The sequence below is a fragment of the Cyprinus carpio genome, chromosome A15 (genome assembly GCF_018340385.1).
Source record: "Cyprinus carpio isolate SPL01 chromosome A15, ASM1834038v1, whole genome shotgun sequence".
Taxonomy (NCBI): domain Eukaryota; kingdom Metazoa; phylum Chordata; class Actinopteri; order Cypriniformes; family Cyprinidae; genus Cyprinus; species Cyprinus carpio.
Window position 1 is genome coordinate 11,726,524 of NC_056586.1, and position 124,572 is coordinate 11,851,095.

The 124,572-nt window shown below is 35.5% G+C and overlaps 7 protein-coding genes and 2 pseudogenes across 8 annotated transcripts; 6 read left to right on the forward strand and 3 right to left on the reverse strand.

Annotated features, from left to right (window-relative positions):
• Window positions 1-3,953: 3,953 nt before the first annotated feature.
• Window positions 3,954-9,470, reverse strand: LOC109102287 (kelch-like protein 5). The gene is made up of 5 exons (XM_042771009.1): window positions 9,009-9,470; window positions 8,271-8,424; window positions 7,784-7,862; window positions 6,844-7,071; window positions 3,954-6,757 (listed from the first exon to the last, which is right to left on the reverse strand). Exons 1-5 carry the CDS (start codon window positions 9,009-9,011, stop codon window positions 5,233-5,235), a joined length of 1,989 nt encoding a protein of 662 aa, XP_042626943.1. The 5' UTR covers window positions 9,012-9,470; the 3' UTR covers window positions 3,954-5,232.
• Window positions 9,471-10,264: 794 nt separating this feature from the next.
• On the forward strand, window positions 10,265-17,097 carry LOC109061250 (serine--tRNA ligase, mitochondrial). Its single transcript, XM_042771010.1, has 16 exons — window positions 10,265-10,571; window positions 10,679-10,774; window positions 11,111-11,140; window positions 11,353-11,493; window positions 11,657-11,711; window positions 11,969-12,032; window positions 12,114-12,219; window positions 12,395-12,442; window positions 12,625-12,733; window positions 14,752-14,797; window positions 14,916-15,003; window positions 15,178-15,290; window positions 15,605-15,698; window positions 15,841-15,933; window positions 16,121-16,186; window positions 16,266-17,097. The coding sequence occupies exons 1-16, from the start codon at window positions 10,305-10,307 to the stop codon at window positions 16,389-16,391; spliced, it is 1,542 nt and encodes a 513-aa protein (XP_042626944.1). The 5' UTR covers window positions 10,265-10,304; the 3' UTR covers window positions 16,392-17,097.
• A 7,270-nt stretch (window positions 17,098-24,367) lies between these two features.
• Window positions 24,368-34,733, reverse strand: LOC109061238 (prolyl 4-hydroxylase subunit alpha-3-like). Its single transcript, XM_042771011.1, has 13 exons — window positions 34,428-34,733; window positions 33,683-33,837; window positions 33,294-33,517; window positions 31,485-31,628; window positions 30,183-30,234; window positions 29,838-30,001; window positions 29,092-29,268; window positions 28,185-28,249; window positions 27,815-27,974; window positions 27,547-27,609; window positions 27,364-27,432; window positions 26,071-26,167; window positions 24,368-25,660 (listed from the first exon to the last, which is right to left on the reverse strand). The coding sequence occupies exons 1-13, from the start codon at window positions 34,607-34,609 to the stop codon at window positions 25,590-25,592; spliced, it is 1,623 nt and encodes a 540-aa protein (XP_042626945.1). The 5' UTR covers window positions 34,610-34,733; the 3' UTR covers window positions 24,368-25,589.
• A 9,816-nt stretch (window positions 34,734-44,549) lies between these two features.
• LOC109067026 (odorant receptor 131-2-like) lies at window positions 44,550-45,617 on the reverse strand. Its single transcript, XM_019084040.2, has one exon. The coding sequence runs from the start codon at window positions 45,498-45,500 to the stop codon at window positions 44,550-44,552; it is 951 nt and encodes a 316-aa protein (XP_018939585.2). The 5' UTR covers window positions 45,501-45,617.
• A 9,760-nt stretch (window positions 45,618-55,377) lies between these two features.
• LOC109067030 (odorant receptor 131-2-like) lies at window positions 55,378-56,319 on the forward strand. Its single transcript, XM_019084042.1, has one exon. The coding sequence runs from the start codon at window positions 55,378-55,380 to the stop codon at window positions 56,317-56,319; it is 942 nt and encodes a 313-aa protein (XP_018939587.1).
• Window positions 56,320-60,215: 3,896 nt separating this feature from the next.
• Window positions 60,216-61,171, forward strand: LOC109067114 (annotated as a pseudogene).
• A 4,077-nt stretch (window positions 61,172-65,248) lies between these two features.
• Window positions 65,249-66,270, forward strand: LOC122147852 (odorant receptor 131-2-like). Its single transcript, XM_042771856.1, has one exon. The coding sequence runs from the start codon at window positions 65,259-65,261 to the stop codon at window positions 66,213-66,215; it is 957 nt and encodes a 318-aa protein (XP_042627790.1). The 5' UTR covers window positions 65,249-65,258; the 3' UTR covers window positions 66,216-66,270.
• Window positions 66,271-71,325: 5,055 nt separating this feature from the next.
• Window positions 71,326-73,926, forward strand: LOC109067129 (diablo homolog, mitochondrial-like). 2 transcript variants are annotated; one of them, XM_042771012.1, is made up of 6 exons: window positions 71,326-71,562; window positions 71,660-71,786; window positions 72,372-72,497; window positions 72,654-72,764; window positions 72,947-73,043; window positions 73,158-73,926. In XM_042771012.1, exons 1-6 carry the CDS (start codon window positions 71,435-71,437, stop codon window positions 73,361-73,363), a joined length of 795 nt encoding a protein of 264 aa, XP_042626946.1. In that variant the 5' UTR covers window positions 71,326-71,434; the 3' UTR covers window positions 73,364-73,926. The 2 variants fall into 2 exon arrangements, with proteins under 2 accessions (XP_042626946.1, XP_042626947.1); XM_042771013.1 differs by having other exon boundaries at window positions 72,375-72,497.
• Window positions 73,927-97,291: 23,365 nt separating this feature from the next.
• Window positions 97,292-110,000, forward strand: LOC109067130 (annotated as a pseudogene).
• Window positions 110,001-124,572: the final 14,572 nt, after the last annotated feature.

Here is a 124,572-nt window from a genome sequence, read left to right on the forward strand (position 1 = left end):
TCTCGCCTGGGCTAAAGACAAAAAGGACTGGACTGCTGCTGAATGGTCCAAAGTTATGTTCTCTGATGAAAGTAAATTTTGCATTTCCTTTGGAAATCAGGGTCCCAGAGTCTAGAAGAGAGAGAGGCACACAATCCACGTTGCTTGAGGTCCAGTGTAAAGTTTCCACAGTCAGTGATGGTTTGGGGTGCCATGTCTTCTGCTGGTGTTGGTCCACTGTGTTTTCTGAGGTCCAAGGTCTGTTCTAAATTGGCCAGCAAACTCGCCTGACCTTGGGGTATTGTGAAGAGGAAGATGCGATATGCCAGACCCAAGAATGCAGAAGAGCTGAAGGCCACTATCAGAGCAACCTGGGCTCTCATAACACCTGAGCAGTGCCACAGACTGATCGACTCAATGCCACACCGAATTGCTGCAGTAATTCCGGCAAAAGGAGCCCCAACTAAGTATTGAGTGCTGTACATGCTCATACTTTATGTTCATACTTTTCAGTTGGCCAAGATTTCTAAAAATCCTTTCTTTGTATTGGTCTTAACTAATATTCTAATTTGCTGAGATACTGAATTTGGGATTTTCCTTAGTTGTCAGTTATAATTATCAAAATTAAAAGAAATAAACATTTGAAATATATCAGTCTGTGTGTAATGAATGAATATAATATACAAGTTTCACTTTTTGAATGGAATAAGTGAAATAAATAAACTTTTTGATGATATTCTAATTATATGACCAGCACCTGTAAGTTTTGGGCAGTCGGAGGCAGAGAGGCAGCTTCCTGAGCCATATGAAAACTCGGGTACCATATGACACAGACTCATTACCAATCCTCCCATCACGCCCCAGAAGGCTCCTTAAGGAACAAAAGGTAAAGATGCAAGCTTTTAGTAAATTTGTGTTCTGATGTGGCATTAAACGAAGACTGAAACGAAAAAGACTGCTGCAATAGGTGGAGCTAAGTAACTGGTCACAGATTGAATATAATCAAACAGCTGACTGCTCTGGGCTGCCTGGACAACTGGGATCCAACAAATGCTAATGGCGACAATGCCGAGTATCCACACCCTGTCACAGAAGTTAATGTGTACAAACAATGAAAATAATAGAAGTGCAAATATTATGTGCATTTGGATATTAGTTGACCTCAAATGTATAATGACTTATGAAAAATTATATTTTTCCTCTTCTTTATAGTAGTTTCCATGTTTGGTGGAATACAGGAATAGGTTTGAGAAAGACAAAAAAAAAAAACGAAGTTATAAGCAAAAACAAACTTGATCTCATAAAAATAAATGGATTTGATTTATTCAAAAACATAATTTTTAGGAAAAAAATAAAGCACAAAGTTTCGCTCCACAACCCAACTGTCAATGGGTTGTAACCATATTTTGTTTTAGAATTAATAAAGCTATAAACTGAATGGTTCCAAACCTTCCTACAATCATGAGCTCTTTTTCTCTAGCTTGAGGCCGGATACGAGTCCAAATGTTCATGGTGAACAAGGTGCTACTGCTGTTGAAGATAGATGCTAGTGAGCTCATGAGAGCTGCATTTAACCTCTGAGACCTGTTTGGGGATTAATTAGAGAAGAAAGAAAATAGAAAGACAATACATTGTAAACTGAACAGCTTGTTAATTTAGTTAAACTCATATATTAATTTTGTATAAGGTTTAATAAAAATTTAAAAACACTGGAAAAAATGAATTCTGTTGATTATATTTTGGCATTACAGAAACCACTAGTTTGGGGCAATGTTGGAGCAGCCACCTGCTGTTCCGCACACCTCCTTACAGATACTTGGCTCCACACAACCTACTTCAACTAATATATAAATATATATATATATATATATATATATATATATAGTTTGATTAGATTCTTTTCATATTGGTATTCCTTGATCAAGATTGTAATTATAAAGACATGTGGTATTAAATATGTTAGCAAAAATTAAAATGCATACCAGGGTAAAGCACCCTGCTGATTATGCCTGGAAACACCATGAGAAACACAGGGAGCAGTTTCAGGTACCCACACAATATACATCGGGCCTTTACATGCGTCAGACTGCGAGCGGCCAAACAGCGCTGCACAATTACCTGCAATTTAAATTAAAATGTAATTTAATGTGAAAAATTAAGCAAAGCAGATGTCAGAGTTGCATATTTAGAATTCTTTATCCTTTAAATATTGTCCTCAAGGTTAATTACCTGATCAGTACACCAGTACCAGCTACCAATAATGGCAATGCCAAATAACACGCCCGGTCATGGCAGGATGTTTGAACTCCTCTGAGATGGCGAAGATAAACTATAGTTCTCCAGTAAAGCACTGTATCCTCCAACTTCACAGAAGGCAATTGATAAATGGGGGACAACACAAAAATCTGTTTATAATATGCTATTTCAGTTGTACTAAGATATTCTGTTTACAGTATGTAAAGTAAAAGTGACAGAAAGATACAAGCTAATTCTAGTCCCTATCACCTTTTGTGAAAAAAATTAATAAAATGTATATATAATTTTCTTTCACTCATATTATTCAAATAAACATTTGTCATCTAAAATATCAATATGAAAAATGAACATACCCCAGCAGTTAAATAAACATGGACGAACACCCAGCCTAACAACAAAACAATAAAAGAAAGTGACGTGACATACAGCCAAGTATGGTGACCTATACTCAGAATTCGTGCTCTGCATTTAACCCATCCAAAGTGCACACACACTCCGTGAACACACACACACTGTGAACACACACCCGGAGCAGTGGGCAGCCATTTATGCTGCAGCGCCCAGGGAGCAGTTGGGGGTTCGGTGCCTTGCTCAAGGGCACATCAGTCGTGGAATTGCCAGCCCAAGACTCAAACCCACAACCTTAGGGTTAAGAGTCAAACTCTCTAACCACTAGGCCACTACTATATATATATATATATATATATAGCTTACATTCCATTCGAAACCCCGACAGCTATTCGACTTGCAGCTGCTGTATTTTTTAAAGCATATGAGAAAGCATTGTCTTTTTCAGAAACCTTTGACTACTCAAAATGTCATCATGAAAAATTGCAATTACTTTTTTAAAGTAATTTCCAAGTAATAACATTATGTAATCATGTTTGTTATTCCTTATGTGCATTAAAACAGACTCTTGAAATTTTGACTTACATTTTCGATATTCCGTATGTTAGAGTACTGTACAAACATCATAATTAGAGTAACAGGCTAAACGGTGCGCTACAACATGATTTTTCTATTTGCCGATTCAGAGAATAACATTTTCTTTAATTTTCCTTAATTAAAGTTTGTATTTCTCATCAATATATAACACTTAAAAAATGTTTTTGTATTCATGTCACTTGATTAATAGTCACTGCTCTGTACATTAAAAGCTACAGTTCCGAGCTTATTTGGAAATCACTAAAAAGAGGGATAAACTCTTTCATGGATGATCAGGTTGTGAATGCATCAGTTGTGTGACTAAGGTCTGGTTAATAATCATGCACTTTGGTGAGTGACATTATTACTACTTAACTACTATTCAAATGCAACAACTCACTTATATTTGCAGGACAAGCAACAAAGTAACAGCTGTTCAATTTATTTAATGCAAACCAGAGCACAGATTTTCCATTCAAACAATGTTCAATATTTGACAATTCTAGGTCTTTAAAAACAAACAGACCTGTTTGACATCAGATGAAAATACAGAGTCTCTTTGTCTCTGAGATAAAGTTACTGCAAGACAAAATTACAATAACTTATCAAATCAATCTTACAAAAAGCAGTCATTTGGTTTCTATTGCAAGTCTATGCTTTAAAACATTTCAGATGAGATGACCAGCTAAACCCAAAAAAGATTGTTCAGTATTAGTTCAATAATGTGAGATTAAAAGACAGAAAATTCAGTCAAAGAGAAAGCGTGTTTCTTGATTTCATTTGTTATCTTACTAAAAAAAAAAAAAAAAAAATAGCGTGAGCTTGAGATTCTGGCATCAGATTAGCATGCATTCGGAACAGGTATAGGAAATGCATTTGTGAATTACATTTCATCTTAAGGTCATTTAAAATACAGTAGAGTTTGCAACACATTAAATCTGAATAAACCACATCACTTAAAATTACATAAGTGTTTATCAACTGGGTCTATGTTTTCATCGTAGTTAAGACTGCATTTGATGAAATGAAATGCAAAAACAATTTGCAAATAAAACACTGTTTCAGACCATTTGTTCAAGATTAATAAAATAGAATAGAAGCCAATAGAAGCCACTCTTTTATTAAATGTAATACATTTCTTGTGGTTGAGTGCACAGATAAAACACTAACAAACTTCATATGCTAGCAATCGCCTACAATGTAGAATTTCAGAATGGCTAGAGAAAGGTTGTTTTTTTTTTTTTTTTCATTCTCTAAGCAAATTATTCATTCATATGAATTTGAGGCAAAGTCATGTCTTTTGAATGCACATCTAACAATTTATTCTGCAAATGTATTTCCATCATAGTTTGTGTGCATGAGTTCTAAAAAAAAAAAAAATGTATCCACCTCAAGCAAAGTGTATACATTAAGCATATTATGCAAATTTTATTCATATAATGGTTTTCCATCCAGAATTTTTAATGCAAATTTTGGGATATGGCATAAAAATGCTGGTTGATGGAAACCCTGGAAGAACCTCATGATGTTGCTTAACAGCTGTTTAACATAAGTGTAATTTGACCATACTGTCATCAAAAAACAAACAACAACAAAAAAAAAAGATAAAGATTTGAAGCTTACACTGTTTAGATCCCATATTAAGCCAACTGCTGTTATGGTAGGAATCTAGATGTTTTAATGTGTGTAAAACTACATTCAGCCTCAAAGCAATAACTTTAAGCAAAAAGGTTCAAATAAACAACAATGACTTTTTACTCATTGAGTCAAACATATGTATAACCTCTTTTTTTTTTTGCTGTGATTCAAACATTTTATCATTCTCCAAGATGATACCATTTCTAAGATCAAATTGGGGCATCTATGAAGAATTATCATTATTAAGAACAAAACATTCTGAAATCATATCCAAATGTTACATATACTTTCCGTCAATACTAAGTAAACAAAAACTTGCGTTCAGCTTGCAGAACTGAAATAATGAAATTCAAAACATCTAGACATCAACCAAGAGTAAAGATGTAAAAGTAGGTGCATAAATGTTTCCAAAATGCCCAAGTGTCTCATTGAAAATCACACTTGCTGATTTGTCCTGTCGATCCGCATGACTCTGCACGACCGGGTGGGTCGTTTCTCCTTCCCACGTTTCTGTTGAGCAGCCCGAAGACGTGCTAAAATGTGTTTTTTGGGGAACTTAAGGGTGGTGCATCCAAACTGGCTAACTCCTCCTGTATCCCCAGGTAATTTCTCCCGTCTTTGTACCCAGCTTCGCCAGCCAGGCTTCCAGCAGTAGACGCTGTCATAAAACCTTGATCCATTCTCACCACCCAATACATATATCCTGCGTTTCCATCTAGCCACACCTCCGGCAGCAATCCTCCTTGGCAGACCTGGAAAAACCACCGGACTAGGCGCACGGTCACTACCGCCACCCCCTCGCTCAACTCCGACCGCCACCTCCCGCTCTAATCCTGATCCCCGTCCTTCTCGGAAGAACAACACACGTCCTGTGGCATCTAGTGGCTCTGCCTGGGTGTAGTTGCCATTGAGGAACTTGGCGGCATCACGCAAGTAACCACCAATGGCACAAACGCCACCACGTACTGCCACGCCTCCAGCCAGGCAGGTGGCGCCAGAGTCAAGGGCGACACGGCTCCAGGTATTTGTGACTGTGTGGTATATAAGCACACCAGCATGCACCACAGCTCTGCTCTGCTCCAGTGTGGTACCGCCAAGCAAATAGAGACGACAGCGGAGGGCAGAGCAAGCAAAAGAACGCAATGGCAATGGCAAACGAGGTCCCGATGCCCAGGTCAGCGTGTTAAGGTCAAATTTTTCAGATGTGTCCAGAAAGGCTGCTCGGTTACAGCCACCAAGAGCGTATAAAAAACCTCCGCAGCCAAGAAGACCCAACATTGCACGCGGTTCAGCCATCAATGGCTGTGTAATCCAGCGGTTTAACACGACATCGTACTCATGAAGTGCTGAGGAGACCTCACTACTCCGCAGGATGCCTCCCGCCACAAACAGTCGACCTCCGACAGCAGTGCAGCCAGGACAAAGCAGCGAGCCCAAGGCTGCCAGCTTCTCCCACTTCCCTGTACGAGGGTCGAAGCAATCCACCGTGAAGTCCCTTTTCTGTAAAGACTCATCCTCCCTTGGCTTAAGGTCTACACAGACTATTTTCTTCTCAAACATACCTTCTCTAGGCCTCAGCGGTCCTCCCATGCCCTCGGTACTGCCTCGAGGTCCAAGTTCTTGGTTCATTCGGTGGCTCTCTTCAGGGCCAAAAAGACCAGGACGTAAATGGCGTAACAAATTGGGCATGTGACTGTAACGATCAGCCGGCTGGTATTCTGCCCAGCGCCTTGCTGCATCGTAAACTTCAGTCTCAGACTCCACACCCAATCGATCCGACTCCAACAAGCTGCCAAGAGTTCCTGGGTCCAGCAGGAGGAAGTCTCGCTGCCGGGCCACTCGAGGAAAATGCTGGCCTACCAGCCTCAAAGAAGCCCGAAGCAGCAGCTGGTCATGATGTGAACGAGCCAGAGAGTACATGCCCAGGCAATTGTCCACAGACAGGTGCTCAAAAAGGAATCTAACAAACAGGAAAATAAAATCTGAGCATCAGCCAGACAAGATACAAGGTAGAACGATCACAATAGGATCACATTTAAATTTTACCTAGAGCAAAGGTCCTGCAAGGGCATCACTTGAAGACGATTGGCTGCTACAAACAGATCCTCTGCTGTGTCGAGACTAAGACCGGCTTCCCCTGTATAAACAAAGTGGATAACTGTCTCCATAACAGAAGGTGTCACCTCCTCCAGTCGGATCTCAGTAAGACGAGACTCTACAAGAGGGCTGGTAAACATGGCACGGAAATATGGACTGACAGCTGCTAAAAGAACTCTGAAAAAAGACAAACAGTACACATGTGTCAAAACGGAATAGTTTTATATGTACACTACCATTTAAAAGTTTGAGATTGGTTTGAGATTTGTTATGATTGTTATGCAAAAATAACTCCTTTATGCTCACAAAATTTATAAATATTTTTAAAAAATTCTTGTGATGCAAAGATGAATTTTCAGCAGCCATTACTCCAGCCTTTAGTGTCACATGATCCTTCAGAAATCATTTTACTATATTGATTTTCTTCTTATCAATGATGAAAACAGCTGTGCCATTTTTTTTGTTGTTGTTGTTGAAGCCATGACATTTTTTTTTCAGGATGTTTTGATGAATAGAACAGGGTTTCAAAAGAACATGGTTTATTTGAAATATAAAGTCTTTTGTAATATCAAATGTCTTTACTGTCACTTTTGATCAATTTATTGCATCCTTGCTGAACTAAAGTATTAATTTGTACAGAATATCTTACTAACCCCAAACTTTTGAATGGTACTGTACATCATTATATTGAAATACATATAATTAGAATCTTATCAACATACAAAATTTGTCATGCAATTTAATGTATAGTTACACCATTTTTGAAACGATTCACAAATAAATAAATAAATAAATAAATATATGTGTATGTATGTATGTATGTATATGTGTTTGTGTGTGTACAATATGACTATCAGACAACCTTCAAAGCTGAAAACATAAAACTCACCTGTGACACATAAACTTTTTTCCCTCCACCAAAAGAGTGACATCACACAGCTGCTGAGCATCAAGCAGCTGTTTCAACCCTGAATGAGATGATCAAAGTGACAAACAAGGCTGATAAAAAAGGTGGCTAAACGATTAATCAATGTACTAATTAATGTCACTTTGCCACATTTGATGAACATAATGGCATTTCATTGTTTTGCTGATTTTGTACTGAAGTACTGAAACGTTTTTGTTTAATCATTACAGCAGAACTGGATCTGTGAGGTCCAAAGGTCTACGATTACTAGTGAAAATGCATCTTTTTTTGCATTATTATTTATTTTATTTAATTCTAATCTGACTTTTTATTACAAATGTACCTTATTTGAATAGTATAGATATAAACAGTATGGACTGAAACAAGAAATGTCATTATAGAATCCATAATTATGAAATAACAGTATACATAATCCAAACAATGTTCAAAACCACAACCATCGTCTCACCCTGAGTTACATACTCCCCCAAGGGAGTGGAGTAGTCATCAGGAAAATCTTCTTCCTCGGAGTCGCTATCCGAGAGAGGTTCTCCACCACCTCTATCTGCATCCTTCCACGGCTTTGGTCGCCAGGTAACCGCGCCACCTTTGACAGTATTCATCTGTGACAGGAAGTTCATTTAAAAGTACACTGTTTGGATCTGATGCTCATATAGTGACAGTACAATACTGTGGTCACATTTATAGTTTCAAGAGCTGAACTAAACATATATATATTGTGGTGGAAAACCACTCAGTGGTGAAATTAAAATAAAGACTTTCACCAAAACCCTTCTCTAACCCCTTTCAAAAATGCCACATATTAATGAACAATAAAGGTTAAAAAGCTGGTTTCAATACATATAATTAAAATACTGAATTATACACATGCATGCATGTCAAAACGAATTGTATCTTTCATGCTTTATAAGGTATGCAAGTGAATCATTGTAACTCATTGTAAAAGATTCATCATATATAAGCAATGGCATTGATTGAATATACAGAAAATATCCTATAGATCACTATTTTTTAATAATTATTTATATTACACAATCTCCCGAATGCTATTTGATGATCAGAATATTAGTAATAGGATTACTAAAGTAACCTGATTCTTCACGCACCATGTGTAAATGCATATTAATACTACACTGCAAAACTACACTCCTGCTCATTAAAATCATGTACATTTTGTAAACATTACCATTAGAGGTGCAGATCTCTATCAGGGAGTGAGAGAGTTGACCCCAGCGGTTAGGTGACGGGTGTTCTCTCGAGCTCGAGTTTGTGTATCAAGGCTCTCGGTGGTACAGACGGCCTGACACTCTTCGGCCCGTGCACAACGCCTTGACCTTCCTGGCTAGTTTCAGCGCAAATTGGTCGGCTCATTACGGTGTGTTGTCCATCCTTAGCATGAGAGCACAAAAATATACCCGCGCGCCTGATATACCCACACTGACGCCCGCTGCTCCGTGTAGAGTATTAAGGGCTGCTAATCCGGATTGGCGCAAAGAAAACGTAGTCCCGAGAGAAATAAATGTCTGTTTGTTCAGTAATATCAACTATTGCTCACAGCTGCCAACATTGCTCCATGATTGGAGGCGAAGCAAGCTGAGGGAACAACACACTTATCTTCCGCTTTTCTCATTGGCCCCTTCACCGGATGTGACGGATATTTACTTCCGTTCCAATTGGAACCGAGGGCCTTTTGTTTTAACTCCCAAAACTAAAGAAATAATTATTCTTCTTATTCTAATTATCATTTAAAAATTATTAAACTGTTTAATGTAATTTTGTATTTTGTGACAAAACTGAAACTACTGATAATGTTTTATTTTTTTATTTTTATTATTATTATTATTATTTTTTTTATGTATGCAGCATTACGGCTTGATATTTACGATCTTTTTTTAAAGTCTATGTTTGCGAAGTTTGGTTTGATATTTACGATCTTTTTTAAAGTCTATGTTTGCGAAGTTGTTTTTATTTATAACAAATATGTATTTCTGGTTAATAATATCCTTACTCTTGGATTTTTTTTTAAAATATAAACACATCTAAGTACTTGAGAGTGAAACCTTGGTTTTGTGTCTTTTGTGTTTCTTTCTTGCAATAAAACCTTTTGCCATGATTTGTGTTTCTTTTTTTTTGGAATAAATATAGGAATTTTAATTTCATAAATTGATTTAATTTATTGTTTATTTTTCTTTTAATCACCTTGAATGGTTCAATAATACAAAAAAAGAGTCTTTTGCATTTCAGTATGATTTCCAAAATAAAAGTCCTTTTCCACTAAAATAATGTAACACTACTACAGCATAATATGCGTAAAAGTTTTTGAGTTTCAAAGTGTACTAAGCTGTCAGAATCGGATATTAAATGAACGAATGAATGAATACATTTTTTTTTTTCAAGTCTCACTGTCATCACATTTCCAATCGCGTTTGGACGAAACGAATCCTATCGGCTTCCGTCCAGTTTAACTGTCAACACGTTCAGCATGGCGTCTTCTGTAAGGGCAGCTACACGTCTTTGCTCTTTTTATCTGTTTACGTCTTCAAGACACAATGTCAGCAGTGGATTTAGTTGGTCCTGCCGACTTTGCTCCTCTCGACCGATCAGGAGCAGTCTGTATGAACATGTTCTGGAAGGTTACAGTCACAAACCTAAACTAGACATGCAGCGCGTGTGTGAGGAGACCGATGCGGTGAAGAGGGAGGTGGAGAATCGGAAAGGAGATCTACGGGCAGCTGATGTCGGACTTATAGTAAGACACAGCATTACATGTCGTTCATTAAAACAATACTGCTGCGTGATTCGCACTTCTATGTGGAAGCGTTAATGAAAGATCTTTGTGATGCAATGTGTGTCTAGATCTCAGTCTGGAAGAAACTACAGGAGGTGCAAAAAGAAATATCAGATTTGGAGACGAGAAAGAATGCGATCAGTGCCAAAGTCCGCGCTCTTGTGGTACGTGTACACATACATTTATGCAGTATATATTTTCATCTAAACTTGCATATCAATTTTAAGGGATCGCTTATGCAAAAATGAAATACAAAAAAATGGTGATTATTTACAGTTCTTAAAAATAATACTCTTTGCTTTATACATATACTCTGGCTGTTATCTTCTCCAAACTCCAAAAACATATTTAGCAATCCATATAATTAGTTCACTATGTTCTAAGTCTTTAACTTATAATCTTGATGTTGAAATAAAGATATTGTTTATGTTGTTTGTCAACTGGTTATGTGCATCATTTATTTCTGAGCTTTAGTCAGTTCACTTTTTTTTTTCTTTCAGGATGAACATGACAAATCTACTTTGGCTAGTGTAAGTGTCAGCTTCCTTTGATTTCTGTAAGATTTTGACTTCAGTTTAAAGACTTAAATATGATATTTTAATGAGTTAAAATTTACTTGAGAATTTAAAGCTCTGAATATAACTATATTTTAGTGACGTTTCTGCTTCTCAGAATGTACTGTGCATAATATGCATGACTTTTTCTGCAATACTCTTTTCTTTCTCTGTTTTGCACTTGACAGCTAGAGGAGTACACAAGTGCTAGAGAAGAGGGTAGAGCAATCAGAGAGAAACTTGGTCAGTTGTATGTGCAAGAGGGTGAGCTGGAGAAAGAACATTACTGCCGTGCCCTAAGATTGCCCAACAGATCACATCCAAGTGTGGTAAGAGACCGCTCACATTTTAACAATACTAAAAGATTGGGGAAAACCCTAGGAAATGCCTTTTTTTTTCAATTCAAAAGGTCATTTAATCTAGTAGTAAACAGGAAAGCAAAGGTGTGCTTTTACTTAACAGGAATGTTATTTTTCTCCTCTTTTCTAATAGCCCATAGGGGATGAGAGCCAGGCAAGAGTGGTTGAATTGGTTGGTGAGAAACGAGGTACATTTATTTGACATAAACCACATTATCCCTCTTCTTAAATTATTTGGTCAAAAATACAATTTAGGGTTTGGTTGGTAGCAGCAGTCATGACTTGTATTGACCTTGAGGTCTGACTTTCCTGAGTTCTTGCAGCAGTTGACAGAAATGTTTTACACAGTATTTTAGTTATTTTATGTAAATATTTGTTAAGTACCTTGGTGATGTGTACCACAGTATGTAATGTAATATACCATAGTGTCTTGTGTCCACTATAGAATTTGATTTCAAACCAAAAGGCCACCTGGAAATTGGAGAGAGTCTTGACATCATAAGACAAAGGTTAGATGTTTTCTTTCTCTTATATTTTAATTGTATTTAATAATTTGTATTTGTTTTTCATTAGTGTCTCTTTCCTCTTAGACGGCTTGCCCATGTGTCTGGGCACAGATCATACTATCTCAGAGGTGCAGGGGCAGGACTTCAGTTTGCCTTGCAAAATTACACTATGGATTTTCTTCAGAAACGGGTTAGTATGTTTTCATCTTTTGGAATAATTTGTACATATGAATGGAACTTACTAATGTAAACTGGGTCAATTTTTTCAAGTTGACTTAATTCAAACATCACTGTTTCGATTTCTTCTTGGAGGATGAGTACACTTAATACATCAATTGTTGTTTTAAATTCTTATAATTTTACAGGGCTTTATTCCCATGGTTGTTCCTGACATGTTAAAATCAGTAGTTTTTGTGAGTACTCCTTTATGTTGCATTATGTTGATTTTTATATACCAATATTTTTATTACATTATAGTTATGTATTAAGATTCTTAAAGGAAAGATGTCGTATAAAGTGTACAAAAATAACTAACTTTATAACAACCTATAAAGAATCTCCATGACATGGAGCTATTTTTGCATCTGTTGTTTAGGAGGGTTGTGGGATGCAACCTAATGCTCATAAATCACAGGTGTACTCTCTGGACCCTTCACGCTTTCCTGACCTTAATCTTGCTGGTACTGGGGAAGTAGGAGTGGCAGGTGAGAAATCATGATCTTCTGTGATATGATCGTTAATCATATGATAATTTTAATGTAATAAAATATGTAAGTTAAAATTTCAACTCTACTGTAAATTAAACAGTTATTTTAGATTAAATATCATTTTTTTTTTGTTACATGTAAGCTATTGCTATTAATCAAATTATTCTAAAATATAGACCAGCAGGCACCAATATTTGAGGTTTATAAATACTTCACGCAGGGTTCCAGGGGGCATTGAAAAGCATTAAACGTCATTAAATGGATTTTGTGAAAATTAAGGCCTTAAATAGCATTAAAAGTCATTAAACTTCATTTCTACATACATTTGAATTTTTTAGATGGTTTTGCAGAAAAATGTTACCAGTTTATTTTGAATAAAGGGCCTTCATAATTAATATCTTTGATAATAAATAATTAATAAATTTGCAGTCGCGAAATACATTTTGATAATAAATAGACCCATATATATATATATATATATATATATATATATATATATATATATATATATATATATATATATATATATAATTTTTTTTTTTTTTTTTACTAGTGGGTCCAGGACACTGTGGTTCATTTTTGTAAGTGAGGATAGCAAAATAAAGTAAACTGGGACATATTATACCCAAATATTCTTCATACAGTGGACTACCAGTAAAATTGATCAAAATTAATTAATTTGGTGCACTAGCAATTTTTGCCAGATGATGTTGATATTTGAAAGCACCAAAACAAACACGCCCATACCCCAACAGGACCTCGAGCCTATTTTGATAACTCCGCCCCACACGTACTTATATGACCATACTTGTTTATCATGTATACTGGGCTGAAATGATGAAAGCCATATCAATTTAAACTTCTGATATAGTGTTTTCTGAGCGCACACATCCAAAGCGCGCACACAGAAAGCGGCTGTCACATGGCATGTGAGCACTAAATGAAGTTCTCTTCCATGTCTTATTGCACTTAAACTGTCAAATACACACAAGGTTATGTTAAAAACACATTACATAAACACAGTTGGTTATGTCTGTGAAGGTAAACAGCTGGGAAAATCGTATGTTTATATTAGATTAAGTGACAGCAGTGTAATATACAGTCTACCCTGTTAACATCACCCAAACAATACATAAAAACAGAAAATCACTCACTGTTCTTGGCCGAATAACTTCTATAGCTTTAATAAGAAGACATTTCTTACTTGAATGCTGCTCTTAAATGCTCTAACGTGAAGATAAACATAGCAGAATCTCATGCTCACTCAGGGCGGGGTCTCTGCAAATACGGTGGTGTCAGTCAGCGGCTGTGGGCGGGGCCTATACAATGTGATGTCACAATGCTCAGAGAATCAAAACGGCATATCTAATGAGACTTATTTGGTTTATTAGGGATTAAAAATAAGGAGTTGGGGGATTTTTATCATTGTGGGGTGGTTGTGTTCACACACTGCCAACACATGTTTATGTCCTAACACCAGATAAATGTGGATTTTAAATAATAGGTGCCCTTTAAGTGAACGTAAACAGCTGAGAAAGAACCCGGATGTGTGTCAGTATTAGGTCTGTGCATTTGGTCTTAAAGAGACAGCAGCCAATAAATACCTGTTTCTGTCTGCTAATCAAACAACACCACAGCTTTATCAAAGATTAATCTGTATTTAACTTGTGCAGTGAGCACCACTGTGTTATTTTACACTTAATTACATTTCTGTACCTGAATACTACTGTTACTGATGTAATTTGTAACTGTGTTATGTTGTATCCAATCTTTGACTCAAGATCCGTAATATGATCTGAACCGTGAGTTTTGTGATCCTTTGCACCACAAATATATATATATATATATATGTGTGTGTGTGTGTGTGTGTGTGTGTGTGTGTGTGTGTATGGGTCGTATATGGCATTAAAAATCATTAAATTAGATTTGATGTTACCTGCAGAAACCCTATCACAATCAAATTATGATCTAGAATTATGAAGCAAGAACAAATTTTCCATTATTTAACTTTCCAGGCTATTTCATGGATCATGCTGTAAATTTCAAGGATTTACCTGTCAGGTAAAAATAAGTCCCTGATTGATCTCAATACCTGCCTGAATAGTACATTAAATTGTTCATTAACTAATGCATGTATAAAATATTATTCATAAGAGAAACTATTTGTTTTATGTTCTAGGACAGTCTGTAGCAGCACATGCTATCGAGCAGAAACAGATACTGGCAGAGAGGCCTGGGGGCTCTATAGAGTTCATCATTTTAACAAGGTAATCAGAAAACAGAAGTGGTAGCATGGAAAATAAAGAACGTGAAACTTGAGAAAAATACAAACTTTGTGTTGTGATTCACTGTCCATGTCAAGATTAAGACCAGTGATGTCAAGATCAATGCAAATATAGTGTTATCTTTTTAGGATGTTTACTATGTTTACATTCATGCAGGTTGAAATGTTCGGTGTGACTTCGAATGAAACGGGAGAGGAGAGTTCCCAATTGTTGGATGAATTTGTCATGTTACAGAAGGAGATTTTCTCTTCCCTGAAACTTCATTACAGGTCTACAGTCTAACCAATGTTCCATCAGTAACCATCATCAATATACCACATACTGTAGCATGTCACGTGCTGCTAATTGATAGTCATTTCTTTCATTTTTATGGTATTCTGCTCTAAATTCAATAAAATAGAAGTATAGCATTTTTTTATTTATTTAAGTGGCTTCACATTTTAAGCAAACAGTGGTTCTTGATGTCTGTTCACACCAAGGACAAAATTCTTTATTGTGAAATTTACATTTACTGCACTAGCTCTCACTGGACAGTGAATACAATGAAGATTTGAAGATATGCTAATAACAATGTCTCTCATAGAGTCTTGGATATGCCCACTCAAGAATTAGGGCCTCCTGCCTTTCGAAAATATGATATTGAGGCATGGATGCCAGGACGTGGCAGCTTTGGAGAGGTTGGAATGATACTTTAAAAGAAAACAAAAAAAGAGTCGCTGTAATTGTTATTTATGAGTAAAAACAAAAATAATAATCATTTAAAACATAAAAAGAGTCTGATTTTGAGTCCTTTTGGTAAATATCAACTTCCTTTATCAGATTTCCAGTGCCTCAAACTGCACAGACTACCAGAGCCGGCGCCTTAACATTCTCTATGAAGGAAATGATGGAAACCTTAAGTATGCGCATACGGTAAGAAACTATTTATAATACTATGTTAATAATATGGTAAGCAAGGTTTTGTCTGCAGTATTACCATTCTATTTATCGTGCTGTAAAAATATCATTGTAGGAGATAACTAAGAGAACAGAACCCTTCCTTCAGCACAAAAATGTCTGTAGCAGTCAATCACACTTTTTTTTTCTTCCCATATTTTAGGTTAATGCTACGGCTTGCGCTGTTCCACGTACTGTCATTGCGATTTTGGAGACACACCAAACCAAGGTAGAATTTAAAGTAAAATAACTTGTGTATTTTTTAAACAGACATTAATTTTGGTTTTTACCTCTTTGTCGTCCATTAGGAAGGAACAATTCTGGTTCCTGAAGTCTTGCGGCACTACCTCGGCTCGGAAGTGATAGAAAAACCTAAGTATACTCCTATTAAATATATAGGACCAAACCAACCCAAGCGTCATACCTCAAAATAACTCCTTAATAGTATATCAGACTTCAGTGAAGTACAGTTTTTGCTGTATTCTGAACAGTGAATGCAATGCATATAGGTCTTTGAAAAAAATCTTGATCAAGGGTGCATTAGGTAATCACAAGCAAGACTATGGGTGCTCCAATAGAGGGAACAAATTGTCAAAAAAAAAGTGGATCCCATTGCAAAAAAACAGAAAAATCTACATCCAGGCACTCACATAGCAAGCAAAGTAAAAAGCCTTTAATTTTAAGACAGGGCTACATATTAAAAAACACAAATGCGTATCAACCCAAGCAGGCCTTCATCCGGCATTCAGTCAACACCCTGATGAAGGCCTGCTTGGGCTGATACGCATAGTTTTTTGTTTTTTATTAAATTGTTGGTGTCTTATAATTAAAGGATTTTTACTTTGCTTGCTATGTGAGTGCCTGGATGTGGATTGAGGCATGGATGCCGGGACATGGCAGCTTTAAAACAAAAAGTAAAGAGTCGCTGTAATTGTTATTCATGACTCTAAAAATAAATAATAATCTAAAACATAAAAAGAGTCTACTTTTAAGTCCTATTGATAAATATGGGATCCACTTTTTATTTTTGACAGTATATAGGTCTTTGTCATAATTATCTCAAACCTCATTCATAAATTTATTTCCAAGCCAACATTTATGTGGCTTATACAAATTTTCAATAAAAAAAGTGAAAGTGAAGTGACGTGGCCAAGTATGGTGACCTGTACTCTGAATTTGTGCTCTGTATTCAACCCATCCAAGTGCACACACCGTGAACACACACCCGGAGCAGTGGGCAGCCATATTGCTTATTATGAAGGCAAATAATTCAGGTTAATTTATTTGCTCAATCTACTTCAAGTGTGCAGTGCAGCTTTCACACGTCAACAGTGTGGCATTTAGGATAGCTAGGGCAAATATCTGCATGGATAACTTGATAATTAGGGATGAGAATCATATGGTATTTTACAATTTCTTAATGTATTTAGCAGTTACAATTCCTCATAATTGTTTTTTTTTTTTTTTTTTTTTTTTTTTTTTAAGCAGTAATAGTTCTTCTGGTATTTTGACTTGGGCAAGACAGAAGAGGTTTCTTTAGAACATTCTTATTCAGATTACAAGCTCATAAACCGAGCAATAAGATGACATTTCATGCCCAATTGTTGTTTTAAGAACAACAGTCTACGATTATGACTGTGTACACAAAGTATGTAATTGTTATGTCCTCCTTTCTAGTCTATAGAGGGAAAGATAACTGACATTTATTAAGTATAGAGCATTAGTTGTGACAGAAAACAGGGTCTCAACTGAGGCCATGTCCACACATACACGGGTATTTTTATAAACTGAGTTTTTCCTTCCGTTTTTAAAAAAAAATCTCTGTCCAAATGAAAATGCAAAAGCATACTATGAAGCACTGTCAAGAGCATGCCAAACCAACAGGTGGCGATAAAATATCAACCGTAAAGCCATGTTGGCCCATCAGAAGCCTGCAAAAGTTTCCAGTAGAACAGAGTTACAAGCAGGGGCAAAAACAAGAGCTTTCAGTCAAGAGCTGGGGAGAAGTGTTCCTCAGTATAGTAGCTTCTGAAGGCTACTTTCATACCCCTCCACTCTGTCTCAAGCATGCTCACAACAAGTGGCAGCTGGGGGTAATTAACCTGAGAGCAAGGGAAAGACAGAGGAAAGCACAGCACACAACACAAGGTGCAAGGCTTACATTTATAATTAAAAATATCATAAATGCCTTGGGGTGTAACATCCCCACCATTAAGATTACAGAGTTCAATGAATTTTTTGTCCAACCATTCCACCACACGTCACTTAAAGGGGTCATATGATGCGATTTCAAGTTTTTCTTTCTCTTTGGAGTGTTACAAGCTCTTGGTGCATAAAGAAGATCTGGAAAGTTGCAAAGACTAAAGTCTCAAACTCATAGAGATATTCTTTATAAAAGATGAGACTCGCTGGCGCCATGTCATGGAGACGCTGTTTCATTGTGAAAGCGAATCTACTTTGTTTGGTCTTCCAAAAGAGGACACAACTAGAAATCAGTGGTTAAGTTGTATTTACAACACTGTTCCAGAACAGTTCAACCCAAATATTTAGATGTGTGCAGTGCATTTTACGAAGGACTGTTTTCTGATCCTGGGAGAGAAGACTACAATGCCAGCTGTTCTGACTCCTTGCAAAGTGGACATCGCAGGATATTCCGCCATGATTCCAGTTCGAAGCAAACGTATAAGCAAACGTTCCATTCAAAGTGCATTGAAGTGTGCGAGACATTAATTAAAATTTTATTTATTTACAGAGGTATATGATTCTCTATGTGTGAAGACATTGCGCAGCGCAAATACGTGAATGAATGATCCTTAGTGAGGTAAACTTCCACAGATTTCCCCTGCTCAGGGCTGCTCCCTGAGCAGTGAACACTGAACACGGAGCAATGAACACTGTGTAGGGACCATGTCAATCGGAACACAGTGCACACAGCTCATTTCTAACGAGCTGGTTATCTTAATCGTGTGTTAACAAAGAGAGACTTGCAAAATATGCAGAGCTGGAGGGCGCAAGGACTGGAATTGAGAACCACTGGTATTGTCATTATAATCCATAATTATGTCCCCACTGGATGCAACAAATGCCTCGTTTATAATGGATTTTAATGTTTTTGTCTCTGCGCTCAGGGACACACAGCGTCAACGTATAGTAAGGGGCGTAACATTTGCGTCACACGTTTCGTCCACACCGATCCGGCCTTTTGGGAGAGTGAAACCGATATTTTTTGAAACCAGGTTCCAGAGTAGATAAATTTGAAAACGCCGCCTTTGTGTTTTCATGTGGACAGCGAATCCGTATATTTTCTGAAACGATGATGTCATCAGCCCACACCTCGCCCCTAGACAGACACAACTACGTCACGTAACAGCAACAAAAACATGAACAAACAATGAATTATTGTCTTTTTAACAGCAACAAAAACATGAACAAACAATGAATTATTGTCTGGTAATTCAAAGTGCTTTACATATATAAAAAAAAGCAAAAAAAATAATCACAACAATAAATCAAGGAATTTAAAAACTTTCAAAATGATTTAAAAATTGATTCAAAATGAATTTAAAACAGTTAAAGATAGAAAATGATTTTACGTAAAATACAGTGCAATTAGTTCGGACATCGCACAGTGCTGATTCAATAAATGCACAGCTAAACAGATGAGTTTTGAGTCTAGATTTAAAAGTGGCTAATGTTTTAGCACATCTGATCTCTTCTGGAAGCTGATTCCAACTGCGGGTGGCATAATAACTAAAAGCGGCCTCCCCTTGTTTTGTGTAAACCCTTAGTATTTCTAACTGACTCGATCCTAATGATCTGAGTGGTCTGTTTATATTCAGTGAGCATATCTGCAATGTATTTCGGTCCTAGGTCATTGAGTGATTTATAAATGAGTAAACATACTTTAAAATCAATCCTAAATGTAACTGGAAGCCAGTGTAAGGATCTGAAGACTGGTGTGATATGCTCAGATTTTCTGGTTCTAGTCAGAATTCTGGCAGCAGCGTTCTGGATTAGCTGCAGCTGTCTAATGGCCTTCTTGTGAAGGAGACCATTACAATAGTCCACCCTACTGGTGATAAAGGCATGAACAAGTTTCTCCAAGTCTTTGGAACTCGACATCTAATTCTTTGCAATGTTTTTTAGATGGTAGTATGCTGATTGAGTTACTGCTTTTGACATGACTACTGAAATTAAGGTCTGTCTCCAGAATCACACCAAGATTCCTGAATTGATTTTTAGTTGTTTGACCCCTAGAGTCAAGGTATGCATTCACCTTGGAAACTTCATCTTTGTTTCCAAATGCAATTAACACTGATTAATAAATGTTTTGTTCCATGTTCGTTTGTATACTCACCTTGGTAAGTTTTTCTTTGTTTGTAAATGTATTTTTCTCTGTTTTTTTTGTGTTTTTTTTGGTGGATTTACAGAACCACATGCGTTTTGTCTTTTTTGTTTTTTTGTGTGGGCAAATATTTCTTGAGACAAAAAAAAAAAAAAAGTGTCTTGGATAGGGAAAGCTCTGGCTTCGTGTGGACGTAGCTTTAATGATAGGGAAAGCTCTGGCTTCGTGTGGACGTAGCCTTTTGGTGACGTGGTGGGTAAATGGATTTCTTCTTGTCATACTCCCCCAGTGCCTGCCACAGGGTGATGATCTTGACACACTCTTCTCCAGTCAAGTCCAGACGGTGGTCTCTAAGGATATCTGAAAAGTTTTGCATGTTTTGATTGCCCTCAATATTATCAGGTCCAACAGAATCCTAAAATGAAAGATAATTTAGGAACTTTTGATAGCAGCAATGAGTACAAATATTCACATAAAAGCACAGCCAACATAACTCACGTTTTGTTTGTGCATATCTGAATTTTTGTTTAAACTGGGCCCTCTAAAGGCCTAGTGCCATGAGGAATCAGATCTCACTCGATTTCTTCAGATAAAAGAGATAAAAATCTTCCTCAGCAGTCCAAAAACACCACTTATTCAAACAAAATTAAATTCAAATATATGAGTGTTGAATATACACCCAGATCTCTTGGGCAGGTTTTGGTTTTATTTCAGTCAGTTAATAGGACTGATTAAATCTTTACTGATTTTTTTAAAGTAAGAATAACTTTGATATTGTCATTATATTTCAAGAAGAGCAGCATTGCTTTACTTGATTATCCAGAAAGATATTATTAAATGTTTGACTATTTATTGTTATTTAAAGTGATATTTAATTATTAATTAAATATTAGTCAAATCTGTGAGTCTCAAATATGATCATCAGACATTTGAGTGTTTTTTTTTTTTTTTGAGAAACATCATTGTATTCATTGCATGATATGTTTTGATTATTTAAATATCATCTTACTGAGACATTATTTGAGATATAGAGTGACGACTTTTTATGTCAGTATCTCCTGTACAGTTATAAAGATAATTTATACTGATTTTGCTCAGTTTTAGTCTGAATAAAATTGAGCTGTTCATAAAAGCTTGATGGATCAAATATAATACTCAAAAAAACATATGCAAACCTATTTAAGATTTAATTAGAATTAGGTTTAGTAAACTTTTAGGGACAGCATCATTATTCACAGCCAATCAGAATCCAGCTTGTGCTTTTGTCTAGCTCTACCCCTTCCTTACATCCATTTAGGGTTAAAAAAAAAGCATCAACAATCCCCCCTTTTTTGCAAGCTTCTACATTAAGAAAGATAATAACTAAATTATTCTAAGCATGCATACTCAATCAAGTATTTGCTCAAGTACCACTTTAAAGGCAGATGGATTCTGATTCGCTGTCAGTATTTTTATGGTTCATCAGCTAGAAAATATTGTTCAGAAAAAGTGATTTCAACAGTCATTCCTTTATAGTTATAGTTAGCATTATATTTATTATACATGGGTAATGACACTGGGCCCTTACATCATGTGAAGTGTTCTCTTCAGATGTTGGAAGATCAGTTTCTGTGGATAATTGGTCCACTGGGACTACATGAAAAAGGTTAATATTTAGTTTATATTTGTATGTATGTCTTTCAATATGACAAATATACATTAGGGTTCGTGTGAGAACAAATACCTAAACCTCAATTAATACTTTGGTAAAACTCACAGCTATGCACTCCAGGAGAGAGTGCTGGCTTTGATTGAGTGTGTGGTGAGCTGGAAACAGGAGATGTCACTGGTGCTGGAGAGACCACAGACTGTGATGAAATTAAGCTGGTGACGGGAGATGTAACTGGTGATGGAGGGAACAGAGACAGTCATGATGTGGAGCTGGTGACAGGAGATGTCACTGGTGATGGAGGGACCACAGACAGTGATGACATGGTGCTGGTTGTTGGAGGGGTTGGAGATGATGCTGCAGACGCTGCTGCTTGTGAAGAGGCAGTAGGTGTCCCTTCTGTGTCAAATGTGGGGACAGTGATGTCCTGAAACTCCTCAAGTTCAGCATAAACTTCATCCACCTCTATACCAACCTCAGCGGTCTCTGACTCTTCAACGGCCAACTTGTAGTCCTGCAGAACTTTACCATGTTCCTGGTAAAGATATTCCACTCCAATAAGCTGAAATATTAAAACATTGACAATTAGATAATATACCAAGATATTATGTTATAACTCAGTGGTTAAATGGTGTGTGTACAGTTGAATGAAATTGTCACCAAATACAACAAATAGTTATCTATGAGTGTACTTTCTTGGCCCAACATAAGGGATGATTTTCTTGCCCAAAACCTCCTTTGCAAGAGTATTGACACAGAAGATAATTGTAGGAATGTGGCTGCTGCTTAACAGTTGTTGCTGCCACAGCCTGATCCTCATTCCACCTTGCAAGTCCATCCAAAAGATATGCCTGGAAGAAAGTCTGATCCTCATTTAACCTTGCAAGTCCAAAAAAAAGACCACACTAAAATTTCATATAAATATACAAATAGCTGTCTTTGCAATTCTCATAATGATTTCGATATATAATTAAATCAAATCTTAATTTTAAATACATTTTAATCATTCAGTTAAACCACTTATTAACCAGGGATGAATCTGTTAAGGTGCAGGTGAAATAAAGTAGAACCTCTGCCACAGCGGTAGGTTGGCAGACAGTGCCCTCCCTTTACTACAGTGCCCATAATTATTGCAAGGGTCTCCTTGGTCCCATAAGTGGCTCTCCTGCAATGTAAGGCTAGCTCGCTATGGCTGAAACAGCACAGCACATCAGCCTCGGATGATAGTTTCTGGTCAGCTTCTAGCTCTGCACGCTTCGCCTTCTTCAGGGTCATCAGGTCGACCTGGTCCCACATGAAAATACAGTGGCTGGGGCGACTCATAAATGTGGCATACAACTGGTGAGAGTCGGTGGTGCAACCAGTGGCTTTTTCAACATAGTCTAATGCTCAAAACAATTAGGCTAAATGTTCTCTAATCCAACATACATTTCTTAATTAGTGTAATGAAATAAACATTTGACTCCTTCTCAGCCAACAGCAAGAAGGCAGAGACTCATAAAATGTGGTGAGAACCTGCACCAGTACCACTGACAAATGAAGAGGAGATGGCCCCAATACCAATATTAAAATCCAACAGAGAAAATAATAATTGTTGCTTTTGTATTTGTAGGAAATAAAGATCCTTGCATTCAATACAGTAATCAGTTTCCTTTTCGGATGGCGCGATGATAGGAATATGAATCAATGCATCCAACCACACTGGAAATCCGAAAGGAAATTCTAATTATTAGGTTAAGAGGTCGCAGCAAGATGTCATCAAGTGCACGTCATTTAAAAGTGGTACTGGTCAAATAAATATGCATGTGGATATGGCAAAATAAAATAAAGTAAAATAAATTCCTCTCCTGATGATCCTAATTGTAACTCCTCATGATTTAATGCAGCCTCCTCATCAACAGGATCCCGTGTAAAAAGACATGCCATTTTTGTCATATTTACAGTGTCTGCATGATGAAAATGAAAGTGTTGCAGTGAGAAAAATAATCTTGTTTCCATTTGCATTAAGATCATTTTTCTCACCCCACTGGCAGATAATTTTACTCGGGAGCAGGCTTATTTCATGTAAACAGGATTAGATTGCATCTTTTTAAGTGGAACTGATATTTAAAATCTATCCCAGCCACTGCTACTCTATTACAAGAGTAGCCTTCTAATTCTTACATTTTTAATGCTACTCTATTAAACATCCAGTATATTATAATGTGATGCTTAATGATCTATAATACTTAGACAGATCCAGTATTACTCATGATTTGAGTGCTGAAGGATTTGGGAGTGGCTTCATTTGTGATAACTTGTAAGAAAAAAATTAATGCTGTCACATAAAAATAAATAAAATATGAATTGATAAAAGTGCACAATTTCATTTATATGGAATTGTAAAAAACATATTTATAGTATGTGTTCACTTGAGTTCACTTGGCTGTTTCCTCATAAAGCATCCAGAAATTTGTCCAGCTTTTCGTCGGGTGTCTTTTTTAATCATATGATGTCATTACATTGATGTCTTGCCGCCAGCCAATCGCTGCATTGGTATTCGTGGTTTTGAGTATCGATTTATCTCCCATGTGGGACACTTCAGGCTTACATCCATTTTGTATGGGCCATAAGAAGGCCACCAGTGCCATATCATTGCCTTAAGTGGCCCACATCCGCATGCTATCTGGGCTGTTTGTTATCTTTCAACTCATAAGGAAAGAGAACATTGTGAGAGCTACTTTTAGAAATTAATTAAACTGATTTTTCTTTTTTCTTAATCATAGTTTAAGGTCAACCAATACAGGAGCCTCTCAATATGAATTATCATAACTAAAGAAAGCAAGGCATGTACGTGGTTAACATAGTGAGGACAAAGCCATGGATAAAGCATGTGCACCTAATCAAGTAACCCTTATATTATTCCAACAGCAGAGGACAGCAGTGCTCTCTATTAAACTTAATGAATCTAAAATCAGGACTTGCAGTGGTTTTAAAGAAAAATTCCATTCAAGGTTTTACAATCACGGATATTCTGCACACAGACATTTGTCAGCACTGTACATAATGACAGCTATTAGAACATTTACATCATATTTAAAGTACTTAGCTCTTACTAATTTGTTATTACAAATTACCTACAAATGACAGATTTACATCATAGCAATGTTACACAGTATATAATGATATATTGTACATTTTAAAAAAAATCTTTTTTGAGGCAAATTAAATACTTTACAAAAAAAAAAAAACAACGTTACAAAGGTTACATTTATGGGAGTTAGTTTGCAACAAGTTACAGTTGTACTAGATGTACACTGGATACAAGTTATTTCTACATTATATTATATCCATTACATACATACATATATTGTTTGCTGTCAAAAAGATGACAGTACTCATATAAACATCAGTATTTTCCACTTTGATCAAACATTCTGGTGTTTATCTTGGGAAGCAGAAAGAAGACGTCACCTTGCCCTAAGGGCTGCATGCAAAACCACTCCTTAACCCACAAACAAACTTAAGGCTGTGGTCTCAAATCATCCATTAAGGCAGACACCTCTCCCCCCTTCATTTTCAGCCTTTCATTCCATCACTTGCCAATGTTGCTCCTTTAGGAGGGTTGACTCTTGTACTTTAAATGGTCTGTTGGTTTCTTCATTCCTCAGGATTAAGACTACAGCGACGTTGGAACTCCTGCCCAAACTCATGAACCCACTTATTGGCAACTAGAAAAGAAAAGACAGTGACTAATGTCTTAATATTGGTATGTTTTTCAGAGAAATCATAAGGCTTCAAAAGTCTTGGAATAAAGCAAATTAAAGGATCTGTGACATCTTTAATGGTTTGTTTTAGGCTTAACGGGAGTGAATGAGTAAATAATAGCAGAACTTTAATTGTCCTTTAATTGTGTCCTATAAAGCTATATATCCATTCCTAATTTGTTGAAGGTTCACAATTTCCCTTTGCTTTAATTTGTTTGAGCATTCCTGTAGCTCAATTAGTAGAGTGTGGCATTGTCAAGATAAAAATTTTGATTTCCAGGAAATTTATATCAAATCAACTTATCTAATGTATACTTTGAATGCAATGTAAATGGCTTTGGATAAAACAAGACCATCTTATATAACAATCATACCCCATTTATCGCCAACTATGACAGGGCAGCCAGCATGAAGAGTGTCAACATTTCCTTGACCATTTCTATGAAGATTCCACCAGAAGAGAGCACCATTCTGGAATGCAAACATAAAAAGTTGATACTGTAAACCCTATAACAGGGGTCGGCAAACTATGGCACGCGTGCCAACAGTGGCATGCAGAGGGATAATCGCTGGCACACGAGCAATAGGGAAAACTGCATACTGACGTACATTTTGCGGTAATAACTTCTCATAGTAATACAGCCTGTTAGGAGCTATAATTACTATTAAAGTGTGAGAATTAACTACTGTGAGGAGCAAGTGTAACAGAGGCCAGCAAGTGGGCGCTGTGCAAGTAAACCTCACTCCCCTGACCTCAAGAGACGCACTAACGACTGACACTAGTGGCTGCAGTCATTTAGCCTCCTTGTTAGTGTGTCTGCCTCCCATGCCTGAGACCCAGGTTTGAGATCCACTCGGAGCAAGGACGAGGTGTAGCGGCGAGGACCCAGGAGAGAGGGGTTAAACAAGGAACGCGGAGACGAAGGAGAAACTCAAACACTGGTCTTTAATGACACAAAACCAAGGGGTAACACAGGGCTGACGCACGCACAAAGAACCACTTAGACATTCAATACCAGACAGCAAAATGAGGGGCAGAACACACTATAAATACACCAGGAGCAAACAAAGATAATTAATGACACAGCTGAAACTAATGGAACTAATCAGGGAACATAATGGGAACAGGAAACATGACCAAAACAGGAACTAAGACAGGGGTAAAACAAGGAAACACAAGTCCACAACACTGACACCTGAAGTTCTATTAATGCACATTCCCTTTGATCAGGGGTGTCAAACTCAGTTCCTGGAGGGCTGCATCCCTGCAGAGTTTAGTTCCTACACACATACAATTTAGCTTTCAAATAAGCCTGAAGGTCTTGATTAGCTGGAGCAGGTGTGTTTAATTAGGGTTGCAACTAAAGTCTGCAGGGCTCTAGCCCTCCAGGAACTGAGTTTGACACCCCTGCCATAGTGGGTGGTGAAAACCTGAGTGCCTGGAGGTGAAAGTTCAAAATTCTAGCTAGCTATCTGTCAGGGTCCTCCAACAGTTCATTTATTGAAACAACACCGACTCCCAACCCTAAAGCTTTTGTTGTAACATGATATCCAATGAAATGTCTGACCTCAATAGAAAACAAACTGTTATCACTCAGCATTGCATGGCATAGCATTCTGAAAGCTGTGCAGAGTAAAGTCTGTTTGTGTTCTGTTTTGTTTTATACCTCCACTACAGGAACACTGAAGTTAGCATAAATAAAGGCTGTGAATCCTCCTGCTTCCACAGAGCTCAGCTAAAGAGGAAAAAAATCAAGTTAAGTTGCTGAATGCTTCTCAAACTGTATTGACAAGATATTGTCTTTTAATTAAGAAAGTAAGCAATTGTCAAGGACTATTTTTTTACTTACATATATCATGAATGTAGCCACTCGATTCCCAGTTTTTAGTCTGTACAATGGACTAGAGTCAGACTGCCATTAAAAAATAAAATAAAATTCCATTATACACAATGGGTCTGCATCATTATATATAAAGTCCATATAATATAAATGATCAATAAGAGATTTCTGCATTGAAAAACACTTTAGTATTTCAGAATTTTTGGAAATGTTTTCCTGTAAATGTGTATGAATGTTTTGGGAAAGATAAGAGTAAAATAAAATTCTTGTTACTCACTGTGGCATGGTCAAAATGAGGTTCATAGTGTCCTCCAATGCCATAATTTACAACTTGGAGATATTCAGCATAAGGAGGCTGCACATTCAACCCAGTGACCATACTGATGCGCCTGTCCACTTTGCCCACAACTCCATGGGCTGACTCTTTAAGCCATGCACTGAAAGATAATTGACAAAAATTGTAATGTGAGAGCCATGTTACACACTAAGGAAGTACAAAAAGAGAAAAAAATGTATATTATTGGAAATTAGATATATTATTATAAGTATTATTTACCACTGAGATATGTCGGCTTCGAATGTTTAGCAATACACTAGTATATGAGCTTATTTAACTTTCATGGGGTCTTAAAAAAATTTACTTGTACCTTTTGCTGATGCGATATTCTGCAGTGGCCTGATTTACTCCTGATGCCACAACTGACCTTCTGAGCTGAAGGACAAATAACATATATAAATATAAATATATATATTAATCACTGTGAAGAACAAAAGTACACATTTGAAGAGAGAGACAAATAGATAAGATCAGAACAAAATAATATCTTGCCATTTCTGTTATGTGAGAATTACAAAAGGAAAGAAATATCAAACTCCTGGCAGGGAGTTTTAATCCAAAGTTTTAATCCAAAAAAAAAAAAAAGGACAGAAACACATGATTTATTGCTCAGTCTGCTCCCACAAAAAGAAGAAGAAAAAAAAACACTAGGTGGAATAACTGACGAGCTTTGAGCACAGTTGATTCTGACTGCATGACTTATTCACTTTATTTTTTCTCCAGCTCGGTTTCAGTCTGGCTCATGTTGTATGATTAATTATGCCTGGAAGAGGAGGAAAAACTAACACACAAAATGTTGTGTCTCTCTTGAGAAACCGGCTTTATACAGCCACTTTGAAGAGTCTATCCATGTTGAGCTGGACAGTAACTGGCATACATAGTTTGTTTAAGCAGTAAGATAAAAAGTGGGTGAAAAATGTATTGTTCAGAAGAGGACAAATTAGAGAATGGTAGCAGGATAAACTCACCTAAGAACTGGCAACAAGTGAGAGCTCTAATCTTTGCCAACCATTTTCCCTCAATCCAAAAATTATCCAAGACTTAGTAACATCCCAGTTATGGTCAAAATTCACTCACTCTTTATTGTACTTTATATCAAAGCAAGCATACTGCACCATCAGTGATACCTTGTGTAATTTTCAATAAACTTCTTCCACATCTTGTCAAAATACTCATTGCATATCTAATTCTGTATGTTTCCACATAAAGGAACTCACCCCTGGAACAGCATATTCTTTGATTCTTTTAGCTTCAGCTCGGGTGACAAAGCTATGGAAGAGCACAACATAAGGTTGCAGGCTGATTAGCTCTCGTTTAATTGGTTGCAGAAGTAGACCAGGGTTGCCATTGGTGAAATAGTCACAGAACAACCTAGGGTTCTCAAAATGTTTTGGCTGCAAAAAGAAAGTGCATTTTTATGATTATTATTATTATTATTATACAGACAAGTATCAAGTATACACCACTGGTTGAGCCAACATGACTGAACAGCCAAAACAAATAGACTGAAATTCCATTTGGTGCCACTAGTCGTGCAGAAATTACACACTTAAAGCAGGTTGATATTTCATGTGACCTTTCTCACGATCTAAACCTGATGTAATTCACTTTTGTACATTCCTGGGCAATTTTCTTCAGGCTGTCACGGGAGGAATTCTACCAAGCTCCACAGAGGATTTGCCATAACTTTTGCCATACTTTCTCCTTTTATGATAGGAATCATATGAAGTTATTTAGGGGAAGTTTAGTGGAAGTTGCAATTGCAATGATTCTTGAAATTATTTCTGAGTGGCAATGTCTAAATACTTTTCTTTTGCTAACATATGTGCTAATATTTAATATTTGTTTAGCTTATAATACTTCCAACAATAGATAGTATTGAATAGCAAGACATAGCCTCTGATAAACAGTGGCCACCACATTGTTTGAATCACAAGCTGCGGAGCATAGTGTGGAATGATACCTGAGAACCTTTTGTTTGACACAGCTTCTCATAGACATTCCTGGTTCTCAGATAGGTGGAGTCAGGCCTTTTCAAATCCAAGCTTTGGTTAGTAACAGGCGGACTTTCTTCAAGGAGCTTCTCATACTTCTCCACATTGAAATGTACCCTACTGTTCATAGGATCTAGAAAACAAGATTGAAACTGCATTGTGATGGAATATGATAGAGAAATTTACATATAGATTATATTTAAATTCATCTCTATTTATTAATTAAAAATAAATGGATCTGTTTGGCCAACTATTTTTTTTTTCTCACTGTCTCACATATTGCTGTCAGCTGATAGAAGACTGCAGAGGCTTACCATGAAGCAATAGTTCCTGGGAGAGACTGAGGGCGTAAGATATGTTTCCAGTCTAAAAAACATTGAAAATACTTAACAAGCGTAAACTCTTCACTAGATTGCAAAATGCATCCATAAAAATTTGAAACTTTGGCCCTGTTTGTACCTAGTATAAAAATCCCTTGAGTGATCCAATCACAAGTGGTCAGCCAAGACACTGTTTACATCTGCTTGAAAATGCATCTCCTGTGAGCCCAGATTTTGAGAGGAGAGTTTCTGGTTTTGTGAATACATACACTGCTCAGTATCTACACTGCTCTCATTAGTTTTTAATCTTATGTTTTCCATTTTCATTTTCATTTTAGTCAAAGTAATTTCTTTAAAATAGTTTCAGTAATTTTGTTGTGTCTTTTTGTCATTATTATTATTATTATTATTGTTAGGGGCCAAGCACTGAAGGTGCATAGGCACCTATTGTATCCTTTGGCGTTATTCTTCTTCTTCCGTTTCTTCCGCTCTTGAGTCTATGGCAGCCCATAGAACCGCTTGCAGGAAAGTTGGGAAATTTGGCATACTGATAAAGGACAGTCCCAAGGACAGCTATTTTTAATTTTTCGTAAAACCTACTTTTTCAAACTCGTCCTAGACTGTTTGTCTGATTTTCACCAAAATTGGGTCAGATCATCTTCAGACCATGCTGGCAAAAAGTTATGGAATTTTATAGCAGTATTCCCTTTACATAGTAGCAGTTAAAATATTTGTTGTAAATCTCAACTTAAACATAAATGTAATCAAATTAAAAACTCCTTTTCATACAACTTGTGTATTCTTCTTGTGATGATGCGTCTTGAGGGAGGCTCATACGTGCCGTCATTCACTGCGATCCTATTTATATAAAAAGTGACCTTTGCAAATCATTTGAATTTTGTGCCAGTACGTCATAGATAGCACGTGTCGGAATATAATAATAATTATATTAAAAACTGTGTTAATGCGCGATAAAATAATTGTCGGAATTTGTTAACAAGATAATAATGTGTTAATTTGCCCAGCCCTAATTTTATTTAATTTCAGTTAACATTCATATAATTGTACGTTTTTTTTTTCTGTGATTTTAGTATTAGTTAAACTAAAATAATCCTGTCAACCAACCAACTAGGCAGTTTTTCATTGTCGATTGTAGCACATCAATATGGTACATTCTGAATACCTCCAAATGTGATTTGATAAACTGTTCAGAACCGTGTTTAAACTGGATTGGAGCACCCAAGATGGATCTTAATACCTGGTGTGATCATATTTATTTTATAAGAGGTATCATACCTTAAAATGAGAGAAAGCTAAATGGTCAAGGGCATCTTCAAGTGTGCCTTCATTTTCTGGACTCCATTCTCTTCCTCGAAAGAGACGAACTGCCTCCTCAAACCAATGCACAGAATGGTAGTAATCTTCCAAATCATAGGCCACCTTCAAACATAAAGCTTCCACAGATGTAGCATAACACAAATATGGCATGGAAATGGAAAAAAGCGAAAAAGATAATGACATCCCACATATCTGACTCTTGGACTCAGAATCCTTCTTAAAGGGGTCATATGATGCTATTTTAAAGATCATTATTTGGTGTAACAGAATATGTTGACATGCTTTAATGTTCAAAAAACACATTATTTTTCAAATATTGTACATTATTGTAATTCCTCTATGTCCCGCCTCTCTCAAACGTGTGTCGTTTTCTACAAAGCCCCTCCTTCCAACAAGCGCAGTCTGCTCTGATTGGCCAGCTGACCCAGTGCATTGTGATTGGCCGAACACCACAAGCACGTGTCGGAAATGTACCACCCCTTTCCATAATTGCGAGCTTCAGCTTTAGTAAATAATGTTCTTAGTTTTACCATCAGTTCAATCCTGCAAAAGGAACAGAGTCGCGTGACAGACACAGTGATGATGCTCGTACGTATTTGCAGTACACAAGCCGCGATTAAAAAAGCTGATTCCACTGTGATGTGATCCTTTCTCTCTCTTACAAACACACACACAAAACGCATACTCTACACGGCGCAAAACTCCGCATTTGAACAGTAAATAGCAAATACTTAAACTATTAAAAAAAATACTTACAGTAGCTGATTCAGAATAAGCACCAGATTGTCTAAGCAAAGTCAGAATTTACCCATTTTTTTTTAGAAATAGCCTTTGCACAGCCAGCCTTGTAGGCCACTCTCCTAGGTTCACAAAACTGTCATCCATTAAATGCATTGCACAAATTTCGAACATCTGGGTTGTGCTGTTCTGTTGTAAATACATCTTAACCAATGATTCATCATTGCATCTACTTTCAGAAGGCCAAATAAAGTGCTTTAGCTTTCGCACAGAAACACACAGCGTCTCCCTGACATGGCTGTATTAACACTACCGTGATTCCTGAAACCACGCCTTCCTTCTTTGCATGAACAATTGGGCAGCAATATTTCCACTTGGTGACATAGACATGTGGGGGCGTGTTTGAATGATTTTTATGGGTTTGAATGAATTTTATGGGAGACTTTGAGCTTTGTGACTCTGCAGATCTTATACATGCACAAATAGCTACATAACACACTAAAGAAAAGAAAAAATAGAAATCCCATCATATGACCCCTTTAAACAGTTCAGTCAAAAACCATTTAGTCACTGGTTATTCAGTGTGTTACTTTATGAATGTTAAAAGAAGTTTCCAACTGCTGGCAACACAGCATATTTTACTTGGTAGTTGTTCAAATGGTGGTGAAGAAAAAAGACTGTGCTTATTACAAGAAGGCAACAAAACAGGACTTTTCTTTATGCATGAAGGAATAAATGTTTAAATCATTTGGTATGTTATTCACCACAAAAGAGGCACCATTACTAAACAAAACTGAGTAGTATGGAATGTACATCAAGAAGTAATATTATGCTCAAGTGCCGGGAACACATTCTGAACACATTTTTCCAGAGGTTTTCCCAGTGATTCATAACACATTCCAAACTCTGAGAGCATGGGCAGAAGTGTTTCTTGACCCCTCTTAGTGTTACGCGTGTGACAAATAAGAAATGATTAGCTTTAATGCCATGCTATGCTTTGCAGACTGGAAATAATACAGTGTGTCCCACCTTTCCAACAAGGAAGCAGTCATCCCCAGATAGTGTATCAGACACAGGAGGTTTGTAAATGTCCATAGCATTTCCATCTGTGATTCGCTGGAAGTGACCTCGCACAAGCCCCTCCACACGTAGATGGTACACATCCTGAAGTCTCATCAGCCCCTGTGCTGCACCCTGAAGGTCCTCCAGCTTGGGTAAGCTGCCTTCCATCCTCCTGTAGCCCTCCCTAAGGGCTTAAAGAAAACAGTAAATGGGGGTTGTGAAGGGGTAGAATTAAATAAGACAAGCAAGCCAAAAGTTCAGTGAAAAAAAACAAACGAAGCTACAGTTACATTTATGAAGCTGTGGATCATGGATTTTCTTAAATGCATAAGTGTGTGTGAAGGTCAGCAAACTACCATTAATATTTTCTTCTGCTTCATTGCTATTGACAACATTCATCCATTCAGACTTGAGTCTTTTGACCAGTTTGAATGCAACAATTGGATTAGCTATGGTAGCTGATGGCTCATTGTATATCCCACTGTGCAATGATGTGACTCTTGAGAAGAACCTAAAAAAGATAAAATATTATTAATATTTGGCTGTATTTTTTATTTATTAAAAAGGTTTTACAATAACAACAAAATAACAACAAAATCTGTCTGCTGTAACCTTCAGTGTTGGTATATCTGTCAAGTTAACAAAACAACAAGATACAAAAATGCCCTTTACAATTTTGTCGTTTTAATTTTTATGTTAAAAAAAAAAGTAAAAAACTGAAAAGTATATGACATGTATAACAGAAATTATGCAGTGATGTATTTTTTTATTTGATTCAACAAGAAACTGAACTGAAAGCATATTATTCTGTGTTTAACTGTAACATTAAATTTAGCAATTTTAAATTTTTGACGTGTTTACTGTTACCATTTTTCTTTTTTGTTAGGGGTCGCTCGCTTTGTTGAGCAAAGGTAGGCATGGTTATTAAAATATACTGTCGTATATTTTACATAAACAGTCGAATAGTGCCGTATATTAAAATGAATATTTAATACACATATATTTCTTATAGCGTAACGATTAAACGTGACCATCATTTTGTTAATTAATTATTTCACACTTTAATACATTTATATAAATGATAAAATTACGTTCTCTTACCTTTTAATATCGTCAAGTCTTTGTATTTCGTGTTCTAAATAAATTCTTAAATAATCCACGAGTTGTCTTTCTGCGAAAACCGCTTGCTTCACGCTCATCATTGAAGTGAACATCTCACCGAACGATTTTTCAGATATATTAACTACGTATAAAAATATAAAGAGACTAAAGTATGAAGACATCTTATAAAGAAGATTTTTAAGAGGTTTTACATATTAATGAACTGAATGGAATGAGTTATTCCACAGCTTTTCTTTCCTCTTCATGCGCAAGTTCTCACGCAGGAAAGAACTTGCACACCCCATGATGAGCCATCAGTGCGCGCGCGCGAGGGGAGGGGATGGTGGTTTATGGTTTTAGTAATACCACAAGTATACAGAATAAAAATAGGATTAAAGGAAAACCGAAAGTTCGTTGATCTCATTGCTTCTATACAGTCCTGTTTTCTGTAGAAGCTTTAAAAAGAGTATTATTATAGACTTCCTGCTGGTTTCTTGCCACTGTATCCCATTACTTCAATGTAATGGAACAGCTGGAACATTTTATAAGAGAGTCATTGTGCAGTGAAGGATTAATACTGCTATATCAAACTGCCTGTGGTTTAAAGAACTACCTCAGAAATTTAGCTCCCACAATATATCTGCCCTAAAATATAAACTTAAAAGGAACACAAGAATTGAAACTGCAATTATACACTCTACTTAAACTTAAACTTGTTGACAGAATCATGTTCAAACAAAGTAAAGAAGAGAACTATAGATGATAACTATTTAATTTAATATAAAATTAGCAGTACTATGTGTTCTGCCTCTTTTAGTTAAAGAGTTTTTATTATATAGCCTATTTGTATACCCTATTATTAATAATTTGCAGTCTATGTTAACTTTTTTATAGACTATTAGAGAAACTATTTAACTACAATGTAAAATGTCTACCCTTTTTCAGTCATAAGATGGAGCCATTTAGCTGTGCTTTCTTGCATTCATATAAAAAGACTGTATGCTGATTTAAATAGGCCTGTGTTTAATATAGAAAGTAAATGCACTGGGTTGTCAAACTGTGGTAACTGAACTTTACAAAAATGTTACAAATCCAGTTTATGTTCAAATTCCATTTTTAATATACTACAAATTTACATGCCACACACATTATGCTCTATACATCTTTTGCTGCTCTAATAAAATATGCAGTAACACTTTATTTTAAGGTGTCCTTGTTACATGTTACATGTACTTACTTTTATAATAAAAATAATTATGCATAATTACATGCAAGTAACCCTAAGCCAAACCCTAACGCTAATAATATAGTAAGTGCATGTAGTTAATTAATATTACTCAGTACTTAAATGTGTAATTACACTATGACAAGGACATTGTCATGAATCGGTCCTTGGCCTTCAGTCCAATTGCCACCAGAGGTCACCCTTCCATTATATTGACTCTCACACTACACAGACTGTTTCACATTACCTTGGACTACATTTCCCATGTGGCATTTCACTAATCACACGCTCACCTGTAGCCAATTACACACACACTATAATATACCCACTCAGATCCTTCTCAAATCACTGAGTATTGTTTAGCATTTATCACTGTTTTAGCTTCTTTACGGAGCCTGCCCCAGTTATCTTAGTCTAGTCATAGTTCTGCCTAAATTTTTCTAGTCTAGTCATAATCTTGCCTTGCCTGTTTTCCTGTGTTCAGATTCTTGCCTGTGTATTTTGGATTACCCTTTCTTCTTGCCGTCCGGACTCTGTTTATCCCTGCCTGTACTATTGCTGTATACCTGGATTATCTCTGTTTACCTTGCCCTGTTGGATATTGTTCAGCGGGGCTTGATCACGTCTGTCCTTGGATTACTCTTCGTCTTGCCTACACTACATCTTATTTTGTTGTCAACTCATGCCTGTTTTTGACCACGTCTTTAATAAAAGCATGCAGATGGATGCACACGTCTCTTGTCTCTGTCACCCTGTAACAGAATACTCAGCCTTACAAGGATCCAGTAAAATTAAGTGTTACCAAATATGCTTGTTCTCCGATATTTACTTTAATTATGATGCTGCTATAATGTTCCTGGTTGTTTGTGATTGTTTAATTAATTATTTATTTTTGTTATATAAAATTCAGACACAAAATAAAGATTTTTTTTTATTCTTAAAATAATTTCTTAATAGAAATCTGCATCAGCAAATCTTGTGCACAAAATGCACAATATTTCAAAGCAGTGAAACATCTTTAATCCCGCAATCCATATTCAAGTGGACAGAAGCACTGCAGGACCAGCATAAACTAGTGATGGCGAGATGAAGCCTTATGAAGCATTGAAGCTTTTCATCCAAGTGGTTCACGAAAGGGTTCATTTCTCGAGGCTTCATTTGCTCACAATACCACCTGGTTGCCAAAGAGTGTAAAACAAGCAGATACATTACAGATGACCTGATGTGATCTATGATTACACTGTTTTGCGCCAGTTAAGGCTTAGAAATAACAATCTATTTCCACATAGACTAATCTATTTATTTGAATATAATGTGTATTTCATAATGATTGTATAACATAATATAACTCTGTAATAAATGTATTGGCTTGAAATGAATGGGGCTATCAAATGTGTGTAAATCAAGTCTTTGCTCATAGGCAAGAGGGCCAATATTATTAGTCTAAAACTTGAAAGTGGCTGAGTTTAACAGGGCAGAGGACTGTGAATTTAAAAGATTTGAACCCCTTCCTGAACCAGTCAGGCCAAGCAAGATTTCAGACGTTATAAATGAAGTCATTGCTCTAAAGCGATATGAGCCTTGATATGCGCTTTGCTGAAAGCTGCCAGGCCACTTAGCGCTCCAGACTCATAGCTATGAGGGTGAGTGGGCTAGCAAAGCTTAGTACTTCCAAATATGTGAGAGCCGGTGAGAAAATAATGCACATTGATGGATCTTATTATCACAGGACGAGCGCTGTGACAGAATAGCTCCTACCCCCACGTCTGAAGTGTCTACCTCCACAATAAATTGTTTTATGGCATAAGGGTTGACGGATGAGAACAGCTGCTTCAGACGCACAAAGGCATGCTGAGCTGAGTCGGACCAGACAAAGCGGAACTTGACAGAAGTGAGGGCTATTCACGGAGCGGCAACTGAAGTTTAACTGAAGTTACGAATAAACCATGAGTGGTATTAAACACTGTCTTCCACTCATCTCCATCCTTTATGCGCACTAAATGGTATGCATTGCGCAGACCCAATTTCGTGAAGACCCCTGCCCCCTGAAAGATTTCAAAGGCTGACGACATCAATGGCAAAGGATACCAGTTCTTAAAAGTGATGTCATTCAGCCCTCAATAATCAATAAAGGGACACAGGGAGCCGTATTTCTTCTTCACGAAAAAGAACCCCGCCTCAGCGGGAGAGAAGGACTGGACAAAAGTACACCTGTACTAAGTCATTCATGGCTAACGACTCAGACAAAAACCTCTCAAGTGCTTTGCACTCAGGCACAGGCAATATAATTTCTTGCGAGATGGGATCGTACCCAGGTGAAGATCGAAGCTACAATCGTAGGGCCAATGGGGAGCAAGAGAAGTGGCCGTGAATGACTGAACATCGCCGGCAAATCGTGATACTCCTCGGGTACATTGGACAGATCAATAGGCTCCTTAAGAAAAACAGGAACAGACGAGACAGCAGTGACAGCAGACACTAGGCATTTGACATAACACGGAAAACTCAATTTATCTGGGGATTATGCTGTACTAACCATGGATGACCCAAGACAAAAGGAGACAATGGGGAATGAAAAACAAAAAAATAGGGGAATGCCATCTTCTATGGTCCACCTCTCATCCATGAAGTTCCCTTTGGCACCAGAGTCAATAAGGGACGAACAGGTCAATGATTAGCCTTGACAGTGCACAAACGCTTCGAATGTGGTGCGGGTCTTGAGTGGTGGGGAGATAGATGTCCTGCTCGCCAGTACTTCCCTGACTACTGCCGAGCTCTTGCTTTTACTGGAGAGGTAGTAGCAAAATGACCAACACCACCGCAGTACAGGCAAAGCCCCTCCTGGATGCAGCGTTGATGCTCTGCGGAAGTAATTTGGACCCTTCCCACTTGCATGGTCTGGGTTTCAGTGCTGGCTTCAGATAAAGAGTGAGTGGTGGAAGGATATCTACATTGGTCGAGACTGTTCTCGTGTGCGTGGCGATGAAGATCAAAGCGCTTGTCTAATAGAATCGCCAGTTCCACCAGTTGATTGAGGTGAGAGGGAATATCTTGAGCGAAAACCTCATCCTTAAACTCGTCGTTCAACCCGTCAGAAAGCATGCAGTTAGGGCCGGCTTGTTCCACTCGCAGGTAGCGGCCAAAGTCTGAAATTCGATAGCAAAGTCAACTGCAGCTTACACTGGTGCAGAGCAGCTAGTTGATGAGAGGCCTCTCATCGAAAGACAGATATCTTATCATTTCCTCCTTGAATGAAGCGAATTGCTGACAGCACTAACTCAGAGAGAGTGACACGTAGAGAGACTATAAAGGCCACCCTGGAACATTCCTTGGCATAGGTGATCGGCAGAAGAGAGAATACAAGCTCGTATTGGGTTAAAAAGGCGCAAAATCCCGAGGGCTCACCTGAATAACAGGGGGGATTATTAATCCTGGGCTCCAAGGAGTTACGAGGCATGGACGCAGTGAGATCTGTGACATGTGCTACCAGAAACTCCACTGCAAGTCTGGCAGTGGAAAGCTCCTCCTCATGCTTGCCCAGCAAAACTCCCTGCATCTCAACCACAGAGCGAATTGGCGTCTCCTTTGCTGGGTCCATGTTGGCCAGTTTATTCTGTCAGAGTGCGGAGAGAGGACCCGAACGCAAAGGTGCAGTTAACAGGGTTTATTCAGTTACAGAAAACATCTTAGGCAGACGCTGTCCTAATAGACTGAAAGGGAAGATGCAGGACGCAGAACTGGAGTAACACAGGAGATACGGCTTGGAAACACAGGATAGTCACCAGTCACAGGTGAACTTGAACTCGCAGTAGGTTGGTAATGGCGAGCAAGCAGCCCCAGTCGAGACACAGCTCCACAGACAGCGTCCAGAATGACACACAAATGCCAGCAGCATGGTACTGGACAGGAAACAAGTGAGACACACTCGACAAGATAGACTAAACTTAACCTGACTTGAGAGATAGACTTCTTGAACAGTAAATCAGAAATGATACCATAAACATTAAACGTCCAACAATAAACTGGCAAAGAGACCAGAAACATGTCAATATTAAAAAGTATAGGAGATGAGAATGCTGATTGCGATTACGAATAGGTGGACTGAATGCAGGGATAAAGCAGAGAAAGAGAGAGAGCGAGGGAGCGAGAGAGAAAAGGAGGGAAACAAACCTAACTTATGACACAACTGACATAACATATTCCTAGTCACTGTAACATTGAGAAAGACTAGGATCAGGAAATTATTGGTTATAAGAAACAGCCAGTCATAAAGAAAGGTGTAGGTAAAAAATATATAATGCATCTTGGTGCAGTCTTTAAAAAAAATAAATAAATAATAAGAAGAATAATAAGAAGAATTTTAATACATTATACACATAAAGAAAGAATACCGACAATGTTGCTGCTATAATGACTTTTTTTCTGACGGCCATTGGCGCAAATCCTCAGCAAAGACCACGAGAACCAGATGAGTTCTCTGCACAGACCCCGTGGCTAGCCTTGATTCACTCACCATGTGATGTATTCCAATCTTCAGGAACTGGATGGATTTTTTGAGTGATGGCAGTACACAGTCTGACTTGTCATGCGGCCTGGAATTAAACCACGCTATGTTGGTTTTGTATATCCAGAGGAGAATCGCCCTCTCGACTGAACCTGGTTTCTCTTTCTGGGTTTCTGTCACAGATGGAGTTTGTAGGAACCCACTGTCACCTTTTGGCTTGCTTATTTGGGGACATTTAATAATGGGCAATATTGTCTATTTGATTGCACGGACACTATTGGAAGAGAAGAAAACTGAGCTGGATGATGACATCACTGAATCAATGATGAACTGACTTTCACAAAATTTTTAAAAAATTTAAAAAAAAAAAAGTTTTTTGTTGTGCTTTTTTTAAGAATTGAACTTTGAAGTTAGTTAATAAAATTGAAGTTAATAAAAAATACAACTGTTCATTGATTTTCATGTGAGCTCAGGTCCAATAAATAATGTTAGAAACAACTTTTAATTTTACTAACGTATTGGTTAATGAACTAAGATTAATAAATGATTTATAATTATTATTCATTGTTAATTTATGTTAACCAATGTTACTATAATGTCAATGAAGCCTTATTGTAAAGTGTTACAAAAAATTCAAAAAGGATCACAAAATTGTTCTGTTCTTAACTCACACAACATTTTATTGATTTAACTGTTTATTAAGATAAGCGAGTAAATATTTAATTATTGGCCAGAGAAAATATTCCAAGCCCAAGAAAACCACTATTTTAGCTGCAATATCTTTAGGCCCCAAATCTTATTTTCAATAGGTCATGCTTTAAAAAATACTGGAGACAGAATAATTATTCTAGTTGAGATTTTATAGACTCAACTATATTGTACTATACACATTGGCGTTAACTAGCAAGTTTAGAAAATGGATGAGCAGAAATGTAATCATAGAATATCACGGGGTGCAAAACTCAAGATCTGATTAGAAATGTTGTTCCAAAACAACGAGTCATTAGTTTATTGTTAAAAATAGTCTAGCATCATTACAGCATAACATTCCTCATTTCCTTGTGTTAAAGCTTAACATGGTCAAATGTACATTTATATTAATATTAGGGGACTTACACAATGTGTGTGTCTTTAGATTATTATTATTATTATTATTATTATTATTATTATTATTATTATTATTATTATTATTATTATTTTAATGTGTCATCACTAACATAGTCCTGCTTTGATATAATGGCCTGGAATGGTAATGGCTTGCTGGAATAATAAGGTTAAATGTGATTGCTGGTTATTAAATACAGTATTAGCAGGATATTATATCTAATAAAGTTAATGAATGTGTGTCATTTCAGATTATTTTAAAAATGTGTCTCTCAGCAGAGTTACCAAAACCGCAGGTTATTTGGAGGAGCATCTGGTACAGAAATGGTAACTAAGGACTGATGTAACATGAGACTACTCATTGTTGCTTGTTACCTTTCTTAGTTAACCCAAAGCAGGATGAAAACATGTTTATTTCATGACTCTGTGCTTTAATTAGGCCCAAGGGAGGCAATCTAACTGTCATAACGCTTCTAATAAGCACAAACTATTATTGTTTTGTATGTGTGGTCAATAAACATTTGCTCTCTGTATTGGGCCAATCATATCATATGTTAAATAAACAAATAAACTACATAATAAAATTTTAACAAATAATTCATAATAATAATAATAATTATTTATTTATTTATATTTATATGTTGATTTTCATTTATTTTTGTTTCTTGTATTTTATTTTTTATTGTTTACTTTTCCCCAATAGAGGGGCAATTACTGGTAATTACAATATCTCCCAAACTTGTCCTGGATTCACCGCATTTTGGATGTCCTTTTATTGATTTCCTGAAATCAGGGCTTTTTAAAAAGGTTTTGTTTCATGTAGAATACACGGCAGTATTTAGATGTAAATATGACACCATAAACCACGGGAAGCATATATAGATGGAATATAGCACAAATACTAGTATTTTTAAGGAAATTAGTTGTCAGTACCTACATACTAGCTCTATACTTACATTACACACTAAAATGATGTACTTTGCTGGTGATAGCACATTCATTTCAGAATGCAGCAAGGAACATTCACATCAGAAACATCTTCTTAATACCACAGACACCGTTGTTGTGTATTTCCATATACAGTAAACATTAGATACTAGCCTTATTATTTACCATAAACATCATTAAAACTTGTCTTTTACTTTTTGATGTCACAAACAAGGTGAATGGGCAATAGCTATGAGGACTGAAAAGCATGCATAGAAGTAAAATGCAGAAATGTCATGGCACATTTAGCATATTGTTTGCTATGTGCTATTAGCATCATCTCAAATGGAGTTACAAGGTTTTTGACCAGCGAATGACGGGAATTCGTTTTTGTTTTGTTTTTTTGTTTGTTTGTCCATCATTAGAATGGTCGCATCTGAGGCAGCAAAGTGACAATGACATGATGTGTAGCCAAGTATGGTGTCCCATACTCGGAATCTGTGCTCTGCCCAAGCATAATGTATTTGCACTCAAGTAGGAGTGAGTATTTGAAAAATATATTTAAAAGGTGCTTTTTTCAGCCATGTGCTGTGGTGCCGGGGGAGCAGTTGGGGGTTCGGTGCCTTGCTCAAGGGTCTCACCTCAGTCAGTGCAAGAGAGCACTGGTCATTCACTCACCCCTCCTACAATCCCTGCCGGTACAGAGAATCGAACCCACGACCTTTGGGTTACAAGTCTTATCATGTGCATCGCATTACACTTTCATCAGCTTACAGGTTATAAAGTTTATTGTAGCTATATGGGTTTTCAGTTTTTCTGGTTGTTGAATACTTTTGGTAAAAACTTCATGAAAGATTAAGCGCTATGTAGGATATTTAAAAAAATAAGCTATATTTAGATGGCGGGCATACTAAGACTCTATACTAAGAATAGCCTTAATAGAAAAACTGTTTCTTAAATGAAGAAAACGCTGTACTTATTCAAACATCAGTTCTTTATTTACCCTTGTATTGCAAACATTCAGAGATCTGTCTCCAAACAATTCCAAATTCATTCTGAATGGAGGCAGGGTGGAGTTTTAAGGTTTGGCAGACAGTTTGATGATCCAATGGTGTTACGAGGTTTAGTCACAAGCTCTTTTAAATGCTTTTCATTGGTTAAATATTTATAAAAACCCAAAAACAGACTTAAAGATAGCCAATAGCACTGATAAAAAAAAAGAAAAAAAGACGAAATATAGGGACAATAAATTTCAGGCCGACAACAACATGTAGCATGTATGTTTATTTATATATTTATTTAATTCAATAATTTTCCACAGCCCACTAGTGGTTAGGAAACACTGTACTACGATATGGAATGTGCTCATTTTAATGTAACATGTAAGACTAAGACATTTATGTGTATGAATAGGATATGTATTTACAGCAACATTATTTTCCTAAATGCAGAGTATTTATTTTAAATTTCCTTCAAACGGTTTAGTAAAAAATGTGATGGTTGCATGGAATATATTTTATATTACTTCAAAAAAAGCATGCAGTACACACATTGCAGTGTAGCAGATGACAATGAGCATCATGAACAGTCAGATTTGGTTTAACTTGATAACAGCCTCCATATCTACATAGAAAACCAGACTGTGCTCACATTTTCACAAATATACTTTTAGCTCATGTACGCTATACACTACAGTTCACAAGTTTAGGGTAAGTTCTTTAAGTTTTTAAGGAATTAATACTTTTATTCTGCAAGTATGCATGAAATTGACAGTAAAGGTGACAAAACTGATAGTAAAGACATTTATAAATTTACAAAAGATTTCTGTTTTTATGCTTTTGAACTGTATATTCATTAAAGAATCATAAAACATATATCATGGTTTACACAAAAGATATTAAGCAGCACAACTGTTTCCAACATTGATAAGAAATGTTTTTTGAGCACCAAATCAGCATATTAGAATGATTTCTGATGGATCATGCAACACTGAAGACTGAAGTAATGGCTGCTGAAAATTCAGAGATAATAATAATAATAATAATAATAATAATAATAATAATAATAATAATAATAATGACATTAAAATCTTATAGTAATGTAATTATTTTTTACACTCTCAAATTTACACTTAAAATGATCAAACATGGGTATATTACTATTATTATTATTATTATTTAGCTTTACTTTTTTTTAAATATATTTTCAATCCAAACATAGATAGATAGATAGATAGATAGATAGATAGATAGATAGATAGATAGATAGATAGATTTACATTACAGAATTTACATTGATTTTAAATGCTTGATCTGTCACTCTCCCAAAAGCAGAAACAAACAAACCTGTTGTTCTTGCACTGTTATTTAATTATTTTGACCTCTTTTTGTGGATCAATCCGTGCACCATAACAAGGCATGGCTTTCTTCATATAGTTTCTGAGGCTCTCATCTCTAAGTCCATAAATGAGTGGGCTTAGAAAGCGGGGAAGCAGGATGAAGCAGAAATAATAGATAAAAGATATATCTGCTTGAGACAAGTTCACACGCTGGAAAAGTAAGAGTTCTGCGACAGGCTGGGAGAAGGCCATCACGCTAAGGAGCAGTTGGAACCCATGAAGCAGCACTGTATGCAGAGCCTTCGTCACTGACACCCGGTCCTGCCGCATCCGCCGGGTCTCCAGCAGGATCCGAATGTACGTGAAAAGGATAACCACAGCGACCACTGCAAAGAAGATCCCGTTGAGGCTCACTTTGAACAGAGCCTGAATGTGAGAAGCAGTGAGAACAGTGGTTTTACAGAGCACAGGTGTTGAACGGATGTCTACATTGGGCTTGAGCTGCATCAAGACAAAGTCAACGGTGGGCAGGATGCAACTGATGATCCACATGCTTAGAATGATGATCCAAATCCTTTCAGATCTCCAGATGGCAGGACGGTGAAGAGGGTAGAAAATAGCCACGTAGCGCTCCAATGACATAGTGGAAAGAATGAGTGGGGTGTTTAGGAAGGTAGCTGTGGACACAAACAGCAGTGGAGCACAGAAGATGATTGCAAATTGCACACCACCCATTGCTAGCAAGAAAAGGGATACAGAGGAGAACAGCTGCAGGGTGTCGTTGATCAGCATGTAGGTGAAGAGGATATAACGAGAGCTGTCAAAGAACTGCTTGTGAGATGCAAAGGTGTATAGCGTCAGGAGGATGAAGAACAGGAAGGCAAAGAAGAACGGGATCACCACACACACCTTCACAATGACAGAGAGGTTAATGCTGGATGTCGTGTTGCCTGTGAGGTCTGTCAGATTCTGCATGGTTTCAAGCACTCTGCAGAGCTGCTGATGTTACAAAGGCTGAAAGGAAGTTAAGTTGCAAAATCAAATTTACTTAGTCTGGAATGTAGTAAATTAGAACAATATAGAATAGCAGTATGTAATGTTCACTGGATTATTAATAGGAGATTCTGCGTCTGATCTGATTTCCATTCACGAAATAAACTTTACACTTGTTCACTCACCACACTGCCTCTGTTGGAAGAGAAATTAAAAGATAATTAGAGATGGGCAGCCCACTTTTATACTACTGAAGATTTGCTTCATGATAAAGGAATGGGATTTATTTTCCCAAAGGATGGATTAATTTCACGCTATGAACGCAAAGCATCATTATAGCAATTAACAACCAAACAATCCAAACAAAACAAATCGAGCTGGCAGTAACTGGAAGAATAGTTTATGAATCGATAGGCAATGTGCTTTTGCAAAATTATTGATAACAATCATATGTTGATATAAGTTACATATCAATAAATTATTAAATATATTAAGTCACATTTAATAAAGTCATTTTGTAGTAAACTATTTTTCTTTTTTAACTCATCTGTTATATAAGTTGTCAAATATTCACCGCTGGATAAGCACATTCAGAATGTTTGCATGTTTCTTAGGGCTAGTCATTAACAGAGCTATCAATTATTGACTGCGAACTGTGGTGCTCTGCCTTATTTTACCATTTTGTTTGTTCTGCAGTGCAGCAGAAAAAGCTGTACTCAGAGAAGAAAGTACATTGGCAGCTTGATCTGCAGTGTCGCATGTCACTCATAAGGGAAATGAGACACGTAGCTCACAGCTGCTTGTTTTATGGAGTGCACTGACCTTAAATATGGAGGGAAGAGGGAAACATCGAGCAGCAAAGAGCAAACAACAAGCTTTATGAAAAAGAAGATCTGGAGCATTTAGGGGGGTTGAAAGTATGCATATTCCAGTCTGCATGATTTAGGTCAACAACAAGAATTGCTGCTTCTCTCCAACTATTTAATTGGCTGCAATGATATAAATATTAAACTTTGTTATATTAGCTTGGATATTATATCTTTGCTCATTTTAGTTTTAGAATTTATGTTGCTAACGTAAATCAACTGCCATGTTTATAAACTTCAACATAGAGCTACCTTTATTGTTATTTTAATTATTTTATCTATCTTTTTTTATTGGTTTATATGGCCTTCCATTCTAACACTGATAAAATCTCAGGATTAGACGTGCATCAAAGAAAATAGTTGACCAAATATTCAAAATCAAATCTTATGTGACTAATTACATGCTTTAGAGGTTGTTAAGAAGGCCGTCAGTGGTAAACCACAATTTTGCATATCAGTGTAATTTGTGTTTCCTAATTGTTTTGCCAATTATACAGCCTGCATATTCATATGCATAGATTATATGTATATTTGTGTGTGTGTGTGTGTGTGTACTGTATATGTATATGTATATGTATATGTATATGTATATGTATATGTATAGGCCTTCCAATGTAACACTGGTAAAATCTCTAAGGATCAGACATGCATCAACGAAAATAGTTTACAAAATCTTCCCGGAGTCAAATCCTATGTGGCTAATTACGTGCTTTAGAGGTTGTTAAGAAGGCCATCAGTGGTAAACCATAACATTGCATTTCAGTGTAATTTGTGTTTCCTAATTGTTTGGCAATGATGCAAGAGCTAGGTGGCCAAGCTGCCTGATCCCTTCGCACCGATCCAAGCTTCAAAGCAAATGTTTATTTAATGATTTTATGCTCTGATTAGACTCCTGAGTCATACCTTCACCACACAGAACTGGTCTGTTAGAATGATGTAAATATTTTTAATAAACATTGGCCCACAAAAAGTGCAGCACCCAAGACACCACAATAATTTTGTGAAACGTTCTTTAAAGAAAGAAAAGTTATGTGATTATAATTTATGGACTTTGTGATACTCAATATCTCTCGAACAAATATACATTAGTAGTAGTTATGTAACGATATTGCTGCATAACCACTTGTGAGAACAAGTCAGCTTCTAATGGAAGCTCCTCACTCCTTATATATAACTTTTTGAAAAATAACTAATTGTTACAAAAGGTACAAAATGTTTTTGGACATATCACACCCAGATGAAACTGGGAACAGGGGGTGTACTCAAACTGTCAATACAGGAGCAAAATTCTGGTCCCTTTACCCAAATACGGCCTGTACTTGTGTGTGTCTAGAAGATATATTAATTCATCAAAATGAAGTTTAAAATTGGAAAATCATGGGGTCTTTGCAGCAATTAGAAACCTATGGTACCTATTATGTTTACATCTAGCACTTATTATTATTATTATTATTATTATTTTATTTATTTATTTTGTTATTTGAAGTTAAAAAGAAGACAAATATAGACAACACAGGTTTAGAAATGGTGAGTGTACCATTATTGATGTTAGTATCACCATTAGTAAAACCAAAAATTGTATATTACATAAATCAAAAAATCAAAAAATAAATACATACATACATACATAATGTCTATGATTCATTAAAAAAGCTTTTTGTCTTAAAATTACCTATTATGATTGCATGAGTTTGCATCTTATTATGAAATGCAGATTCATGTTTAAATTTGAAATGAGCAAGAAAAAAAAACTTTATATAATCCAAGAAAGATAGTTTTAGAACAGAGACACTCTATTCACCTTTTTCTTGCCTTAAATATGGGCGTGGCCATTTGTAAATTCTATGCATCTGTCTTCCGATCTCATCTGCATCCAGCTATTTTTAGCTGTACAAAACAGTTTGTTTTGCTGCTTGATATTGAAAATGTGTGTGTGTTACCATATTATTTGAAGGTATTATGTTAATTATGAACACACTGGTTTGTATTGCAAACAGTTTTACCTTTTACTGCTTGTTGTTATTCTTCTCGTTATTTACTTATAGCGGCTAATGAACCGGAAGTCTCGCCCATAGGCCAGGGGCAGAGCCAGGTGGTCTCCACAGACCTAAGCTTGGCCACCCCTTTGGCCACTCCACTCAAAACTAAAATTTTGTCCCTTTTTTTGACAAGAAATGCATTTATGCTTTTTTGCTGTGGGAAAGTCGTGGCCTAATGGTTAGAGAGTTTGACTCCTAACCCTAAGGTTGCAGGTTTGTGTCTCGGGCCGGCAATACCACGACTGAGGTCAAGGCACCGAACCCCCAACTGCTCCCCGGGCGCTGCAGCATAAATGGCTGCCCACTGCTCTGGGTGTGTGTTCACGGGTGTGTGTGTGTTTACTGCTGTGTGTGTGCACTTTGGATGGGTTAAATGCAGAGCACGAATTCTGAGTATGGGTCACCATACTAGGCTGTATGTCACGTCACTTTATTAAGATGCAGAACCACCGTATGTTTTTATGGCCACATCAAACGGGAGACTTTTCAGACGCGCACTTCAACTTCGCCTCAGCACCAGGTGCAAGTCAAACGAGTGCAGAAATTAAGGAGCATGTGCCAAATGAGCTTCAGTAGAACAACAGTTCTGGTGAGATGATGTAGGCTATATGTCAGTAAAACAAACTTTCCTCTCCTGAGAGCTGTTTTACCATGCTCATGGCGCACACTCTTCAACTTTACACGAATATAAGGTGCATGCTCTATATCGCTTCATCATAAATAATACGTGCAATAAACTATGAGTATAGGAGAACATGGGGCACATAGTAACGGGTTACTATGTGGTTTGAATATTTCCACACATGCTAGCATAACATTCATCGCACACGTCAAAGGTTGTGGAATGAAACAGACAAATCATTGTAATTTAGTAATAGAATCACGTTGGTGTTTGAATCGTGTTCGCAAACTTTAACAATCTATTAAATTCAAGTGCTTTGTCATGTTGGTGGTGACACCTCTCTTGCAACATGTTTAACTATCACAGATATTATACTTATCTGTTTTGGCATCTGATGGCAAATATAGCCAAACTTTGGAGCGGTTAGATTAGCAAGCAAGGTCCTGGCAGATCGCTAGGTCAGGTGTAGTGCCAAAATTTGCACCCTGCCAGATTATGCACCCCCTTGTATTGGTAGGTTTAGGAGTAGGTGTGGGGGAGGGGTTAGAATTAGGGGTGGGGTTGGAATTAGGCAATCAGGTAGCGACTTCAACAAGGGGGGTGCATAATCAGGCAGGGGTGCAGAATTCGGCACAACACCGGTCCTCAAGAAGAAGAAAAAAACGCATTGGAATCGATAGGCGGAAACGAAATTTTAATTTGACAACAAGTATCCGATTGACCTTAAGAATCCGATTCTGAAATCAGAATCGATTTTCTATTCCCATCCCTAGGCTACATTCATATTTGACACTTCCTATGAAAATAAAATAATAATTAGCCTATTGCAGATATAACATTATATTCATTTGAGAACATAAATTCCATGGCCAGCACTGAGTCTCCCAGTGTTTCTCAGATTCTCAGCTCATTTTTAGTTCAGTTTCCAGGTATGTGACAAAATAATCCTCAATAACTCCTTAACGTGATAAATTTTAGGTACCATGTTTGAATTAAGGCTTTCTGTGTCACGGTGACCAGCTGGAGTGCTCTTGATTGCCCCCAGAGGGCACTCCACCCTAGACTATTGCCACTTTATTAAGGACTTCATTACCCATAATTCTTTGCCAAGTCTAATCTTCTATGATTACATTCAGCTGTATGTTTTCAGTTTCACCCTGGTTAAAGCCTGGTTTCCTTCTCATTCATTGTTTTGTCTTGCACGTGTTGGCAATGCTTTCCTGCTTATTTTTTTTTAGTGCTCCAGTGTCTTGGCACTAGGATTTTTTATTTGGACTGCCCACTCTGTTTGTGGATTATCCCTTAATAAATTACTGCATCTGGATCCTCAACCTTTGTGTTCCTGCGCAGTTAGTAACATTCTGTTATGTCGTAGCATATCTACAGATTTTTTTTTGTGTGTATATATAAAAGCAAAGTATATATTTATTTGTTTGTTTGTTTGTTTTTAATCAATAAATGACAAAAGTCTGATGCATAAAATGATACATAAACACATATCCAAAAATCAATCTACAGTATATTTATATACAGTCATGGCCAAAAGTTTTGCCAGTGACAAATTGTGTGTTTTGCAAAGTTTGCTGCTTAAGCTGTTGTGGTCATTCACATTGTTTCTAGATTATTGTGTAGAGTGATCAGATGCATTTGAAATAATTGCTAAAAGCTTCATTGGCCAAAAAATGAACTTTTCACTTAAAAACTAATTTCATTGTTTTTTTGTTCATGACACAAAATGACCAGCTTACATTAAGTGACTAATCATATCAGCAGCACATGTGAAAGTGTGATAGAGTACTAGTCAGATGAAATCACTATCATACTAAATGGATTGTAAGAGCAGACTGGTTGACGTTAAAGGAGGGGAAAAGCACTTCCAATCATTGTGTTCTTGTTACCAATAGTTTGTTAATTGTTAATAGTTTCTCTGATGAAGCTCCCTTCCAACTGTTTGGGACATCTGGAAAATCGATTGTTCAGAGAAGAAAAGGTGAACGCTACCATGAGTCTTGTGCTGTGCCAACAGTGAAGCATCCTGAGACCATCCATGTGTGGGGTTGCTTTTCAACCAGAGTGGGCTTTCTCATAATTTTGCCCCAAAACGCTGCCATAAATAAAGAATGGTATCAAAACGTCCTGCAAGAGCAACTTCCAACGATCCATGAGCAATTTGAGATTATGAATCCCATAGAGAACCTGTAGTCAGTCCTCAAAAGGTGAGTGGACAAGCAGAAGCCCACAAATTGTGATTAACTCCGAGAACTAATAAGGCAAGAATGGATTGCCATCAGTCAGGATTTGGCCCAGAAGCTAATATCCAGCAGTCCACAGCGAACTGCAGAGGTTATGAAGAACAAGGGTCAACACTGTAAATATTCACTCATTATAATTTTTTTTTTTGCCATTAAAGGCCTTTAAAACTTATAACATGCTTATCATTGTTTTACAGTATGCCTTAGAAACGTGGAAAAATAATATACAAATACTGAAGCCGCAAACTTTGCAAACACAAAATTTACGTCACTGACAAAACTTTTGGCCATGACTGTATGTCTAACGATTTGATGGACAATTAGTGCTAACCAGAACTGTTTTTACATTTTATTTTATTTTCTCCATTCCCCTCCCCAAAATATCAAACAATAAGACATCAGGCACATCAGGGTTGTCTGTGGGCGCAGACTGAGGGCCCTGAGGTCTACATGTGTATTACTGACAACAATTATGCATCAAGTTGCTTGCAATCCAAAGTTTCTAACTGTGTGTTTTGTATTGCTTGTGCACTGATTAGGCCCCAGAAGCCCTTGTGTCATTATGGTGAAAATATTTTGAGTAAACGCTGGCCAAATGACCTATGACATTACACTGTTAGCATTTTTTAAAAAAAATAATTAATAAGAGTTAATACTAAATTCCTTTTTTTTTTCCTGGAAGTGTCATGCTCAATCAATCAATCAAATAATAAAATAAAATAGCAACACTATGGTACATTTAATCAAGTACAATACGTGGACTTCAGGAAGAGACAGCAGCAGCCCTATACCCCTCTTATGCTCAGCGGGACCCCTGTGGAGAGGGTGAGCAGCTTCAAGTACCTCGGTGTAAACATCTCCGAGGACCTGACTTGGTCTACCCACATTCAAACACAAGTTAATAAAGCTAGGCAAAGACAGTACCATCTGCGACAGCTGAGAAAATTCACGGTGTTTTGCGCCAGTAATCCTGAAAACTTTCTATTCAGGGGCCATAGAAAGTGTATTGACTCACTAGATATCAGTGTGGTATGGGAACAGCTCCAGTCAAGACTGCAATGCCCTGCAGAGAGTTGTGTGCTTAGCTGAGCGCATCTGAGGGTCTGCTCTTCCCTCGCTGCAGGACATCTACCTCAAACGCTGCAAAGGAGAGCTGTTAAAATCATTAAGGACAACAAATCATCCTGGTTACTCTCCTTTTCATTTATAAACTGCCTCTGGTAAGCGCTTCCGTAGCCTGATGGCAAAAACTGAGAGGTAGCCTTTAGGAGGAGTTTCTTCCCCCAGGCCATCAGGCTCCTAAACTCAAAACCAGCCTCTCAAACATGACTCCACTTAATAATCACTTAATCAGTAAGATATTCATCATTCTCTACCTCATATTGACATATTGACAGTGTCAACCTGTTTGCACATTCGCCTCTTGTACATTACTGTGTATCTTAATATTTAAGACTACAGTATACTTTCAAGCACATTTTATTTTCTATTCTATATTTAATTTTACAGTATAATTTTTATGATATTTTGTTCTTATATTTTTATTGTTTACTTTTATTTCATTGTTTCATAGCTATATTTATGTATATTTTCCTCTGTGTTGTATTCTGTAATAATTGCACTGGTCCATGGAGCGGACCTGAATCACATTTAACTGCTGGTTATATATGCTCTATCTCTATATATGTGTGTATGTGACAAATAATTATTCAATGTGTCTTATTATATAATCGTTGAATCTGACAATCCAAGTTGATGACCTCTATATAATCGTGTATGTGACAAATAAAAATGTTGAATGTTGAATCTTGAATCTACTGGTTTGTGGTGACTAACAGTGCAAGCTAACTTTCACAGCCTCAAGATATAGAAATGCAGCATGTGATGCACACTGGAAAAGCATGGGGCCTTGTTATGTTTCATGAATGCACCCCATCATATTTGCATTAGTTTCCACTGAATTGTGAATTTCAACGACCAGGTAAGTACACTGAACAAAATTATAAATGCAACACTTTTCTATTTGCCCCCATTTTTCATGAGCTGGCCTATTCCTCTCAAATATTGTTCACAAATCTGTCTAATGTGTCACACCAGATACTGACTGGTTTTCTGACCACTCCAACTGCACATTTTAGAGTGGCCTTTTATTGTGGCCAGCCTAAGGCACACCTGTGCAATAATCATGCTGTCTAATTAGCATCTTGATATGCCACACCTGTGAGGTGGATGGATTATCTTGGCAAAGGAGAAGTGCTCACTAACAGATTTAGACAGATTTGTGAACAATATTTGAGAGAAATGGGCCTTTTGTGTACATAGAAAAAGTCTTAGATCTCTGAGTTCAGCTCATGAAAAATGGGGCAAAACAAAAGTGTTGTGTTTATCATTTTGTTCAGTGTATGTACAGTATGTATGAATGAAGGAAGGAAGGAAGCTGTTATCGAGGCCAAGCATGATGGAAGCAAAATGAGGAGCTAAGCTAGCATAGCATGGCCCTAACCCCGACTGTAAAATGTAGTAATTAAAGACATTTGTTAATGATTTCCGACAAAATGGCTATCAAACTTGTTGGCACTGATCTAAGTAGAATTTCATGAAAATCGGACCAATGATAGGAGAAGTGTAAAAAAAAAGTAGGTTTTTGAAGAAATTAAAAATGGCTAACAGCTAATTTAGCCAAATATGCCATGAATGGTATCACTGTTCTTATGACTAAAGGAATCTAGCAAGACCAGTCTGGTGAAAATAAGGAAAACTGATCAAAAGTGTGTATAAAGTATGTGTATATCGTGTTTTAAGACAAAACTCAAAATGGCAGATAAATTGCATAGGCCTACATGGGAAAACTGTTTGACTCGTATGCCACTGCAAATGTAAAGAGACAAGTCTTGTGATTAATGGTCAAACATTTCAATGTTATAAGCAAATCTTTCTATTTTCATATCAATTTACCTGTAGATGGCACTGTGCTGAAACCGCTCAAGTACACACAGGTCATGGTTGTCAAAACACACCAAGTTTGGCCTGAATATGCTAAAGCATTGCAAAGATAAAGCCTTACATCCATTTAGCCATGCTCTTCTGATTCGTTTGCATGTTAGTTGAAAATGGTTAGACTGATCAACTTGAATTCTATAACTTTTTGTCAGCATGGTCTGCAGATGATTCAGTTGGATGTTCATGAAAAAACTGTCTAGGATGAATTCTGAAATTTTGATTTTTCAGAAAATCCCAAAAACTAAAAATTCATTCGACTTGGAATGAGCCAAGGAATCAGAGGAACGGAAATTTTGCTCAGAAGCATTATTTCAAATTTGGACATTTAGTGGCACTTGAGGGTTTGAGTTAGAGACTCCAAATTTGCCATGGTAAACATTCAGACTGTCCTCTATTTGTGTACTAAATTTCATAACTTAGTTCCTAGCCCCTAATAAATAAATATATTTGATTATAAATAGTAACTGTGATAGCAGATGAAACGTATTAACTTCAGATTTACATACTTTGGAAATTTGTATTTGGTTTCAATAGCAGAGAGTGTGAATGATACGGCCAAACTGCTGTGTTACATACAGTATATTACTTGTTCAGGTTAATGTTTTTGACCTTAATGCATAATTTAAATGTTTTAAGCACGAGTGTGTCTCAGTGCGTGACATATATCCCCAACACACAAGCAAATCTAAATTTAGCTCTAGATGTCATTAACTAAGATTGTATCATCCATCAGAGTTCTGCTCTTTCAAACTCTATATAAATGTTTATTCACAGTTCACTACATCATTTGGCTTATGCAGGTAAAGTTACACCTGATATGACTCGGGCTTAAGAATATACTTTCAGCATATGGTACAGCAAAGTTGCGGTATGTACAATAACTTTGTTTTCATGTCGTTCTGTGTTGTAAACTGAAAATATGTCAGCATAGGTATTTGAAGTTTATTGATAATTTACATAGGCATTAAAAATTCATTTTTAATTCTAAAGTATTAGTAATTATTTTTCCTTATATGTTGTGTATTATTGTAAATGTGTTTTTGTTGTCTGTCTAATTGTCTTTCAGATGCAGTGCACACAATGGCCAGTCAGAATGCCAGTGGCTATGAGCAGATGCAACTGATCCAAGCTGACCCCCTCCGGCGGAGCATTTCACTGGTGCTGACCCAGATCTTTGTGTGGCCCTTCGTCTACCTCATCTTCCTCATGCTCTTAATATTCTCCAAGAAAGAGACTTTCAGAACAGAAACACGTTATATACTGTTTGGTCATTCTCTTCTGGTAGACCTAATGTTTCTTTTTCTGACAGATTTTGTGGTGCTCTTATCATACAACTTTGTTTTAATACCACTGCATTTCTGTATCCCTATCTGCATGGTAATGGAAGCAGTCGCAGTAAGTGCACCATTAACCATTGGTGCCATGTGTATGGAGCGTTATGTGGCCATTTGCATGCCGCTGCGACATCATGCAATCTCCACCTCTAGAAGAGCCCTGTTAGTGATTTTAATGATTTGGATCCTGAGCTCCATAAACCCCTTTGTTGATATGTTTATCCTCATTAGCACTGCCTCTCATGAGTACCTGACTCAACTGACGCACTGCCACTATGAGATTATGATTTTGGAAAGGATACGTCAGCTTGCTAGGGGTCTGTTGTATATTGTGGGGCTTGTGCTAATCTTGATAATTGAAATCTTTTGTTATGTAATGATATACTATGCTGCACGTGCAGCCTCTGGTGACAAGAATTTAGCATCAAAAGGGCAGCGCACTATTTCCCTCCATATCCTTCAGCTGTTTTTATGTATGGCAGAGGTGATGTGTCCTTACATTGAGGCTGTAGTTATGCAGTATGATATTCATTCATACTTAACTGTCCGATTTATAAATTTCCTTGCATTTAGTATCACTTCTAGAGCAGTAAGTCCTCTCGTCTATGGCTTTAGAGATGAGAAATTCTATGCAGCTATGGCTTACTATATCAGATGCAAAAATAATGTAATCTCTACTGACAACTGAAGATAATCATTGATAAATAAACATGATTATCTTCAGTTAAAGCATTTACATGAAAATCTGTGTGAATTTTCGGTTAAAAAGTGCTCATGTTTATTTTTTGTTGTTTTTTTATAATCATATATGTAATTGCAAATAGCTTATTCACAAATTATTATTAATATTCATTCTGGACAAAGAGCATCTAATAAATGTCAGTGATTTCTGTTAAGACAATATTATTATGTTACTTTTACTATTACTATTATACTATTAAATATAATAATAATAATAATAATTATTATTATTATAACAATAATAGTATAGGCAAATTCATATTTTTTTCAGCTAAATCTAGCATTTGCATCTGATATTTTTTCTTTCTGAAATCTCCAAATGTATTTTATATGTAATACATTTGTAATAATAACATTAACCATTCAAACATACAAAGGTTACATTGAGTGGAACACAAGACACAATAATTTTATTACATTTTCAGTTTGATATTTCTTAAGGAATATAATAATAATAATAATAATAATAATAATAATAATAATAATTATTTATAATAATAATTATTATTAATATTAGTAATATTTTTTTCAGTGTTTTTTTTAAAAATTGTGTTTTAATATTAATTGGTTTAAATAGATGGGCAGCATTGTGGTTCTCCAACATTCAGTGAAATACAGTTTATGTGACAAAGCAATATTCACTTCACCATGTTCTATAAATGCAAACACATCTTACTCTTTGACAAAATGGATAACACACCATTTTAGGATCGGAAATTGCTTTCAGCAGCTTAAAAAAATGTTGTACTACATATATATGGATGATTTTTTTTTAATAATACAGTTAATAATTATTATTATTATAGTAATAATAATAATAATAATTATTATAGTAATAATAATAATAATAATAATAATAATAATAGCCAACATCAATGCAGAATAATATTGCTATGCAAAAATCAAATAACATGAAAAATTAAAAACATGTTGCTTTCTGTGGCCTTTTCATGCCAGCATGATGCTTTACTTCCAAACAGCCCTAATGTGTGTGTGTGTGTGTGAGTGTGTGTGTGTGTGTGTGTGTGTGTGTGTGTGTGTGTGTGTGTGTGTGTGTGTTTTACTCATTACTACTTTTTACTTTCTTGAAATGTTTCATCACTCTTTTCATAGGGAATAAAGACTTTGCTATATCTTGTACTGTAGGTTGGTTCTCACAATGGTATAATTTTTGCTGTAGGATTGACATAATTACTTCAGACTCAGTAACTGCATTAAGGTACTTTCAGGGATTTTATTTTCAAAACAAAATTACAAAATAAAGCAACTCAAAAAAAAAAAAAGAAAAAGAAATAATATATTTTACAATAGAGACGTCACGTGGCTGTAGAAATAACACAACGCAGGGGTAAAAAATAAACAAAGAGCATCTTTTAATAATAAATCCACACGAAGGAACAGGCAGGATAAACACAGGAGATAATCATCAAATCAACATCAATACCGGTAGTGAGGAGCTAGGGCAAAACACAGGGCTTTAATAATAGGTGAGGGTAGGTACATGCACAGACATTTTGAGGGGCAGGGGCTCAAGTGGAAAAAAGGGCACTTCTCATATTTATTTAAAGTTATTTAAAATTAAGGTGTTTGATTTAAGCCTACTACTCTCGTCTTTTTGTTTCTGTAGAGTTTTTCTTTACTGTATTCAGCTGTCGTTTCTCCATTAAGTTAGCCTGTATGCCCATGATACATAGCTCATGAGTCATGGAGGTTTGCAAGAAAAATTAACTATATTTCCCTTTTGTCTTTTGGATAATTAGCTGTAAATTCTTTTGTTTATCACCACTCACCTCCACACCAAGACAAACACAACTGGAAAGGGAGGGAGGGATTCACTTCTGCGTCTATCTGTCTGTGATGTGCCAATCAATAATGTGTGCTACACTGCTTTCTCTTGAGGAAGAAAAAGGGCAGGTGCTCATTAGCCCTGATAATAGCCACAAGGCCCCAGATAATGGCCACAAAATACACAAACATAAAGACATTCAATAAACCAAACAAAAAACCCTTCAAACCACACCTTACCCAAATTCTTGCATGTGTCTCTGCTGCATTTCTATGCCTTGTATCCTGGTTCTCCCGTGTCTTGGCTCCTGGTTTTGATTACATGTATGTGTCTGTTATTCTGGATTTTCTGTTCTGTTCTGTTCTGTCAGCCCTGAACTTAGTCTTGGTTTGGATGGTCTGATTGTGTCTGATTTGAATGGTCTGATGACCTTTGCCTGTATATGGACTTCATTTGTGGATTATCCTTTCAATAAATATTGCATTTGGATCTTTACCTTTTTTTATTTGTTTGGTTTGTTGAAGTTTGCTTGTATAACAATATATCCAGCAGTTAGAATCATCCACCTGTGTCAAGGTAATCAGTCCCTCGAGGACCACATCCAGGACTTTGTGGACATTGCAAATTCCTCTGACCTCCCAGACTATGCAATTTGTTTTGTTATGGACTCAATGAACAATATCAGTCTAAACTCATCTGTGATGGTTCTCGAGGGTCACTGACTGAATATCTGGATTCTGAATATTTGTTAAGTGGTTCCATCTTTACTGTTGGAGAACCAAAGGAGCAGGAGGGCACCATGCACTGGTGTCCATGGACCTTGACCCACCATGGTCACCACCAACATGTCCAGTTATAATGGTCACTAGTGCTTTCGGTATCTTCCCGTCCTGTGGTTCCCATCCTCGAGCTCCTTGCCTGTCTCGTCATAGCCAGAGAAGCCATCTCTGTACTTGGTACTTGTACTGTCATGGCCACGGAGGCCGTCCCTGAATCCCTTGCCTGTCCTGTCACAGCCAAGGAGGCCTTCTCTAAGCTCTTTAATTGTTTTGTTGTAGTGTAGGAGGGTATTATGCTTTATTTTGGGGTTTTTACCTGTCCTGTCACAGCCAAGGAGGTCTTCTGCTCCACTGGTGGGTGTCTTCAGCTCCGCTTGCTCCGCCCTGGTGGTCTTCAGCCCTGCCTCCCTGCTCCGCCAGTCCCACCTTGGTCTCTAACTCAGCCCTGGCCTCCTGCCCAGTCTGCACCACCTTGGTTTCCCGCTCTGCCCTTGTCTCTAGTTCTTACAATCTGTGGACACAGCCCCTTTGTCCAGTTCCACTCTGTCTCCCTACTGGATTTTTTTGATCATGTTGGAAGCATCTGGAAGGTGCTCCTCAGGAGGGGACTATGTCACGATCAACGTCTGGAGTGCCCTTGATAGCCACCAGATAGCAGTCCATCCCATACCATTGTCACTCTGTCATGGACTCCATTCCCCACAATCCTTTGCAAAATGTGCAAAATTTTACTTTAATGTCACATTGAGGATTAGAATCTGGCTTAACAGGATTTGTTGCTCTTTCTCTTCATTTCTACTCTAGTCTGTGCACTAATCTAGATTTTGACTTTTTTGGCATGCTGCAAATAAATGAAATGTAAATGTATGATTGTGTCTCAGTGATCCATGTCTATCCCCAAACACAAGCAAATCTAAATTTAGCTCTAGATTTCAGCAACTAAGCTGATGTCATACACAGGAGTTTTTTGCTCTGTCATACTCTATATAAATGTTTGCTCACAGTGCACATCATCATTTATTACACTTGATATGTCCATGGCTCAAGAATAGAATCTTATTATCAGCAAGATTATGTAATATTTTGTAACTGATGTAACTGATTTCATTACCTTCAATTAGGAAAAATTATAAATGAGATGATATATACTTTTTTACGGCTTCATAAATATTTGAAGATTATTGATAATTTATCTTACAAATATTTATTTCTCAAGGATTATTATTTTTTCATGTCTTGTGTGTTTTGTTGTGTAATTTTCTCTTAGATGTGCACACAATGGCCAGTCAGAATGCCAGTGGCTATGAGCAGATGCGACTGATCCAAGCTGACCCCGTCCGGCGGACCATTTCAGTGTCACTGACTCAGGTCTTCGTCTGGCCCTTCGTCTACCTCATCTTCCTCATGCTCTTAATATTCTCCAAGAAAGAGACTTTCAGAACAGAAACACGTTATATATTGTTTGGTCATTCTCTCCTGGTAGACCTAATATTTCTTTGTCTGACAGATATTGTGGTGGTCTTATCATATAGCTTTGTTATAATACCTCTACGTTTCTGTATCCCCATCTGCATGTTGATAGGGGCAGTCACAGCATGTGCACCACTGACGATTGTAGCCATGTGTATGGAGCGTTATGTGGCCATTTGTATGTCGCTGCGACATCATGCAATCTCCACCACTAGAAGAGCCCTGTTAGTGATTTTAATGATTTGGATCCTGAGCTCCATAAACCCCTTTGTTGATATGTTCATCCTAGTTAGAACGGCCTCTCGTGAATATTTGTCTCAACTAACATACTGCCACTATGAGATTATGGTTCCGGAAAAGGATGCATCAGTTTGCTAGGGGACTGTTGTATATTGTGGGGCTTGTGGTTATTTTGATAGTTGAGGTCTTTTGTTATGTAATGATATACCTTGCTGCACGTGCAGCCTCTGGTGACAATAAGAAAATCAGCATAGGGGCAGCGCACTATTTCTCTCCATATCCTTCAGCTGGTTTTATGTACGGCTGAGGTCATGTGTCCTTACATTGAGGCTGTAGTGATGCAGTATGATATTAATATATACCTGATTGTCCGATATGTAAATTTCCTTGCATTTAGTATCACTTCTAGAGCAGTAAGTCCTCTTGTCTATGGATTTAGAGATGAGAAATTCCACACTGCAATGATTTATTATATTAGATGCAAAAACAACACCATCTCATCTGACACAATTAAACAATCATGATGGTCTTTTAATACAATCTTTAACATTTATAATCCAGTCAAACTGCATTTTTCTTTTCTTCTTCTTTTTTTTTATATGTTTTAAGAGCGCCCATGTGATTTTAACAGGCCTAAATTCATATCCAATTGCATGTCCAGTAATATTCCATGTAAAAAAAGTAATAATAATAATTTAAAAAAAATAATAAAAGCATCCAGAATTTGTATTTGCCTAGGCAATAAGGTCTTTGCAAGCTGCCTCTCACATTCAGTATATTGTTTAATTCAGTATATTGTTTAATATCGACCTCTGCTGACCATATTAAGCATTATTAATAATTATTAATAACTGTCAAAGAAATGTTATTTGAAATCATGTGAGTGAATATAAAGCAAGTAATGTAAACAGAAGGGTAATAAATTATTACCCTTCTGTTTACATTACCTGCTTTATATTCACTCACATGATTTCAAATAACATTTCTTTGACAATAAGATTTATAATTTGCATTACAAGCATGGCTGTTATGAAGTGGATGCAATATGCAACATGTAGGCAAACCTGTGGGTTTTTAAAATTCTGAACCCTTGCAATTATCAAAATAAGTAAATGAAATAGTATATTTATATGGTTAACCTTGAATTAAAATAATGTCAATATATCTAATGAAAGTAAATGAAAGTTTCTGAATAACTAAAATAAAAGAAAGCACTTAGCACACATAGCAAGCATTTTAAATAGTCTTTTGCAGCCTTCAGGTGAACATCATTGACATGTCAATAGAACATACAAACATTTAAATATGCACTAATAAACATTATTCAAGGAATTAAAATTTTGGATTATTAAATACTCAGTCATTTGCTCTTCCAAATGTTTTCATGTATAATGTTAGGACATTTACCATACAAATAAGGGTCACACTTAATGCGGCACACTCTCTGTTTGAGGCCTCTTAGGAAAACAGTAATATACTATAAGTGTCACACCCTTTTGAAATATTAAAAATAAATATGATCATATGCCATAATTTAAATACAGTACATGAGCAGCATTGTGGTTCAGCAATGCTAGCAAATCAATACAGTTTATATGATGGTAGAATATTCATATTTCCCCTTTTAAGAACATTTTACTCACAAAATGGTTTACACATATCATTTAAATTAAATTATGACAATGCCAACATGTTTGCTATGTGTCTATAATCAAAGACTTAAGATGATGCACTTCTATTACATTTTTATTTTCATTTTTTTGACCAGAACAAAAATACAACAGTAGGCCTATACGAAAATATAAACATGCCAGGGTGTATAAACCATTGATTCATTAATCAAAAATTTTATATCCATGGAAAAATATTACAAGTGTTCTTTTTTTTTTGTAACAATGTTCTCCAAACAGGTGCGTTAGTCCTTAGTCTCGTGAAGAAAATGAATTCAATTTTGACTGGATCCTGATAAGTAAAAGTAGGGGCAGCTGTTGCCTAATGGTTAGAGATTTGGACTTGTAACCAGAAGGTCGCAGGTTCGAGTCTCGGTGCTGGCAGGAGTTGTGGGAGGGAGTAAATGAACAGTGCTCTCTTCCACCCTCAATACCCATGGCTGAAGTGCCCTTGAGCAAGGCACTGAACCCCCAGTTGCTCCCCGGGCGCTGGATATATAGCTGCCCACTGTTCTGGGTGTGTGTTCACTTCTCACTGCTGTGTGTGTGCACTTGGATGAGTTAAATGCAGAGCACCAATTTCGAGTATGGGTTACCATACTTGACAAATGTCACGACTTTCTTTTTTTCACTATTATTATTTTCATTGGAATAATACATACAAACATCAAAATTCTTTGACTTGAATATAATATTTGTTTTATTTTAATATTATTTTCCATAACCACCCAAAAAATCTTTTAACACAATTATAAAACAGATGGACAATAGACTCCTTTTCCATTGAACAAAAATTACAGGAAAAATCTAAATTAAATCTCTCTAAAACACTTTTAGCTGTATATATACGAGGTAAAATTTTAAATGTAACCTCTTTTACTTTATTAGGCCTAGTATGATTCAAATATGCTAAGATGTATTCCAGTTATATTTTTAAAACATCTGGTACAGATTAAGCTTTTATGAGTAGCAGTATCACCTGCTATAATACTCCTAATATGCTTATTAGTACAACTGTGTTTAAGAATCTTAATATCTCCTAGAAACATTCTGTCTTTAACATATATTGCCTCAGAAGAATCACTTCCACAAGCTATTACAAAAAGTATAACTTGTTTGGGTATGGCATCAAATACAACAAAATACTCTTTTGGCGTAAATGGAAACCAAATTTGTCCAAAAATTCACTATAAGATAATAAATAACCATTTGAATTTAGAAGTTGTCGAACTAACACAATATCATTTTCATACCAACTTTAGAGACAAGATTTTTTTTTTTTTATATTGAATACATCTATTATTCCAAATAATATATTCATTTGGGGGAAATTGGACTTAAACACCAGCATCCAGGCCTATAAAGCTTGTTTGAGAAATTTAGCTAGTTTCACAGGCAGTTTATCAATTTTAAAATCATATCTCAACAGAACTCCTTATGAATTTGAAAAAGTGTAAAGCGCAACTTGGTGGAATATTCCCACCTTCTCAATAAAAGAGCCAATCGTCAAATGATAAAGTCATCGCGTCACTGCAGCTGTCGTTAGAAAGCAAATTCCTCTGACCTCCCAGAATATGCGATTTGTTTTGTTATGGACTCAATGAACAATATCAGTCTAAACTCATCTGTGATGGTTCTCGAGGATCACTGACTGAATATCTGGATTTTGAATATTTGCTAAGTTGTTTCATCTTTACTGTTGGAGAACCAAAGGAGCAGGAGGGCACCATGCACTGGTGTCCATGGACCTTGACCCACCATGGTCACCACCAACATGTCCAGTTATAATGGTCACTAGTGCTTTCGGTATCTTCCCATCCTGTGGTTCCCATCCTCGAGCTCCTTGCCTGTCTCGTCATAGCCAGAGAAGCCATCTCTGTACTTGGTACTTGTACTGTCATGGCCACGGAGGCCGGCCCTGAATCCCTTGCCTGTCCTGTCACAGCCAAGAAGGTCTTCTGCTCCACTGTGGGGATCTTCGGTCCCGTCTGCTCTGCTGTGGTGGTCTTCTGCTGCATCGTGGGTGTCTTCAGCTCCGCTTGCTCCGCCCTGGTGGTCTTCAGCCCTGCCTCCCTGCTCCGCCAGTCCCACCTTGGTCTCTAACTCAGCCTTGGCCTCATGCCCAGTCTGCACCACCTTGGTTTCCCGCTCTGCCCTTGTCTCTAGTTCTTACAATCTGTGGACACAGCCTCTTTGTCCAGTTCCACTCTGTCTCCCTCCTGGACTTCTTTGATCATGTTGGAAGCATCTGGAAGGTGTTCCTCAGGAGGGGACTATGTCATGATCACCGTCTGGAGTGCCCTTGATAGCCACCAGATAGCAGTCCATCCCATACCATTGCCACTCTGTCATGGACTCCATTCCCCACAATCCTTTGCAAAATGTGCAAAATTTTACTTTAATGTCACAATGAGGATTAGAATCTGGCTTAACAGCATTTTTTGCTCTTTCTCTTCATTTCTACTCTAGTCTGTGCACTAATCTAGATTTTGACTTTTTTGGCATGCTGCAAATAAATGAAATGTAAATGTATGATTGTGTCTCAGTGATCCATGTCTATCCCCAAACACAAGCAAATCTAAATTTAGCTCTAGATTTCAGCAACTAAGCTGATGTCATACACAGGAGTTTTGCTCTGTCATACTCTATATAAATGTTTGCTCACAGTGCACATCATCATTTATTACACTTGATATGTCCATGGCTCAAGAATAGAATCTTATTATCAGCAAGATTATGTAACATTTTGTAACTGATGTAACTGATTTCATTACCTTCAATTAGGAAAAATTATAAATGAGATGATATATACTTTTTTACGGCTTCATAAATATTTGAAGATTATTGATAATTTATCTTACAAATATTTATTTCTCAAGGATGATTATTTTTTCATGTCTTGTGTGTTTTGTTGTGTAATTTTCTCTTAGATGTGCACACAATGGCCAGTCAGAATGCCAGTGGCTATGAGCAGATGCGACTGATCCAAGCTGACCCCGTCCGGCGGACCATTTCAGTGTCATTGACTCAGGTCTTCGTCTGGCCCTTCGTCTACCTCATCTTCCTCATGCTCTTAATATTCTCCAAAAAAGAGACTTTCAGAACAGAAACACGTTATATATTGTTTGGTCATTCTCTCCTGGTAGACCTAATATTTCTTTGTCTGACAGATATTGTGGTGGTCTTATCATATAGCTTTGTTATAATACCTCTACGTTTCTGTATCCCCATCTGCATGTTGATAGGGGCAGTCACAGCATGTGCACCACTGACGATTGTAGCCATGTGTATGGAGCGTTATGTGGCCATTTGTATGCCGCTGCGACATCATGCAATCTCCACCTCTAGAAGAGCCCTATTAGTGATTTTAATGATTTGGATCCTGAGCTCCATAAACCCCTTTGTTGATATGTTCATCCTAGTTAGAACGGCCTCTCGTGAATATTTGTCTCAACTAACATACTGCCACTATGAGATTATGGTTCCGGAAAAGATGCATCAGTTTGCTAGGGGACTGTTGTATATTGTGGGGCTTGTGGTTATTTTGATAGTTGAGGTCTTTTGTTATGTAATGATATACCTTGCTGCACGTGCAGCCTCTGGTGACAATAAGAAATCAGCATCAAAGGGGCAGCGCACTATTTCTCTCCATATCCTTCAGCTGGTTTTATGTACGGCTGAGGTCATGTGTCCTTACATTGAGGCTGTAGTGATGCAGTATGATATTAATATATACCTGATTGTCCGATATGTAAATTTCCTTGCATTTAGTATCACTTCTAGAGCAGTAAGTCCTCTTGTCTATGGATTTAGAGATGAGAAATTCCACACTGCAATGATTTATTATATTAGATGCAAAAACAACACCATCTCATCTGACACAATTAAACAATCATGATGGTCTTTTAGTACAATCTTTAACATTAATAATCCAGTCAAACTGCATTTTTCTTTTCTTCTTCTTTTTTTTTATATGTTTTAAGAGCGCCCATGTGATTTTAACAGGCCTAAATTCATATCCAATTGCATGTCCAGTAATATTCCATGTAAAAAAATTAATAATAATAATTTTAAAAAATAATAAAAGCATCCAGAATTTGTATTTGCCTAGGCAATAAGGTCTTTGCAAGCTGCCTCTCACATTCAGTATATTGTTTAATTCAGTATATTGTTTAATATCGACCTCTGCTGACCATATTAAGCATTATTAATAATTATTAATAATTGTCAAAGAAATGTTATTTGAAATCATGTGAGTGAATATAAAGCAAGTAATGTAAACAGAAGGGTAATAAATTATTATGCTTTATATTCACTTACATGATTTCAAATAACATTTCTTTGACAATAAGAATTATAATATGCATTACAAGCATGGCTGTTATGAAGTGGATGCAGTATGCAACATGTAGGCAAACCTGTGGGTTTTTAAAATTCTGAACCCTTGTAATTAGCAAAATAAATTAACTAAATAGTATATTTATATGGTTATCCTTGAATTTAAATAATGTCAATATATCTAATGAAAGTAAATGAAAGTTTCTGAATAATTAAAATAAAGGAAAGCACTAAGCACACATAGCAAGCATTTTAAATAGTCTTTTGCAGCCTTCAGGTGAACATCATTGACATGTCAATAGAACATACAAAAATGTAAATATGCACTAATAAACATTATTCAAGGAATTCAAATTTTGGATTATTAAATCCTCAGTCATTTGCTCTTCCAAATGTTTTCATGTATAATGTTAGGACATTTACCATACAAATAAGGGTCACACTTAATGCGGCACACTCTCTGTTTGAGGCCTCTTAGGAAAACAGTAATATACTACAAGTGTCACACCCTATTGAAATAATAAAAATAAATATGATCATATGCCATAATTTAAATACAGTACATGAGCAGCATTGTGGTTCAGCAATGCTAGCAAATCAATACAGTTTATATGATGGTAGAATATTCATATTTCCCTTTTAAGAACATATTACTCACAAAATGGTTTACACACTGTTTCATATGGTTATAACAATCTTCAGGTTAGATTATAACATTACAATGAAACAGCCCTTGTATCTGAATCAGAGTCCTTTCACATCATGGATTGTTGTATGTATACATAAACAAATAGCCTAAATGAGTAATGACTGCAATATCATTTCAATTAAAGTTATGACAATGCCAACATGTTTGCTATGTGTCTATAATCAAAGACTTAAGATGATGCACTCCTATTACATTTTTATTTTCATTTTTTTGACCAGAACAAAATATACAACAGTAGGCCTATACAAAAATGTACATAAAAACATGCCAGGGTGTACAAACCATTGATTCATTAATCAAAAATTTTATATCCATGGAAAAATATTACAAGTCTTCTTTTTTTTTTTTTAGTAACTATGTTCTCCAAACAGGTGCGTTAGTCCTTAGTCTCATGAAGAAAATTAATTAAATTTTGATTGGATCCTGATAAGTAAAAGTAAAAGTATTATTATTATTTTCATTGGAATAATACATACATACGTTAAAATTCTTTGACTTGAATATAATATTTGTTTTCATTTTAATATAATTTTCCATATCCACCCAAAAAATCTTTTAACACAATTATAAAACAGACGGACAATAGACTCCTTTTCCATTGAACAGAAATCAGAGGAAAGATATATATCTAAATTAAATCTCTCTAAAACACTTTTAGCTGGATATATACTATGTCAATTTTTAAATGTAACCTCTTTTACTTTATTAGGCCTAGTATGATTCAAATATGCTAAGATGTATTCCAGTTATATTTCTAAAACATCTGGTACAGATTAAGCTTTTATGAGTAGCAGTATCACCTGCTATAATACTCCTAATATGCGTATTAGTACAACTGTGTTTAAGAATCTTAATATCTCCTAGAAACATTCTGTCTTTAACATATATTGCCTCAGAAGAATCACTTCCACAAGCTATTACAAAAAGTATATCAAATAAAACAAAATACTCTTTTGGCGTAACTGGAAACCAAATATTCACTATAAGATAATAAATAACCATTTGAATTTAAAATTTGTCGAACTAACACAATATCATTTTCATACCAACTTTAGAGACAAGATTTTTTTTTTTATATTGAATACATCTATTATTCCAAATAATATATTAATTTGGAGGAAATTGTGCTTAACACCAGCATCCAGGCCTATAAAGCTTGTTTGAGAAATTTAGCTAGTTTCACAGGCAGTTTATCAATTTTAAAATCATATCACAACAGAACTCCTTATGAATTTGAAAAAGTGTAAAGCGCAACTTGGTGGAATATTCCCACCTTCTCAATAAAAGTGCCAATTGCCAAATGATAAAGTCATCGCGTCACTGCAGCTGTCGTTAGAAAGCTTTTGAAATTTGTAATTTGATTAATTATTTGTAAGTAATTAATCAATTTGTAATTGGATTTGTCATTTGGAAATTTTTGATTTTGTTAATAAGATTTATTTTTTTTGTGATTTGGATGTGGATTATAATCTTTTTGGTTTTTTGCTCTTTCTCTTCATTTCTACTCTAGTTTTTGCACTAATTTAGATTTTGACTTGTATGGCATGTTGCAAATAAAAGAAATGTAAATGCATGATTGTGTCTGTGTTCCATGTCTATCCCCAAACCAAGTTATTTGTATAATAAAACACATATTATTTGGAATGTTTTTGATTGATTGTGTGTATTTGTTGTTTTTATATGTACTAAATAATTTTTTATTTTTTTTTATTAAAAAAAAACAAAAAAAAACATCCAGGGTTTGTATTTGTCTGGCCAATAAGGTCTTTGCAGTATATTGTTTAATAGCGACCTCTGCTGCCCATATTAAGCAGTATTACCCTTCTGTTTACATTACTTATTTTATATTCACTCACATTATTTTGCAATAATCTTTCTTTAATCATAAGAATTATCTCATGCATTATATGCATGACTATTGTGAAATGGATGTAATATGCAGCATGCAGGCAAACCAGTGCATTTTTAAAATTTGAATGTATCTTGTATTTAGAAATAAATCAATAAATGAAAGTCATTAGTCAGCATACTCTCTGTTTGAAGCCTCTTAGGAAAATAATAGTATCAGTGGTTACTACAAGTGTTAAGCCCTATTGAAATATTAATAATAAATATGATCAAATGCCATAATTTAAATACATTACATGAACAGCAGTGTGGTTTAGCAACACTAGCAAATCAATACAGTTTTTGTTATGCTATTCATATCCCTTTAAGAACAAACACATATTACTCACAAAATGGTTTACACACTGTTTCATATGGTTATAGCAATCTTCAGGTTAGATTATAACATTACAAAGAAACAGTCCCTGTATCTGAATCAGAGTGGTTTCAGCATTTTAAACATGTATTGCATTTATAATCAAATAGCCTAAATTAATGATGAAGATAAAGTTTAAAATATTTGCAAGTATTTGAAAATAAACTAGCTACAACATCATGCAAATTAAAGTTGTGATAATGCCAACATGTTTGCTATGTGTCTATAATGTATGTGGCCTTGCATGCCACTGTGACATGATGCGATCATGCCTTCCAAACAGTCTTTATTGTTATTTCTGTGTGTTCCTGTGATTTGGACCCTGAGCTCTATAAACTCCTTGTTTACCTGTACATTCTCATACTACTGCCTAAGATAAGTACTTTCTGAACTCGCTTGGCAGGTTTCATCACTTTTTAAGGGTAATTTTTTTTGTGTGTACATTTTCTTTTTATGAATGCTCTTTAAAAGGGTTTTTAAAGGTGTTTTGAAAGCAAATGGTTTTGTGGAATAGTTTTTTTGAACCATTAAACATTTACCATACAGATAACTTAAACTAAAGGACAGAATATTTCCCTGCATATCTCTGTTTTTTTTTCCTCTAAGCGTAAATGAATTTTTTTTTTTAGAAATTAATTAATGATAAAATAAATTAAACTTTAATTCAGTAAGGATGTATTAAATGGATCAAAAGTGACAGTAAGGACATTAATAACTTTACAGAAGTTTTTGTTTCAAATAAATGCTCTTCAAACTTTCCGTTCATCAAAGAATCTTTAAAAAATGTATCACAGTTACCACAAAATATTAAGCAGCACTGTTTTCAACATTGATAATAAGAAGAAATGTTTTGTGAGCATCTAATCAGTATTTACTGTATTTTTGTAAAATAAATGCAGCCTTGGTGAGACTTCTTTCATCTAAACGTTTTAACGGGAGTGACATTGATAATAAGAAGATATATATATATATATATTTGCTTTATTTATATATATTATATTATTTTTAAAAGTTACTTATATATATATAAAATAATATATTTATATATATATATATATATATATATATATAATAATTATAAACGTTTTAACGGGAGTGTATGTGTTTGCTTTATTTATTTATTTATTTTTTTTGATAACTTGTATATTTATAAATTTTATTGATTTATTGTCTCTCAACATGCTGATAGGGAACAGTTGAGAAACTGTTCAGACCATTTCACTTTGACTCTTCAAAGCTGAAAGATAAATTATTGGTTTAGATCGATTGAATTGGTCTATCGAGAGCTTTCTTCAGGTCTTCAGGTATCAGTAAACCCAAAGTAAACATACAGTATGCTCCATGCATTGTCGTGATATATTTCTGTCCTCTAAGTTTTTTTCTTCTTCTTCTTCTTATCATGTGTACTTGTTTTTCTGCCATCCCCTTCAAGACGCGCAGGCCATGCATGCTCATCAATTCCTGTGGCTGTTATGTTCTCAGTACACACTGTTTTGTGATATCTGGAGGTGTGTGCAGCTCAACCACTAAGAGCTCACTAATGTTTACCACAGCCTGTTACAACCTTTGTGCAAATGTACGTCAACCCCTATCTTTCCTTGAACTTAAATCGCTAAAATCAAGATTAAAGGTCCGAATAAACGGATCAATACACTGCATGGAGGGCAGAGTCCTTCAGCAGTATATAAATACTGGTGGGCGCAGTGCTGTCAAGCTTAAAACATTGAAGAGCTTTACTTAAAGACCAATACAGGTTTAAGGGACATTCCTACAAGTATTTTGTTTAATTAGTAAAAGACAAGGCAATATGCAGGCTTTTAGAAACTGCGGTTTGTGTGCTAGTGGCAGTCTTCTTAAAGGCCGGACCGACTTCCTGGTCGCCCGGAGAAACATGGCAGTCCTGCGACTGAGTGCTGCATGCGTTCAACTTCTCAAGTAAGATTGCGTTCATATTGTGCTATTTTAAGCTAAAATGTGTGGTTATTTTCAATTAAGCTCTATGCTCAGTCTAATGTATTGTCTTATATTAAAGGGACAAGGCCAGTGTGTTCTGCAGGAGTCCCGTACACCAGCGTCTCCTGCGCCTGCCGGAGGTCGCCCGATCCAACAGAGTCGCGTTCAGTCTCGCCAGCAGCCTCTGTGCGGTTCCTTTTACACAGGTAACCTTAAACATTTAAATGTTGCATATAGACAGTGAACAAATGACAAAGTTGTATAACGCTCGTATAGAGAGCGTGACAAGCATGAATGTGGAGCCGACTATTTTGTATCGTCGATTCAAGTTACTTTTTGAATAACTATTTTCTTAATTTTTTGCAAACTTATTTTTTTTTCTTATTGAATGCTGCCTCAATGCAGTCAGTAACGTTAAAGTGTAAAAAAGAAAAAAGAAAAAAAAAGTCAGAAATATACATACTATATGGTCATTACTGTATTTTTTTATTTTTTTTTTATTTTATAGAATACTACTTTTTACAAGAACACTTTTAGTCCATGATGAGATTAGGGTTATATAAAGTATGTTAATTCACTATCCACTCCGACTCATTTTTATAAGTGTTGTTGATTCTCTGAAAAGAATCGGCTTGTTAGAGTCATTTATTTGAGAATGGCACTAAATAAACTGGATGTTTATTATTTACGGAAAGGAGTCATTTTGGGAGTCAAAAATATGCAATGGATTCCCAATACTATTCATTACTATTGAGACAAGTGTAATAAATTGCATCCCTTTTTTTCTTCAGCAGGTTGAAAACCTTTCACATGAATCCCTGATTCGTCGGGCCTCATGTCTGGTCACAGACAGTGCCAACACGTACCTCTCTCAGACCACGCTGGCTCTTGTGGATGCCCTCACACAGTATGCCAAGGTAAGACTTGTAAACACGGCATCTCAAACCTATAGTTCACTCAGTAAAACTAGCTTCACGATGTGTGGTTCACTTGATTGCTGACAAAGGTGTTATATTTGTAATAAAACATATAGAATATAATTAAAGTAATTTTACCATATTTAATTTTCTTAGGCAGTACACACACTCATTGCCCTGCAGAAGCGATATATAACCGCAATAGGAAAACAGACCCCTGCTGAAGAGGACAGCATTTGGCAGGTGATCATTGGACAGCGAGTGGAGGTAAATTCTGTTCCTTTAAATGTTTATTTATTTTTTTGTAGAGCAAGGTCTGCTTTAGTTTATCTAAGTGTTGTTTACATTTTGCAACAATATAGATCATGATTAAGACTGATAAACAGATCTTGTTGATATCAAAGTAACTTTGATACCAGAGTTTTCACAGTGTTTTTCCCTTTTTTCAGGTTAGTGATAGATTGGAAGCATGCAAACGCTTTGAGTCAAACTGGATGAATGCCATCAACATCTGTGAGTTGTCAGCAGATGCAGCCTACAATTCGGGTATGTTTATAAATTATCCTTAATTATTTAACCTGTAAGTTTGATCTGCTGTGTAATTTGAAAGTATTTATTGTACACGTGACTTTGGTATGGTCTGTGGATTGGTTTTTACAGGAGCAGAGCATGCATGCACTGCAACAAAGACTAATCTGCAGGTGGCACAGTGCAAAGTGGAAGAGCTTAGAAAGATCTCAAAAGAAGCAGAGAAAAAACTGGCCGAAACGAAAGCAGAAGAAATCCAGAGAATGGCAGAGTATGCCTCCAGCATTGCCATTCATGATCTGGAAGATATTCCAGAGGCCTACCTTCGTGAGGACTAGAAAAAAATTGACATTTGTGACATTGGTATTCTGTAGCCAGCAGTGAATCACTCAGTGGGAATGACTGAATGATCAAGAATGCACCTTTATATATATTTGCAATCAGTATTGGTTATTGAATTAAAAGTAGGCCTCCTTTTGAAGGCCTCATTAAATCAATATGGTTAATGTTCATAATGATAGAGCAAGTAAAAGTCCAAAAACATAAAACAACTGTATTAAGTGTTAAAGTGATGAATGCAGCTTGAAAGATCATGCATATAAAATGCATGTAGAGCAGAAGCCTGCAAAGAAATTACTTTGAAAGTAACAATGATTTAGTATTTGTATATATGTATATATTTTTCATATTGTTTGTTTATTTTTTAGTGCAATTAAATGTGTTGATGCAACAATGAAATCATATCACATGTTGTGATATTGCAGTGCATACAAAGTTGCAGTCAATCTGTTTTATATTTCTAGAGATCAACTGTTATTTATTATTATAATAAATGGAAAATTTATGTAGAACAGTTTTTGCAAAATGTGTGAATTCCAATAAATTATTTTCTTGAACTGAATTAAGGTGTCTGCAAATTTGACATTGAATTTTTATATATATATTTATATATGTATATGTATATGTATATATGTATGTATATATATATATATATGTGTGTGTATATATATATATATATATATATATATATATGTATATATATGTGTGTATATGTATCAATATATATATATATATATATGTAATATATGTATATATATATATATGTATATATGTGTATATATATATATATATATATATATACTATATATATATATATATATATATATGTATGTATATGCTATATGTATATGTGTGTGTGTATATATATATATATATATATATATATATATATATACATATATACATGCAAACTCTAATGAAATGACATTATCATTATTAGTAAAAGTTTTAGTTGGTTTCATGTAGAAGTTCACAGTTTTGACCAACAGAGGGCAATGCCATTTTTTATGGAAAAAGGAATACTGTTTGAATACAGGTTCTTTTTCTTTTTCTTTCACTACTTACTTTTTTATGCTATTGTTATTTATTTCTATTATTCTATCTAGTTTATACTTTACTGTATATTCTATATTTGTATGTTATTTGTATTGTCCTTGTAAATTATGTTTGTTCCCCTTCTACCCAATCATTCTCATAAGGAGCAAACAAAGAATTTCATTAGTACATATGACAATAAAGCTCTTGAATCTAGTTTTTTCTTTATGAATATGGAAATACAACATCGTAATAATATTTTAGTCTAATTACAATACAGAAGTCTGTTCTACCTGTTATTAACTGTGAACAAATATTAGTAAATTGATACCACAAATAGATTTCTGTAATCATTTCCTTAACCTGTTGTTCCAAACTCATGCCTTTTTTCTTCAGCTGAACACTAAAGTAGATGGTATGCAGAATGGCAGCCTCAGTCACAATTTTTATTTTTTTATTATGGTGGACTCTGTAGTAGTTTTTATTGAGTATGGCAGCCTCAGTCACAATTTTTATTTCTCTCTCTCTCTCTCTCTCTCTCTCTCTCTCTCTCTCTCTCTCTCTCTCTCTCTCTATATATATATATTAATATTGTTTTTCATACAACTGTCATTCTGAACAATATCTACTTTTGTGTTCCACAGTCAGATGATGACAATTATCATGTCAAAAGAGCTGAATGATTTTGTTTTTAACACTTTAGGTTACAAAATACATTTAATGGGTTCTTCAAATCTAATTTTCAGAAATATACAGCACAATGCTGCATGTTTTCCTAAAGGCATCAAAATTATGTTCATCAAGGATTGATATGGCCTGTATTTATACTGAGAATCCTCTGAGTGAAGGGTTTTACAGACCCAGGGTCCCCGATTTAGACTCTCAGTTAGCTCAGGGCCCCCCAGTATAAAACTCTTGCTAGATTTTCCCTGTAACACCTTATAATATATTCAGTTAAGAACAATCTATCATGCTGCATTGTAGAATGATCAGCAGATCTTTATTTACAAATTAAAAAAAAAATAAAGAAAGAAAGAAACAACTTAATAGTTAGCAATGTGTCTTAAAATTTCAGAAAATGAAATATATTTCTTCTTTTAACTCCACGAAAATATACGAAGCATTTTAGTGAGAGAAAAGGGCCAATGAAAAGGATTGATTGGTGTAAATGGCACCACTCAGTTGGGGATTTATCACTCTTGGAAGGCATAAATAAAACACAGGGGCCCAGCATGGCTCACTCTTTAGTCTGAGTGAACTGTGCGACATCTCCCAGTACCCCACTGAGTCAAGCCATTCCGATACCCTATCTATAGTTTTGTAATGCTACAAGGAGAATTTTAGCAAATGCATTCCAGCAAGAACAAATGAAGTTCAATAATGCATAATAGTACCACTGACAGCTCAAATGCACAGCCTATATTAGACGATTGAATAGGCTATGTATCGATTAAAGGCGCTTCAAAAAACCCTAAAGATATCCCGGGACTCTTTCGCTTTTTGACTTCGTGCATTCTTATTTTCTCCATTCATTAGCTGTTGCTATTATAATTTCATCATTTGTGTCTGAAAGAGAGTGTTAACTGCATTGTTGACGGGTTTATTTTTAGTCGGAAACCACCGCTGGACTGAAGGTACCGCCCACGCGCGGCTCGGCTGCTGTGGATCAGACCCCGAGTGGATTCAACAAGGAGTAACTCACTACTGCAGTCTGAAACCATGGCAGAGGAAGTAAGACACATCTTTGGGAATAGCACGTTTTTTCATGGACTTCTACCTCTCATGGGGCTTCTGCTGAGTGTCTGCACTGGTGGGTAGCCTACTTTATCTTTTCCAGGAATGATAACATGTCATCTTGAATCGGACTTAGCTACCTTAAAGTTAACAGTTTGCGGTGAAGTTTACCTAGCGAGCCAGAATGGGGTGTCTGCGATGGCATGCCTATGTGTAAATGCTCCGTTAGCTGTTTTAAAATTAACTGTTAAAGAACTAACAATAATAAGCTCTTTATCTTACTCTCAGAAAATACCTTAAGATGACCAAGATACAAGCAAAGCGTGTTCAAGTAATTCACTTTAATTGTAATTTATTTTCTTTTAATATACTTTATACATGTAACATATACTGTAACATATAAAATTAAAGCAAAACAATTTTTTGTCCATGTGGTCTATTGCATGTTTTGTTGTTGTTGAATATGACTTTTAAGATGCATTCAGTTATTATTTGCTCATTTTTTTGGCTTATGCTTTATACATAGAGAAATTAAGTGTCAGTGTCATATTAATAAAAAATGTTCAAACTTAATAAACAAACAGCTTTATGTAGTGGCAGTAGTTAGCGAACAAACCTAATGCATGCAGGCCAGTAGGTGTCAGTATAAAGTTTAAAGGCACTGGTAGCTGGTTACTGATATTTAAACATTAACAAAAACTTACTAGGTGCATCCCAGTGTGTGTACTTATGCACTATTCTACAGTAAATTAGTGTGACACTGTCTACACTGGACACGAGCGGCGCAACAAAATACTATAGATCCCATTATAATCAGTGACGCTGTCTACACTGGATGCGGCACGACGAGACAAGACAAATCCCTGTCAGTAAAATGTTGCCTCGTTCTATTTATGATGTACTGACAAAAAGTTCAAATTATTTGCAGCGGTCACTTTGTCGTGTCCAGTGTAGACAGCCTCAAGCTGTTGCGTTTTTGTAACAAAATCAAGACTAGATAACCGGACCTTTCGACATTTTAGAAACATTTCAAAACAATAATCCCACAATGTTTTTATAACCTGAATTTGTGACCTGGGATATAGTCTCACGTAGACTGATGGCTGAAGGTCTGGAATCCATGGCAGTTGTCTTTGGACAAGGCCCTCCCATGAGGCTGTTTAACCGACATGTCAAACAACCAATCACAGTTCATTTCGTTCAGCATCACGTTTTGGGGTGTGGAAATGTCACCACAACAACAGACCGGTGTGTAAAACTCTTGGACGTATTTTAAAGATTCTATGCTGCGAACTTTAAATATTTCACATACTTTTGAAATCCCAGCGTTTAGTTGATCCTGATCGTCGTAATCACAGTTGTAAACACGATGGCTTTCTTCTTTCATGAGGGGGTTTGGCGGCACGCCATCTTGTTTCCAGCCAAAACGTTAAAGAACGCAACACACATGTCTCCCGGAAATCCTGTATAATTCAACCAATCAGATGCCGACTTCGACAATCCTGAAGTGTTTCCACTTCTATGTCCCATATGCATCAGACGTTTAGCCAATGGTCCGTGGCCATGACGTCTGAGGCTGAGACTACCTGGGATAGTGTGTATTTCTCTTGAGATACAACTTCTACAGTATGTGCGATTCAGATTCAGTCTTACTCAGACTGATGAACCAGAATGGAATGGTTGTAAAAAGTGTTTTTGTAAATGGATCTGGTGTAGAACAAGTGAAAGGGTGGGTGTGTTTAAGCAAGGGGGTTGAGGGCGCACTTTAGTGCCTGAGAGGAAAAGAACTGAAGTAGGCTGGAAGTATTGACCTGTTATTGGGCACTCTGCCAGTGGCACCTTCCACTTTTGTTGCCTTAAATATTAGGTTAAAACTTTCCTCCTGCCCTTTAGAAAAACACTGCAAGAGGAAGTGGTGTGTTAAACAGAATGACTATAATCATATAGTTCGTAGCCCAATGGGAAGGGTGGAAAAATGGATGCAGCAAGCAACTTTTAAGCATAAATAAAGCATTTGCAAAATGGCAGGGTTAGGTCATAGGTCATGGTAGTTTGCTTTTATAGACTAGCTGCTAATGTTGGCTTTCTGCAGATCAGACATAAGAAACATAAATGGATGTTACCTATAACAGTTACCAGAGTAGATGACAGACTATGTCCCTGAATTCAGTCTATTTTGATATAAAATACACTTATTTTATCAAATATTATTATTCATTATATATATATATATATATATATATATATATATATATATATATATATATATATATATAAATATAATGAATAATAATATTTGATAAAATAAGTGTATTTCAGAAATAAATCACAAAACCTAAATATTATGTCAAAATATGTGTGTATGTGTGTATAGAAGTATTTTTTTTATTATTTGAACAATTTTGTTAAAAGTATATAAGTAGCCTATATAAGTATTTATATATAAAAAGTATGATATTAAATAATAATATAATTGTATATATAAAATATATACAATTTACCATCATTAAATTGGATTAATTATGTCCGAAATTTAGCATTTTGTTCTGGGCCGATGAATTGTTTTAGCCGATGTTTGGCTTTTCATGCATATATCATAAATCCAACGTGTATGTAATTTGATAAGAGAATGGGATTTGAGGCTTTGTAAAATCAGCATTTATTTTATTTAATTTTTTTCTGTAGTGTGCAAATTGGTTGCATAGGGTCATTTCAAGTATACATTTAGTTGACAAGCCATTCTCTGTGGTTGCTATCGGCAAATTACATGCAGGCTAATTCAGGGTCATGTAAGGACAGGGTGTCTGTGACAGCCTCTCTGTAGATTGAGAAAGATCTATGTTATGGAAATACAGTCAGCAAGTGTCACCCTGATCGGACAAATTAGACCAAGGTGAAAGCAATGCAGGCTCAGCTCCTCCATTATGCAAGTAATACATCACAAAAATATGGGTTAGCCTGTGTTATTTCATTGCTGCATGCTGAATGGATCAGCCAGACAGTGATTTAGGCTAATTGTTTTTTGTTGGCTTCCCTCTTGAAAAGATACTTAAGTTTGGCTGCTTTGTATAAAGCATAGAAAAGACCAGTGTATGTCAATAGTGATCCAGAATGCATGCTTACTTTCACAGGCCGATTAAGACAGACTGACTCTTATTATGTGTGCTGTATCATCCACCCTGTCTTTGTACTTCATTTTAATCTCACTTAGCCTACATAGCTGCAGGCTGAAATCTAACAATCACATTAAAAGATTCTTTTGAAGGAGGTCCATCGGGAAATGACTATTAGACCTTATTGTGAGCTGAGACAGCACGGAGCACAAGCCATGACCGCAGAGAAGAATTTTGCCGTGAATGTCTTCCATCCTGAAAGTTGTGATAATCAGATGCTTTATAACTGGGCTGCTCTCTATTAAACAATGTAATGCAGTAACCTTCAGCCCTGGGAAAGTGCTTTTCCTTGTTGTGAGTGTATTTAATTTGTTGAAAAGAGCAGGATGGCTGATCACAGGCATATGTTGTGTTTTGGATGCTGTCAGGCTTCTTAACTAGCTGGCTTCCACCGGTTAACCAGCTTCACCAGAACACCATGCTAGTAAAATTTGGTGTTGGTGAATATAATAATGTAGCAGGTATGATGTTTCACTTTAATAGTTTTATTCCAGCAAGAATTGGGTCAGTGACCTAAAACCTGACCAGAAAAAAAAATTCCAGATCTACTAATTTTCCATTAAAAATCTGATTCATACATATAGTGACTTCTTCAATGATGAGCATGTTTTTATTTTCTGAATTTAAAATCAAATCAATATCGTCTGGGAACAAGTATTGTTTAGGGAAAAAGGGTAAAAAAAAACTTCAGGGTGATACAACTGTCCTGATATCATAATGAAAAAAACATTAAAAGAACAAAATTGTTGGGGGAAAAAAAACTTATTGAGTAGTTTAGCATCTTTATTTTAATTTATATCATAGAGACCATAATGACTGTGTCAAGGTTAATAGGTCTTTTAAAAACCAGACAATAATCCTTTTTTGGACATGTTAAGAAGGTTATTCAGTGTTATTTTAGCATCCCTTTTAGTATTCATATTTTGAATTTTTATTATATTTTTATTGTTTTTATTGTTAATGTTTTTGTTTTAATTTTTTTTTTTAATCTTTTTTTTTTGACATTTTTATTACTTTTTTTAAATACATGTATACAGTTTCTATTGATTTGTATTTCTGTTTTAGTTTACTTTTTTAGTAAATCCTTGTAACCTAATTAAAATTTGAGAAATGTTGCCTTGGCAACTAGATTGAACAAAAAGTTTTAAAGGCTTAAAGTTTTTATTTTTAATGTATATTTTTTTTTTTAAGTTTTTTTTTTTTATTTTTTTTTTTAATAAAATAGATTGATAATAAAGTTTTAAAGGCTTATGTATCTAAAAATATATTTTATTATATACAATAAGAATTTGGTAGTGCTTAAAAAAAACATTAAATAAATATATAAAAAAAAACTCCTACATAGTTACTTCTTCAATGATGAGCAGGTTTTTATTTTCTAAACTCATTTAAATCATTTTTATATTTTGGGGGACAAAAAGTCAAACATTTCTGTGAAAAATGGTAACAAGTTCTGACCCCTGCAGACCCTCATGACTCTGTGTCAAGCTCATAGGGTTGTCATTGACACAATTGTCTTGATTAAATTCATAACATGTCGATTAATTTCCCATTCTTGTGTTTGCATAGTCACAGTCAGTATTGTCAGTTGCAATGCTTACACAATAACATCAGATCAGTGCATATTCCAGTACAACACATGCATTGACCATATTTAGATCTTTTCCATTGCATCACTCATGTGATAGGTGCTGCATGTCCTCTAGTTTCCTTACAGAATCAAATCCATCTGTTCCTGCAGTATTGAGAGCCCCATCTGTCTGGGCATTGCAACAAAGAGGGCATTTTATGTGAAATGACCTTCTATGGTGTCTTTGTAATTGTCTGTTGCAGTGGAAGTTTTAAACGAGGGCTACCATGCGGGAACGCAGTCCATGTGCTGTGATGTTGACGAGGCCTCGGCTGCGTTCTCTTTTACTGTTGATGTATGAGGTAATCACAGGGACATGGAGGGTGTGGGGTCCTTATAGTCCTGCAGAGACATAAAGGTGGTTTTGGTGCATTTTATTTCTGTTGTAAATATGACCGCATGCTACCTCCTGAGAGCATGAGTCCATGGTTTTGTATGACAGGGAAGCTTTATTGTAAAACTTGTAATGATTATTCAGCAGCGTTAGAAGAATTTCCTGTTGAACTGGGTTGACTTTTGACCGGAATAGGCTTTGGTGGGTGAATCTTCAGAGACTTGTGTCCTGTATTACCACTGTTTGAGATAATGTGATATGGGTCAATGACATAAGTGTCATAAGTGTCAACAATAAAGAGAATTCTTTAAAAAAATCTACTTTAAAAACAAACACACACATATATATATATATATATATATATATATATAAAACATGTAAATTAATCTTTTTTTAATTCATAATTCATAATTATCATAAATTTTTGGGGGATAAATTACATTTTTTAAATTGACCTTTACAAGCATTAATGAGGGCCTCTATGATATAATTTTGTACTTTTATGATATGTATTTTTTTTTTCGTGTTTATGTTTCTGTCTGTTGGTTGTATGATATGATTGTCGGTTGTGCCTCATGACTTTTTACTGGACAGAAGAGGCTTAACTACTTAATAAGGTTTCTTCTCAAGAATTTATTTCTTTTAAAGAGGCTTTTTCTTAATTATGATATCAAGACAGCTGTATCACCCAGACATTTTTAAATGAATTATAATTCAAAAAAATACAAGCATACTTATCACTGAAGAAGTCACATAAATGACATTTTTAATGTAATATTTTTAAAAATATATATAGATTTGGAAAACGAGCATCATGCAATTGACCAGGTTCTCCCTGGATAGAAAAATTGGCCTAGGAAAAATTTTAAAAACTAGGGAAAATTTTCACTCCTAAATTGCTATATTTCACTAAAAAATTACAAATGTACAGTAAGCAACACATTTAATTAAATATGTAAAAAATTGGAAGTAGAAAGACCTATTTTTTTTTTTTTTTTTTTTTTGGTAAAACATACTTTGGTTTTATTTAAAACTTCGAAAAAAAGATTGCTGGACTGACAAACATAGGCGTAAAAACAATTTTCACTCGGAAATTGCTAGTAAACTTCTCAAACAACTACAGAAATGGCAAATAACACATTGACTTAATTTTTTTTAGTTAAACTGACACTAAATTGCATCAGAATCTTTCCCACCTGTGCTAATGTTGCTTGTTGACTTTATAGCTAATGGTCACACAGGTTGAGAAGGTATTAAATCGATGGAATTTGACATGAAAGCGCTCAAGGTGGGTGGTTTTGGTTATCAATAATGATTTGTGTTCTGGTTTGCCATTTTGTGGACAGGGTGATGAAGAAAAGGGGAGTGTGCAGAGAAAGTAAACTAAGTCTATTGTGTTTCATGTTGACCAAACTGCTGTGCTACTTTGCTTTTTAATTCAGTCTTGTTTGTCTGTCCTTCCCTTTGTGACATCTTGAGTGCCTTGTGTCTTTGTTGGCAACATTTCAACCCCCTGAAAGCCTTGAGGAACAACATCTCATCCTTTGATTTTGGCACATCCTAGCAGAATTGTTTTAGTGGACTTTTTGGAGGGCATATAGAGGGTTTTGACATTTCTGGTAATGTTGTTGCACGAACTGAGTCATTGTATGTGCTGATCCAAAGAATACGAACAGATTTTCACACTTCTTTTGTTTGAATAGCCGTAAGTTTTTTCAGTTGAGCGCCGCTTCCTGTTAGCGTATGGATGAACACTAAGACTCAGAAGGGAAGGAAAACAGTTCTCAGTGAGTTTGGGAAGAAAGTCAAAAACCCAGCCCTTGTATGCCTAGATAGCGTGCTGTTCTGAGAAACCTCATTAACAGCCCACAATCCAAACTTTAGTCACCTTGTTTTTAAACTCACATTTTAATCAGGCGTTCAGAGGAATAATGCTCAATGTAGTGCATTTAAAATGAGTTTCCAGCTTGGATTTCAGATTAGGATCGTTTTTCAGAACAATGTGGTACTTGAGGAAATTCAAAAGAATACTTAAAGAAGAAAACTCAAAGCAAAGAGTAGTGGCATTTAAATGTACTTATGTAGATTTAAAACTTATGTTCAAAAGTTTGGGATCTGTAAGTTTTTTTTTTTTTTTTTTTTTTGAAAGAAATGAACACTTTTATTAAGCAAGGATGGATCAAAATTATCAGCAAAGACAGTTGCAATTTAAATAAATCTGTTCCTTTGAAGTGTCTATTCAGCAAAGTATCCTGGAAAAAATATATAGCTGTTTAAAAAATATTAATTTGTTAAACATTAACAATAATAATAATTATTTCTTGAGCAGGAAATCAGCATATTAGAATGATTTCTGAAGGATCATGTGACTCTAAAGACTTGAGTAATGCTGAAAATAAATCAGCTTGGCCATCACTGTAATAAATTACATTTTACAGTATATTAAAAGAGAAAACAGTTATCTTAAATTGTAATAATATTTCACAATATTTCTGTTTTTACTGTATTTTTGGTCAAATAAATTCAGCCTTGGTAAGCTTAAGAATCTTCTTTCATTAAAAAATAATACCAACCCCAAATACATGAATGGTAACATAAGTATTTTATAATATTTAGATGTAAACTTTTCAAGTAAAATTGGATTATTAGCACAATATGATTGACAAAATGAAATGTACTTTGTACTTTAAAGACCTAAATTGTAGTACAAAAATTTCCTTATACTCAAATAAAATACTTAAAGGTGCTGTATGTAAGATTTTGACTCTACTAAAGCATAAAAATACCATATGTTTGCAGATATTTAAGAAACATGCTAAGCTAACATACTTGTTTATCTGAAAAACAATGCTACAGTCAGTTATTCTCCTTTGAAAATGTGCGTTCAGGGCCGGAATGTCGGTCTCTGTTTTGGTTTGTGAAAGGTAAAGGAGAACAGTTATTCTAGTATTTTTACACTCTTTAGTATTAATTATTTTTTTATACTACGAACATTTATTGAATCTCTTGATTGATTGGTTGACAAGTCTTGATCAATTTTCTGCACGGCTATGAAGTAGTTCCATGTGTTTTGACTGCACTACAGTTCAGTATCCATATGCAAATCAGATATGACAAACAATTACTTTTTTTTAATAGTTAGTTTTTAATACAGATGGGAACTAAGACTGAATGGGACAACTGTCCACACACACATAAATATACACCTTGTTACTCCATGTGCAAGAATTAAAAGTGTCACTTTCAAACTAAATGTAATCAGCAGCCCACAACATAGAAGGACTCTTTTAGTCTGTTGGAGCGAAGTGGTGGCACTTTTTCTAACCTCTGTTAGACAGCTCCTAAATTACCCACTGTTCATTCACGCACAAGGATGAATAACACAGGCACGGAAGAATTTGCCACCACTAATAAGCAATTCACCCTTGCATTGTTTGCCTTTGACCCCCTCTCATAACGTTAATGGCATCTTATGGAAAGCTTTCTTTGTTTTGTTTCAAAAGATGCCAAAAAGTCAAGATGACAAGTGGAGCCTTGCTTGTGTTTACTGCAGACAAATGAGTCTCAGTAAAGACTTCATTGTTTGGGTCTTGATTTTGGTGTGAAGGGGCGGCAATGTCTGACATCTTTAATGCTAACATTATTGATTCCTTTTTTCCTTTAAGTGCTGGTCTTTAATGAGATGTGATAGGTTAAAAAAAGACTTGCAAAAGAGAGAGAGGAAGGAAATGAGCCCGACTGAGGGAGGAGGGAATGTTTGTGAAGGAGAGGAAGTAAACAAATGAGGGAGGAGGTGTTTTTTGTTTATTATGTGATTTTGTTTGGAATATTACTGGGTGTGTTGAGAAATTTTTCATGTTTTCTTTTGTGGTTTTTTTTTTAGCACAAATAAGAAGCGTTTTAGTGCTAATGCAAAAAAATTAATTGCAAAGGCTGTGAATTGAGTTTTTGATTTATCTTGGTATTTTATCACAAGTTTACCATATATATTGCTGTATATCCACCACCTGCTTCAAGTTATTTTAGCTGTACAAAAACAGTAATCATGAACTCACTATTTTGTAGTTTTCTGCACTTTGTTATTATTCTAGTTATTTACCTATAGTGGCTAATGAATTGGAAGTCTAATACATTAACAGAAAATAGCTTATTTCCGTGTCACAAAATAACAAGAATAGGATTTGTGTAATACAGTCAGTACTGTCGTTTTATAAACTGTTTAGATTAAATACTTTCTGCTAAGCTTTATTGCTATTCTTTATCTGCGGGTAAACTAAAAATGCATGTATAGATGAAATGATCAATACTAGTTACTTTCCACTATTATTATTTAAATCCCCCCTGCAGTCTCGAAATTCTTCACATAGTAACACTTTATAATAACTTCCATTAATAACTCATTAACAAACATTATATAATGCTTGATGGTTCATTAGTTAAAATATATTCAAAGGGTTAGAAACGTGAGATAATGTGATTGTTTATGTTTGCTAATAAACTTATTAAACACTAGATAATTTTCAAACAAATCATTATTTCATGTAAGTTAAAATGCTTACAAATGTCATTAAACTTTGAATTCCATATGATTAAGCACTTATTAAAAATGCACAACACCTTTGCTGCTATTGAGATGTGATACTGGTAAGGTTAGGGACAGGTTTGGTGGTATGGGTAGGTTTGAGGGTTGGTTAAAGGGTCAACAGTGTACAGGGGTCAATTTGATTATTATAAGGGAAAACGGTTCAATCTGTTTATATTTTACTGTTTTGATAAATGAACATTCTCTTAAAAAAAATGTTTTCACGTTTATTTATGATTCAAGGAATACCATTTAATGATATACTGAAAAGTAGTATATTAATGTGAAAACTTTTTTTTTCAACCAAAATTACAATCTGTTATGTCTTTATCAAGCATTTAGCTAAACTTAACCAGCCACCCTTTACATAAATCTTGTTACATGAGCAAAAAGTCCAATCCTCATCATGCCTTGTTACCACTGTGCAGGCTGGTGGTGGTGGTGTGGTGTAATGGTGTGGGGGATGTTTTCTTGGCACACTTTAGGCCCCTTAGTGCCAATTGGGCATCGTTTAAATGCCACGGCCTACCTGAGCATTGTTTCTGAACATGTCCATCCCTTTATGACCACCATGTACCCATCCTCTGATGGCTACTTCCAGCAGGATAATGCACAATGTCACAAATCTCGAATCATTTCAAATTGGTTTCTTGAACATGACAATGAGTTCACTGTATTAAAATGGCCCCCACAGTCACCAGATCTCAACTCAATAGAGAATCTTTGGGATGTGGTTGAACGGGAGCTTCGTGCCCTGGATGTGCATCCCACAAATCTCCATCAACTGCAAGATGCTATCCTATCAATATGGGCCAACATTTCTAAAGAATGCTTCCAGCACCTTGTTGAATCAATGCCACGTAGAATTAAGGCAGTTCTGAAGGGCGAAAGGGGCGTCAAACACAGTATTAGTATGGTGTTCCTAAAAATCCTTTAGGTGAGTGTATATTAACTAATGATATGTCAAGTATTATATAATGTTTGTTAGTGATTTATAAATGAAAGTTATTGTAAAGTGTTACCTGTGTTGCTAATGTTACACAAACCATGTTCCTGTGATAATATTATAATGATATAAAAAAAGCCCCACCAACCAAGTTAACATAAGTGGTTACATGTTTGTGATGGCAGGACATTGACAGTTTCAAATCAAATTTGTGTCTTTTGTGCACTGCAGATTTAAGGAAAAAATGCTCGGCAATGGGGTTAACTGATAAATGTGCAAATGGTTTGTCTTTAAACATTTTAAAAACACCAGATAAGTAAACAAGCTGATTGTCACCACAGGGGGTCTTTAATTATCAAACCCCTAACCCGTAAGTTCTCCACCATTGTGGATGTGTTCATGTGTGCTTGTCTCATTAATACTTGAAGACTAACTTGACTGTAACATCAGCGCTATTGCTTCAGTGGACTAAAGTTATTCTTGTTTCACAGCGTGTCAACATTTTGTTTTTGAGCAAAGCCGGTTTCAGCAATGCCCTTTTTTCTCAGTCTGTGGTTTTACTCCCACATAGATTGATTCTTAGGACAGAGTGTTTTCTTTGGGGCATCCAACCACAAAGATATTTAAATATTTATGATTTCCTTTTGGAACCCAATATAATCATCCTTAATGCATTCAACATTTGTACAAGCCTTGAGCGTACTGTCTCTGTTCTGCACAGTAGGTCCAGCAATCAGGTCCTATTAGGGGTCATGAACTATGATAACTTTATATTCCCTTCCTCTTTTGGCAGTATACGAGTAGTCGTGGAAGTAAGACCCTTTAGCAGAATGGTTCCTCTCACTAAACTGAATGACCATAGCACATGTCTACAAAACAGCATAGCTAATTACTGTTGGTATGTCAAGTACAGCTGTTGCATGTCATGTCTCTTTAGTCTCTGACATTCATTAGTACACCATTGGCATTGTGACCAAAGGTGAGGCAGTTCAACTGAAGTCACACTGCTCCCATCTAATGTAGACTGACTGCAAACTGAAACAATGGTGTCTGTCTGTCTGTTAGTCAATCTGTATTTAGCAGCTTTAGTAAAAGTCAGAGAATCAGTTGTTTAACCACAAATATTTATTTGCTTTTTGTTATGCACATTAGTGGTCAAGCTTCATTTTTTATTTGTTGGTTTTTCTCACATCACCCTTTTTTCTGCATGGATAATGAGAGGGAATAAACTGCTTTAAAGCTTTAAAGGAATAGTTCATCCAAAATGTAAATATTTTTCTTTTCACTGTTATGTTGTTCAAAATCTGTATCAGTGTTATTTTAATACTATTAATATTCTACCATTTTAATTTTCCATTTTATTGTAATTTTTAAGTTGTAGTCAATTTGTTATGTTCTTTTGTCATTTTTATTATAAAATATTTCTATTTGTCTTTCATTTATTTTTATTTCACTTTTAGTTTGGGTAATTTTAGTACTTCAACTTCAACTTTTCAGTTAGTTTTCAAAACCACATTTTGCACATTTTATTTTAGCAATTTATTCTGCTCAATTAACAATTTTTTTTTTTAAGTAAAAGGGATAGTTCACCCAAAAATGAAATTTGTCATTAATTACTCACACTCATGTCGTTCCAAATTCATAAGACCTTAATTTATCTTCATTCAAAGAAATCAAAAATAACTTCTTTAGTCAACAGTTCTTCTCTTACATGTCAGTCTCTGCTGCCATTGACGCGAGTACCACGACACATGCGTGTGCATTCTTCTGCTTGTAAACAAGGCGCAGCTGTACAGTATGTCAGAACGGTGGCTTCTGCTTCAGCAGCACCACTCGCATGCGTCGAGGTACTCTCATGAATGGTGGCAGAGACTGACTCAGAAGAGAAGAATTGTTGACTAAAGTCATTATTTTTGTTTTCATTGCACACAAAAAGTTTTCTTGTAGCTTCATAATATTATGGTTGAACCACCTTTTCTGGGCCTTGAAAGTGGCACTTCCCTTGCTCTCTATGGGAGGGTCAGAAAGCTCTCAGATTTCATCAAAAATATCCTAATTTGTGTTCTGAAGATGAACAAAGGTCATACAGGTTTGGAACGACATGAGGGTGAGTAATTAATGACAGAATTTTCATTTTTGGGTGAACTATCCCTTTAACAATAACAGCACTGATCTGTATGTTTTCTTTTGTGCAACAAAAAAGATGTTCAGCAGAATATTCATGGTTCACTTTTCATTGCAATGAAAGTGCAAAACCGTCATATAAGTTGTCCATAGTTTTATTTTAATGCAATACTATATTTGAAGTCTTCTTTATTTTAGTTTAATTTTATTTTATTATTGAGGAACAGACTAAAAATTAAGCAGTTTTTCACTAAAAGTCTTGCTTTTACTTTTTACTTCCACAGAAGTAAAGTCATACAGGTTTAGAATGAAATGATGATAAGTAAATAATAACTACTATTCAAGTTTAAACAAGATTTGTTGTCATCTAACCCTACTTCATTCTGATTTCTCATAAAGTTTCTATCTTTTATAGTGCATTTCTGTTGACGTTCATCATCTCTCCACTGCCATTATGACAAAGCATTCATTTAAAATGTCCTCATTGGTTTTGTCCTGCCACATCACTGTGGTCTTAAAAAACAACTCTAATCTGAGTGAGCTGTTGCGTGCAAAACAAGAGTCTGGCCTCATATGTTTCCTGCCTTTTTTTAAAAATCTGAAAGTAGGGGATGCATCAGCCGGTTTTCCCCTCTCAGTGACCTGACAAAAAGTCCAGGGGCTCTGGGACAAGTCTCCCCACACCGAAATGAAGTTAAGATGTTTCACAAGAGGGTGAGGTCGGGTTCGGATCTCAGTTCATGCTGGGGCATTTGGCGTTGAGACTAGGAGTGGAATGCATAGTGGAGAGCTCGAATATACTGTTGGACCCCATGAACAGCTTGTAGCAGTTAGTGATGTCAGGAGAGAGAAAAACAAACACAGGGAAAGCTTCAAAGACCGAGCATATCTCTTTCATTAATTCATTTCTGATTTGTTTCCGATGACTTTCTCCAGGCCTACATGCTTTTTGAATTTTTATGTATTGTTAAGCCAGGCCTGGATTGAGGTAATGATAGAATCCTTTATATTGTGATATCCTCAAGCAAAGTTTGCATGCTTGTGAGGGAACGATGGTAATTGTAATTGGTTACATTGCCTTTCAATTACTTAAATGACAGATCAAAGACTTTGTTCATAGTCTGTTTCATTATTCCTGTCATTTTAGATGTTTACAACAAATGCAGTGAACACAAATCTGGCTTTGATTCAGGTATCTGAGGTGGAGGCCATCTGTTCATCTCTACTGAAAGAGCAGGACATCTAGCTATACTTCTGCATATAAGACATTATGAAAGAACTTTGGATATTGAAGGAATATTCAGGATTGCATACAGCGTAAGTGCTATCGACAGCATCTGTGGCCTGGAAATAATTTCAATCCATCCCTCAGTTTGGAAGAACAAATAAAAAATAGCAAAAGTCTTGTAATAGCAATCTATGAGGCGAATACACAGCACAGCAGTATTAAATGAACAGACTCTCATGGAAATTTGAAACTGTTGTACGTTTTGATGCATTTGTTTGTTTGTTTGTTTGTTTTTTGTAAAACTCTTTTAGAAATTTTAGTACAATCTTACTCCCCACTGATGGTAAGATTTAGGGGTGAAACTTCATGATTTTTTCAAAAAATTAATATTTCTGCACAAATTACATCCTTTGAATTCTGAAGAAATTTCCATCTTGTAAAATAGTTACATTTGGGTTGTGTCAAACTGTATTTCTATGTTAATTTTTTTTTCATAACACACTTTGTGCATAAACGTATTAGCACAGGATTTTTTTTTTAATCTTTTTTGTGTTTTATTATTATTATTTTTTTTTTCTGATAAGATTTACAGAATTAATATCTGAAATTAAATGTTACTGGTAATTAAAACTGAAATCATTAAAAAATTATACTTATTTTATAATTTATTTTATTTCTGATAGTTGCCATAATTTTTCATTCCTTTTAGTTTGTTTAAGTACTTAAATAATCTAAAATAAACCAAAACTAAAAACTAAAACTTTACAAAATGTAGACAGCAAAATTACTAAAACTTTGAAATTTAAATGAAAACTGAAAAAATTAAAATAAAATCTAATTTAAAATAGTAATAAAATCTAATAACACTGCCGATAAATCGGGATAAATAAATAAATAAATAATAGAACCAAATTATGTTGTTTTATTATATGTTTTTCTTTAATAGTCTTTGCAATATAATTGATGAGGTTATTTTTAGTAAATAAAGCGCAAACAGTGTTTTTTTTTTTTTAATCCCAAATGATTTCTTTATTGAAGCTTAGTGTAATTTCTCAACATGACTCGAATGAATCAGTTAATTTTAGTGAATCAAACTCATAGAACTTAACTGTGAGATGTAAATCAGTGTAGTTACCTTTGTCCTTATGACCATGTGTAATTAAATGTACACATTATGAGTTTTGTCACTAGTGTTTTATATATATCAAATAATTCTAATTATACAAATTCCCTTTTAATAAGTGTTTTTATTTTGCTGGTATATTAATTTGCTATTTTGGTTTTTTAAGTGTGTTTTGTGGATAGATTCTGATTTGGAATACTTTTGTGAGATCCCAGACAGGCCAAGATGGAACATGTACCATTTGTGGATGTCCGAACTGTGTAGCATACCACAAATTTCATCACGGTGGTGCGTATAGGTTTTTGGAGTTGTTTTCACAGGCGACTGCAGGCCGGTATTTTTGTCAGTGTGTCTTCGTTATCCTTCCTGATGAGCGCCGTTGGATGTGTTTGTAGAATGTATGTGTGTACGTGACAGGGCAGGGTTGCGAGGTCAGTGGTGGTTTGGCTGGTAGACAGGTGACAGCTGCTCCCACAGCTCAGACTGCAGTGAAGTGGAGACAGCACAGACTCCGTGTTGTTCTGCCCTAAACACAACAAATATACACAGGGCAACCATAAACAAAGCACAAATAACAGTTCAAACCTTTGCCAATTGAAATGCCAATTGACCCTGGTTTTCCAATGATAAAATAATACAACTGTATTCAGTTAGTACTTGAAATTTTTCAAGTTGTGTTATGTTGCCTTGCATCCTAAGAACTCTAAATCCCCTTGTGCTCACCTGGGTTTTGATGTGGCAGCCCGACAACAAACGTCAGACCACATCTGAAGTTTGGCTGGTCTTAAGTTTTGTTGAGAGTTAAGCCCCCTTTTATTAAAACTAGTCATTATAACTCTAGGTAAAACAGAGGGTTCCTTACTGTACAGCCTCAGTTTTGGTTGAAAGTCACTTCACATACATTTTAATAATGTAAAAAAAGGGTTTGACTTTTAAATAGATAGATATCTTGTAGCATGGAATAGGACAATGATTTTTATCCTATATATTTCCTCTTCATTAACATTTGTCACTGGGTGTCTTTATTGGTTATATAAATGTGATATATTATATATTCTACAGAGCATATATACAGTTATATATATACAGTATATATATATATATATATATATATATGATATATACTTTTTTATGAATGTGTGAGTGTGTGTGTGGTGTGCTGTATTAGGGTGTGGTGATGTGGTGTTGTGTGTGGTGTGTGTGTGTGTGTGTGTGTGTTTTATATATGTGTGTGTGTGTGTGTGTGTGTGTGTGTTAAATTTAATTAACCATAATTCATTTTGGAACTCCAGAAGCTCAAGACCTGTATGTTCTTCAATAAAACAATATTAATAGAGAATAGATATTTCAGAATTTAATTAGCAATTTAATTTAGATTAGACATCCTGCACCTCAGAAGCCCATAGAATCACTACCTTAATGTTGACTAGTTTATTTAGAGTTTTATTATCATTATTATTTATATTTTTAATAATGGTGCTTTAAATCCACTGTTTTCAAGGAAGTACATTTCAAGAAAGTTACTAACTAATTTCTAAGACTGCCACATTGCTAATTTGAGACCTCTGCATTCTGCTCCATTGTTGCATTGAGTTTTTATTTTAACACAAGGCATGTCCTGTTACAACGGATGTAAAGAAATGCTCTTGATCCTTTTTATACACACCTTTTTGAATTTAAATAACTAGGAAAAAAAGATTAGGAATTAAATTAGGGTGAGTAAATGATGGAAGAATTTTCATTTTGTGTGATTTATCTGTTTAACAAAACAGTAAAAATTGAGCCTTATAGATATAAAACTGGTGCAACCTACTCTCAGTTTGCTTATTGATGTAAATGACTCTTTAACGATCTCAGTGTGAAATGAAATGGGTGATCCTCTGGTCTCAGCAAATCTGATATTCAAGCAGTCAGCCAGATTGCAGTGTAGTCTCTCTCACACACACATGCCCTCCCTCTCTCTGTCTTTGTGTGTGTGGTATTCTTGCAATTACAGGGTGGGCAGGGGAACAGGCAGAGGGAGAGTCTGCACCCATACAGGCATGATATAATAGCAGAGGTTTACCACTAGTATGCAGCTGCCAATGTTTCAAAATATCAGCCACTATTTAGTGCCTCCATAGACCCACTTTTTATCATATGGTCTTGCATACCCAGCCTATGCATTTTAAATAGTATGGGTTTTACCTTGTGACTGTTTTAATGGTAGAAATACTTCTAAGCACAGTCATTTGTAGAAACAGCATTAAATGCTCTAACTTCTTTTTAAAGAGAGGAAAGCTTAGTGTCGCGATTAACAATTTTTCCATCTAAAATGCAGCAATTTGTGGGCTTTAATGACTGAGGAGATTTTATTTTCATTGCTCAGTGTTTCTCTCAGAATATGGTTTGCACAGCTCCATTCTGTAGCCTGTAATTTTTCTTGTTTTCCAGTGAACTTCACGGAAATGTGTTCCTTTGTTTTGCTTTTTAGAACACCGTGATTTCTTGCATGAGGTTAAGCTGCAGTGTGTTGTTGTTTACTAACCAAGATTGACTGTTAAGGGAATAGTTTAACCAAAAATTAAAAGTCTGTCTCATTTACTCACACTTTTTTAGTAATAATAATGTTTTATCTGTCTTTGTTTGATGAAAAAGATAGATCCTGTTGACCCTACTGGCTTTCATTGTATGGACAAAAAAAAAGAAATCTTCAAAATACCATCTTTTGTGGTATTTTTGGTTTTTTCCAATATTCTTGCGCAGGTTTTGCGTTTTTTACATTGTATGATAGTAAGGTTGTTGGAGTGGTTGTGATGAAACTACCTGTAAAGCACTGTTTACATGAAACAAACAAGAAGTATATCAGTAGTACAGCACCAAAAGTTCAACCAAAGTCAATCAATATCAACATTTTTATATATATTTTATAACATATATATATATATATATATATATATATATACACTCACTTGCCACTTTATTAGGTACATCTTGCTAGTACCGGATTGGACCCCCTTTTGCCTTCAGAACAGCCATACTCCTTCATGGCATAGATTCAACAAGGTGTTGGAAACATTCCTCAGATATAGACATGATAGCATCGGCTTTGCTGCAGCAATTTGTCGGCTGCACATCCATGATGTGAATCTCCCGTTCCACCACATCCCAAAGCTGCTCTATTTGATTGAGATCTGGTGACTGTGGAGGCCATTTGAGTAAAGTGAACTCATTGTCATGTTCAAGAAACCAGTCTGAGATGATTTGTCACAACTTTGTGACATGGTGCATTATCCTGCTGGAAGTAGCCATCAGAAGATGGGTACACTGTAGTCATAAAGGGATGGGACATGGTCAGCAACAATACTCAGGTAGGCTGTGGTGTTTTAAACGATGCTCAATTGGTACGAAGGGGCCCAAAGTGTGCCTAGAAAATATCCCCCCACACCATTACACCACCACCAGCAGCCTGAACCGTTGAGACAAGGCAGGATGGATACATGTTTTCATGTTCTTTACTCCAAAATTCTGACCTTACCACCTGAATGTTGCAGCAGTAATCAAGACTCATCAGACCAGGCAACGTTTTTCCAATCTTCTATTGTCCAATTTTGGTGAGCCTGTGTGAATTGTAGCCTCTGTTTCCTGTTCTTAGCTGACAGGCAGCAGCACCACCCCGGTGTGGTCTTCTGCTGGTGTAGCCCATCTGCTTCAGGGTTTGACGTGTTGTGCGTTCAGAGATGGTATTCTGCATACATTGTTTGTAAAGAGTGGTTATTTGAGTTACTGTTGCCTTTCTATCATCTCTAACCAGTCTGCCCATTCTCCTCTGACCTTTGACATCAACAAGGCATTTTCGTTCACACTACTGCTGCTCACTGGATATTTTCTATTTTTTGGACCATTCTCTGTAAACCCTAGAGATGGTGTTTGTGTGAAAAATCCCCAGTAGATCAGCAGTTTTTGAAATACTTAGACCAGCCCGTCTGGCACAAAACAACCATTCCACGTTCAAAGTCACTTAAATCCCCTTTCTTCTCCATTCTGATGCTCTGTTTGAACCTTTAGCAAAGTTGTCTTCACCACATCTCGATGCCTGAATGCATTGAGTTGCTGCCATGTGATTGGCTGATTAGCAATTTGTGTTACCAAGCAATTGAATAGGTGTACCTAATAAAGTTGCCAGTGAATATGTGTATGTATTTTGCGTTTGTTTTTTTTTTGAAGCATGTAGAGGTATTTAATTGGACAAAAAATGAATATGATTTTTGCCAAACTTTATGCTAATGAAATTCTTGACTTTGATATCATGGTGTCTTTAATAGGACCCCTTATGGACTATCTGATCTCCTTGTCTTCCCAACACCTTTTTTTAATCAATCTCTTCTTTCATTGTAACAGTAACTGCCAGCTTGCCAGAATATCATGAATCAGCAAATAACTCCAGTATCTTTAAATAAACATGCAAAGGGCACAGGCGCAGATTAAAGACACGCATTAAACAGTAAAAAACTGGTGTTTTTCATCTTGTTCCAGTGGCTTTTATTAGGCAAGGTGCTCAGACAGTTAATGCAGAGGACAGTCGGAGCATCCCGCGGCGTGATGCGGGGGTCTGTATGGAGCTCATTATGGATGTGAAGCACGGGCTGTGTGGCACAGCACTCTCAGCCTGCTGCAGTTGAGAAGAAAGGCCTCCCGCATGGGGCGTAATTAAGGCTGGGGAAAACATGAGCCCTCATTATCTGCTGTATGAGATCTCCCACTACTGTACTTCAGTTATGACCTTTCAAGGGTTCTCCTGATGGAAGTGATGTCAGCAAGATAAGACAGATGGAACTGATTAAGAGCATATAACATTGAAACTGATTCACAGTATAATGTAAAAAGGTTTCTGTAAGATTTCTTTCTGTAAGAAAGCTCATCGTTCTGAAAAGCAAGGCATATGCTGATTGGCCAGCTATCCAGTGCGTTGTGATAGGCCAAATGCCTCAAGCATGTGACGGAAATGTTACACCCCTTACCATAATGTGATGCCGTGTGTCCCATCGCGATGAGACAAAAACAATAAAACACATTATAAACGAGGCATTTGTTGCATCCAGTTGGGCGATAATTACTGATTATAATGACTCATACTGTCTTTTTACGCATAAAGATAAAACCATGTCTGCATTTGTGATCGGAGAAACAACAAACAACAAGCGCTACTCTACACTGCTCAAAATTTGCATTTGAATCATCAGTGGCAAATTCTTTAAATATGAAAACGTACTTACAGACTGTGGGTCAGAAGTGCCAGACTGTCCTTGCAAAGTTGGAACTGCTCCACTTTATGGATTTGTAGTTGTGGGATTGTATGATAGTATAAAGTGATAGTGTTCCGTAAAATGTGTTGCACACATCTGAATATTTGGGTTCACAACAAAACACACAGCAAGAGTAAAAATTATTCTTTCTTTCTTTGCGTGAACATTTGGGCGGGGCGTTATGAAATTCCCCACATTATAGGATGCAAATCTTCCCACATCATGGTTTTGAAGTTTTGTGTGTGTTATCTATTTGAAGTTTTATTTTTTATAGAGATTATTTGTTTTTAGTCTTTTCAACTTTACAGATCTTCTTCATGCACCAAGACTGTAACACTCTAAAGAGAAAGGAAAAATTTATACCGTATCATTTAAAAATAAAGGTTCTTTATTGGCATCTATGATTCCACGAGAACCTTTACATTCACAGAAACGTTCCATTCCACAAAAGGTTCTTGACAGTGGAAAAAAGTACTTTAAATTATTAAAATGTTCTTCATGCTAAGAAATATGATTCTTTTAAGAAATGTTCACTGAAAGGTTCTTTGGGGAACCCAGCATTGCTTCAACCCCCCCTTTTGGAACCTTTATTGTAGTGTTGAATGGGAACTTGGCAGCTGTTAATCTATTTCCTGTATCATTATTTCTGATGATCTGTATCTCTCCAGGTGTGTGGGCCAACAGAGTTGTGGTTCCTGAGCAGGTGACTGCAGTGCGTAGTGTTGAATGGGTGATGGGAAAACTGGGGAAAAACGTTACTTTGACCTGTAGGGTAGAGGTCAGCACAAACCTCAGCCTGACCCAGAGTTCCTGGGAACGGGGGTTGCCTTCAGGACCAACTTTTTCTTCAACCCCCAGTACGGGACCTCCATATCTGATGAGTACAGCAAACGGGTGCACTTCATCAAGCCCTCAGTGCATGATGTATCCATTGTCCTGCAGGGCGTGGGGTTTGCAGACATTGGGACCTATACTTGTAAAGTGGTCACCTTCCAACTTGGAAACATGCAAGCATCCACAACTTTGGACATTATGGGTGAGTATATGTTTGTGAACATTTTGTACACTATATAATTGTATAGTTGTGAATTCTTTGAGGTTAATTATTAATCATAAAAATTTACTTATTATTATTATTAATTTTAAAAACATTATATACATTATATAAGTATTTATTTCTACATTTATTGATTTTAATATTTATTGATATTCATAAATGTATTAATTTATGCATTTATTTATTTTCCCATGTTTGTTTATTAGTTATAAGCACAAAAAATTATTTACAAAAATATATTATTATATACATTTATTTGTTTTTTTATTTTTTATTATTATTTATATTTTTTTATATTATTTATTTGGTTTTTTATTTTTGTTGGGCTTTTATTTTTGTTGGGATCTTAAAAGTGACTGTCTATTGAAAACAAGACTGGAAGTAAAGGAAAGTGGTTTAGAAACTTGTGTTGGAATGACTTATTTTTGGTTGTAATTACAGAAAGGGCTGGAAACACCCTTCACAGAGCCCCTTTTCTGCTCGAGTGAAGAGATGACAAAAATATCTGTCATACACTGGCATGACAGCACATTCCTTCTGTTTTGATTTGTGGGGTGCCATTTTTTCCTCCTTGTATATTTCCTGCGTTCCCGGCAAAACGTAAAAAAACAGAAGCTAATCTTTTCCCTATTATAAGTAGTAAAACTTCAGAATTGTATCGATCCACTCTGAAAAGGCATTATTAGTCCTTGGCATTTTTACAGAAAAGCTATAAAAATGTACTCAAACCTCTAAAACTATAAAAGTCACTGGCCAATCAGCTGCTTCGAGTTTGTGTGTTTTTTGCACACAAGCTTGAAGCCGCCATCCCTATTCCTGTAAATTTAACAGTGATGAATCATCGGAGGAATTCTCAATGACCGTGTGAGTTTTAACAATAAAACAGATCAGATGCGGCATGCAAGCTAAGCGGTATAATTTGTACCCACAATTCATTCTGTTCCTTTTTTAACATAATTACTTTGCTTTCACTTGGAGTCTATTATAATGACAGAAGTTGTTTGGGGAACTGCGGTTTTGGCGACAGCCCTGGTCTGCAAACCAGAGCAGGAATGTTTTGGGTCTGGATTTGTGTGGGTGACAATGACCCGGCCCTAATTCCTTCCCCTTTTGATGATAAATCAATACACTGACCCTCTCCGGGGCCTTCGCCCACACACAACCTGCACATCAGATCAGCTGGTTCTCCGTTCCCCGTCTTCTATCAGGAGGGGGTTGGGTGTGAATGAGTTGCCAAGATGCCCCTGCAAGTTCTGAGTCAGCAGAGCTCCAGCATGATGCAGATGGCATAGGGTTCAGGTTAGATGAATGCAGGGTGGGTCTGACTTTGGCATTCGGATGTCAGTGCTCTGTAATACACTGTGTGTCCCCACCATTCAGGTGCCACAGGGCTATATTTAGAAATAGGGGTCCCTGGGGTTATTTTGATTTCTCGTACATAGGAGTGTTCTGTAAACAGAGTAGAACAGGTGCCTGGAGCAGACGTTCCTGGTCCACATGGCAAAACTGTTTCTTAAGAGCGCAGCTGTTGCAGTTCTTTAGAGAGAGTGATGGAGAAAGGAAAGAGGGAAAAGGACTAATTAAAATAGTATTGATACAATAAAGAAAATTTGTATTTTAAAAAATAATTTACTATATAAAATATAACAGAAATGTAAAAATTTGTGATATAGAGTTATAATTAGTAGTGGTGGTGGTTGTATTTTAAAGAACAGGTCACAATTGTTATCTTGTCATGTTAATGTTAATGCTAATACATTTAAGGCTATAAGTTCTTCTTATTTCATGCAATAATAAAATATGATATCATTTTCAGTGTAATTGTTGATTATCTTATAATGAATGTGCCAGTGTTGGGTGTGTTGCCTGTGTAGTGTAGTATAAGAACGAGATAATGCATGGCTAGCTGTGCATTCAATGGTTTTAATGCCCAACGTGAAGGCCAAGAATCATGGTATAAGGATATATGGACCACATTAATCAGGTCATGTGAATATCCTCACAAAACTGAATTTGACTAGAAAATCTAAATTGTACACTGGCTTGTTGTGCGAATGTAACCTTTGAGGTGAGTGGTCTCTTAGCTAACTAATGTTATTTCAGAAATAAAAACAATAGCTGAAATTGAGTCAGTTGTTTTAATTCAAGCAGTGTGGGGTTTAGTTGCTCAGGGCTGCTGATCATTTAACAATGATTGATTCAGCTATAATACACAATGTGACTAATTTTTTTTTTCTTATTTTTTACGAGTGTAGTTTATTGCGAGCGAAAATCAACTTACAACAGAGTTCACGTGTGATTCATGAAACATTTGTATGCCGCCAATCTCATTATACGAATTATCGCACGTTGATAAATGTGGCGGCAGAAAACAATCGTCATTTGGATATCACGCCGCTAAAAACACCCCGGTTTAGAGGCCTCACCCCTAGAGTTATGACATAGAGAAACAAAACCTGGCCAATAAGAGGAAGTAATCTCATGAAAGAGAAATTGATCTTGCTTTCAAAAACACCCGTTAACCTTGTAATTGCAAACAATTAGGCTACATTAATTTATGTCATTTATATGTATATTAAAATACTGGTAAATATAAACAGCTTATTTAGTTCCCCTCACTCTACAACAAATATTTTAAGTTAACGGTATTCAGAACAGAACAGGAATGAAACATAAGTAGTTATAAAATGATATATTAAACTATAAAATAAAACACAAATTAGGCTATAGTAGCATTCATTATAAAAAAGCATACAAATGTCAAGCAAAACTGAAATGGCATTGGGCTCACAAGCCTGTCTCATACCACAAGAATCCAAATGTTTCCATTTTTGCCATATTTGTAACATTTGTTTGCATAACTATTATTCATTATGTAACCTAAACATGGCTTTATACTTCACTCTTGTCCTAATATCTGTGTAAAATCCTTCACATGCGCAAAAATGTTTGTTTGGGTGCTGCACGCTGTTTTTACAGCGAACCTTTTAAAATAAACAGTGTAACTATAATGTTTGGTTGACTGCATTTTAGTTTGATGATGAATGGCTGAAATGTCAGGCAACAGTAGAACTAAAGTTGTTTGTGTGTGCATGAGGCACCTGTTCGATCAGATGGATTTAATCAAATAATATATAAAGAAAAGAAATCAAAAATGCATTAAAGAGTGTCACAAAAACGAGCGTATCTGTTGTCCTTGGTGTCCCTAGACTTTCTAATACTTGTGTTTTTTTTTTTTTTTTGTTAATCTGTTAATTATATTATAGCCTATTATATAGTTTGTGTGATCCTATTTATTTTATGGCTAAATAGCGATAGATGCTATTTACACTTAGTGCAAATATCATATTTTCTTAGCGATAGATACTATTTACAATAAGTGAAATGCAATGGATTCTGTTTACACTAAGTGAAAATAGCAGTATTTTTTTACCATATGCTATTTAAACTAATTGCAAATAGTTATAGATTCTATTTACACTGTTAAAATAGCAAGATTTTCTGCTATATATACTACTTATTGCAAATAGTGGCAATTATCTGCACCACCAGTATTGTAGTACATTATAAAACAGTAAGCAATAATAATGTATTGAGTGTAAATTATCATTTAAATTCAAATTATTAAAAGGATGCCACCTTCTTGGGAAAATAAAGCCCTCCCTACACTTACCCTAACCCTACCCAATACTTTATTTTCAACTTTTTGATTATTTCCTTAATTTTTATTGAAAATAAATGCCTTTCCAATGCGATATGAATTTTGAAAATGGAGTAAAAAATTTTGGCAAAGGCAGGTTTGAAACTTGGGTCGATCACGTCAAAAAGAACGCACTTTACCATCTGCCACTGAAACTGATGTACAATGTACTATCCCGATCACACGTTGGTGGGTGGAGTTCATGTAAATAGCCACTGCCAACAAGGCGGGCTATTTGTACTTAGTGAAAATAGACATTCCGTTATTTTATTCCATTTATAGACTTCATTTCTGTTTTTTCACCTTTCACAGACAAAAAAAAAGACATTCTAATCTTACTGGTTAACGATTGACTAACAAACTTCGTTTGACGGTCAGGAAAATAAAAATGAACAAAATGCTGTCTTTCTACAATTCTTCACCATATTTAGTATGCTGCGCGCAAGTTCAGGTAATCTTACTGGTTAACGATTGACTAAAGCAGACGTGAGATTTGATCATAGCCACCCGCTCACGTCCATATGATAAATTTCAAGTTTTGCGTAAAGCGACCGTATGCCCATTTTTTTCTGGTTTCTTGCCTTGTCGTATGTTCGTTTTGTAAATGAGGCCTAATGTGTCTTTCCTTTTGTTCTCTTTAAATCCATGTTGAATCTCTCTATAGAGACAGAAGCCACTCAGACACACTCACAACAAGTGACCTCAGCACTCAGTAATTTCAGAATATCCATTTTTAATGTGAATTTGTAGGGTTGGTGTAATTAATCAGTTCTGACTGTACTAATGCCTGTTTCCACCCTTAACATGGTTTCTCCCCCCCACCCCCCTTCCATATTTATTCATCTTGTTGTGTATCATCCTGTAGGTTCCATATCAATTAATCATTTTGTACAGTTCTTCCTGACCCTTTCATTTCATTTATTATTTATTTCTTGTTTTTTTCTGTTGCTTTAGTCAAGTATTGTTATACATAATGTATTACTTTAAATTAGTTTTAGAAGGAATTTGTTTGTGTTTGTGTGTGTGTGTGTGTGTGTGTGTATACTACCATTTAAAAATGTGTTAGTAAGACTCATTGGTAAGATTTGTTTAATTGTTTTGAAAAAAAAAATTAAATAAATAAACTTTTATGGTCACTAAGTCTTAATTTGTTTGATCAAAAATACAGTTCAAACAGTAATATTGTGAAATAATATTATAATTTAAAATAACTTTTTTATATATTTTAAAATGTAATTTATTCCTGTGATGCAAAGCTGAATTTTCAGCATCATTACTCCAGTCAGTTGTGCTGCACATTATTTTTGTGGAAACTGTGATTCTTTTTTTCCATGATTGTTTTATTTGATGAAAGGTAAGATAAAAAAGAATTTATTTGTTTTGTATATATTTTTTTTGTTTGTTAATGCCTTTACTCTCACTTTTGATCAATTTAAAGTGTTGACATTTTTTAGCTTGTCTGAGTTTATTGTTCAGTTTTTTGCTTCATCTCTTTCTCATTCTCTCCCTTTAGTGGAGCCAAAGGTCTATGTGTCTCCTGGCTCCCCTTCTCTGTTGGATGGACATGGTGAAACTCTGGTGGCGACATGTACAGCTGAAAGGGCTCGTCCAGCAGCAGAGGTCTTCTGGGATTCGGACCTGCCAGGCCAGCAGTCAGCACTCGTCACACAGCAGGAGCCTGAAGGGACTACCACTACTTCAGTCCAATATGTTTGGGCCCCCACCCGGGATGCATTTGGTCGGTCCCTCAGCTGCGTTGTTCGTCACCCGGCCTTATCCAAGGATTTCCGCATTCCCTACCGGCTCAATGTGCTTTGTGAGTGTGAATTGCTTTTATCAACATTCTCCCTGTAGAAGAACTTTAGTCCTGTTTTATATTTCAAGGTCTTCATGAGTTTTCTGTATATGCAAGGAGCACCGATCGCTTACTTTTGCTGCTCTCAAATTTACAAGATGTCAATTTTGGAGTTATTTTAACGTCTTAATCTTCAGTGTGCTTCCCTTTGGCAACTTAAACTGTTGGCTGCTGTCTGTTTGAATGGCCCACTGCTTAATAGAGGCGCTTTATGAAATATTGATCTGAGCACAGCAAGGGCAGCAACAGGAGTGGAAATGCATACTGACAGAAGGAGGCTTTAGTACTCAAAAGTGTTCCAAAGTGTTTAAAAGTGAAAAAAAAACTTTTGAGTTTTTCAACCTTATGAATGTATTAATACAAATGTGTTTTATCATGGACAAAGCTGACCATGCAGACACTGCAAAAATTATATTTTTTTGTAAAGTCTTGTAAAATTAGTGATATTTATGCTTAATATAAGAACAAAACAATAATGTCAAGAAATCGAAATTTAATGCAAGATAATATTTTAATAATGTAAGTCTTAACATATTATAAATGACCTTTTTTTTCTATAATTCTCCCTAAGGTTGCATTTATATGATCACAAATACAGTAAAATCAATTACAACTGAAAATATCTGATTTCGATTCAAATAGTTTTTTAAATATAATTTATTACCATGATGTCAATGTTGAATCTTCAGCAGCATTTTACTCAAGTCACATGAGCCTGAAACTTAGTGATATTTATGCTTAAAATAATAATAAAATAATAATCCGTCAAGAAATATATTTTCAATATAGTTTGTTATATTTATATAAGTCTTAAGATCTCTCTTAGTCTTATGATTCATGAGTAAATGAGTAATTTCAGCTTTTAATTTTTTTTTTTTAATGTGGGCACTTTTTGTTTATATATTTTACTAAACAAGACAAAAAAAAAACGGTTCCCTTGAAAGGGAAACTGATTTACAGTATAGTGTTGAAAGTGGCAACCGTGGTTTGCATTGTTCAGTAAGAAAGTAAAACACTGGCAATGTTGATATGAATTTGATCACACTGTTGTTATATAGACTGCTGGGGTTGAATCTCAAGGCTCTGTTTCACTCCTGAATCTTCTTTCCATATCACACATATGTTTATTTTCTCAGCCACAGCTAAGCCTCAGTATCCTGAGGTTTCTGTGTAATTGAGTTAGCCAATCACATCTCCCCTTGCTGTTTCTGGGACTCACATCCAGAGAGTGAGAATAATGTCATGCTCAAATGTCTTATTAAAATAATTTATAGTTTCATTGCTTAAAAAACAGTTACAGAGAACTACATAAAGTGAGCTTCCAAAGTAGCATTTATATGGATTAAAGAGATCGTTCACCCAAAAGAAATATGACTCTACAATCATTTACTCAACTTTGTTGTCTCAAACCTGTATGACTTTTTTACATTAGTTAAGAGATATTGATTATATATATGTACTGTATCTGATATATATTCAGATGAATTAAAATCAAATCAAGAGCTTATCAAACAAAATCAAATTGATTGTATGAAATATGTCTTAATACCCAATCCTACAAAATATCCTCTTTTGTGTTCTGTGGAAGAAAGAAAAGGGTTTATGTTTTGCTAAGTGCTATAAATGATTATAGCAAGGTGATCATGTTCTGCCTTCATGCAACAGTGATTTCAATTATGTTACAGTTGTTCCAGATGTTATGGTGATAGGCCTGCAGGACGTGTGGTACGTGGGACAAAAAAATGTACAGCTGGACTGTAGAGCCAGTGCCAACCCACCTGCTCTTTTGTACCACTGGACCAGGTCTGTACACTCATCTACAGTAAAGTTTGCTACTGTACTTCTAATCTTATTGGACATGTCAAGTCAATGGGTCAGTGTTGTAGAAGAGAACTCAAAGTGACGTCCTTCAGCAAAACTTGTTGTCAGCAAGCTCGAAACTGATAATCGTGTCTTTTGTCACTCCCCAGACTGGACGCACCAATGCCTGCAGGTTTGGACACATCTAATGGCAGCCTGCTGTTTACTCGTCCTTTAGAGCTGAGTGACTCTGGACAATACAGGTGTGGAGTAAAGAACGATGTTGGGCAGAACTTTAAGGATGTACGCTTCTTGGTACAAGGTGAGAAGTTTCTCGTAACCTTTCAGGTCCACAGATACCAGTGATGATGTTTTCTCCATAGGGGGCTGAAGTTTGAGGGAGGATCACTGAGTGATAAATTAGGTCCTGACATTCTCTCTACCCTCTTGAAACAGACACCATTCATACTTATGCACACAAGTTACTCAAGTGAGGCAATGAGGCATAACTCTCTCTAGTTCTCCATAGTGCTCCAGAGAATCGACTCTGATACTGAATTTGCTGTTAACTTGTTGAGTTAACACACAAATATCCTGAGGAAAATAAACCATTTATGATTTCATTGTTTTATGGAGTGCTAAAGGAATGAGTCCTAAAACGCGAAAAAGCAAACATTCTTGTACTTGGTTCTATATTTTCAAAATCATTGTGTTTTTTGGTTAAATGCCTAAAATAAGGTCTGTGGTTAACGCAAGTTATTTTCACGTTTTATTCTGCAAACTGGCTTTTAAAAAGCACTTGCTAATGGGACTACAGAGGTATTCTGGGACATGAATTGTCATTATACTTAACAGGAAAACTCATCTATTTATTAGTCCACTTTTACAGCCTCATTAGGCGCGTTTCTGTTACCCTTCAAATTGCGCAAATTGAAATAGCAAATTGAAAATACACCTAATGTAAACGCGTCAATTTCGCAAAAACGCCCATATATCGCAAAAACGTTTTTACGCTCGCATGAAATGCTTTTTCAGGCAATGCGCAAAAGGAATAATTCGCAAAACTCAATAGAAACAGTTTTTTTCGCATTTGCAGGTCACTTGGCATATGTAAAAATTGTGATCATATGATCATTCTTCAATGTACTATAACCTCCAAGAAACACTTCATATGTGGCCGCTCTCCAGTATAAAGGGTTTTCCCTGCCATTAAAAACCCATTAAGAACATTAAGTCATGGCCTAGTGGTTAGAGAGTTTAACTCCTAACCCTAAGGTTGTGGGTTCGAGTCTTGGGCCAGCTATATCACGACTGATGTGCCCTTGAGCAAGGCACCGAACCCCCAACTACTCCCTGGGCACCGCAGCATAAATGGCTGCCCACTGCTCCGGGTGTGTGTTCACGGTGAGTGTGTGTGTGTGTGCACTTTGGATGGGTTAAATGCAGAGCACGAATTCTGAGTATGGGTCACCATACTTGGCTGTATGTCACGTCACTTTCACTTTTTTTTAATGCTTAGACAATTTACACTGCACACATCTGCGGTTCAATGTGTCTCTGATATGGCCACTGAAGCTGATTGTGGCCATTGTGTAGTCAATGCTTGTTTATTCCAGCCGTCAAAGGTCAATATAAAAATACTATTGGCTTTTTGTTGAGGAAACCAGGGTGATGTGAACTTCCGGGATGACCTACTAAAAAACATCATCCCTGCAGCAGTCTATTAATGATTTCTTCCACTTTGTCCACCAACTTAGATTTATTATTACCTTGTTGGATATTTTTGAACAGCCTGGAAAAACCTGACAAAACTCACAGGATGTTTTCTTGTGTTTGACATTTTTGCGTATCATTGAGTCAGTGTGTACTTCCTGTAACTGAATATGTGAATTCCTGAATCTCTTGTTGAAAATACTGTTAACAGAAGCTCTTTCTGAAACCTGGCTGAATGTGCCAAACGCTCGACACTTGGCCTGTGAGGTTTCTGTAGTGACGCGAATAAAGTTGGACAAAACTTGGAGCAGTTTCAATTCAATCAGCTCTTTGCCACTGTGCTTTTTACCACATATTTGGCTCTTCCTCAAGCAGCAAAACATGAGGAACCTTTATCATGTAGCTCTGTGGTCAAATCATAATCCAAATATTTTGGCAGTTTTTGGACTGCACAAGCATGGATGACGGAAGGATAAAGAAAACGTTGTCCCCAGTTGACGTCCCATACAGGAAATGGATACACCAAATAGTTATTTTATACTAACCAAGAGTGCAATATTTTTAACATCCTTTCTCTGTTTAATGTCCCTCAAAAAGAGTGAAGTGCCAGTCGTGAAGACTTGTTCATTCTTACTGCCTCCAAATGCAAATAATTGTGCCCTTTGGTGCCTGAACCTGCTGTTACATCAGCAAGATTTTGTTTTCACTATTAGTCATTGCAAGTTCTGTCCTATAATCTTGAGTAATAACCTTTTAAAAATCACTTGCCTCTAAACATTATTTTTCCTTGGTCCTCACAGTATCTGCTGACGGGTTTTTTTTTTTTTTTAAGGTGATTTTGGGACAACGTAAAACGTTTTTAAAACCCTAATAAGTTAATAACAGTTAAATTAAATCTTTAGCCAATCTTAAAATGAAAGTCTTTCAAAGTATTTCATACTGTAGGTTTCAATGCTTTGATGCCTAAATTCACTTGATTAATTTTATTTTGTGGGTGTGTGTGTGTGTGTATGTGTTTGTGTATTATATCTTTGTGTGTGTAGTATTGATAAGGTACACTCTATTTATTTATTTTATTATATAAAGTAAATTTAAATGGAGTGATTTTTAATATAAAGCAAATCTCAACGGCATGATTTTTATTTATTTTCTTTATATAAAATGGATATATAGGTATATATCATGATTTTCTTTAAAACTGCTTTGAAACAATGTGTACTGTGAAAAGTGCTAACTTTAATTTAATTAATTTTTATTTTATGTTTTATTTTTTTTGAGACAAAATAGTATACATTTTAATATCAGCTTGTCAGTACTGATCATAATTTTGATGAAGGTGAATATTTTTATTTATTGATTTCATTTCATTTCATATTTTAGGTATACGTTTAAATCAAGAAAATAATTCCCAGTGGTGTACGAGAAAAAAAAAAAACTTAATTCCAGGGTTATTTTAGTATCATTGAGATACTGTTACAGTTTTTATTCATATTTTAATTTTAGGTTTACTATAATTTTTGTAATTTTCGTTTTAGTTAGTTTTTCATATGTCTATATAGGTTTTAGATCAATTTTTATTTTATTGATCTGAAACCTATATTTTATTTTTCTTTTTTTTTAGTTTTAGTTATGTTACACAATGAGATAAACTAAATAAAAAATGAGAAATCTTGCCTTGGTGACTAGCTGAAATAAGTGTTTTATATTTTATTTTATTTCAAGTAACAAAAATGTTTTGTGGTTTTAGTTTTAGTTAAGTGTTATGCTCATTTTACAGCTAAATTTATTTTGTTTTAATAGTATACATTTTAAATACAGATTCTCAGGACCAACCAGAATATTAATATCGGTACATTTACTTCACTACTTGTCTTTAATTATATATCCGTTTGCCTATATTTTAATATTTGCCAATATCTCGCCCTCTCAGAGCCGCCACCAACCACCCCACCCCCCAGCACCAGCACCAGCACCAGCACCAGCACCAGCACCAGCACCAGCACCAGCACCAGCACCAGAAGCAAGTCCATCCTGCCTGACACCAGCTTAACCATCACAGCTCCCATCAACCAACATGCCCACTTCACCGCCCCGACTCGGGCCTCTCCGGTGGACAGCGGTCTGGGCACTATTGTGGGCGGTGCTGTCGGTGGGATCCTGATCCTAGTGTTGCTGATGGCGCTGGTGGGGGCTTTTTACATGCGTCAACGCCGAACATTCAGAGGAGACTACTACACAAAACAGTACATCGGCCCATCCGACATGCAAAAAGAGTCACAAATGGACGTCCTTCAACCCCATGAGCTTCAGGACGTTTATGGAGACGACTCGGGCAACGGCAGCCAAGACTTGAAGCCCAAACCCGAAGGAGACATTATCTATCCCGATTATCCCAATGACCACAAAGACATGGAGGGCTGGGAAGACAATCTCAGCCTTCAGAGAGAGAGCATGTATTACTCCGACCACCACAACCATCATAACGTGAACCCCAGTGGGCCGCCGCTACACAACGGCTCCCCTTACCTGCAGGACGAGTGCTACGACAACGGCACGGACAGCGACTATGTGTCTCACGTGGATGGATCTGTGATTTCACGCAGGGAATGGTATGTTTGAAAAGACAGGGGAACTTTTACTGGACAAGAATAATTTAAAATCAGCAAGAAAGTGTTATTTAACTCAGCAGAGTGAGATAAAGTGTATGTTATAAATGTATTTAGTGTATTCTTCATGCTTGGTTATGATTTCATCGTCATGTTTTACACATAGCAAATGGATGTAATTCACTGCAGATATGTTCTGGATGGTTTTCATTCAGGGGACTGCTGCCACTGAAGGATGTAAAGGGAGAGGTTTACATGGTTTATGATCATAGGGTGGATTTACACAAAGAAAACATGTCTGCTAAATTTAAGCTACACTGTGTGTGTATTTCAGTTACCACATTGCACATGACTGTCAGCTTTAAACCAGGTGCAGTGTATTCTTGGTTCCTTCCTCTCAATTTTTTTTTATTTTTATTAAATATATACATATGACTTCTCCAGTGTAGGAGCAAAGCATCACTTTATTTTCACATGATGAGACACATGAACTTAGTTTGAAAGTCTTGAGTCATACGCTTTGATTGCACAGATTTTTTTTTTCTTTTTAAATCAGTATTTTTATCTTGTTTTTGAGGATAAAATCTAAATCTATTAGAATATATTAATATTATATTATGATAAATAATATAAATATCTTTAAGATATTTTTGAGAAGCAAAAATTGCATAACATAGCATACTTCGGTGTCCCATGGAAGAAAGTTCTTGTATTTATTATTATTATTATTATTATTATCATTATTATTATTTTAAGCATAAAAATAATGCTTGTTATTTTAAGCAAAAAAAAAATACATTTTTAATTTTGTGTTTAAAATAATAAATAAACACCAAGGGGGTAAGAAAAATAAACATAATTAAATCATTTAAAAAGTTTACTTATCAGCTAAATCTATTTAATATATTAATATGATGTATTTTCGAGAAAATGTACCTTATTTTAAATGCTACTATATTTAAAATAAGATACATTTTCTTGAAAAGCAAAAATTTTGTGCATAAAGAATATAAAAAAATTACTTTGTGCTCCATGGAAGAAAAACTTTATTGTTCTTTTTATTAAAAACAAGTTTTGTGAAAAAAGACCAGTCGAGTAATAAAAATAAACTTAATAAAAGATGTACTGTGCCAATTTTACTTCCCAACTAAATAAAATATTAATAATATTTTTAAAATAAGATAAACTTTTCTTGGGAAGGAATTGCATAAGACTGCAAAAATAATATTTAAAGATTACGTTTGGTTTTCTTTGGAAGTTATTTTTTGTATTATTATTATTATTATTATTATTATTATTATAAGTATATTTTTTAGGTTTATGTTTAAAACAATAAAAAATGGCCAGTGGCATTAAGTTTATTTAAAAAAATCAATGTTATTCAAGTATATTATGCAATTTTTCCTTCACAGCTAAATTTTATTCGTTTTAAATGTGTAAATGTTTTTTTTTTTTTTTTTTTGAAAAAAAGGACAAAAATACTGATAAGCAAACTTTTTATGTAGAAATACAGCTCGCTTCTCTCAGCTCAACACATGGTCGACTTTAACCCAGCTGGTCTATATTTTGATGTATTTCATCACACACCTCTTCTACAGCAGTGTCTTTTTCATTAATGGATAAGTTAGAGAGCAATGGAAGAACAGTTTTCTGTGGTTGTGCTGAGGACCTGTCATAGGCTGATGGGGGGTTGACGTCCGCCACGACAGATCAAAAGGACCACGCTTGGCCCCTGTGGTTTTACCGAAGCCATATGGTCTTTGCCAATTCAGTTCACTCCTTTTAATTTTATTCTGATTTCTTTTTTTCTCTCCATCTCTCCACCCTTGCTACTCACACACTCCCATCCCTGTGTCGAAAGCTTCGGATTTCCCAGAATAAGCTGTCTGGTGAACAGCAGACATGTGCTGAATGGGCTTCCTCTAGCATGCTTCACCTTAAAGATCGAACTTTGTAATTAATATTTTCTGCCCTCTTGCAAACAGACCTCGTTCCATTCAGTCTCCGAATTGTGCCGAGCATCTGTTCACAAACACGCGAGGTTGTTTTTCTACATAGTTCTCGATGATCACAGGTTACATGCCTATTGAAAAAGATACGGTAGTTGCTAATGCTTAGATTCATTGTTCATAAATCAGCTGCAATGTTGCTACAGCTGCGGTAGTCTGTTTTGAGTTTTCAAGACAAAAATCTTTTTTTGTTCAATGGATTGAGCTGCTTCTCATCTAGATCTTAACAGTGCAGTTATTTGTATCACAAATTATTGTAAAGAAAGTCTTTGAATCATGTTAAAAAAGAGTTTACCTCACTGTAAAAGAATTTGGAGGACAAAACTCAACATTTTATGTTCATTGTTGCAATTAAAACTCAACTAAAGTTCCAACTGAACTTTACAGTGCATTTTAACCCCAGTATTTTTATTTTAAATGCCTTATTTTTCCTAATTTCACCCAGAAAGTTTCAACACACACAAAAAAATATTTTTTATTTATTATTATTAGTTTTATTTTTAAGTTCTGACTTGGTTAAAACGTTAAATACTACATTTCTTCCTTTTTGAATACATTTACAAGGATGTTGATTTTGTACGTAAATCAATATGTTTATTTATTTTTTATAAATATCTATTTACGATTTTCTTTTTTGTATTACATAAGTGTTATTTGTGTTCCTGTTATTACTGTATTTTTTGGATTTCTGGATCTTTAACAAGATGACGCTTGTTGCAAGTTCAAAATCACAGGCAATGGTGCAAACTCACTGGAAACTTACAGCAGTAGCACTTGCAAGTGTTATGGTGGACAGTTGCAGTATATATTATTATTATTTTTTGTACATATTCTGGCAGGAGATATTTGTCTATGGAATAAACATATTTTTATATGAGGCCAGAACATTAAGCAGAGAATGTGCTTAGTTAACGTGCTTTTTATCTTCTCATGTTCATTTTTTTATATTTAGTTCTCAGGAGTTTATTTTGTACATATTAGAGTTATACGAATGATTGATGACTTGTAAATCATTTTGGAAATGAGGGACAGATGTTGCTTTGTTTTTGATGCCTTCTGTTTATAATAAAAAAGTTCTTTTTGAACATGTCAAAGTTTCAAATGTCTCATTTCATTCAGAAAATATATATTTTTGTAAAACTTGTGACTCTTGAATGCATTTCCAATGTAACACTAATTTAATGAAGTTACAGAACTGGCAAAAAAAACTGTGAAATTTGACAGTTGTAAAGTTAAATACTTCTGTTCCATAAAAGCATTGGATATTTATTATTTTACCATTCAGTGACATTTCTCTTCTGTATTCCAATAGTTTAAACAGTAAAAAAAATGCTTATATTCAAGACAGAATCAATGTAAAAAAGCTTGACGGCTTCTTGTTACTTCTGCAGAATGGAAAAGAGCTCAGCAGAAAAAATAAAGTCAGCTCTGAAGCATTTTAAGACTGAGTAAATGATGACAGGATTTCCATACTGGGCAAACTACATCCTTACCTTTAATCTTCAAATATTGTCAATAACCAGATAAAGCTGTTAGAGGCGGTGAGGTCCAATCAGTCATGAACACCAACAATGTGCTTTTTTGTCATCGATTTGTGTCAGCAGAATGTTATGCACCTCTGAAAGGATTAAGGGTATTTGTGTTTTGGAATGCTAACAAAGGAAAGTCTTTTCCTTCATTGCAAACTTCAGTTTCGTGGGACCTGATTAGATTTAAAAACTGAGCTTCACCACAAAAGGGGACCCAAAAACCATGTCCACAAAGGCCCCATGTGAAAGGACGCCTCGCACCTGTGATTACTGGCTACGGACCCGACGCATCACCCTCCATTAGGTCCAACTCAGCACCTTCTCCATCACTGGGAGGGAAAATAGATTTTTTGGCAATGAGAGGTAGTCGATCACATCAGCACAGCCCTGATGCATCATGCTGTCTATTCTTCTGTGTATTGACCAACCACACAAAAACACAGACACAACCCACACACAAGGTCAGCTCTGGATCTGCACCACCAGGACAGTCTTGAGTATTTTTCCCTGCTGTTGATTGATCCTGCAATGTGATCCTAGTAAAAAAAAAAAACCTGAAGCTTTGGTCTTATTCCAGTATCCTTCTCCAGTATTTTCTGTTGGAATTTATATTTAAGAGACACTTTCATCCAAACTGACCTGTTTGGAATAATGTAATTGAAACTCAAATTCATCCTTTTGGCTTATCAGCAGCTTCCAAGGTTTTCCAGGGAAAGCTCCAGCAGGCAAGCAGACCCTCGGTCACCCCTCATGTCCTGCCCGCTGTCATGCTTTCAGCACTCAAGTGGCTGTAGTGTCTTCTCTGCAGCGGGACAGCTTTTGTGTTGTTGTGTTGTTTCACCGCAGTGGCCCCAGTCTCATCCATCACTGCTTTCAGCAGCATGTTTGTCCAGTTTGAGTATAAATATCGCTCTGCTGCTGGCCTCAAGTTCTCTAATTTCAGCTGTCTTTCACAAGCATCACCTCCTCTGCATGTTTTATACTTAACAAATGGCTTTGGAATGCATCTCGCTTCCATTTGTACAGTGGGGGAGAAGCAAAATTCTGATAACACTAAAAAGAAGCTTAAGTTTTGTATTTTTATGAAAAATTATATTATCAGCAATAAGAAGAAGAATTTCAGGATGCCTTAGTATTTGTAACCCCCTTTTGCTTTACTGACAGCAGTGAAAATGACTTTTTAATGAGTTTTTAATTTTAATGTAATATTTTAACTAGTGTTTTAACTTTTTTTTAACTTCTTTTATAGTAAAAATATCTAAACATGCTTAAAACAGTGTTAAGGTATTTCTGGCACAACATTGTATAAGAACATTTTTATAAATCGTAATAATTATAATAAGCACAATTAATGAATAATAATAATAATAATAATAATAATGCAGGAAATCTGACCTACACTAAAAAGTTAAGAGTTACTATAACAATTTTATTTTATTTATTTTATTATTTGTTTATTTATTTATTTTTTTGAGTAGTAATCTATCAAGTTCAGTTAAATGTACATTAATTATATATATATACTATCATTTATTAAAATAAATGAGTATAATATATATATATATATATATATATATATATATATATATATATATAAAACTTTTGTATATTTTGATATATATATATATATATATTGACTCATCTAACATTTTGTGTTAGTACAGTTATTAATTGAATGCATTTATATATGTAGCATTTTTAGGAACTGCATTAGATATTTTAAAAAATACTTTTTTTTTTTCTTTTTTTCTTTTCAGTGCAGAAGCAGGAAATCTGACTTACACACACAAAAAATTACATTGTTAACAGTAACATAGTAGTGAAATATATTTTCTCACAATCTCAGAACTAATCTTGAGTTTCAAAATCTCAAAACTAATCTCTAGACTCAGATTACGAATCCTAGAATTTGGTCTCAAACTTTTGGACCTCACTGTATCTCCACTCAAAGTATGGGTAACACCATTTAATATTAGGGTATTGTTCACCATGCAATCCTGTAATTATTTAAGTGTTGTTCAAATGTTCTCAGGTCAGAAACTGTGACTCCCGCTGGGTTCCAGTAGATTGGATTTAAATGTTGTAGAGCACGCTACTCTCATTCTTGTTCATCCTAGAAAAAATGACCATTGTTGTCAATGAACACAACGCAAGCATCAAAGGCTAAAACTGACACAGCAGAACACACAAATTGTCTGCGCTCATGGATTTGGAAATAATGAAATGCTTCAGAGGGTGAGAGAGTGGGTGATAGTTAAAACACAAAGTGGGGTCCTGTGGAAAGAATGCCTTGTATGATTTTGGTTGGAAAAATTCATCCAGAAAACAAATTCATTCCAATCTACTTCTTGAACAAGTGTTCCTTGTGGGTCAGTGCTTCACGTCTTATTATGTGAGTAAATGTAAATGCGGTAAATGCGGGAATGTGGGGGGTTTAAAGAGGCTTCTTACATCAGCAGAAAAATGCAGTCTCCATAGAAACTTGGCTTGCTGCGCTCTGTGAATGAGGACAAGTCATTGAGCAGGACAGGCCTCTCCAATATTTACCAAATAACTCCCGCGACTGTTTGTTGTTTAGAGTTTCTTCACTGAGAGAGAAACAGCAGCCAACTGCATGCTGAGAAACTTGTTAAACTTGGTAAATCCAGAGTAAATTTTTAGCAGCTGTGTTTACCATAACCATTGTACTGAAGACAATGGCAATGTATCCATCCAATAACAATATACTACAATAAGTTTTGTATAAAATAGCACACGCACATATACAGTATACAGTATATATACAGTATATATACAGTATATACATATACAGTATACAGTATATATACTGTGTGTGTGGTGTGTGTGTGTGTGTGTGTGTGTGTGTGTGTGTGTGTGTGTGTGTGTGTGTGTGTTATTTATATATATTGAATTATATAGTGAATTAATTTTATATTTTTATTAAATAGCTTAAGACAAAATACCTTTTTTGTATAAAATAACAATATTGTACAGTAAAATTTGAATTTTTTTCTTGATAATCTTCTATTTGTTTTCATTAAACTTTTTAAGACTTAACTGTCTCATTTCTGCAACTTTGTTTTTTTATCAAGAATTATCCTAAACATTTATACAGACATTCGGTAGAGACTTAGCATGTTTAAATGAACCAGTGGACTCTTCATTTCTTTCTAAATGAGGAATATTTATATACAGAAACTTAATAAATGCAAGGCAACAGAAGCCTGTTCGTTTTTACTTAACCCCAGCGAGAGTGAGAACAAAGGCGATGGATGGGTTACGTTTCATCACTGCATTGGATTCTGGAGGTTTTTCAGAGGATGAAGACAAAATGTGAGAAGTAGGTTTTAGTTACTGCAGAATCCATGAGAAACCTCACATGACTTGCACATATTGGCTCCAAACATTTGACTAGTCTTGGGATCTGTTGAGAACCAGCACCTAAAAATACAGTTCAGTAGTTTGTGGTTTTGCTAATGAGAACATGTGTGATTTAAAGCTTCTCTCATGACCTGGGCTCTAATTGGGATCGTGGCATGTAAGCCCTGTGAACAGTTTGGGTGGGCAACAATTTCACTGAAAGCTGACAGTGAAACAACCAGAGTGTTTTTAGTGCCGAAGCAGATATAATCCTACATGAATTTAAATCCTTTGAAACAATATACAACCCCCAATTCCTGAAGTTCTGGGCTTTTGGCTTCTTTAATGATTTCTTTTTCAGGCCAAAGTCTATTGATGGTAATACAGTGTGCATCTGCCTTTCTCGTAATGTTTCTTTTGCCAGTGAGGCACTTACTGCAGCAGTTTCCTTGTGTGAGGCATTTTGATGTGTTTGTCCCAGCTGCTGTGCTGCTAACAGGTGGACAGTAACCATACTAGAAAAAACAGAGGATTTCACTCATCACCGTCTCAGAATGAGAATTATGTGGGTTCAGGGACTGTATAATTAGAATATATGTGAGTATATTAATAGTGTATGTGCATGTGGTCGATCATCAACACTGCCTCTATCATTAAAACATCCATCAACATCAGCTGCTACTGATTTTCAGTTTCTTAAAGCGTCTTTAGTTGTTGCCATGTTGAGACTTGTAGAAACTGATTATACATTTTACTCAATATCTCACAAACTGCTGCAAATCTAACTGCCATTTTTGGATATTAGAAGGGTTTAGGGTTTGATTTTTTTTTTTGGAAGGCAATTAATACTTTTATTTAACAATGCATTAAATTGATTAAAAGTGAAAGAAAAGACATGTATAATGTTACACAGGTTCTACTACTTCTTTTGGGTTTTTTCATCATTTAGGTTTTTCATCAGAGAATCAACATTTAGAAAAAAAAAATGTTTCTTGAATATCAAATCAGCAAATTAGAATGATTTCTAAAGGATCATGTGAAAAAAATATTCAGCTTTGCCGAAACAGGAATGAATGACAATTTAAAACATATCTAAATAGAAAACAATTGTTTTAAATTTTAATAATATTTCACAATACTGCTGTTTTTACTAATTTAATGCAGTTTTGATGCTAATGGTGTAATGTCTGCTGAAAATTCAGCTATAATGAATTACATTTTAAAAATATGTTTAAGTAGAAAACAGTTATTTTAAAATATTCATAATATTTCACAATATTGCTGTTGTTATTGTAAAACTGCAGTTTTGGTGATTAAAAAATATTTTCCAAATTATGTCCCAACAGTTAAAGTACCACTAAAACATTTACATATAATATAATATAATATAATATAATATAATATAATATAATATAATATAATATAATATAATATAATATAATATAATATAATATAATATAATATAAATTTCAGTAAAAAAAAAAAAAAAAGTTCTTGCTGCAGTCATTTGTTTTGATTAATTGCTGTTACTTCTTGATTCTTTTAATGAAAGCTGAGGAGACCAGTGATTAAGGCATCCCAGTTTTAAAAGGGGTTTGCTATATTTTTAAAAGTAGTTCACCACAAAATACATTTTTACAATGACAGGGAGAAGGATGAGGTTAAAGAGTCTAATAAATTGCTTATGATAGAATGTGAGGGGAACAGACAGCCTTTAAAAGCCATTAAAGGCAAGCAGCTTGAAGCCCTAATTACAGGGACTTAACATCGGGCTGTGTTGCATTCATGCTGTGATGGTCAGAAGTTGGCCTCTGTTTTGGCCTGCTGCATTAGAGGAAGTGAAATAGACTCTCCCTGTCAGAGCAATGAAGAGTTGTGCAGCACATTGCTAAGATTTTCAGTCACATTGCCAAGAAACCTAATGAGAAGAAAAAATTGTAAGAATGCAAATTCAGACTTCAGTGTTTAATAGCACTTGACTTCATCCATGGTTACACCCCCAAAAAGCCATTAAAACATATAATAAATAAGTCTAAATTGACTAAATTGACTCTACCATGAATCTGTGCCAACTAAAATTCCACAGGAAGAAAGATGACCTGTGGAGGAGATGGAGAGGAAAAGAGCTGAGCATTTCTCTAAGAGTCGAAAAAGCAGCTATAAGGAAGTATTCACATAACACCTCTTAACCTTGGCCTGCTCTGTTTTCTTCAGTGTAATTTCTCCTCTGGGCCCCTGTTGCAGTTTTCTAATCAATACCACACTGAGGGGAAACTTATGTCATACTCTTTATGTAATGCTATTAGTTGCCTAATGTTTTTGAGGGTGCATTAACTAAAAGTTATTGAAATTCTGTACACAATATAACCCAATAAATTACTCAAAGAAAAATATAAAAAATATTTTTTTAATAATTTTTTTGTTCAAAGAAAAATATAAAAAATATTTAGTCTTGCATTGTATAAGCTAGCATTGTATGCAGAGGCAATTTAATCTTACTGTAAAAATTTGTAGAATGATATTAAACTCACCATGTAAACAATGAAAAATAAAATTCTAATCAGTGGAAAGACAGAACAAAACAAAACAAAACAAAAAACAAAGAACAAAACAAAACAAAACAAAGAACAAAACAAAACAAAAACGTTTTAGACCTAAGTGATCAGAACACATTTACGTGGTTAAAAAACGCAAGACAATTAGGTGAAAAATGCAAGGTTAAGAGACTTTTTTTTGAACAACTTTTAACTTGAGAACTGCGCTTTTGCACAAGACACTGCAGAAGCCACACAACTCGGGCATATTTGTCAAAATCATCCATCTAGTGTGCGTTTCCATAGAAAAAGAATGTAAAAGTAGTGCAGTGTAATGGAAAAACATTTCCGGTGTGTATTACTATGAGCCCTAAAGTGTACACGAACGCATTTTGCTATGCAAGCCTTTTTTTGGGACATATGTACGTACAGTACAAGTTGTATTCTCTGCGCTGCTTCAAAGGGCCCTATTTTAAAAATTAGGTAACTGCAACTTTATATCATGTAATTCTAACTTTTTTTCTTGCAATTCTGATTTTTTTTCTCAATTGTGAGAAAAAAAAAGTCAGAATTGCAGGATATAAAGTCGCAACTGTGTGTTATAAAGTCTAAATTGCAAGATATAAACTCACAATTCTGAGAGATAAAGTCAAAAATGCTTGAAATAAACCATTTCTACTTATAAAGTCAGAGCTACAAGATATAAACTTGCAACTGTAATTTATAAATTGTATAAAAAAGTTTATATCTCGTAATTACCTTTTTTCATTTTTATTCAATGGCGGAAATGGGCTTCCATACTTTCAGCTACCATCATGACAGAACAACCATTTGATGAGTGTCTTGCTGAGCAAGTTAAGTTTAAATCAGTATGTTTATAGCAACTTAATAATAACACATCCTGTTTAATGGCAGACAGACATCTGAATGTAACTCAGTTGTGCCATTAAGTATCGTGGTATGTCCGAACTTTGCATCTGTGTCATGTAGGCTACTTGTGTAAAGTATATTTCCACCCTCAAACAACCACGTAATTAAATAGCCTGAGAGACTGCAAGACCTTAAAGTTATATTTATAACCCCACTGACTGTAAATCACAGAGTAATATGGTGCTTTCAATTAGTTTCGCCTCACTAGTGGTAACAGAAGGCCTTCAGACAGTCTGTGCGTTCTCCTCTGTTCCCGTGTTGCCCGGGCGTCCAGTCATGTTATTAAATTCACCACTGGCAGCGATACCTGGAGGGCTCGTGCATTTATGTCACTTCGTCATTGGGGACAAAGGCTCTGGAAGCCGTGACAATGCAGTTTCATTTCTCCCTGCTTTTGTAATGCCAGAATGCAATAAAAAAGTCTGGCATCATGTCTGGCTCCAGTTTTACAGACCCAAAATTCTAGCCCTGAAAACTATTAGTAGTGAAATGTCAGATGTAGAATAATGGCATCTTGTTCCTTGTAGGTTTAGCTGTTGGACACCATAAAGCAGCTGCTGGACAAGTGAGTCACTAACTACCCGGGAGGTAAACCTCACGTTTTAATAACTAACCTACAGTATATTAAAATGTTGGTTGGGCTACTGGTCAAATCAAAGATCTGTTTATTTGATTTGGCAATTGTAACTTTGGTGTTAGAGATCTATGTGTGGGAATTAAATGTCTCTTATCTGTAAAAATTTTATAGAGTCATTTTGGTTTCTGCCTTTTTGGTAGAAGAAGCTGATATTAAAGTGAATAGAGGTGGCAAAATTTTCCACTGTAGCTGGTTTTGAATGATTTTTTTGGGGAAGCTGCAGTTACAAAATGTCTGCCTTTCAGTATTTCCATCACTATAAAGCTGCAAAGTACCAAAAGAAAAAGAAAGAGACTCATAATCTTATATATCAGTACTTTTTAGCCCCTCTTTGCTGTTTTATATGTTAGATAAACCACAAAAGCCATGTGATTCAATGAACAACCAATTTAATTGTTTAGTCAGAATGCCCTTGAGGAGAGAAATATATGCACTGGGCATATCAGCCCAACTGATGCATAATATTTGCTTTTAATAATTAAATTTGTGGGAGTGTGTTGTATAGAGGTGTTTTGACTGAATTATAGCCGGCTTTTCTCTGAACTGCAGACCAGGAAGGTCGTTCAGAAGGTTTGTAGTACAAAATAAATTAATATAAATGATCTGATTTACTACCCATTTATAAGAACTTCAGCTACTGCTGTGACAAAAAAAGGTACAGTATTTTGGATTTTAATAATAAAAAATACTGTAGAGAAATAAAATCATTGGGGTCAACTTTTTGAAGCTATGGTTATTTATTTGATTGTTTCTCATCATCAACAGGTAAAAATTGGTTATCATTATCAATAATGCAAATGAACAGCAAGTGTGACAGACCATTTTAGATGAGCACCACTTTGAACCTGTTAGATCAGACAGCTCCCATTGGAAATACAGGTTTAAGGAGATTTTATTTTGATTTGCATTTATTCATGCATTTATTTATTAGAATTTGAGAGGATGAGATGGAAAGAATTCATCTGTTTCTTTATTCTAGCCACACTGCTCATTATACCTAATGTGTGTTAATACTGTTACACCGGCTAAATGAATAAATGTAAATGTAGCTTCCTCAAAAAGTTTTGCACTTTTTGTAGTCTCCCTACTGGACATCTGTGTCAGCTTGAGTTTTTAGCCTTAGATGAAATAAAATATATGTATTATACGTGTGTGTGTGTGTGTGTGTGTGTGTGTGTGTGTGTGTGTGTGTGTGTGTGTGTGTGTGTGTGTGTGTGTGTGTGTGTGTTTATTTGTTATTTGTGTGTGTGTGTGTACATTTTATTCAAGACACACACACACACACACACACATATTAACACTTAAATATTTGTTATAATCTGTATCTGTAATCTTAAAATATATATATATATATATATATATATATATATATATATATATATTAGATATAATTATATTTTGTATATAAGATATATATATATATTATTTCAATTATTTTGTATCTTAAAATACTATATATATATATATATATATATATATATTTATATATATATATTTATTAATATAAATGTAAACAGAAAAACATTTTAAAGAAATGTAAACATAAAACATTTATATTTATTATTCTATAAATTATATCCCATCTCCCTAATTGAAAATTGTGCAAGTTTGAGTTATATATGTATATATGCAAGTATTATACGTGTGTGTGTATTTATAGTTTTAAAATAAATAACATAAAATATAAACATTTATTTATATTTGTTTAATTATTTGCTTGTTAATATATTTTCAGCTATAAATACATTTATTTATATTTAATTTTTTAGAATTGTGTCAATGTTATTTATATACAGGTTATATTATGTTAATTTATTTGCTTGCTTTTTTTCCACAAAATTTTGCAATCAGCAGCTAAACATTAAAATTATTGGAATGATATGTGTGTCCTATTAAAAAGTTAATTTAATGCAGTTTTTTAAGTCTGCCTAATGAACATCTGCCACTGAGTTTTTACCCTTAGATGGCAGTCATGGGTTGTGTCTGGCACTCTGCATGACTGATGACTTGTTTAATTCACATTTCTTTTATATTCTCTTGCTTCTAAATTTCCCTCTGAAAGGGACAATAGTTTGATTAAGTGCTCATCATAAAATACACATTTTGTAAATGATTAGATCTATTGCTGAAAACAATATTAATAATAATAATAATAAACTAAAGTTTTAATGGCCTCAAAAGAATACATGATATCTGGTTGGCCAGTCAGGTGGAGTGCTGACTATGTTTAAAGTAGATTCCCCAGGGCATGAAATATAGCACACTTAAGTGAACATTTATGTAAAATATGACTTCAAGAAATGTATTGATTATTCCCTCCAATGTCGTGCCTCTACACGCAGCAATTTATGCTCTCATTCACAGGATGCATGTGGATTTTCTGTTGTGTCAGCTTGTAGAAATAATGCATGAAAGGAGATGTAATTGTAATTACTTGCCACTTAATTAATAGCATTCTGCTCCTAATCTTCATAAGCTAATTTACTCAGCATTCAATACTTTCATAAGAACTGGACTTTCATCTTTTTACAATTTATATGAATGTTTTTTTTTTTTTTTTTTATAATTTAGCTTGGAATTGTAGTGTAAATTTTTTTTCTTTTGTTTTGTATTGTTTGTTTTTTTTTATCTGTATTGGATTGAGTTTGGTTGGAGGAAATGTGGACTCCCCAGTGTTAGGACATCAGTGCTTGTTGGCATGGAAGAGCTTCCTAGTTTGCTGGTTTTTCACAGTGACAGTGAGAGGTGGATGGCTTGCCAGGACTGGTGGGCGAAAGTTTGGCTTCCTCTCAGAAACGTGGCATGGACATCGAATCATCTGCCATCTGTTATCATTGTCATCAGTATTAGATGTTTCTATGTAAGCATCCTTTAAAATTCTAAGTACAAGTTTAACGTTTCCATTATCAGATTAATACAGGTGATAAACGAGAAGGCCACATTGTGATTTGCAAGGTCACAAGTACCTTTTTATTTTTATTCTATGGCAAAAACAAAAGAAAGAAAGAAAAAAAACAGAATTGCGGAGTTGTTGGGGGGAAAAAGTTTGAATTGTGAGAAGAAAAGTTAACATTTAAAAAATATATATATATTCCATGGCTGAAACAAGCTTCCATAATTCATAATTTTTACTTCCAAAAACATTTTTTTACAGTAAAATTACATGCATTGTCTTGCTAAATATATATATTTTTTACTGTATATTGTGAGCTAACTTACAGATTTCTATTGTAGCATTTTTACACTTTTTTTATGTGGTAAAGATTTTCATGGTGTATTTGTGAAATAATCATTTGCAGTTCATCCAAATTAATCACAGCAAAGGCTGTGTCGGCAGACTCCGTATCGATAAACAATATATCCCCAAAAGCAATTATTGTAAATGTAATTCTCTTTTTACAGTATTGCAATTGTATTACAGTCCTTCCCATTTTTAAGGTGTGACAATGGTACAGCATCATTAGAGGCCAATCTAATGAAATTCCAAACACTGATTTTAAAGTAATGATGAACTGATATGAAAACATCAGAAAATGAAAATGTGATTAATAAAGTTGGCCTGTTTTGCACAAGCTCCACTGACTGCCTTTAAAGGAGATTTTAACAGTGACTAACAGGAACCCTGCACTGAGGCTGGTGTTTGGCTCGAAGTCTTCCTGTTTACCTTGATAACTGTCATTTTGTGGTGTAAATGTGTGAGAATTCGTGTCTGTGTGTCTACGAGTGAACGTCGGTTATTCTGTGCCCATCATGTTTTTGTGCACAATAATGCTCATAGCAAGTCACAGTTACTCCTACATCTCAACAGAACAGACGGCAAATGCTCCAGCCACCTACTATTTGCAGTAGGAAACTGAGAAACCTCAAGAGAAGTGTCTGCCGTGGATTGAAACTACTTTTCATTGTTTAGTGAATGAGTAAAAAATGTTGTTGAAACCTCAGTACCCCTTCAACCGATGAGTCAACAGTTTTGGTGTAATTTCCCAAGCAGTGACCTCCATTCTCTACAACTCACTTCTTAACAGGACTGAAAGAGGATGTATGACTAAGAATGTTAACTGACAAACTGACAGTTGTAAGCAAATAGAGGTTATACTTTGAGTGACAGGGGTTAAAAAGCTGTTTTGACTGCTTCTACACAATGAGAATGACTTCTTTCTGTAAACTCAAACTGTTCTATTATATCTGTTAATCTAGTAATTTAATATAATTTTGAAGTTTAATATTTAAAATACAATTATTTTAATAGAACCAATCTGGTCTAAATTGTTGGCAGTAAAATGT

Coding starts and splice junctions, on each gene's coding strand:
- LOC109061238 (XM_042771011.1), bottom strand. CDS start 34,609: ATGTCTTCATACTTTAGTCTCTTTATATTTTTATACGTAGTTAATATA. Junction 30,235..31,484: donor TAGCTTTCTCTCATTTTAAG/GTATGATACCTC, acceptor AATGTTTTTTAG/ACTGGAAACATATCTTACGC. Junction 30,002..30,182: donor CCAGGAACTATTGCTTCATG/GTAAGCCTCTGC, acceptor CTTGTTTTCTAG/ATCCTATGAACAGTAGGGTA.
- LOC109102287 (XM_042771009.1), bottom strand. Junction 7,072..7,783: donor AAAAAGTTTATGTGTCACAG/GTGAGTTTTATG, acceptor GTCTTTTTTCAG/AGTTCTTTTAGCAGCTGTCA. Junction 6,758..6,843: donor TTGCAGGACCTTTGCTCTAG/GTAAAATTTAAA, acceptor CCTGTTTGTTAG/ATTCCTTTTTGAGCACCTGT.
- LOC109061250 (XM_042771010.1), top strand. CDS start 10,305: ATGGCGTCTTCTGTAAGGGCAGCTACACGTCTTTGCTCTTTTTATCTG. Junction 11,141..11,352: donor ACAAATCTACTTTGGCTAGT/GTAAGTGTCAGC, acceptor TGCACTTGACAG/CTAGAGGAGTACACAAGTGC. Junction 14,798..14,915: donor TTCAAGGATTTACCTGTCAG/GTAAAAATAAGT, acceptor TTTATGTTCTAG/GACAGTCTGTAGCAGCACAT.
- LOC109067129 (XM_042771012.1), top strand. CDS start 71,435: ATGCAGGCTTTTAGAAACTGCGGTTTGTGTGCTAGTGGCAGTCTTCTT. Junction 71,563..71,659: donor GCATGCGTTCAACTTCTCAA/GTAAGATTGCGT, acceptor CTTATATTAAAG/GGACAAGGCCAGTGTGTTCT. Junction 71,787..72,371: donor GTGCGGTTCCTTTTACACAG/GTAACCTTAAAC, acceptor TTTTTTCTTCAG/CAGGTTGAAAACCTTTCACA.
- LOC109067026 (XM_019084040.2), bottom strand. CDS start 45,500: ATGCAGAATCTGACAGACCTCACAGGCAACACGACATCCAGCATTAAC.
- LOC122147852 (XM_042771856.1), top strand. CDS start 65,259: ATGGCCAGTCAGAATGCCAGTGGCTATGAGCAGATGCGACTGATCCAA.
- LOC109067030 (XM_019084042.1), top strand. CDS start 55,378: ATGGCCAGTCAGAATGCCAGTGGCTATGAGCAGATGCAACTGATCCAA.